Genomic DNA, 144,179 nt, shown 5'->3' on the forward strand with positions numbered 1-144,179 from the left:
ATTGTCATAATCTCCAAGATATTGATTCCTTGAGATTTGGTGGGTTTTCACTGAGTCCCAGTAGAAACTCAGTTTTGGTGGATGGTCCATGGATGCTCAAAAATAATATTTGCTTACTGGATATTAAATATATACATATGTAATTTTATATGTAAACATAATGTATATATAATTAAATATAATTATGATTTTCAAGCATTCTAAACTTCATGTCTTGTGTCTGTTAAAATTTTCAATTAAAATTGGTAATCCATCCAAATTTCACTGTCATTCTGTCCACTGCTCACCCCTTCACCCCTACTAAAAAAAGTCCTGAAAGCAAGAAACCAAAAGGAACATAGAATTGTCAATTAGAAGTAAAATCGGTTTTTCTAGCTATGGCCTTAGGGCAGGATTGTGGAAGTGAGGCCTGTAATTTGAGGTGAATTGCCTTACTATTGGCAGGATTTTCCAGTGGTGAGAGAACCTGGCAAATTACACTTCCATTCTTAACATCTCCCCACAGCTGGATAAGCCATTGTCAAAGTGAACATCAGTATCCCATGGGTAGCCCAAAGAACCAGTAATACCCATCACCAGTCCTCCTACCAATGGAGGTTTCTTCTGCTTTTGCCTAGTAAGCAAAGAAAATTCAATACTTAGGCACAAACTGAAAATAAAACATTCAGTGGTTGCAGAATAGGAATAATTTTTAAATGCTTTTATTTAAAGATATCTGAAATGTTCCGGGCACTTACCATGTGACTTTTGATGCTTTGGACTTAATTCCAACTTGCCTCTGTTTCTTCCTAATTGTGAGGACCTCCTAAAGTTGCCATGAGGATTAAATGAGTTAGTATATAGTTAGTGCTTAGAACAGTGCTAAAGGCACATAATACGTATTTGTGAAACATTAGTTATTTTTATCTTATTCCTGGCTACATTTCACTCTTTCTATTCTTTCCAATTTCTTGAATGATTCATGCTTTAAAGAATGTGTGTGTGTGTGTGTGTGTGTGTGTGTGTGCGTGCATGTGTGCGCGTGTGTGTGTGACTAGAAGAAGCCTTTTATAGTTACTAAAATCTCCAGGAATTCTGCTTCCTCAAAACCATTCACCCATTCAGTTATGCAGGAACCTGAAAGCCATGACTGGATTCTGCTTGGGGTTAAAATTTGTTACCTGTAATTGTGACTAAAAGATTTGATTCTTCGTCTTTCTCTTGATTGGAAGAGACGTATAAACTCAGGCATTGTGTAGCGAAGGCCAGTACAGGGAAGAATAGAAGTATAATAGAGTCACACAGAGACAGAGATAAGAAATGGAGAGAATATTGCCTAGCTTCCTGTAGCTTTCCAGTTCCAGACATGTGTTCCTTTCTGAGGCCAGACTGCATTCCTGACAAATGGTTCTTCAAGACATGGCTATATCCATATCCTACTCCCTCTTGTGCTTCAATTACTTGAATTGGTTTCTGTTACTTGCATCTAAAAGAGTCCTAAATAATATAATACAACACATCACAACCACCTTGTTAAAGTCGAAAATTGTCTTTGATGGCTTCTGGGATCAGAAGGTAAAACAGTAATCATTGTTCAACATCTTTTCATTTACCACATACCTGAAACCACAAATCCCAGAATGGCTGTCAACCTGACCAAAATATGAGAAATAGAGAATGACATCAGTGGAAGTATTCTGAAACTACATCATGCCGTCATCCAAAATAGACGTCCACCTTAGATCCAGAGTCTTAGTAGGTGCCCACTGTTCTTTTCCTGTTTAGTTCCCCTGCCTTTTTCCATTTCCTACCTAGCTCATGCAGGCTTACTCCATGGGGCTACACACTTCTCCTTTTACACTCTCTCCAGTGGAAATCCATCAAGTTACATCATCTTCAACTGCCAACTTTATATTTACCCATTTAATCAAAAACTATTTGTTGGGTAATAGACATTTTCCAGGTTCCATGCTTGAGTCAGATTGTGGATAAAAAATAGAAAAGACATGTTTTCTGAACCCATGAAAGTGCGTTTCTATGCACAGTACTCTTTTTTTTCCTTTTGTTTATTTATTTATTTATCTATTTATTTGTTTATTTTTGGCTGCTTTGGGTCTTCATTGCTGTGTGCAGGCTCTCTCTAGTTGCGGTGAGCGGGGGCTACTCTTCGTTGTGGTGTGCAGGCTTCTCATCATGGTGGCTTCTTTTGTTGCAGAGCACGGGCTCTAGGCACACAGGCTTCAGTAGTTGTGGCAGGCAGCCTCAGTAGTTGTGGCTCGTGGGCTCTAGAGCACAGGCTCAGTAGTTGTGACGCATGGGCTTAGTTGCTCCACGGCATGTGGGATCTTCCCGGACCAGGGCTCAAACCCGTGTCCCCTGCATTGGCAGGTGGATTCTTAACCACTGCGCCACCAGGGAAGCCCCAGAGTTCTCTTAAATGTGATGGGGTGGGTAGAAGGAGAGATGGTTCTTTCCCATAGCTGATATTTACTTCCATGTAGAAGGCACCATGTTAGGGAATCACTCTTAGCCTCATTCTAGAAGGTTAGTGTCTTAATCTTATTGGTGAGTTTGGAAAGAAAAAAAAAAAAACAACTGTATGTCTTTTCTCTCTTGGGAGCTATCCTGACCTCAGAGGGCATTAATTCTGCTGTACTGCTCCATGCCTTAAGTTTTACAGGGGCAGAGACCCATGCGAAGAGGCCTGAAATGGTACTAGACTGCCTGCGGTGGGGTGAGTAAACCTTTCTAACCTCAGAGTTCAATGTTAGAAAGCCTACTTGCCCATAGCTATGAATCACATTCCTCTATATTAGCTGTATCAGAAATAAAGGTGATATTTTGTTCTCCTATCTGCCTTACAGTTTCGACTTCTATCTTAATTGATTAATAATTCAAGTAGGGGGCCTCCCTGGTGGCGCAAGTGGTTGAGAGTCCGCCTGCCGATGCAGGGGATACGGGTTCGTGCCCGGGTCTGGGAGGATCCCATATGCCGCGGAGCGGCTGGGCCCGTGAGCCATGGCCGCTGAGCCTGCGCGTCCGGAGCCTGCGCGTCCGGAGCCTGTGCTCCGCAACGGGGGAGGCCACAACAGTGAGAGGCCCGCATACCGCAAAAAAAAAAAAAAAAAAAAAAAAATTCAAGTAGGGAAGAGAGGTGCTATTTATAAGCCTCCCCAAGAATGTTAATGATGTGTATGTAAATTCTCTCCTCTCACCTGAGCTCTTGACCTATAATCTGATGATCAGGGGATGTGTACAGATGGAATTTTCATGACCTCAACTTTAGCACTTCACAAATGAAAATGTGCTGTAATCTCCAATCACCTCATAAAAGGAAATCAGATGTTTACCACAAAAAACCTCTGGTCAGTCACATGCCCCTTCATTTATCAGCTCATTCAGGCCTGACACCATGGAGTCACCTATGACTTCTCTTCCTCTTAATCCTCCAGAGTGAGTCAGGCATGATGTCATGTTGCATTTTTTCTCCAGAATTTCTCATTCATCTGCCCTTTTATTTCCCGTCCCAATCTAGACTTCTTCACACCTGTTTACTGCAAAAGCTTGTCAGCTAGATTTTGCTGAACCCAGATCTTTCCTCAGCAGCTCTAGCAGAGTTGACAACCTTGCTCAGTTGCCACTTCGACCATACGATTCCCTTCAGAAATGTGTTCAGTGGCTTCTCTCTTCAGGTCAAACTCATTTTCCTGATATAAAGGCACTGGCATAAGTGGACATGATACAATCAACTTCCCTGTATTTACTGTCCTCAACTCCACTCAGAATTAGCTCTGTTATGAACTAAAAGCATAGTATGCTTTTAATACATACCTTCCACCAAATTGCAAACCACACACACATCATCCAAAATCAACATCTACCCACCCCGACCCCCTCCTTCAAATATTTAAGAACTAATGCGAAGCCCAACACACATTGTCACAGTTAATCATACACTGTATTCAATGATGTGTTCCTGCGGTTTATTATTATAGATTCTTCTTTATCCAAGCTGAATTACTGTGAGTACCTTGCGCTGAAGAATCATGGTACATTTCCCATACCATAAAGTTCATTGTTAACTGTATAGCGGATACAAAATAAATATTTAATGACTGATTGACGTATAAATATAACAAAGTAATTGTCTTTACCTGAGAGATGGTTTGATCCAAGAGTCAGGAATTTAAGAGTGATGTGATAATCAGCATTTCTACTCTGACCTTTTTGACTTTCTCTGTTGTTCGGGGCAAGGCATTTTAGCTATTTTGGACTCATTTTCTTAATCCAAAAATGGAAGTAAGACTTGCCATCTCTCTTATTCATAGAGAGTGGTGAGGAGTATCCCAGTCAATGCAAAGCACATGGCTAATACAAGGTTTAATAAAAATGATAAATAACATCTATTACAAAATTGAACCATTGTTCAATTTCTTCTGCCCTTTCAGTCCTTTGATTCAATATTCTCTCACTGAAATCTGAGAGCTTTAATTTGAGAAAGGTTTTACTAAGAATCATAGACTTTCTACATTAACCTTTTGTTATCATTAGGCATGCTTGGATGGTATCAAATTATTCTTTTAAGGAAATCAATATATCACTATAAGTGCATAGTGAAACACCTGGTAATGGAACTTCAGATTAGGGAGACCTGGGTATGAAAATCTGCTTCAGAGCAAAATGGCAAAATGGATGGTTCCCGACTTCATTCCCCCTCACAGAAAGAGCAAAGAGCACTGCCCGTAGACAAGATGCCTTTGTGAAGATCCCAGAACGTAGGGGTGAGGCTGAAGCACCCTCCTGGACCACAGAAATCAAGAAAAGACACATTAGAAGGGTGAGAGCAATGGTTTCACTTGGACCGAGTCTCCCCACCCTCAGGTCAGTATGCCATCCCACCTAGCAGTTCTCCCCTGGCCTACAATTTCTCCAGGGGGAAAAGGAGAGCCCAAGGCAGACACCCAGCTTCCCCAGCATCCAGGAAGCTTCCCAGGAAACCCACTTAGGTATCTCCTCATGGGAATAACTGGGCGAACAGCTAGAGCTGGAGAAGAGGAACAGCTCACAGAAACGAGCGTATAGATCTTGGCAGACAAATTTCTGCTGGCAGTGAGTTTAGCCTGATCTTAGATCTCAGCCAGCAGCTCTGCCCATCTGCAGACCCAAGCCGGTGGCCTGTCTAGCCAGAGAGCTTAGTAGAAGTGCTGCCCAGTTTGGGTCCACAGCCAGAGGGCTGTCCCAGTGGCAGAGCCCCTCCTCTAAACCCACCAAGAGAATGAAGCTGGTGAGCAGCTCCATTCAACTGCTAGACATAGCCTCCAGCCCTGCCTGACCAGCAAGCCCAGCCAGAGACCTTGGGCAGCTGTGAAGCTCATCCTGGAGCCCAGCTGAGGCAGAGAACCAAGCTGGCAGCCCCAACTGCAGAGCATAACTTCCAGCCCTGTCTGCAAGGGAGCCCAAATCAAGACCCTAGACAGCCTCCAGCCGAGCCCGCAGTACTTGCTGGCTGAGCACAGCAAGCTTCCTCCTACAGGCAGGGAGCCCAGTCAGCAACCCTGCCCAGTCATGGAACACAGTCTGTGGCCTCGCCTGCCCAGGAGCCTTGGACAGCAGCCCCTACTGACCACGTATCACAGCCTCCAGCCCCACCCACTGCCAGGTAAAGCTGGAGGCCCTGCTCCACCAGGGATCCCAAACAGAGACTTTGCCTAAGAGTGGAGCTCAACCAGCGGACTGCCCGATCACAGGCTGCAGCCCAGCTTCAACAGCGTCCAGCCAGTGGCATCATCCGACTGGGGAGCACAGCCTGATGAACATAGATTCGAAAATTCTCAACAAAATACTAGCAAACCAAATTCAACGTTTAAAGGATTGTACACAATGACCAAGTGGGATTTATTTGGGGGATGTAAAGATGGCACAATATCTGCAAATCAATAAGTGCGATTCATCACATTAATAGAATGAAAGATTAAAATCGTATGATCTTCTCAATAGATGCAGGAAAAGCATTTGACAAAACAGAATATCCTTTCATGATAAAAACTCTCAGCAGATTGGGTATAGAAGGAATATACCTTTAACATAATAAAGGTCATACACAGCAAACCCACAGCTGACATCATACGGTGAAATGTTGGACGCTTTTCCTTCAAGATGAACAAGACAAGGATGCCCGCTCTTACCACTCCTATTCAACATAGCACTGGAAGTCCTAGCCAGAGCAGTTAGGCAAGAAAGAGAAATAAGATGAGTCCAAATAAGAAAGGAAGAAGTAAAATTGTCTTCGTTTACTGATGACGTGATCATATATTTAGCAAACTCTAAATTTGCCACCAAAAAACTATTAGACAAATACTCCTTGATCTCACATATGTAGAATCTAAAAAGTTGAACTCATGGGAAGGAGATTGGTGGCTACCAGGGGCTAAAGGGTGGGGGTAATGGGGAGATGGTCAAAGGGTACACATTTTCTGTTAGAAAATGAATACATTCTGTACATGTAATGTACAACACGGTGACTGTAGGTAACAATACTGTACTGTATACTTGAAATTTGCTAAGAGTATAGATCCTAATGTTGTCACTACAGAAAAAAGTAGTCACTGTATGAGGCAATGGATGTGTTAACTAACCTTAATGTGACAATCATTTCACAATATGTACATGTATCAAATCATCCCATTGTACTAAACTTAAACAATATTACTTGTCAGTTACATCTTAATAAAGTTGGGGGGAAAACTGTATCAGAGAATTCCCCATTTTCCATGGAAGTGTTCTTTAAATAATCTCAAATAATTTTTCTTACTTTATTTCCTTATTTCCTCAAATGAAATTCTTGTTCTCTTGCTAGAAAAGTCACTTTTCATCCATTGTGAATTATGAAGAGTGGGAAAAAAAATGAAAAGTTCTTCTCTGTGTTTCTACAGAACCAGAAAAAAATTCAAATACTTATAGTATTGACATTTTTCGCATTGACCCACTAGAGTCAGATGAGTGATACCTTTCTTCATAAGACAATAACTCTGTTAATAATAGGTCATGCAAGGTAGATTTTTGTTTAATGTTTTCATTTGGGCAAAAAGTAAATTTAGAAGTTAAGAACAGATTTAAAAATTATAGCACCAGAGGAATATCTCTCTCAAAAAAAAATTACAAACCATCCTAGAGATAGTTGATGAATGTTCAACATTGTAGATCAGATGTTAATCTAACTTGGAAGAGAGAGGGGAAAACATGCTAAGGAGAGACAACAATAAAATTCCCAGAAAAAAGATTTCCCTCGTATGTTGATTACATATTCCTGTAATTACTTCCTCTTTCAATATTAGATGCTGAGCCTATTGCAGTTTACAAATACCTTTGGCAGTGTGAACTAATTAGATAAAATATAGGAATAATATGAAAGTGGTAAAACAAATTATCTTTTACTACTGAAAAATTCTATTTAGAATTTTAGGAGAGGGTAAGATTTGAAATTTTGATAAAGTTCAAGGTTCATGTTGTGTGTGAATTTCTTTTGTCTGTGACATCTCCATTATACTGGGTAAAGACCAAAACTTTGAACATTGCCTAATAAGTCCTCTACAACTGCTCCTCTTTTAAAGTGCATTATAAACTTTGTCTTGTGCTCTAGTTGCACTGGTCTTGCATTTATTTCCTTTAACGAGCCTTGCTTTCTGTGGTTCAGGGTCTTTATCACACAGTCTGCTTTGCCTATAACACTCCTCATCCCACCTTCCCTTTACCTGGTTAATGAGCACCCATCCTTCAATATCAATTCATATCACATCCTTAGGAAAGCCTTCCCCAACCTCCTAGACCAGATCACATTGGGGTATACTGCCTTCTAGCACTTGAGATTTACCCTAATTCTTAACATTTGAGTGATCAAGAAGAAGTATCTATGTCTTCAACTTCATGAAGCACAGGCAATACCAACTGTTAAGTATTATATTTCTAGCACCCATCTCTTTGCTTGGCATGGGGATGTTCTTGTGGAATTTTTCTTGAATTAATAAACAAATAAACTTTGACTTTAATGCCTTGAGTAACAAATTCTTAAAGGAACATGGCAATGTGGGAGTGAGAACTAAACATAAGTTTAAGGTGGAATTCAGAACATGAAAAAAAAATTTTACAGCATATTTAGATTTTAGGAAATGGAATACATAAAGATAATAATGACATATTGTTATATAATTACAATGTTAATTATTATGACAAAAGTAAGATTAGTTTCTCTTATTTTTAAGAGAAGTTAGAATAAGAGGAAAGTAACTGGTTTGCTCATACCTTTCTTAGGGTTATACTCATTTATACTTATTAATTTAGTTTATTACAGCTAGAGGGGATTTCAATTTTTATAGTAATTTAACCTGAATTAACACCTTTGAAATCCTATTTCATGTCTTTTCAGAGATTAATAAATCTTCAAAGCTAAAAACTTAAAGCATATTGAACCCTAATTATATTTTTATTTCTAAATTCTTTCAAACATCAAACATTTTAAGATCATAGTTTTTAATCAATGTCTGCTGGTGACCAGGTGTTCTTAGGCTTAATACTATAAAAACAATAAAATCGCTATGAAGACCTGACCTTCTAAGTCAGATTCCTAGAAAGTCTGCACATATAATTTTTCGGGCATGTGGAGGCAAAAGCAACAGTACAGTTATCCATGACCTGCCCACCCATCCCAGGATACATCAGCATCTCAAATTTTTATAAATTAGACATAGCCTAAAAATTCCAGTAGAAAATTATTAGATGTAGTTCAGCTGCAAAAGTCATTGTGAATCTAAACCAGCATGCTTAAGAACCTAATGAAAGTTTTAAAAAATTATTAGCCATTACATATTATCTAATTTTTCCTACACATTTTGGTTACATTTCCAGTCATATTCATTAATTTTAAAATAAGTATATCTACATATCACATGGTTTGTATTTCTTTTCAAAAGTGTTTAAATTTAACAGGTGCAAAAGTTACGTTTCCTTTTTTATTGTTCTCCCAAAATATGTCATCAGGAAAAAGTGCCACTTAATCTCCTGTGTCTACTTCAAAGAGAAGTTTGGTCATCAGAAATATAGATTTTCTTCTGCTCTCCATTTCAGACCATTATTTGTTTTCAAGTTAGTATTATGAAAAAAGATACCTTATCAATAACATAGGAGCCCAAATGCATTTTCATGGGAAGAGATCATAGTAGGTCATTTGCTCATTTCCTCTATTCAAGACCCACCTACCAACATGAACTGGGGATGTAGGAGTGGGGAGAAAGAGAGAACGAACATGAGAGAAGGGAGTCTGGAACTCTCCAGTTTTCTTATATCCTGAAGGTAAGACATTTCACAGAATTTCACAGAATTTCACAGAAGCTAACGGATCGCTTAAATTTAAAGGTACTGTAAACTACTTCGGAAAAAAGTTTATCATGAAACCTAATGAATAAAAGTCATTTGTTCATTTATTGAATGTATGAATCTAAAGCACTGAGCACCTATTATGCTTTAGTCAGTAAAAGACAACTAAAAATTTGCAAATCCAGGCAGAGAAAGGAATTGAGCATATTGATTACAATGGTGTACAGTGAGTTCTACAAAAAAAGTGCGCCCCAGAAGATGGAGATGGTCAGGGCTCAGGTCCTGAACCAGCTTGGGGAAAGTTTTTAGAAGAAGTGACTTTTGAATCTCAAACTTGAATGTTGGGTAGAAGTATGCTACGCTGGGTATAGGAGATAGGAATGGTAGAAGAAAATATAAGTCCTGTAGGAATCTGCAGTATGCCAAATGAAATGATGGCATATTTTCTTTGTTAGACTACTAAAAAGACATTTAATATTGTGGCAGAGAATATGGAAGTAGTCACTTGTACCTGGAGAAAGAAACATGGCAGATTATGGAAAGCCCAGTATGCTATACAGAAGTATGGATTTTACCCACCCAGAAATAAATATTAATAATTACTAGATGTGAAGTCATAGAGGGTTTTTTTTTTTTTTTTTTTTTTTTTTTGCGGTACGCGGGCCTCTCACTGTTGTGGCCTCTTCCATTGCGGAGCACAGGCTCCGGACGCGCAGGCTCAGCGGCCATGGCTCACGGGCCCAGCCGCTCCGCGGCATGTGGGATCCTCCCGGACCGGGGCACGAACCCGTGTCCCCTGCATCGGCAGGCGGACTCTCAACTACTGCGCCACCAGGGAAGCCCTTAGAGGGTTTTTTTAAACATGTACAAATCTCTTTTTTTAAAAATAAATTTTATTTATTTATTTATTTTACTTACTTATTTTTGGCTGCGTTGGGTCTTCGTTGCTGCGTGGGCTTTCTCTAGTTGCAGACAGCAGGGGCGGCTCTTCATTGCAGTGTGCGGGCTTCTCATTGCAGTGGCTTCTCTTGCTGTGGAGCACGGGCTCTAGGGTGCACGGGCTCAGTAGTTGTGGTGCACGGGCTTAGTTGCTCCGCGGCATGTGGGATCATCCAGGAGCAGGGCTCGAACCCGTGTCCCCTGTATTGGCAGGAGGATTCTTAACCACTGTGCCACCAGGGAAGTCCCCATAGAGGGTTTTTAACATATTTGTGTTTCAGAAAGAACATTCTGGGGAAACATGTGAAGGCTGAATTATAGAGAGACAAGAAATGAGACTTTTGTTAAGAGGCGGGAAATAAGAAGACCGAATTAGGACAGGTGAAAAAAGAAAAGAGAAGATGCTAGATATTTCAGAGCAGAGGACAGATGGATGTAGGCCATGAGAAAGAATATCTACAGTGTTTGCTAAATCCGCCACCACTTTCAGTTTTTAGTACAGGAAATTTTTGTGAAGTAGGATACTCCAACAAATTCACATAATGAGTGACAGATAAATTCAATCATTAAAACCAAAGCCTTCAATTTAATGGAATGGACACTGCTAAAAAAAACCCACACAAAACAGACAAAAAACAAAAACAACAACAAAAAACACAACATGATTTTTATTAGGTAAACTATCAAATGTTTAACTTCCATTTCAAATGTTTTCTACTAAAAATATGTACAAAAATATATATACAAAGGTTGAAGCAACTAGAAGCATGACAGGTATACATATACGTAAATGCAATTGAAATTAAGTTCAATGCAACACTGAGTGACATCATATTGCACCAAAATCTATTCCATACAAAAACACATGCATCAAGAGTTTCCATCAGATGAAATCACACTTATTTCATAGTATCTTACCACTTACACAGATAGCCCATAAACACCATCTGGCAGCGTGATTGCTGTACCAGAACTCTCCCTGGAGGGAAATCATTAAGCTGTAGAAAAATCCATTTTATTTCACATATCACATGCTGGTATAGGCATCAGTGCCACAGAACCCTAAGAAACAGCACAATCCACAGATGAAAGTCCCTTTGCACCATTTATATTTTCATAGTTAAATATCTTAGTACTTCTAATATGGTTGGAATGTAGATACAGAAAAGAAATTTTGCTCTTTAAAAATTTATCAATATAAGATATTGTGCAAAATTTGTATAAAATAGCACAATCCCATTTACTGAGTTTCATTATCACAATGCTAAGATGAAGAATCCCCACCACAGATGAGGACCATGTAGGATGTTGGGCCTCCCTCTCCCTCAGCTGCACTTCTTGTTCCTGTATATTAGAGCACCAGCCCAAACGCACCCCCTCCACTCACAATGAATGGTCCAAGGTCATGATGAACCCATTCCAGATCCAAGTTAATGGATATAGCTGGTCTATAAATTGCAATCTAAGCACAGATCAAAGAGACAGCTGCCAGCACAGCCCTTCAGAATAACTGGACTACTTTCCCACTGGGCTAAATTGATTGCATCGGCACATATTATTGATGTTTAACATAGACTGTGAAAAGCATTGAAATACATTCATATATAGTACCTAGTAATATGTTAATGAACATTACAATACATATGGATTTTTCTGCCCCTTGATAGTTGAAAAAGAAATTATTACTACCAGGTCAAATTTTAACACAAAGCTCACTAAACCCATGTTAATAAAGTCAATACAGATATACAGACAATAAAACAACATGAAAGATTCATCATGAGATGAATTCTGAGTCAATAACTAAAAACCATCTCTACCAGTACATCACTACCATCTAATCTGCTCTATGATAAGTAAAAACCAAGCTCTTTGAAACCCAGAGTCAAATCTTTGTCAGAAAATTAGGACAAATGAAGTTCTCGAAGCATTCAGTACAAGAGGCCATTTGTCTTGTCTCTTTGTGACTTGCACTTATTATAAAACTGCAGGTAGTCAACATTTAGCATCAGTGAAACAATTCTATCAATACACGTTTGTTCACCAGTTTGGCGTAAAGAGAAGACACTGCATTACATGGTAATAAGCCATTTCTGTTTGTTTTTTTTAAAACACATCTGATGCTGATGTTGGCAAAGTTCCCCAAATGCTGAAAGGTACCACTGAAAATTCATTACTATTGTGCTGCAATCCATCTACAAAAAGACAGAAATTTGAGGCAAATGCCTGTGTCCACAGTAAACAAGAGTAAGGTGATATGCCACTCTCTGAACACAGATGGATACTGTCAAAAGATGAACCCTGTTTTCAAGATAATAAGTATCAATAGTTAAGTTCTAGATTTAAAGCAGTAGTAACAACATTCACAAGGGAAAGCCATAAAGTAAAAAATTTCTCCAAAAAGAGGATCAAAATAATCCCAGACTTAAAAAAAAGAAAAAAAAAAAAAAAAAAAAGAATCCCAGACTACTTGAAATCTTTGCAGGGGTCTTGCGGTTTGTGTGCTAACCATAGTTATATATACTGTTTTTGCTTCCAGAGCAATTTAAAAGTGCTCTGTGGTAGTGTCTGAAGTAATTAGCATACACATTAGTTTAACGTTGATCATTTCTATTCTGTTATAAGCATACGCTCATTTGAAACAATCTGTGTTTTACTTCTCCAAAGTATTTTTACTTTCTATTCCATTAGTCAGTAAGTGGAAATTTGGGATGAAGGAGAACTGCTAGGGAAAAAAATAATTCAGACATGCTTTAAAATAAGACAGCTCAAACCTCAAACCAGGGAACCACATTGCATCGCCTCCTGGTGTGCTATGAATGTGCTTCAGAGCATGCGCAGAAGAATGTTAATCAGTAGGAATAAGTGGGCTCTAACTTCACAATCCTCATTTCAGTCGGCCAATCACAACCCAACCAGTTATACAGCTGTAACATCCAAAGGCCTAATCTGTTTTCCCACAAGATGCTGTACAAAATACCCTGCTGCACAAAGTACTCAAAATACAGTCACTGCTGCAAAAGAGATAACTGTGCATGTCTTTTTTTTTTTTTTTTTTTTTCTTCCTCTCCAGTTTTCAACATGGCCTTTAGAGGCTTCAACAAGAGGTAATAAGGATTCGGGAGGCAAGTCTTCTAACCAAGAAATTAATTCATTTGAAAGTCATACTTTTAAAAATAAAATCAGTAGTGTATACGTTGAGGGCAAAAAGTATGCTCACTTTCAAAACAGTGCATCCATCTGTATGGCTGCTAGACACCTAGGTGCTCCACAGTTTCTTGAGAGATTATCTATAAAACTGTTAAGGCACTTATTGATACTATAAATGTACCCTTGATCCAAGTAGCCAAAATACACACGTGTAACAGATAACTATTTGGAGAGTGTAACCATCCTCCACTGATATTTTAAAGCCAACGGTAACAGAGAGAAGGGAGCAGGGACACACAAAAGGGCATAACCGAAGTGGTAGTTTCAGACTAAGAATATCAAGTAATTGTATAAAATTAAGACTCACTCCTATCTTGAAAATATCATGTCAAAAAAAAAAAATAAAACATAAAGGGAACCATTTGATTAACTCAAAGGAAACAGAGAACTGGTTCAAAAAGATCAAGTTATTATCCTGACGAGTTTGTAGGGAAGGACAATTATCTCACAACATATGGAAAACTGGTGAACTTTCTGTGAGACCATGATGTATGCCTCTGTGAATTTGTTATCAGAACTAAAAATAGACCAAGCATTTATTTTTAGACTCCAACTAATTTGAAAATGCGACAAAAAGAAGGATTATCTCCCAAAATTGGCTATTAAAATATCTTTTTAAGTACAGTACTAATAATACCTAGAGGTTACACTTTTAGGTATTATATATATTGAGATAAATTAAAAATACTGTTTATGGGAAAATTAACCTAAAATACATTTATAGGTAATAATTCTTTTACCTATATATAAATACTGTAAACAGAAGCTGCCAAGATGACTCTATCTACTCTAATTTATATCCACCACGAGCTTCGTCAGTCACACAATGCCATGCTTTAATTCCTGACTTTGAATGGTTACGAAAGTAAATGTAGCTCTGTAAACATGATCAGCACCAACATACAGCATATCACGTAGGGTGAAATGAAACAAGGTTTTATTTAACTAAAATCAAATTTCTTGACTCCTCTGCATTCAAATTTCAAATCTCTCTATATTTCTTTCCAAACTAAGAAAAAGAGCTACAATTAAAATCCCATTGTTTTTCTATCATTCAGAATTGACACATAAAATATGTCCAAAGTGAAACTCTCTCCTTATATACCACATATAATATGTACTATGAGAAAGCCACTTAGTTATATAGAGATATTTCAATTAACTCACAACTTTATTACTTAAAAATATATCCTACAAATACCCCATGCTTATTTCTAATAGATAAAGTAATGGGAGTACTTTGACCTTTCTCATAGGGACAGATGCAGATTTTTTTAGGGCCAGAAGTATATATAATTTTGCTAACCTTCTTCAAGAAATGTAATACAAAATTCCTAATGCAAAATTAGGTACAGGACCTAGGAAAGGGCATGTCTAAGTAAGGGGCACTGAAGCTTACATTTCATTAGCTTTTAGGGGATTCAAAAGGGCATAACCGAAATCCCCGAAATACATCAGGCAGTTAATTTTTAATATTTCTCTGATTATACTGCATAATAAGTTAGACCAAAATATAGTTCCCTCCAATCACATGCTACCTTTCATTTCCTGCTACTCTGACCTTTAGTTTTCTATCTTTTCATAACCCACTCCTCAATTATAAGAAATCAGCTATAGGTCAAAGATGCTCCCTTTCTCAGTTAGCATTACATTCATCTCAAATAGAGATAATAAGTTTCCTGAAGACTGATTCAGTTCAACATAGAATTCTATTGAGTTATGTAATTATACTCATGTTAACCATCTGATGATATATCAAACAGCAATTGGGGAAACAACTGTACCAGACACATAAAACAATGTAGAAACTTGTTTCAACTTGCATATCTTAGTGTTAGAGAAACTGCCGTGAATTGGAAATGTAATTTAATAATCTGTCCTAATTTTGTGCCAGCAGAGGCAGGAGAGATACAGTATAAGCACGTAGGCAAATGTGTGCATACACACATCTAACGTTTATGTTTGGCACTGGAGTCAGCCATCTTTTCTAGGGCAAATCTTTAATCTCCTAAAGAAAGATAAGAAGAGGGTCTACTCCTAGCTGACCAAGACACCAGTTATAATGGTCAGTTTTCTTCATTCAATCTTAGAAAAATCTCAGCAAACTAGTCTAATATTTTTTAAAAGGGGTCAAAAACGTTTACTGAAATATTCATAATTGTGTAAGGAGAATCATTCCATTTCTCCTAGCAAATTGTTTTAGCTTTGGAGGTCTTTACTAGATCTACTAAATTCATATTTAAATACTTGAGAATCTATGTACCAAAAGAGCAGAACATTTGAAAATAGTATATTAGCCGTCGTAAACTATATTGGCTACTTTTACTTTTTTGTGTTATAATAAATGGATAAAATGTATTTAAACATTTGAATATGCACACTGGTACAAATGTATCACATCTAACAGTTCGATATATGAGAAAAATATATATGAGAAAAAATTACTTAGCATAAAAAAATATATACATATAAAAGTGTGTAGGAGAGTTTTCAAACTAGAATCTGCTTGACATAATACCATTCCAAATAAATGTTACAACTATTGAATGAATGATTACAGAAGCCCTGTATCTTGTCATGATGTATCCTAAGGATAAGTAGAAATACAACTTAATCCTCATCACTTTAAAAAGAAAAAAAAATTACTGACTGACTTTCCATCTGGTTAAAATGGTATTACAATGGCATTAGAAATTCAACAATGCAAAAATAATTTTTAAAATAATGAAAATAATAATGAATATGTTCTCTAGTTAGCTTGTATAATGACATATTTAAAGAGAATAGAACCAAAACTAAAATAACTAAAAGGAGGAGACCTATCTTCCACTTTGGATATAAGCACATTAACCTCAGGAATAATCAGTAACTATACAAACTTCTCCATGAGACTTTACCATTTTTTTTTCATTAGGGGAAAAAAACAATTCCAGGAGAGTTTGCTGGTTTAGATTACATGGGCCTAGACTGTAAAAAAGAATATAAAGGAAATCTGTTTTCACCTATAGCAACAATTTAGTGGGGACAGATGTAGACAAATGAATATAAGATGTACAGACTACAGATCAAATTCTGAAAATCCATGGTAAGAGAAAAAGGAAGGAATTTTTATAAATTCACGTAAAGACCCAAACACTACGTTTGGCTGAAAAAATTTCAATCTCAGATATATATTAAATTGAAATTTAATTAAATGAAATTTAATTAACTGAATTAAATTTTGAAATTAACGAATTGAAAATTAATTAATTGAAATTGCCTCAAATTATCATCATTTCTACTTTGATCAACTGTCTATGAACTCTATATATCTGCTCCTAATGATTTTAATCATTGTAATTCTTCCAAAAATTCTTCTTTTCAAATGGACAAAAATTATAGAATGAAAAAATTCTGGCCATGACTATTTACTCTGAGACTTAAGTAAATAATGGTTAACAAATTTCATCATTATATTATTCTTATTTGAAAATTCCACAGTATTTTCTAAACCCAGCATAGTAATACCTGTCTGAATATATACATTTCATGTACAGTTTCTTTCAGTGAATTTATCAGTTATCTCTTTTACTTTGTCAGGAAATTACTGATAAAGCCTAGAGAGAGAAATGGAAACATTCTTAGAAACATCAGTTGTAAATCTTATTTAGCAGTGACATTTCTTCCTTAATTTTTATGTAAATATGTATCTTTTCCTAATTGACCTGGACAGTTTTGTCCAAAGAGATATTTTAACAATATAAAATGTATAAAGAAAATGTAAAACTGTCAAAATTCATCACCATGTAAAAACAGCTATGAGATGTTTAAAAAATGTTCAGAAACACTAACAATGTATGTAGAACTATAGAGTGGGGCATAATATTTTGGGCATTTTCTTTTTTGGTGATTTCCGTCTTCTGTTGATATTGTAACTTGATTTTAAAATGCACATATTTAGATGTATTTATCAAAGAGTAAATTATTAGTGAAACACATGATCATGCTTAAGAGGATTTAATACCAAACTGACTATTGCTTTGCTCTAAGAAAGGCGTTACATCCTTTCCTGATCAATTAGGCTGCCATGAAAACAAATGGCACGTAACTATGAAGCTTCCTGATAATGAGTGAAAAAAATCCTAACATAATAAATTCTCAAGCATTTTTTTTACTTAAACATAATTCCTGGATTTGTCTCATAAACAATAGCCCCTAGAAACTCTTCTTTCATGTATTCATCAAAATTAGGCATACCCCTAATTTTTTTTTCTTTTTCAAAATGTTCTGGGTATAATCCATTAAAACATGTATGATATCTAAGCTGATATCTGTGGGAAGCAATGCAATGCCAATGTAAAATAAATTTCTTTCTTTCCTCTGTCCATAATGATAACATACACTTTTTTTTCCCCAGAAGAGTAGAAAACAATTTTCACAGTACAGTTATCTATAGTATATAAAAATTGTTTTTACAAAACCCATATTAAAGAAAACATCTCAGTTTTCAGTCTGAAGGTTCTTAGCCATAAGATATGTTATAGAGAAAGACCACTAAAGTAATTGCCATTCTGTAGTCTTTTTCCCTAACCTCAACAGGTAGGTATCAGGGACTTGATAGTTCACAATGATCATGTGAACTTACGGTATAATTGCATATCAGCGTTCTATAACCACATGGAATAATAACTAAATTTCTTAGAAACCAGTTTGAATACACTGGAAGACTAAACAGAAATAACCAATTCCTTTAGTCCATCTCCAAAGTTGCAATCCTCTGGATTTTCATAAAAGGAGTGAAGATATATTTTTTGTTTCAGCCCTTTGGGCAGAAACAAAGCCAAGGATAGATTGCCAAGACTTCAAATGCATTAATTTATAATTTATGACAATCTTCTTCTGGTACAACTTCCAGTATTATTTGTAATGTTCTGGTTGTAATGTCTACAAAGAAATAAAGAAGAGAAATTTAAAATGCACAGAAATCAGAAATGCATAAAAACAGCAAAATACAAATTATTTGGGACTGAATATTGAAAACTCACAACCGCCTATCTCATAGAGCACTTTCAAGAATTATTTATTTCAGGGCCTCCCTGGTGGCGCAGTGGTTGAGAGTCCGCCTGCCGATGCAGGGGATACGGGTTCGTGCCCCGGTCTGGGAGGATCCCATATGCCGCGGAGCGGCTGGGCCCGTGAGCCATGGCCGCTGGGCCTGCGCATCCGGAGCCTGTGCTCCGCAACGGGAGGGGCCACAACAGTGAGAGGCCCGCATACCGCAAAAAAAAAAAAAAAAAAAAAAAAAGAATTATTTATTTCATTAGAATCCTATCATGCTCAATTAATTTATTAGTCACCTCTGTAACTTCCCATGATGGCTTCTCAGAAAGAATACATTAATACCGGGGTTTCCCTGGTGGTGCAGTGGTTAAGAATCCGCCTGCCAATGCAGGGGACACTGGTTCAAGCCCTGGTCCGGGAAGATCCCACATGCTGCGAAGCAACTAAGCCTGTGCGGCACAACTACTGAGCCTGCCCTCTAGAGCCCACGAGCCACAGCTACTGAGCCCACGTACTGCAACTACTAAAGCCTGCGTGCCTAGAGCCCATGCTCAGCAACAAGAGAAGCCACAGCAATAAGAAGCCCGTGCACCGCAACGAAGAGTAGCCCCCGCTCGCCACAACTAGAGAAAGCCTGCCGCAACAACGAAGACCCAATGCAGCCAAAAATAAAAATTAATTAATTAATAAAATTTATTAAAAAAACAATAATACATTAATATTTTGCGTTCAAATAAGGACTTTTATTCCTGAACCAGGAGGCTGAAAATATTTTGAGACAATAGGACCAAGATATAAATAAATTTTCAAAACTATACTTCATATTGAGTCTAAAATTGGTTTGTTGTTTTTGCACCTATGAGAGTACATCCAACTCCTCAGCAAACTCGAAGAATCAGAATATAATTTCCAGTCTCAAACTTGTAGTATATTACTGAGCAAAACATTTTATCTCCTAGGGCCTCATTTGCTTCCCCTATAGAATGGGGGGGGACTTGGGAGTGGTGTCAGCAAGATGGAGGGCCGGGGGGTCCCCCACACCCCCAAAAACAAGCAAACAAAAAAGAAAACCAAGAACAATAAACAGTTAGAAATGGAAGAAAACAGCTCAGGGAGAGCTCTAGACAACAAAGAAGCAGCAGCAAAAAAACCTGGCAGAGCTCAAAAATCAAGGATGGCCACATACAAAAGCAAAGGACGCATTTTGTCCCCATCACCCCATCCCCCAGTCGGGAGCCGCTGGGCACCAAGAGAAATCCTCTCAGGAAGGTCACCACGTGGGGAGAAGGAGAGCAGAAGGACCACAGCAAGCCTCGCCATTGTGGATGTCTGCAGCTTTTGGTACAAGAGCCTCTCAGTCTTCAGTGACGCTGACCCTAGCTGATGGAGCAGCCTGTAGTACCCCCCCCTCTTCTGGATCTACTCCCAGAGGCTGGAGATGTTGCTGAGGTGAGACCTGCCCTAAGGGGTCCCAGTTGTTGCTGTGCCCCACTCTCACACATTGGGTACCACAGCACATCTCCATATAGGACACCAGAGCTGCCATTGCTCTTTGCCCACCTCAGCCCCAGGTTGGGGCCTTGCTCCATCATTACCAAGGCAACCTCCCTGACCTGAGCCGTGCCTCCTGGGTCCCAAGTCATGCTTTGGCTGCCCGAATTGGCTGTCGCCCTGTGCCTCACCCCCTTGCCCCATCCCAGGTCAAGACTCTGAACTGTCATTGCTGAGATGAGTTCTTACTGCCTCCCAGGTTCCAGGTTCTGGCTCTGACTCATCATTGCTAAGGGCAATGCCACTATCCTGAGTCTCACCCCCATGGCAGGTCTGGTCAAGGCTGAGACCCTTCATTGCTGGGACTGGGCTGCCTCTACCCTGAGCTCCGCCTCTATCCCAGATTGAGGCTTTTGAACCATCTTTGCCAGGGATGCTACCACTGCCCTGAGCTCCGCCCCTCAGATTTCAGGTCAGGACTCTGACCCATGGAAGCTGGGACCAGGCTACCACTGCCCTGAACTTCACCCCCCATCCCAGGTTGCGGCTCTGAACTGTCATTGCCAGGGCCTTGCTGCCACTACCCTGTGCCCAGCTCCCTGAGTCCCAACACACAGCTTTAACAAACAACTACCGGAGCTGTAGTATTGCTATTCTGTGAGCGCTCCCAGTGGGCGGTGGGAGGGGTGGGGGCAGAGGTCAGACTTTGACCTACCATTCCCAGGCTGTGCTACTACTGCACTCTGCCTTTTCTGCCCAGGTCACCACTGCATCTTGTCATCCCAGGGTCCTCATCACTGCCGTATTCCCTCTCACCGGCACAAGTCACGGTAGTGAGCCCTTGAGACCCAAGTACCAGTTCCATAGGATATCTGCACATGTCCATGCCCTAGACACCTGTGTCACAGCCACAGCAAGTGTGCCTATGCTCCGGGACCCTGGCACTGTGGTAGTTCCATGTGTGCCTGATCCCCAGACCTCAGTTCCAATACTGCTCTGAGAACTCTTCTGTGTCAGCACATCAGACCAGGCACCAAGAGGGGTCTCCTCAAGTAGAGGCTCCTCCCAAGAGCAAAAAAGTAGAGGAGAAGCAGGAAGATGTCAGCAGCCTTAGCCTCTGAAGATACCAATAGCCCTACCTGCCACCTATAGGTCCTCTGCAGCCTTAGCCATATAAGAACCCCACAGTCTGGCCAGTTTCAGCCTCAGCCAGTGGAGTGGCATGGAGGCTACATCGCTGTGCCTTCTCGGGAACCAAAGACACTGCATCCCAGTCAGCAGGTACTCTAACAGCCACCTCCAGGTGAAAGTCTTTCCCTACTGAAGCCAGTCTGAAAAGACCGGAAGAGGTGACTTCATCCTCAAATGCACAGATATCAACACAAACCCATCAGAAACATGAAAAAGCAAGGAAACATGGCATCACCAAAGGAATGCAATACTACTCCATTAACTGCCCCTAAGGAAATAAAGATCTGTGACTGATCTGAGAAAGAATTCAGAATAATGATTTGAAGGAAGCTGAGTGATATGTGAGAGAACACAGACAGATCAATGAACTCTGGAATAGTATATGAACAAAATGAGAAATTCAACAAAGAAATAGAACTCATTGAAAAAAAATCAGAAATTTTGGAGAAGAATACAATGAATGAAATGAAAAATGTAATAGCTTTGACAAGGAGGCTCAATCAGGCAAAAGAAAGAATCTTGGAGCTTCAAGACATACCTCTTGACAGTTTCCACTCAGAGGAGAATAAAGAAATTAGAATAAAAAAGAAGAAAGCCTGCATGAACTGTGGAACATGATCAAAAGAAAGATTATCCATATTATGGGAGTCCCAGAAGGAGAAGAGAAGGAGAAAGATACATAGAACTTATTTAAAAATATAATGGCTGAAAACTTTCAAATCTGGGGAGAGATACAGCCATCAAGGCACAAGAAGCTCAAAAATCCCCAAACAGATTCAACCCAAAGAGGTCTTCACTGAGACCCATTATAGTCAAGCTCTCAAAAATCAAAGACAAAAAGGGAATCTTGAAAGCAGCAAGACATAAAAGAATCATCACATATGAGGGAATCTTGATAAGGCTATCAGCAAATGTCTCAGCAGAAATCTTACAGACCAGGAGAGAATGGGATGATATATTCAAAACGCTCAAAGAGAAAAAACTACCACCAAGAATACTTCACCCAGAAAAGCTGTCATATAGAAATGAAGGAGAGAGAAAGACTTTCCCAGGTCGACAATAGCTAAAGGAATTTGTAGTCATTAGACCTGCCCTACAAGAAATGCTAAAAGGAGTTCTTTAAGCTGAAACAAAAATATGCTAATCAGTAGCATGAAAATATATGAAAGTATGAAGAAGAGGGAACACTTCCAAACTTATTTTATGAGGCCAGCATTACCCTGATACTAAGTCCAGACAAAGACACTATAAGAAAAGAATATTACTGACCAATATCCCTGATGAATACAGATGCAAAACTTCTCAACAAAATTTTAGCCACCCAAATTCAACAACACATTAAATGGATCATTCACCATGATCAAGTGAGTTTTATCTCTGGAATGCAAGGATGCATTCAACATAGTACTAAGCCAGAGCAATTAGGCAGAAAAATAAATAAAATGTATCCATATCAAAAGGAAGAAGTAAAATGATCTCTGTTCACAGATGACATGATCTTATATAGAAAATCCCAAAGACCCCTAAAAAACTGTTAGAAATAATAAATAAATTCAGTAAAATTGCAGGATACAAAATTGACACACAGAAATCAGTTGTATTACTATACATTAACAATGAATTATCTGAAAAAGAAATTAGAAAGCAATCTCATTGACAATAGCATCAAACAAATTAAAATACCTAGGAATAAATTTAACCAAGGAGGTGAAAGATCTGTATACTAAAAACTATAAGACTTTAAGGAAAGAAACTGAAGAAAACACAAACCAATAGAAAGATACCCCATGTTCCTAGACTGAAAGAAGTAATATTGTGAAAATGTTCATATGACCCAAAGTGATCTACAGATACAATGCAATCCCGATCACAATTCCACTGACATTTTTCACAGAAATAGAAAAAAACTATCCTAAAATTTATTTAGAGCTACAAAGTAATCCTAAGAGAGAAGGACAGAGCTGGAGGAACTATAATACCGATTTCAAGCTATATTATAAAGTCATAGTGATCAAAACATTATGGGGACTTCCCTGGTGGTCCAGTGGTAAAGAATCCACCTTACAATGCAGAGGACATGGGTTCGATCCTTGGTCAGGGAACTAAGATCCCACATGCAGTGGGGCAACTAAGCCCACATGTCCCCAACTACTGAGCTTGCATGCCTCAAGGAGAGAGCCCGAGTGCTGCAAACTACAGAGCCCATGCGCTCTGGAGTCTGTGCGCCACAACTAGAGAAGAGAAAACCTGTACGCCACAACTAAAGAGAAGCCTGTGCACAACAATGAAGAGCCTGCATGCCGCAACTAAGACCCGATGCAGCCAAAAATAAATAAATAAATAATAAATAAATCTTAAAAAAAAAACACAGTATGGTATTATCATAAAAACAGGCATATAGATCAGTAGAACAGAATGGAGAGCACAGAGGTAAACTCCCACATATATGGTCAACTAATTTTTGACAACGGTGCCAAGAACACACCATAGAGAAAGGACAGTTTCTTCAATAAATGGTATTTGGGACAACTAGATATCCATATGCAAAAGAATGAAATTGAACCCCTACCTCATGCCAATCACAAAAATTAACTTGAAATGGATCAAAGATTTAAATGTAAGATCTGAAACTATAAACCTCCTAGAAGAAAACATAGGGGAAAAGATCCTCGTTATTGGTCTAGGCAATGATTTCTTGGATAAGCCACCAGAAGCACTGGCAACAGAAACTAAAATAAATAAGTGTAATTGCATTAAACTAAAGAGCTTCTGCACAGCAAAGGTAACAATCAATAAGCTGAAAAGACAACCTACAGAATGGGAGAAAACATTTGCAAACTATACATCTGATAAGGGACTACTCTCCAAAATATAAAAAGAACTCACAACTCAATAGCAAAAAAGAAAATAGTCCAATTTAAAAATTGGCAGAGGACCTGAATAGATATTTTTCCAAAGAAGGTATACAAATGGCCAAGAGGTATTATGCAAAGGTGTTCAACATCACTAATCATCATGGAAATGAAAATCAAAATCACGATATCACCTTCACCTTAGTAAAAGGATGGCTTTTATCAAAAAGACAAGAGATAACAAATGGTGAGGATGTGGAGGAAAAGGAACCCTTATACACTGTTAACGGGAATGTAAATCAGTATAGACAATGTGCAAAACAGTATGGCAGTTCCTCAAAAAAACTGAAAATTGAACTACGGTATGATCCAACAATTCTGCTCCTGGGTATGTACTCAAAGGAATTCAAATCAGTATCTCAAAGGGATGTCTGTACACCCATGTTCACTGCAGCATTATTCACAGTAGCCAAGATAAGGAAATAACTTAAGTGTCCATCAACAGATGAATGGATAAAGAAGATGTGGTATATGTATCACATCTGGAATATTATTCAGCCATGAGAAAAAAGGGAAATCCTGCATTTTCAACAACATGGGTGGACTTGGAAGACATATGCTAAGTGACATAAGTTAGACAGATAAAGACAGTACTGTATGATATCACTTATATGTAGAATCTAAAAAAACTTAACTTGTGAAAGCAGAGAGTGGTTACCATGGGCTGGAGGGTGGGGAAATTAAAGAGATGTTGTTTAAGGGTACAAACATACAACTAGTCAATATATAGTCAACAATACTGTATTATAAAAGTTGCCAAGAGACTATATCTTAACTGTTCTCAACAACAGCAAATGCTAAAGATGTTTACCATGATAAAGACATTGTAAAGGCGCTAATGCTACTGTGTTTTATCTAATGCAATATATAAATATATCAAAATCAACACTTCCTACACCTTAAACTTACACAATGTTATAGGTCAATTTTTTCTTAATTTAAAAATTAATTAATAAATAAAGAAGAATGAGGGTCTTGGACTAGATCAGTGGTTCTCCAAGTATAATCCCCAGACCAGCAACATTAGAATCACCTGAGATATTAGAAATACAACTTTTGAAGCCTCATCCTAGACCTACTGAATCAGAAACTGAAGGTAGGGCCCATAAATCTGTGACTCTGATAGACACTAAAGTGCAGGGGTCACTGGGCTAGGTGATTTCTACGGTCATTTTATCTCAACAGTCTTAGAACTCTGTCACTCCACTTTCCAGAGATATTAGTTCTTGTCCACCTCTTATCTCTGTAATTGGTCTCCACAAAACCTCTTCAAACAGCTACTGGTCCTGAAGCCCCTGGTACCTATTGTCTTGATGGTTTTCAGAGCCACATCATCTCTCATCCAGACAGGCCATCTTTCTCCTCTTTTATGACTTGTCACCTGTAAGAGTCCCTTCCAAGCAATATTTAATGCCACTAAAAAAGGTACGTATTTTCATCCTTTATTTTCTAACAGTGTTCCCAAGTTGTTTTCCTCAGCACACTGATTTTTATAATATATTCATTACAAAGGGTCCAGCATCATTCTGGAAAATGGTAAACTCTATGAAAATGTTTCTCGAATGAAGTCTATTCTGTCACAGCCCACTCTTGACATTGAGATGTACGTGGGGCACAAGGGAGTGCTCAAGAGCAACTGAAGTTCATGTTTACAGAAAAGGGAAATGATAGAATTATCCTAGAAAAATAGACTGTGGAAAAGTAGATATCAGTCAATAGTAAGGGCGATGTGGATTTTGCAGGCAGAGATGGAGCTAGGACTAACTGATAGCTTTTTTTTTTTTTTTTATTTTACAAATTTAATCAGTTATACATATACATATGTTCCCATATCCCCTCCCTTTTGCGTCTCCCTCCCACCCTCCCTATCCCACCCCTCCAGGCGGTCACAAAGAACCGAGCTGATCTCCCTGTGCTATGCGGCTGCTTCCCACTAGCTATCTACCTTACGTTTGGTAGTGTATATATGTCCATGCCGCTCTTTCACTTTGTCACAGCTTACCCTTCCCCCTCCCCATATCCTCAAGTCCATGCTCTAGTAGGTCTGTGTCTTTATTCCTGTCTTACCCCTATATTCTTGATGACATTTTTTTCTTAAATTCCATATATATGTGTCAGCATATAGTATTTGTCTTTCTCTTTCTGACTTACTTCACTCTGTATGACAGACTCTAGGTCCATCCACCTCATTACAAATAGCTCAATTTCATTTCTTTTTATGGCTGAGTAATATTCCATTGTATATATGTGCCACATCTTCTTTACCCATTCATCCGATGATGGACACTTAGGTTGTTTCCATCTCCGGGCTATTGTAAATAGGGCTGCTATGAACATTTTGGTACATGTCTCTTTTTGAATTATGGTTTTCTCAGGGTATATGCCCAGTAGTGGGATTGCTGGGTCATATGGTAGTTCTATTTGTAGTTTTTTAAGGAACCTCCATACCGTTCTCCATAGTGGCTGTACCAATTCACATTCCCACCAGCAGTGCAAGAGTGTTCCCTTTTTTCCACACCCTCTCCAGCATTTATTGTTTCTAGATTTTTTGATGATGGCCATTCTGACTGGTGTGAGATGATATCTCATTGTAGTTTTGATTTGCATTTCTCTAATGAGTAAAGATGTTGAGCATCCTTTCATGTGCTTGTTGGCTGTCTGTATATCTTCTGTGGAGAAATGTCTATTTAGGTCTTCTGCCCATTTTTGGATTGGGTTGTTTGTTTTTTTGCTATTGAGCTGCATGAGCTGCTTATAAATTTTGGAGATTAATCCTTTGTCACTTGCTTCATTTGCAAATATTTTCTCCCATTCTGAGGGTTGTCTTTTCGTCTTGTTTATGGTTTCCTTTGCTGTGCAAAAGCTTTGAAGTTTCATTAGGTCCCATGTGTTTATTTTTGTCTTTATTTCCATTTCTCTAGGAGGTGGGTCAAAAAGGATCTTGCTGTGATTTATGTCATAGAGTGTTCTGCCTATGTTTTCCTCTAAGAGTTTGATAGTGTCTGGCCTTACATTTAGGTCTTTAATCCATTTTGAGCTAATTTTTGTGTATGGTGTTAGGGAGTGATCTAATCTCATACTTTTACATGTCCCTGTCCAGTTTTCCCAGCACCACTTATTGAAGAGACTGTCCTTTCTCCACTGTACATTCCTGCCTCCTTTATCAAAGATAAGGTGACCATATGTCCGTGGGTTTATCTCTGGGCTTTCTATCCTGTTCCATTGATCTATCTTTCTGTTTTTGTGCCAGTACCATACTGTCTTGATTACTGTATCTTTGTAGTATAGTCTGAAGTCAGGGAGCCTGATTCCTCCAGCTCCGTTTTTCATTCTCAAGATTGCTTTGGCTATTCGGGGTCTTTTGTGTTTCCATACAAATTGTGAAATTTTTTGTTCTAGTTCTGTGAAAAATGCCAATGGTAGTTTGATAGGTATTGCATTGAATCTGTAGATTGCTTTGGGTAGTAGAGTCATTTTCACAATGTTGATTCTTCCAATCCAAGAACATGGTACATCTCTCCATCTATTTGTATCATCTTTAATTTCTTTCATCAGTGTCTTATAATTTTCTGCATACAGGTCTTTTGTCTCCTTAGGTAGGTTTATTCCTAGATATTTTATTCTTTTTGTTGCAATGGTAAATGGGAGTGTTTCCTTGATTTCACTTTCAGATTTTTCATCATTAGTATATAGGAATGCCAGAGATTTCTGTGCATTAATTTTGTATCCTGCAACTTTACCAAATTCATTGATTAGCTCTAGTAGTTTTCTGGTAGCATCTTTAGGATTCTCTATGTATAGTATCATGTCATCTGCAAACAGTGACAGCTTTACTTCTTCTTTTCCCATTTGGATTCCTTTTATTTCCTTTTCTTCTCTGATTGCTGTGGCTAAAACTTCCAAAACTATGTTGAATAAGAGTGGTGAGAGTGGGCAACCTTGTCTTGTTCCTGATCTTAGTGGAAATGGTTTCAGTTTTTCACCATTGAGGACGATGCTGGCTGTGGGTCTGTCATATATGGCCTTTATTATGTTGAGGAAAGTTCCCTCTATGCCTACTTTCTGCAGGGTTTCTTATCATAAATGGGTGTTGAATTTTGTCGAAAGCTTTCTCTGCATCTATTGAGATGATCATATGGTTTTTCTCCTTCAGTTTGTTAATATGGTGTATCACATTGATTGATTTGCGTATATTGAAGAATCCTTGCATTCCTGGAATAAACCCCACTTGATCATGGTGTATGATCCTTTTAATGTGCTGTTGGATTCTGTTTGCTAATATTTTGTTGAGGATTTTTGCATCTATGTTCATCAGTGATATTGGCCTGTAGTTTTCTTTCTTTGTGACATCCTTGTCTGGTTTTGGTATCAAGGTGATGGTGGCCTCGTAGAATGAGTTTGGGAGTGCTCCTCCCTCTGCTATATTTTGGAAGAGTTTGAGAAGGATAGGTGTTAGCTCTTCTCTAAATGCTTGATAGAATTCGCCTGTGAAGCCATCTGGTCCTGGGCTTTTGTTTGTTGGAAGATTTTTAATCACAGTTTCAATTTCAGTGCTTGTGATTGGTCTGTTCATATTTTCTATTTCTTCCTGATTCAGTCTTGGCAGGTTGTGCATTTCTAAGAATTTGTCCATTTCTTCCAGGTTGTCCATTTTATTGGCATAGAGTTGCTTATAGTAATCTCTCATGATCTTTTGTATTTCTGCAGTGTCAGTTGTTACTTCTCCTTTTTCATTTCTAATTCTATTGATTTGAGTCTTCTCCCTTTTTTTCTTGATGAGTCTGGCTAATGGTTTATCAATTTTGTTTATCTTCTCAAAGAACCAGCTTTTAGTTTTATTGATCTTTGCTATCGTTTCCTTCATTTCTTTTTCATTTATTTCTGATCTGATTTTTATGATTTCTTTCCTTCTGCTAACTTTGGGATGTTTTTGTTCTTCTTTCTCTAATTGCTTTAGGTGCAAGGTTAGGTTGTTTATTCGAGATATTTCCTGTTTCTTAAGGTGTGATTGTATTGCCATAAACTTCCCTCTTAGAACTGCTTTTGCTGCATCCCATAGGTTTTGGGTCGTCGTGTCTCCATTGTCATTTGTTTCTAGGTATTTTTTAATTTCCTCTTTGATTTCTTCAGTGATCACTTCGTTATTAAGTAGTGTATTGTTTAGCCTCCATGTATTTGTATGTTTTACAGCTCTTTTCCTGTAATTGATATCTAGTCTCATAGCATTGTGGTCGGAAAAGATACTTGATACAATTTCAATTTTCTTAAATTTACCAAGGCTTGATTTGTGACCCAAGATATGATCTATCCTGGAGAATGTTCCATGAGCACTTGAGAAAAATGTGTATTCTGTTGTTTTTGGATGGAATGTCCTATAAATATCAATTAAGTACATCTTGTTTAATGTATCATTTAAAGCTTGTGTTTCCTTATTTATTTTCATTTTGGATGACCTGTCCATTGGTGAAAGTGGGGTGTTAAAGTCCCCTACTATGATTGTGTTACTGTCGATTTCTCCTTTTATGGCTGTTAATATTTCCCTTATGTATTGAGGTGCTCCTATGTTTGGTGCATACATATTTACAATTGTTATATCTTCTTCTTGGATTGATCCCTTGATCATTATGTAGTGTCCTTCTTTGTCTCTTCTAGTAGTCTTTATTTTAAAGTCTATTTTGTCTGATATGAGAATTGCTACTCCAGCTTTCTTTTGGTTTCCATTTGCATGGAATATCTTTTTCCATCCCCTTACTTTCAGTCTGTATGTGTCTCTAGGTCTGAAGTGGGTCTCTTGTAGACAGCATATATATGGGTCTTGTTTTTGTATCCATTCAGCCAGTCTGTGTCTTTTGGTGGGAGCATTTAGTCCATTTACATTTAAGGTAATTATTGATATGTATGTTCCTATTCCCATTTTCTTAATTGTTTTGGGTTCGTTATTGTAGTTCTTTTCCTTCTGTTGTTTTTCTTGCCTAGAGAAGTTCCTTTAGCATTTGTTGTAAAGCTGGTTTGGTGGTGCTGAACTCTCTCAGCTTTTGCTTGTCTGTAAACGTTTTAATTTCTCCATCAAATCTGAATGAGATCCTTGCTGGGTAGAGTAATCTTGGTTGCAGGTTTTTCTCCTTCATCACTTTAATTATGTCCTGCCACTCCCTTCTGGCTTGTAGAGTTTCTGCTGAGAGATCAGCTGTTATCCTGATGGGGATTCCCTTGTGTGTTATTTGTTGTTTTTGCCTTGCTGCTTTTAATATGATTTCTTTGTGTTTAATTTTTGACAGTTTGATTAATATGTGTCTTGGCGTATTTCTCCTTGGATTTATTCTGTATGGGACTCTCTGTGCCTCCTGGACTTGATTAACGATTTCCTTTCCCATATTAGGGAAGTTTTCAACTATAATCTCTTCAAATATTTTCTCAGTCCCTTTCTTTTTCTCTTCTTCTTCTGGAACCCCTATAATTCGAATGTTGGTGTGTTTAATGTTGTCCCAGAGGTCTCTGAGACTGTCCTCTGTTCTTTTCATTCTTTTTTCTTTATTTTGCTGTGCAGCAGTTATTTCCACTATTTTATCTTCCACCTCACTTATCCGTTCTTCTGCCTCAGTTATTCTGCTATTGATCCCATCTAGAGTATTTTTTATTTCATTTATTGTGTTTTTAATCGATGCTTGATTCGTCTTTAGTTCTTCTAGGTCCTTGTTAACTGTTTCTTGCATTTTGTCTATTCTATTTCCAAGATTTTGGATCATCTTTACCATCATTATTCTGAATTCTTTTTCAGATAGACTGCCTATTACCTCTTCATTTGTTAGGTCTGGTGGGTTTTTATCTTGCTCCTTCTCCTGCTGTGTGTTTTTCTGTCTTCTCATTTTGCTTATGTTACTGTGTTTGGGGTCTCCTCTTTGCAGGCTGCAGGTTCGTAGTTCCCGTTGTTTTTGGTGTCTGTCCCCAGTGGCTAAGGTTGGTTTAGTGGGTTGTGTAGGCTTCTTGGTGGAGGGGACTACTGCCTGTGTTCTGGTGGATGAGGCTGGATCTTGTCTTTCTGGTGGGCAGGTCCACATCTGGTGGTGTGTTTTGGGGTGTTTGCGGACTTTTTATGATTTGAGGCAGCCTCTCTGCTAATGGGTGGCGTTGTGTTCCTGTCTTGCTAGTTGTTTGGCATAGGGTGTCCAGCACTGTAGCTTGCTGGTCGTTGAGTGAAGCTGGGTGCTGGTGTTGAGATGGAGATCTCTGGAAGATTTTCGCCGTTTGATATTATGTGGAGCTGGGAGGTCTCTTGTGGACCAGTGTCCTGAAGTTGGCTCTCCCACCTCAGAGGCACAGCACTGACTCCTGGCTCCTCAATTTGGGATGATTTGTTGTCTATTCATGTATTCCACAGATGCAGGGTACATGAAGTTGATTGTGGAGCTTTAATCCGCTGCTTCTGAGGCTGCTGGGAGAGGTTTCCCTTTCTCTTCTTTGTTCTCACAGCTCCTGGGTCTCAGCTTTGGATTTGGCCCCGCCTCTGCGTGTAGGTCGCCGGAGGGCGTCTGTTCTTCGCTCAGACAAGACAGGGTTAAAGGAGCAGCCTCTTCGGGGACTCTGGCTCACTCAGGCCGGGCGGGAGGGAGGGGCACGGAGTGCGGGGCGAGCCTGCAGCGGCAGAGGTCGGCGTGACGTTGCACCAGCCCGAGGCGCGCCGTGCGTTCTCCCAGGGAAGCCGCCCCTGGATCCCGGGACCCCGGCAGTGGCAGGCTGCACAGGCTCCCGGAAGGGCGGTGTGGACAGTGACCTGCGCTCGCACACAGGCTTCTTGGCGGTGGCAGCAGCAGCCCCAGTGTCCCACGCCCGTCTCTGGGCTCCGCGCTTTCAGCCGCGACTCGCGCCCGTCTCTGGAGCTGCTTTACGCGGCGCTCTTAATCCCCTCTCCTCGCGCACCAGGAATCCAAGAGGGAAGAAAATGTCTCCTGCCTCTTTGGCAGCTCCAGAGTTTTCCCGGACTCCCTCCCGGCTAGCTGTGGCACATTAGCCCCCTTCAGGCTGAGTTCTCGCCGCCAGCCCCAGTCCTCTCCCTGCGCTCTGACCGAAGCCCGAGCCTCAGCTCCAGCGCTGCGCGCCCCGGCGGGGGAGCAGACAAGCCTCTCGGGCTGGTGAGTGCCGCTCGGCACCGCTCCTCTGTGCGGGAATCTCTCTGCTTTGCCCTACCCAGGTATGTGGGGAGTTTCTTGCCTTTTGGGAGGTCTGGGGTCTTCTGCCAGCGTTCAGTAGGTGTTCTGTAGGAGTTGTTCCACGTGTAGCTGTATTTCTGGTGTATCTGTGGGGAGGAAGGTGATCTCCGCGTCTTACTCTTCCGCCATCTTACCCGGAAGTCTAACTGATAGCTTTAAATAACAAGAGTTCTGCCATGGTCAAATGCAAAGTGGTGGGGTTAAGGTGACATGTTCTGCAGCCCTTCCTCTCTGGAGAAGTCCTGTAGTTGCTACTCGAACTAGTCTCCATAACAACGGCTGTTCTTGAGTGTGTGTGCGTGCACACGCGTGTGTATGACTATGCATTTGTCTACTGAGATTTTTTTTTAACTATTTGTTTTTTAATGCAGCATCTACTCCTCCATGCCCCAAATGAAAGCCTTTTCCAAAAGTGTGTCTCTGTATTCTGCATCCCCCAGCCCTAGGCTTTCTTAGACATCTTACCGACCCATGTCACAACACTGCATGGGTTCCAGACAAAGGGAGAACAACTTAAGAGATCCTGTTGCTTCGCTCGTGTGACATTCTCCTTCCTGAAAGCTCCATTTGGATCTTCTATTCAGTAGCACTTTGGGGGCTAAAGAACCTCTCTACTCGTTCTACACACCCAGTAGAACCTTCACGCTCAGTCAGCCCTGTTGACAGTCCCTCGTGTGGCTTTCTTATGCTCTCTCTTGGGATCTCGAGATTTAAATAATTTTCATCATGATGGAGGTTTGAGCAGAGTGACTGATTTGGGCTCTGAGTGGCTTTTGGAGTCCTACCAACTTTTCCCACCAGGTCATCTACAGCCATGGGGGTCACAGAGTGGTGCTCAGCGGACCCAAGTAAGCCTCTGAGGAAGCTTCCTGCTTGCCCAAAAAAGCTGCAGAGCATGTGGTCTCCAACTACATCCCTACCCATATAGGGCCTTTGGCTTTGGGGATAATCAGCCCCCTGACAATACTTCTTTAAGTAAAGTCGAGCCATTGAGTCTGCATTTGGTGTTTTTAGTTATGTAAGCTATAAGACCAAATAGCAATTGAAATATTTTTAGCTTTGTCTTCCATGTTCAGTAGTTGTTTTTGAAATCCATTGAAACAACTACTGCCCTTGCAAAATCTGATTTACCCAATAATACCTCGTACAAGCGTGGGAACTACAGCCAAAATGGAATAAGTCTATGAAACATTAGCACAAAACCAAACTTCCGGGCTTCCCTGGTGGCGCAGTGGTTGAGAGTCCGCCTGCCGATGCAGGGGATGCGGGTTCGTGCCCCGGTCCGGGAAGATCCCACATGCTGCGGGGCGGCTGGGCCCGTGAGCCATGGCCGCTGAGCCTGCGAGTCAGGAGCCTGTGCTCCGCAATGGGAGAGGCCACAACAGTGAGAGGCCCGCATACCGCAAAAAAAAACCAAAAAACAAACAAAAAAAAAACTTCCCCAGAAATCATAACAACAGTATCTATGTCTTTCTTTTTTTTTTTTTTTTTGAAAAGCCTTCGAAGCCTTTTCACATGCATGGCCTCATTTTACCCTTACAGTGAAGATGGTTTGGTAAGAAATGCAGGCAAGCTTAACTCATGTAAAACATCGCACCTCAGTCTTTGTGAAGAGTGTCAAATGCATGCAGCAGCTTTCAGTGAAGCATCATAAACAAACTGCTCACAACACACTGTATGCAGAACATGCTTTTAGAATTCTGGTTTTGCAAAATCAGTGTCCACCACAACGGGCAACGGTCATTCTGCTGGTGCTGCCCGGTATGATTCTTTATAACTAAAGATTTTGTTTAAATACAGCTGTCCTCCACAACTCGCCAGGAGCCAGAGGGACTAACTTCCAGTCACCCCATTCACTCCCAGCTGTCATGGAGGTGGACGGATAAACAGAGGCAGCTGAGGAAAAGGGCTGTGGGGAGCCCTGGCTGGGGTTTGCCGGCTCCAGCATCCCCATGAATTTGAGTATGTCAGTGGGGTATCTGTCCCCTCTTCCTTGGGTGAGAAGCTTGTGTTTCTATAAATAAATCGATCCAGACGAATTAAGCACTCCATCACAGATGGGGGAAAAAAGCTCTCTGCACATCTGACTATTCCCTTAAGAGCACATTTCCTTTCATCCCAGGAATGCTATCAAATGAAGCATGGTTCAATACTGGCATCCTGTGGCCAGAGAAATTCATCAAGTCTCTGAAACTCTCAGCTCCTCGGGTTCTGAACGTTCTCTGGCTATCTAAACTCAGCAGCCTGTCTCCGTTTTCTGAACGCTGTTCGGTGACCTTATGTGTTTTTAATGGGTGCCCCCCTGGTAAGATGTATCTTGATAAACTATCATTTCACAGGGATGATCTGTTCAGGTATACTCGGGTGAAAATAAGTGATCAGACCAAGGCTAAAGAATGTTCCCCAGCTCGGCTTCCCTGGTGGCACAGTGGTTGAGTGTCCGCCTGCCGATGCAGGGGACATGGGTTCGTGCCCCAGTCCGGGAAGATCCCACATGCCGCGGAGCGGCTGGGCCCGTGAGTCATGGCCGCTGAGCCTGCACGTCCGGAGCCTGTGCTCCGCAACGGGAGAGGCCACAACAGTGAGAGGCCCGCATACCGCAAAAAACAAAATAAAACAAAACAAAAGAATGTTCCTCAGCAGAACAATTTGGTGTTAACTCTACACCCTGCTCCAAGCAGAGGCTCTCTGGCTCTAAGTTTACACTGAGTTTCCCCCTAACAACAAGGAGGCAATTGGGAGAAGAGGCGAGGTGATGGCTCAGGATTCTGCTGTGTTGTGTGTCCGTGTGTGTGTTTTGTTTTGGCCAAAGGCTAGGAAATTACTTGCTACGGCCACAATAAATATGATGAATTTTCTTTATTTTACTATAAGAATGCTGCCTAAGAGGAAAATCAAACAAAATTACAGAGGATTGCTGCTTTTCGCAAACTCACTCAAAAGGCAGCTATAAAAATAAAGGGTTACAATGATCGCAGTTTAAAGGCAGAATTGCCACACTCCGTGGTAAGACTCAATGGCGTTGTTGAGAACCGAATAACCATTATGGGACTGCTACTTGCTGCTGCTTTCACGAATGGCTAACACTACATTTAGTGTCCTTGGAGATGTTCAAAACGCCATTGGAGACAGAAAAATAACAGAAAACTTCAAAACTACATGAGCATGGAAAAACATCAAAGAAGGAGTAAGTATGAAAACCAGTAGTTGCTATGTACCGGCAAAGAAATGGAAGAAAATATGCACATGTTAGTAGAAGGAAAGCATTTTTAGAGTTGGCTGACTGCAAACAGGAAGGACAAAATGCCTACTAAGTGGGCAAGAACAAGGAATTTGTTCTTTCATCATGGTCTCTCACACTGTAGTCCAACTCTAGGGCTACCCACTCTTTCTTCCTAAATTCTCATGGTTTTCCATGCATTCAGGGGTTTTCCTTGTCTCTAGCCGGGATCTGAGATGGACACAGACACCCCCCCCAACCAGTGGTGAGTACTAATCTACCCTGAACATTGGTAACGAGCAACTCTAATGGTAAATACTGTATAACAAGACTTGGATTTGTTTTTCAGCAAAGGTTCTCTATGTATTGCCTACAACAGATAAAACGTAACTAAAAATATTCTACCGAAAACCAGTGTGATCTAACAAGACACAGAGATTAAATACCCTGCTAGGCAATCCGTGTGCCTGTGTAAACCTTGAAGAACCTAACTTTTATAGTAACACTTCCTCTGGGAATAGTGTTGCCAGCTAGGAAACAAAATGCAGGTATAAATAGTAGTATAAGGTCTAAAGATATCAAACACCAATTAAAACTAATAGAGAGTAGTAGCAGAAGTCTATTTTAAATGACTAGCTTCTAAATGAGTTTGTGTAGCACACTAGAGATGCAATATGTACACAAAGTTGTTGGTTGTTTTTTATTTTTAGTAACACTGACATAATTTATTAATAATTTTACCAGAAATCTCCCTGAACTTTTTACTGGGCTTTAAAAAATTAATGATGGTAAAGTAAGTAAATTAAAATGAATGAAAAGAAAAAAAGTGGATTTCTAAACTCACCAAACTCACCAGCAAGAACCTATCTGCTCCTCTAGATAAAGTTCTCCCTCTCTCTCTTCCCACAGGTACCCAATCTAAAAAGAGCATGAATCTGAAGTCCAGCATATGTGGGTTCAAATCCCAGCTCAGTGGTTTAAAATCTATACACTTAAATTCTCCATCTCCCTGCACCCTGGTTTTCCCATCTGGGTGTAGAAATCAACCAGTTCACATGTGGATCTTGTAGAGGATTGAATGAGATGATGATGTGAGGAAAACAGCTTCACTGGCAGAGCCCCCCAATAGAGGGTGAGGCTTTTGACAGAGGCTGTTCCTAAGCACCCTTCCTACCTACTGATTTTACTGTAGCTTCCTCTCCCCCAACTCACCTGGTCACCGAGCTCTGTTGGTTTTTCTCCTTTAATATCTTTCACTTTCTCTTGGACCCCTGCCAACATGACCTGTGTTCAGACCCTCCTCAGTTCTGTCAGGAGTACTGCGATAACCACCAATCTCTATTTTTGAGAATGTCTTCAGCCTCATGCTCTCTAATCCATCCTCACTGCCCACACCCCTCCACCAGGATGACTTTTACAAAGTACAAAACTGCCTGATTTGGAATTCTAGGTCTTCTACTTAATATCTGCATGACTTGGAACACGGGATTCTCCCATACCATAACTCATAATCTATAAAATGGGAGTAATTTTTCCTGCCTCACAAAGTTATTATAAGAATTAAACAAGGTTATATATGTGCTAACACATAGAAATCACTCAGTAATTATCAAGTTTCTTCCCTTGATTCTTTTTTTTTTTTAATATTTACTTATTTGGCTGCACCGGGTCTTAGCTGTGGCATGCGGGATCTTAGTTGCCTGACCAGGGATCTAACCTGGGCCCCCTGCACTGGGAACGGTGAGTCATTTTTTTTTTTTTTTTTGCGGTACGCGGGCCTCTCACTGCTGTGGCCTCTCCCATTGCGGAGTACAGGCTCCGGACGCGCAGGCTCAGCGGCCATGGCTCACGGGCCCAGCCGCTCCGCGGCATGTGGGATCTTCCTGGACCGGGGCATGAACCCGTGTACCCTGCATCGGCAGGCGGACTCTCAACCACTGTGCCACCAGGGAAGCCCGGAATGCGGAGTCTTAACCACTGGACCACCGGGGAAGGCCCCTCTTGATCATTCTTGCTGTTCTTATGACCCTCCATGATTCACCAATAGGGTGGTGTTATAATAGTGATATTTAAGCCCTTTGCAGGCTCTACCTAACTCCCCACCAAATCTCATATCACTCATTAGGTAGTATGTTATCATATAGAATCAATAAACTATGTTCAACCCAGGATAAAAACAATTAAGTTAGTAAGGGATTCAGAAGAACAATTAGGTCATTTACAGAACTGCTGATAAAATTCTATCTAAAAATTTGTTCTGGGCCTCCCAGGTGGCGCAGTGGTTGAGAGTCCGCCTGCCGATGCAGGGGATACGGGTTCGTGCCCCGGTCTGGGAGGATCCCATATGCCGCGGAGCGGCTGGGCCCGTGAACCATGGCCGCTGGGCCTGCGCGTCCGGAGCCTGTGCTCCGCAACGGGAGAGGCCACAACAGTGAGAGGCCCACATACCGCAAAAAGGAAAAAAAAATAAAAAAATAAAAATAAAAATAAAAATTTGTTCTCCTAAGAAGTGATTAAAGCAACTGAAACTCAATATGCCAAAAGGATTCAGTGGCTCTACCCTAAACATCCTTCCTGCCTTTTCTTCTGCCAGTTCTCATTAGAATACAGTAATGTATTCAAACTAGCAATTTCCCTACTTATATTTTCAAACTTTAAGGTATGTATGTTATATATGTACACAGAGATGGGTTTTCTACAACATGGTCTCGCAAAAGGTCCTGAAACTGCTTAAAAGTCTTACCTGACATTCTTCTAAACCACCTGGGTTTCTTGTCCCATATAATAAAGAGATAGTAGGCAGGGACCCCGGTCAGAGTGATGATGAAGCCAATCCCTGTACTAAATGGGTCTGAATAAAGGGAAAGGGCGACCATGAAGAGACACGTGAAGGAAAACAAAGCTGGGATGAAGAGCGGCACCTGGAACACAACACAAAAGAAAATCACTTCAAGGGCAGTTCAAGAGACAGAAGGTGGATTCAAGATGAGCACATCAGTCATGTGATCAGGTGATACACCTTGATCACGGGACCAAGTGACAGGCACCATCCTATCACACCTTCGTACCAAAATCTCTTGCATAGGGCACAGAGACTATATTAAACACACTCCTTTAAATTAAAAAAAAGAAACACAACTTTGGGTAAAACAAAATCTAAGGATAGGGCCTCCCTGGTGGCGCAAGTGGTTGAGAGTCCGCCTGCCGATGCAGGGGATACGGGTTCGTGCCCCGGTCTGGGAGGATCCCATATGCCGCGGAGCGGCTGGGCCCGTGAGCCATGGCCGCTGAGCCTGCGCGTCCGGAGCCTGCGCGTCCGGAGCCTGTGCTCCGCAACGGGGGAGGCCACAACAGTGAGAGGCCCGCATACAGCAAAAAAAAAAAAAAAAAAAAAAATCTAAGGATAAATAAGTGTTTTTCATTAGAGATGTTCTGTTTGAATTATTTTACTAGTTAAGCACTATGTTTTAGGATTTATGTTTTTGATTGTAAAAGATTGGTTCTTTGATCATTATGATTAGAATACACTTTAATGTAGAGCCAAGAGCACGAGCTGCTTGTTACATGTTAAAGCCTTTCAGTGCATATTGATTTTCTGTTGGAGATTCACAATAAGAACTGACAGGGATCAAACAGGCCAACTCCTATTCAACCACTAAGAAAGATGTTGCCCGCATTAGGCAATGAATATAATTAGAAACAAATTCTGACAACATGATGGACAACATCATCTGTGTTATTTCTTAAAAGCAAATACGTAGTAAAGACAAATCAGTCCATGAGCTTTCAAGGCTAGAGGCATATGCGTCAGCCCTCCCAAAAGGAAACACTTAGCTATGGTAAATGGACATTCTATTAAGTGGTATATTCACACATCTTCACTTTCCCTATGTATTTCACATTTCTCCTCCTTCTGGAGTGTACAAGGCAGAAAAGGGGCAATATAACAAGTCACAACATTTAAGAACACTTAAAATGCCTTTTTGTAAAGCAGCATCCTTTTTAAAGTTTTAATTAGTGATGATTTCATACATATCTGCCTCACTCTTTCTCAGTATGGTTGTCCACAACTATTCAGCAGAAAAAAAAGAAGCAGTCTATATTTTGAACATATCATCAGGTCATTAGACACATTCATGAAAAATCAATATAACAAACATTGTATATTAATATCCCCACTTTTCAACAATGTGACCTAACAAAGTTCAGTATATCACAAACAAGCCGATGAACTATTTTTCCAAAGTAAAATAAATCCCATATGAAGACATGACCTGCAAGAGTTAAACATTTTATTCCAGAGGATTCTGCCCTCTGCCCAAGCTCTTCATCATCAACTTATGACAAAGGGAGGACCAGGTATTAGGAGGAAGATTTATGTAAACCCATCAAGATTGCTGAGGTTACCTTGAAAGGACGATGCATATCTGGGTGTTTGTATCGAAGATAAATCAGCCCAGCAACCGCCAGCCCAATAAAAAGCCACCTGGCAAAACTGAGGAAATTCAAAAGACTGTAGAGGTCCCCAGAGAAGAGCATTATCATTGTCAAAGGGTGCTGGGGGGGAGGGGAAGGGAGAGAAAGATCATGCACAGTGAGTTAAAAGAGAACACATGTGATAACAAGCAATACCATCACTACACATTATTATTATCTTTTCCAAACGATTCTTTCTACTGATAAACGACCATTGCGATTAACACCTATACTCAACTAACCTCCTAGCTATATATCCAGCTTTTCTACTTGCTCTTTACACACACATATGGATGCATTATTTTTAGCTGTTTTTCATTTGAGTTAAGAGAACATGCTTTCAAAGAGCAAAACACAGGACACTCAATGACCCAAAATTTAAAGACCCAGAGACTGAGATGGTCGGTAAATAACTAACAATAAAAGTCAAAAGCGCATCCAATACACACATTTGCAGAGAGCTCCGTGAATGGTGTCTGATGAGCCCCTGGCTATGCATACACAGGAAGGACAGCCACCTCTAGAGACTGTGTCCTCTCCTGAGTGCAAAGCGTTGACCTTTCCTTCCTCCACACTTCCTCTCCCTGGGTGCTTGCCACATGTGACCCTCAAGACCGCAGAAAAGAATGAAGCACAGAGATCTGCACAGCAAGTCTCTACAGCTGCACAGACCAAGGACAGCATGACTGATAATGCAGGCTTAAAATGAAAGCCCTCTTCAATAATACATTCTGTTCCCATAAAATAATACATTCTGTTCCCACAAGTGAAGTAAATTTCCAGAATCCACACAGAGTACCCCGCCCGCCCACCGGGACTTTACAAAGAAATTTCAGGGAAACATTTTGAAACAAATGAAACCCATGGGGGGTGGAGATGGGGGTACAAAAGTGTTCAATGCCTTCTGTGGTGCGCCTGACAGCAGGAGATTGGGAAAAAATGTTACAAAATAGTAGGTAAAAAGGAATATAACATTGCCAATGGGGGATCTGAGGACTTCTACACCTTACACAGTTTTTCATATCCCATGTTTCACAAATACTTTTCTCTGCATAAAGAATCGTACAGCTCAAATTTAAGTTTTGGTGCTTTTATTTCTCCCATTTAGAGTTGCTCTCAAAATTCTCACTTTCAAGCACAGAATCCCTGCACTGTCTAGGATTCTGTCGACTTTTTCTGTAATTTTGTATGCATTTCATTATAAGGGGCCTCTGATGAGACATCTGGGCGTTTTGGGACTGTAGCTTTTAGCTCCACTTTCAATAAGTAGAATTGGGACTTATTACTCGACCTCCTTTTCTGCAAGGCTCTCTGTCGGTGACAGGAGCCCAGGCAATCATTTCCCTTTGATCTCACAGATTTCTACAAAGATGAAAAAGAAGTGACGTGTTATTGCTCCAAAGCATCAAATATGCATCAGATATACTGGATGAAGGGAAGCGATGGAAAATATCCTGCCTCTGCAAATCCACCAGGATACACATAGAGCCAATTTAGCAATGAATGAGAACAGAAAGCAGGAGCTGAAGTCAAGTTTGAAATCCTCTTTGCTAAGCTGTTCTTTGAGGTTACATCTAGATACACATGTTACTATGCATTACCAAAACAATAACAGCTGGCAGAGGAGTGTGCTTGCGGATGTGAATCATGGAGAGGATTTCCGGAAGGTGACCCTCCCGAGATGCAACATAGAATAACCTGACAGGAGAAAAATGTACAATTAATCATTTCCAAGGGAAAAAAAATCCAGAAATCGAAGAGAAAACTTGCATCTTCTTCATACCAAATGGTCTGACATTTCTTAGGTGATTACTTCGAATTTTATAAAATCTGCCAAAATGTTATGTTCCTTTGAGGAGAAACAGTAGCAACATCTGACTCAGCATAACTCACCCCACATATAAATAGCTGGTGGTGAATTTAGTTCTAGATTTCTAATACTGCACGTGTGTTATCAATCCAGTCCAACTCAACACACACACACACACACACACACACAACATTCACATTTATGTGATTGGGTTTTCATCAAATTAAAACAAAAGGGACTTCTGCATCAAACAAAAGGGATACAGATGGTGGGATGGTGATGTCTGGTGTCTCTTACTTTACTTTTTTGCTTGTCACCTTTAGTGAAACAAAAGATTTTATTGCCAGAAATAAAATGCTGTTGTTAAACTCTGTAGACATATGATAAAACAACAACAAAAAACCCCTTCATCCCTGGCTTCAGAGTAGGCTATGAGTAGACAAGCAGTGCCCTCTAATGGACAGAATAGGACATGCTGTTGATACTTGGAGGAAGATTTCAATCTTGCGTTTCCCTTTAAAAACAGCAGGTTTAGAGGCACTATTTCTTTTCTTTTTAAACTTATCCTTATCACATCCCATCTCAAACACAGAAATGCATTTCTAGAAATGCTTGAACTCACTCACCTGGAGACAGCAAACACACCACCATTCATGGAACCAAAGCAGGAGAGGGCAACAAAGATTGGAACTGCTACTGAGAAATTTCCCAGGAGCCGCTCAGAAAAAGTCTAGTGAAAGACAGACGGAAGCAAATTAATGCTTTGCCAGAAAGTGGAATAAAATGAAACAATTTAGGCCAAACACGCTCTATGACTTTCTGTTCACCTGGTGATATGTGTGTGTTTTATAATCCTTTTTTGGGTTAGGGTCAGACTAACCTCTTAGAACAATAATCAAAGGCAGGTACCATGTCCTTGCTTGTTGCAGAATTATGGGCAATAGTCTAAACAAGCACCTTCCCTCTACTTCCAAAGAGCAATGATCCATTTATCAAATCTTTATCAACTATGGTATCTATTGTCTCTGACTTTGGTAAATACAAAAAACTCAGTACAGAAGTTCTCCTTTTAGAGACAGAAATCTTTCTGGATAATACCTTCTCTTTCGTCTGGAAAGCCACATTTTTATAGCAAAGTACAAAGGTATTCTGAGAAGAGTTGCAGATACCTGTTTCATATACCAATCCCACTGTTATGACTTAAAAGCATGGCAAAAAATAATTGAGGACTTAATCATGTATACTATGGATGTGAACAGTTCTGAAAATCTTTTGCCCAGAATAATCACATCAGCTGAATCTCTGTTTATGAAGTCAATCCCGCCCTCTCAGGTATCTGCCAATTCCTTCTGTAGTCTCCTATTAAAAGGCTAGAATACCAACACAAGTCCAAGGAAATCAAACTACAGAAAATATAAAAGTTAAACAAAACTTCTGACATTTCCTTTTGCACATTCCATGGCATGTGCAACATTGCAAATTTTCATGAAGGATGTATTTTCAAAAAAAAAAAAAAAAGTGGGATTCTTTACTTGTCCTTGATGCAGCCGGTGCTATGTAATTAATGGACCACATTACGCTCAAAGACTAAGTGCTGCCCTTTGTCTAGTAAGATGAGATGACGACCTGACATCAGGAAGCTCTGTGCATTTGGTTGTCTGGTAGAAGTTACAGCAGTGGACAGAGTCTTTTCTAATACAGTGAACTCGTACATAGGTTCACATGAAATGAGATAATTTGTTCCCTGTGGATGTTGCTGATATGAGGTAATAGTGACTATTTTAAAAGGGACTGACATCTAGTGATGGGAAGTTCTTTTTTTTTTTCACCCTTCATTGTTATAAGGTCATGAATGAGTGCCCTCTTACTAGCTAAGTTTTTATACCAAAAAGTCTGTGTCACAGAATAGCAGTCCCATAACATGACCTTTGAAAGCAAAAGATGGTCCTGAAGTCAAATAAATTTTGGAAAATGCTGTAAAATTATGAGTATCCACGTCTTAGGGAGTTAAAATGCACATTAGCTTCTCTAATATTCTGAAAAGTATTATAGCAATGACATCTGTTTAACTTTGAATAACTCAGTATTTCCTCAAATTAATAATATCCTAGAACTTGTATTCAAAATGATATATATACTAGAAAAAAAAAGTGTTATGTGGTCCATTTGGAAATTCTAAAGTGGTACTTTGGGAAAAAGATTTTAAGTCAGCATTTGAAAAGCGTCTAAACAGGGAGGAGTACAGAATAAATGCAATTTGCATATCCCAAAATGCATTCACTTAAACTCAGTAACTGCCCACCTGTCTTTAAAGACATGTTGGAAGAATAATGACTTCTACTCAACATGTATGTGTGGAAATATGTTTTCAAGCAGACATATGTGGAAATGTTTTACATGAAATTAACAGTACAGAGAAATCATATAGGAGTGTAGCTGTATCAGTTAAATGGAATATGCTAAGGTATGTTCTAAATTTTTTAAATATTCATTATCATTCCGTTAAAAAAAATTACTGGATTTCAAAACACTTTCTGCTGGAGGGAACTACTATAAAATTGCATCATTTCATTAACCTAAATTCAAACTGGCATTTTCCCAGCTTAGACTTACCACTGCCACTGCCTTTGAAAGCAACAACTCCTCAGCACTAATGGTTGTAAAGTAGGCCACATTTGTTAGCACATAGCCAATGGTGACGACGGCCATGGATATACATATCGCAAGGGGGATGGTTCTGAAATGCACAAAGGAATAGCTTATCAGTCATCTTTCGTTAGTCATTTCTCTGCAAGCAAAGAAGATAACAGGCTCATTCAAACAAAGAACAAAAATGGTATGGATAACTACAGGCTCTGTTGGGTATGTATAAACATTTCATCAGGGTGAAGTACCACATATTCCTTTGTAATTTAATCAAGTCCATAAGGGGAGGTACTACATTTGTCTTGTCTACTGCTCTACCACAGAACATATGGGTCTGTCCGATTCCTGTGCTCCATAAATCCTAGGGCAGGGTTTCACAAACTTGAGCACGCATCACCCGGAAGGCTTGTTAAAACACAGATTGCTGAGCCCACCTCAGGAGTTTCCGATTCAGGAGGATTTGCATCTTTAGCAAGTTCCTGGGTGATTCTGATGCTGCTGGCCAGGGGACCACACTTTGAGACCCACTGTCCTATATATATGCCTTTCAAATACTGATTCACTTGCCTTGACACCTTTCTAATACTAGTTTCCCAAAAGATCTTTCGCATTCAGTGTTTTCCCCTTCAGTAATTCCCCTTGCCATCGTATATGTGTACACTTTTGGAAGCATGACAGCAACATATATCTACCTTTCTAAATGACAGTAATAATAATATTGTACATAACACAAAAAGCCCAGAAGTGCTCCCAATAATGCCTTTGCACTGCCCTGCTGTGAGTTCAAAGGAACCTCAAGATCATGAGTATCTATTAAAGGAACAGCACAGATAATCCCATGAAATTAGAGGTGACATGCTGTGAAGTACATATGACCGGACGGTGCTGACACTATGTGGCATCAAGAAGTAGCCGGCACAAATACAATGTTACGTCTTCATTTAACGCACTGGGAAAGCCAGGAAGTTACTGACCCTCATAATTTGACTCCGTGTTACCAATACACATTACTTGCTTAACAAAATCACCTCTTCAGACCGTTTCCAGTTCAAGCAACTTAAACCTTCGGCTCCCTGCACGAAGGCTGATGAGTTTTGTGGTTTTTCTTTTTTAGCCATAGAGCTTATCAGCCTTCATGGAGCCTTAACCCTGCTGGATGCCACTAATGAAGACCTCCATATAATTTCTTCCAAGATGAAAATACAGGTCCGAACCAGGAAAAAAAAAAAAAAAAGGCACAGCCTGCCTCACTCCCCAAGCTGGGTGTGTGGAGCACGCTAAGTCCCAGCTCATTACTCTGAATTCTCTATCCCCTGTTGAGAACAGGCAAACCCAGCCAGTCAGCAACTGCCACTCATTATGCTGCTTGGAGCCCGACACTTCCCCTGGTCCCCAAAGCCTTAAGCCTTGATGGGGAAACACATTGACCTCTAAAATCCTGGCATCCTACTAGAAAAGGAGCAGATGTTCCCCTTCCCCAGTGTGAAGAGGGTCCTGTGGAATTTTTCATGCCGTACCACGCATTGCTGCTTGGGATTGATAAATGCTACATGTAAGCAAAGGAAATCACTGGGCCAATTAAATACAGAGCGGTAAGTGGCAGAAGGCATATTAAAGATGAATTGATGAATTCTGTTTCTTTGAAAGAGAGGTGATAGATCAATGCAAAGGGGTAAGAAGGGGAGCACAAAAGCGTATCGGCAGCTTTTCAACCACTCACTGTATTATCAATATTTTAAACTTGAATCCTTCAGCTCTTATAACATGCCAAATGGGGTTTTGAGTTCTTCCTGTGGAGGAGAGAAGCAGAGAGAAAGAGAGGGAGAAAGACACTCTCTAGAGATCTCCTCGCAAGAGTAGGATTAAGAAATGCAAAGGGGGCTTCCCTGGTGGCGCAGTGGCTGGGAATCCGCCTGCCAATGCAGGGGACACGGGTTCGAGCCCTGGTCTGGGAAGATCCCACATGCCACGGAGCAACTAAGCCTGTGAGCCACAGCTACTGAGCCTGCGCGTCTGGAGCCTGTGCTCTGCAACAAGAGAGGCCGCGACAATGAGAGGCCCGCGCACCATGATGAGGAGTGGCCCCGCTCGCCGCAACTGGAGAAAGCCCTTGCACAGAAACGAAGACCCAACACAGCAAAAATAAATAAATAAATAAATAAATTAAAAAAAAAAAAAAAAGAAATGCAAAGGCTCTGCTAATAAAAAGTGAGGTGATTTATTGTTCAGTGCAGTGAAGTCACCTAACCTGTCCGGGACAGGTAGTACTGTCACGTCACACGATGCTGTCAAAGAACACAGAGAAGTCACTCTGAAATCTGACTGTGGCCCTGCCAGCATAGAATCTAGCCTCCCAGCCCAGCTCTTTCGAGGCAGCCTGTGTTTCCTGCCCGGAGATTATGGTCTTTCTGAGGGAGGATTTCTAAACTGACGTTAGCACAAGGAACCTTTAAAAAATTTGAAACTTTCAGGTTAGTTTTCCTTTTGTTCTTCCTCAGCTTGTCAATAACAAAAAACAGCAGCAACAGATGCTGCTATGTACCCACCCTTTTATTAGCTACTTTACATATTTGCCTCATTTTGTCCTTGGAAAATCCTGTGAGTTCGGAGCACAATCACCATTTTATATATGAGGAAATGAAGTCTTAGAGAGTTTAAAAAACTGTTCAAGGATACACAGCTGGTAAGTGGAAACCCAGAATTCAGCTGCGGATCTAGCCTACCCTGAAGTCAAAGCATTTAAACCACTGAAGTGTATTCTCTCTCATGCATGTGGGTTCTCAAACTCTTAACTATTACTTTTCAGAGAAATTATAATTATTGAATATAATGTTTATTGGAAAGCTCTTATCAAGGCTGTATTTCTCATGTATTCACTGAAAATACAGTTTTGTGTAGTATGAAGGAGGGGGAAGACTTATTCCACGATTTTCATAATTTTTCTGTGTGATATGAACTATAATGTCAAGTGAATGTTTTCAAAAGTTTCAATATTTTGGAAATACTAGTTTATTTTGAATTTAAAAAACCACAGGGGCACACTGAATAAACTTCCCTAGACAACTGTTATAGAAAAGGAGGAAAAGTAAGCATACTTATCAGACAAAATGAAACAGATTTTTAGCAGTTTTACTATCAGCCAAGTATACTATATAGATACTAGAGGAAAAAAAAAATCAAAGGAGCTTAAAATATAGGATAAAAGAGAAAAGGGTTCTAACCTTGCAGCAATTCACAGCAAACCCAGTAATTCCTCCCTAGGTAAAATTAAGCCATGGGAATTGAAGAGGATGTGGCCAGATAGCCAGTAGCTTCTGTCCTTAAGGTTCCATTTCACTTTAACAAAGGGAAGGAGAAGGGTTTGTGGCTGTCTTGGCATAAACAGCGATCATCTACCGAGGAAATCAGTTGACTTGTTCAGAAAGGCTTGGCACTGTGTGGTTAACTCCTGGATTTCAAGCAGCAAAGCTGAAGAGCCACTGGGTGAGCTGATAAGAGCTATTAGGGCATGCCAGAGCAATCTTTCTGGAGGCTTTAGATGCAGAGGGCAGATAAACACAGTTAGTAATCCAAGATTAAGGCAAATGGCTCATGATAATAAAAGGAATTACAGGAACTGGTAGGCCACTGACATTTCAAAGCCCCTGTGTAATTGTGAGGTATCCACCAATTCTAAGTGCAACAAAAGCATTGTCTTTAAGCTGAATAAAAATGACTCACACCTATGAGTTGTAAGCTTTCTCAAATGTTGTGTATATATTTTTTTATGATTAACAAGATACGAATGTATTGGGAGAAGTTACTTAATCCTTAAGAGCTTTTTGTCATTACACATAGTCTTTTCAATTATGTATTAATGAGAAATAAGCACTAAGTAAGTGAGAATCTGATATTTTTATTAATTGCAAATCATCTTCAATCAAAAGGTCTTGGATAGTCTTCTTTCCTTGCAGGTTTATTTTAAATTGGCATCTGTAACCAGTCTATGTAACACATAGATAAATATTAGTTTTATTGGAAATTATTAAATGGAAGTCTCTGGAACATCTGCTTAGAAGCACTCTCATTCTAAGGATAGAGCTCCCCAGGAATTTAAATGGCCCCAATAGTAATGGCAGGTAGCTTATATTTGTATAATCTACAAAGCACTGGCAAACGCATTTTATCTCCAAATATACACATTTCATTTCAAATCCTTTGTGGAATAACATAGAATATGAACAAATGACAAAATCCACAACAACCCACTGAAATAGGAGGTAATACCACCATTTTCAAACAATGGAACCAAGGCTCAGAGAGGTTAAGTGACTGGCCAAGGTCACAAAAGTTGTAAGTGAGAAAGCTGGGTCTTGAATTCAGATCCTCCATTGCTAAGTCCCACATTCCTGAAATATCTTGTCAGTGATATCATGGCTGTTTTGTGCCTACTTTAACTCTAGGTACAAAGTTCCTAGGATCCTTACATGCTGACAAACATGTACTCTATTTTATATATATGATACAAATATCAGAAGGCTGATTGTTACAATGTGACACACTTTAAGCCAAGTACATTTTACTATGCACTTAATAGTCATCACAAATAATCTTGCAAATGATGGAGCATGGGGTGCATTTTTAAAATACTTTGCAACTATATGGTAGAGCATCAGCGATGATCATTGTTTCCAGTGCTTTATGTTGACTAAAAAGACTCCTGCCATGAAAAAAGAATGAGTAAACCTAGCTTCAGAGAGTTGAGGACACAAGAAGGTCACAAGGATTTCTGATATTCAGGCCATCCAAGTAATTCTGTAGTCACTTGTATTTAGGACATTCCTAAAATTGTTTTATAACTGGCGCAAAATCTTCTGAGATTTATGTGAATCAAAATAAGTTTCATACATTCCCCGGTGTGGATACAACCACTGGAGACCACAGAAACCATTGATCCTGGGGCATCTAAAATTGTCTTTGAGCCATGGGACTGGGCATGATGCCAGTTCTGCTAAAACCTTCTCCTGTATGTTCTGGAATCTTCTAAGAGAAGTGTTTTATACTTCACATTTTCTATTTAAAAATCTTTAATGTCTTAACACATGTATTTTGCATTCAGGAAAAAAGAGGGAGGGGAGAAAAGAGGAATTAAGAAGGGCAAGAAAATGACGAACTTCTTAATATGTGAGATGCAAATAAAAAGGAAAACAGTGTTTTTCAAAGAACTTTTAAATTTTTTAGTAAACTGTTTATATATAATTGAAACAAAGCCATGATTCATCTCAACATAAAGTATTTAAAATTATAAATGAGTATTTCTTGATTCTGAGTATTTATTTTAGAATCATACCTATTTCACATTTTCTTTATAATGACCCTGTAGAGACCTTGAAAGCTTTTCTCTAGATCTGACCCAGAAGTGACTCAAGTATCTCTTACTTCTCTCTTTTTGATCTACCAATTTATTTTTGAAGGATTATTCAGTTTACTTTATTACCACTGCTGTTAATTTTATTGTACTCCTCAAACTTCAGTCATGTGTTACAATCCAAAAGATAAATACTAGTATATCTCAAAGAAAATCTATCTATATTTTTCACTCACGTGATTTTTTTCTTCCATACATTTTTACATAATTTCCCTGATTCTTGCTCATCTCAAACTTTCCAGAGACACCCCCCTGCCCCCCGGCAAGCATGAAACTGTATTATCTGGCTATGTGATTTCTGATATTTCTAGCAGGGACTGAATTACAAATAAGGGTTCTTGATTGTTTTCCAGACTTGAAACAATTAGATTACAGATGACTGGAACCCTATGAACTGCCTTGTATGTTTTTGGTGATTTTGCCCCCTTGTCATTTAGTGCTATCACTGTATCTCTAGTTGTACATTGTGAGTGGGAACTGGACTGTTAATAACAGTATAAGAGAAATGCACTTGAGGAGACACAGCGAGTTGGTGGGGGGAAGGTGTGGGTTGTCACTGAAAGAAGAAAATGTAGCAAGAGGAAGAGTACACTCAATAAACCTATTTAGAAACATTCTTAAAGGTCCATGGTTCATGTTCCAACTTAATGAGAATTTCTGGGCCAAGGCTGAACACAGTGATGTGACGAGCAGATTGTCACATAAAGGTACACAGTGATTCCACTGATTTCAAGCACTAAACACCTGCCCTCTGCTTCTTACTGTACCATGGCAAGACTACAGGTGTTTTCACTGAGACGTTTTAAATTTCACTACCACTGATGTCTAATCTAAATCTCACCATTCTCCATTGTCCACAGATGGAGAACTCCATAAACAAAAAGAGAAGACAGAGGGACCTGTAGGAAGATGTAAGAAATGAACAGACACAGATCAAAAGACTGCAGCCTGAAGGAGGCTCATGGAAAAAACGTACACAGATGCATGAAGGAGATAGAAAAGTGCAGCAAAACCACATAGAAAAATGAACCGAAATGGAAACTTATAATTCAGAAACATAGGGTCATAAGCAATCAGAAGCATGAGTCTAAGAGTTTTCAACCCTAATAATACTTTATTTTTTTATCCAACTAGCAGAATAAATTCCTGCCTAAATAAAATTATTCAGCAAAATATAGCTGGGGGTAAATTTTCATTTGCTTGAATTTCATACCAATAAAAAATCTGCATTGTCTGCATCTCATTTGTTCTCATTTTCTCAAGATTTAGAGTGTGTCTTCCAGATATATTACAGTTATCCATATTTATCATGGATGAACATAAAGAAATTAGTAAGCAAGTTTGAGTGCACAAAAATAGAAACGAAACTGGTTTTTGATAAAATGTTAGCAAGTAAATAACTAAGAAAACAAAATATTTTAATAACAGTAAATTACATTTCACACTAATGTTCAGCTCTTATTTTTGTTATATTGTTTTTACAGTATACTTTTTAAAATGTTATCATTTCCCTCAGGATTTTGTCTAAAGTACTCTAAGGTGATGCAACATCTCAGTGAACCTTTTTTTTTTTTTAATAACTGAGTTCCTGAGATTCAGATATGCATGGCTGACAGAATGAAGTACTCACCACAGTTTTGTATTCCTCTTTCCAAAGTATCAGTCATTCCTGAGAAGAAGCTACCCAGATAGGCCACATTTTCCAGACTCTCTGGTATCTAGGTAAGAGTGTGACTCATTCTTATGTGTCAACTGATGTGGCAGTTTCAGGCCAAGGTGGTTAAGAAGTGGGCTGGCTTGTCTGCCCCCAACCCTTTCCCTAGTTGTATAGAGGATCTACAGAGAGGCAAAGCCACAATGTGGAAGGAATCTGGGCCACAGAATCAACCTGAGGAAGAAAGTCCACCACTCAGCCAGGGACACCAACAGTGGACTGTAACATGATCTAAAAACTAAACTTTCAAGTGTTTAAAGCCATTGAAAATTTGTGGTTTTCTTGTTGGAGCAGCTGGTATTACCCTAACTAATAAAAGAATGAAGGGCCTCATTACATCAAGACTTTTTGTAGATCTCAGTGAATTAGTTTATATGAGACAAAATGGGTCCTCATTAATTTTTATCTCATATTTTTTTTGTTTTGTAAGAGACCAGTATATGACATAAAGTCTTTAAAATAATGTCCCAAATGAGATCAAATTGAAACACTTACATTTGCTAAAGTTAAAACAGTGAAAATTCTATTATTCAAACTTCCCAGAAACAGAGCAAACATAGACCCCATTGTTCACTATTTTGAAATATAAAATCTCCTGCACATTTGACAATTGCCTCCGATCCAACAAAGATCAAAGTATAATCACCTCTTGTTTTGGCCAAAGACGCATAATAAAACAATGCAATGTTAAATAAATATACTCTTATGCTAAGTACAAGGCAAGGTCAAATAAATATACCCACTTTGGTATAATAAGTGGGAATTAGAGTCAAAATTTCCTCAGGCCATAAACACGTGTCTTAGAAGGAACTGATAACACTTCTCCTACTATAAACCCATAAATCAAATCCAGTCACATTTCTGACCAGCTGCACGATAAGAAATGGAACAGGTACATATGGAGACATTCAACCCTGACAAATGAACTACTGCTTCTACCACTGAAAACTGCCTTCAATATTTGTGACCAACAATGACAAGTCTAATTATTAGTAATCATTTTACTTTGACATCTGGTAGTCAAGGAGACACGAGGGTAATATGGGAATCAGAATAGAAGATGGACAATTGATAAGATTAGAGGCTAACCTGTTCTCACTCACTTCAACCAGATCAGTCCTCTCTTCCTTGTTTTATGTATTGATATACAACTGAAGGGATCCAGTGCTTTCAAACAGTTTTAACATCACTCCACTAGATGCTACAAGTCAAATTGTGTCTTTAAATACTTTTTTGGGACTCAATGCTGGCTTCCTAAAGCACGGTTTTCAAACTCTATGAATTGGTTTCATAAAATGCCTATCTATGAATGATTATACAGGTATGTATGTATGTATATATATATTTGATCCTACAAAGTTGAAAATAATTTTTCACTGCAAGAAATCCTATTTATAGGTAATTGAGAGAAACATTCAGAGTAGGAAAGGTATAAGGTTGATAGGGGAGCCAATAGCTATGGCCTGGCTTTAATCAAAGTGGTAAATCCACATGGCTGGGCCCCAGAGAACATGACACAGCAGCTTAATGGAGCTGCAGAGAAAGGTGAAGATGAGAAGAAATTGAATTGATGGGTTAAATATATTTCCAGTTGAGAGGGATGATATGTCATTGTCAAGAAAGGGATGATGTTGATTACTGCTTGGAACAGTTGACAGCTCCCTGAAAAGGTCACAAAGGCCCCCAGAATGGCAGAATTTCCTGTAAGCTCCCTTCTGCTCTCCTCGGGCTGTCCATTTACAAAGATTCATATTCCCAGCAGAAATGGAAATTTCATTATCTTTTATCTTTCAGCTCAAAAGTTAAACCTTTCAAAAAATAAGCTTTTGTGCTTTATTTTATATTTGCTAATGCCTTTTCTTAGACTACAAGGATTCGTAGGCAAAGTTCTCCCTAAGGATACTTTTGTAAAGTCAAACACAACATGCAATGGTTGAGGGGCTACCTGCCCCAGAAAGAGAAGTGGTCCCCACATTCACCCACCCTATAATTTCCCTTCTTTTTCATATTTTCCCTCAGCCCCATCCCCAAATTCCTATAACCAAGAAAAAATTGTATATGTACCATCCCAAGTGTAAGTTTTCTTCATGCAACATCTTGTCTCCAATGTTTTGCCTTCAGTGTTTGTTTTGATTTCATAGAATTATGAACATTCTCTGGACTCCAATCTGAAAGCTGGGTCCAGTCATGTTCCAGTCACTGGCAGGAACCCTGGAGAACATTGGACCTCTCTAGGCATAAACTTCCTCCTTAGTTAAAGAGGGTGCTGAATTAATGAAACCTAACATCCATTTCTCTTGGAAGTTCATTATTCAATCACTTTAACAAATAAAGCTGATCTATAAACACTGTTTAACAGAATACTTTGAAAACTTAGTTCAGTCCTTGCTCATGTAACAGAGCATCCTAAGGAAGTGCCTGTGTCTGTCTTGTTCTGTTGCTCAGAGGAAAAAAATAGGATGCAGATTTTAACAGCTCTTCTCCTGGGTCTTGAGGTTATGATCCTATCCTCAATCAGGAATACCAGTACATCATAGTACCTGCATAGTATCAGCCTGGCTGATAACAGTGATCATTACAGAAGAGCATTTAAAGGACAAGTGGTGAGGGACCTTCAAAATGGCAGAGGAGTAAGACATGCAGATCAGCTTCCTCCCCACAAATACATTGCAAATACATCTACGTGTGGAACAACTTCTACAGAACACCTACTGAACGTTGGCAGAAGACTTCAGACTTCCCAAAAGCTTCCCAAGAAACTCCCCATGTACCTGGCCGTGTGGCTGACAGGGTCTTGGTGCTCCGGTCAGGTGTCAGGCCTGTGCCTCGGAGGTGGGAGAGTCAAGTTGAGGACATTGGTCCACCAGAGACCTCCTGGCTCCACGTAATATTGAACGGTGAAAGCTCTCCCAGAGATCTCCATCTCAACGCTAAGACCCAGCTCCACTCAACGACGAGCAAGCTACAGAGCTGGACACCCTATGCCAAACAACTAGCAAAACAGGAACATAGCCCAACCATTAGCAGAGAGGCTGCCTAAAATAATAATAAGGTCACAGGCACCCAAAAACACACCATGGGATGCAGTCCTGCCCACCAGAAAGACGAGATCCAGCCTCATCCACCAGAACACAGGCACTATTCCCCTCCACCAGGAAGCCTACACAACCCACTGAACCAACCTTAGCCACTGGGGGCAGACACCAAAAACAACAGGAACTATGAACCTGCAGCCTGTGAAAAGGAGAACCCAAACACAGTAAGTTAAGCAAAAGGAGAAGACAGAAAAACACACACCAGATGAAGGAGCAAGGTAAAAACCCACCAGACCAAACAAATGAAGAAGAAATTGGCAGTCTACCTGAAAAAGAATTCAGAGTAATGATAGTAAAGATGATCCAAATTTTGGAAATAGAATGAGAAAATACAAGAAATGTTTAACAAGGACCTAGAAGAACTAAAGAGCAAACAAACAATGGTGAACAACACAATAAATGAAATTAAAAATTCTCTAGAAGGAATCAATAGCAGAACAACTGAGGCAAAAGAACGGATAAGTGACCTGGAAGATAAAATGGTGGAAATAACTGTCGGGGAGCAGAACAAAGAAAAAGGAATGAAAAGAATTGAGTACAGTCTCAGAGACTTCTGGGACAACATTAAACACACCAACATTCGAATTATAGGGGTCCCAGAAGAAGAAGAGAAAAAGAAAGGGACTGAGAAAATATTTGAAGAGATTATAGTTGAAAACTTCCCTCATATGGGAAAGGAAACAGTCAATCAAGTCCAGGAAGAGCAGACAGTGCCATACAGGATAAATCCAAGGAGAAACATGCCAAGACACATATTAATCAAACTATCAAAAATTAAACACAAAGAAAAATATTAAAAGCAGCAAGGGAAAAACAACAAATAACATATAAGGGAATCCCCATAAGGTTAACAGCTGATCTTTCAGCACAAACTCTACAAGTCAAAAAGGAGTGGCAGGACATATTTAAAGTAATGAAAGGGAAAAACCTACAACCAAGATTACTCTACCCAGAAAGGATCTCATTCATATTTGATGGAGAAATTAAAACCTTTACAGATAAGCAAAAGCTAAGAGAATTCAACACCACCAAACCAGCTTTACAAAAAACGCTAAAGGAACTTATCTAGGCAGGAAACACAAGAGAAGGAAAAGACTTACAATAACAAAACCCAAACAATTAAGAAAATGGTAATAGGAACATACATATCAATAACTACCTTAAATGTAAATGTATTAAATGTTCCAACCAAAAGACACAGACTGGCTGAATGGATACAAAAACAAAACCCGTATACATGCTGTCTACAAGAGACCCACTTCAGACCTAGGGACACATACAGACTGAAAGTGAGGGGATGGAAAAAGATATTCCATGCAAATAGAAATCAAAAGAAAGCTGGAGGAGCAATTCTCATATCAGACAAAATAGACTTTAAAATAAGACTATTACAAGAGACAAAGAAGGACACTACATAATGATCAAGGGATCCATCCAAGAAGATATAATAATTGCATCTATTTATGCACCCAACATAGGAGCACCTCAACACATAAGATGATGACCCAAAACCTATGGGATGCAGCAAAATCAGTTCTAAGAGGGAAGTTTATAGCAATACAATCCTACCTCAAGAAACAAGAAAAATCTCAAATACACAACCTAACCTTACACCTAAAGCAATTAGAGAAAGAAGAACAAAAGAACCCCAAAGTTAGGAGAAGGAAAGAAATCATAAAGATCAGATCAGAAGTAAATGGAAAAGAAATGAAGGGAACAATAACAAAGATCAATAAAACTAAAAGCTGGTTCTTTGAGAAGATAAAGAAAATTGACAAACCATTAGCCAGACTCATCAAGAAAAAAAGGGAGAAGACTCAAATCAAGAGAATTAGAAATGAAAAGGAGAAGTCACAACTGACACTGCAGAAATACAATGGATCATGAGAGATTACTACAAGCAACTATATGCCAGTAAAATGGACAACATGGAAGAAATGGACAAGTTCTTAGAAAAGCATAACCTTCCAAGACTGAACCAGGAAGAAACAGAAAATATAAGCAGACCAATCACAAGCACTGAAATTGAAACTGTGATTAAAAATCTTCCCACAAACAAAAGCTGAGGACCAGATGTTTTCACAGGCAAATTCTGTCAAACATTTAGAGAAGAGCTAACACCTATCCTTCTCAAACTCTTCCAAAATATAGCAGAGGGAGGAACACTCCCAAATTCATTCTATGAGGCCACCATCACCTTGATACCAAAACCAGACAAGGATGTCACAAAGAAAGAAAACTACAGGCCAATATCACTGATGAACATAGATGCAAAAATCCTCAACAAAATACTAGCAAACAGAATCCAACAGCACATTAAAAGGATCATACACCATGATCAAGTGGGGTTTATTCCAGGAATGCAAGGATTCTTTAATATACGCAAATCAATCAATGTGATACACCATATTAACAAGTTGAAGGAGAAAAACCATATGATCATCTCAATAGATGCAGAGAAAGCTTTCGACAAAATTCAACACCCATTTATGATAAAAACCCTCCAGAAAGTAGGCATAGAGGGAACTTTCCTCAACATAATAAAGACCATATGTGACCAACCCACAGCCAGCATCATCCTCAATGGTGAAAAACTGAAACCATTTTCTCTAGGATCAGGAACAAGACAAGGTTGTCTACTTTCAACACGATTATTCAAAATAGTTTTGGAAGTTTTAGCCACAGCAATCAGAGAAGAAAAAGAAATAAAAGGAATCCAAACTAAAAAAGAAGAAGTAAAACTGTCACTGTTTGCAGATGACATGATACTATACATAGAGAATCCTAAAGATGCTACCAGAAAACTACTAGAGCTAATCAATGAATTTGGTAAAGTAGCAGGATACAAAATTAATACACAGAAATCTTTTGCATTCCTATACACTAATGATGAAAAATCTGAAAGAGAAATTAAGGAAACACCTCCATTTACAATTGCAACAAAAAGAATAAAATACCTAGGAATAAACCTACTTAAGGAGACAAAAGACCTATATGCAGAAAACTATAAGAAACTGATGAAAGAAATTAAAGATGATACAAACAGATGAAGAGATATACCATGTTATTGGATTGGAAGAATCAACCTTGTGAAAATGACTATACTACCCAAGGCAATCTACAGATTCAATGCCACCCCTATCAAACTAGCAATGGCATTTTTCACAGGACTAGAACAAAAAATTTCACAATTTGTATGGAAACACAAAAGACACCAAACAACCAAACTAGTTTTGAGAAAGAAAAACAGAGCTGGAGGAATCAGGCTCCTGGACTTCAGACTATACTACAGTAATTAAGACAGTATGGTACTGGCACAAGAACAGAAATATAAATCAATGAAACAGGATAAAAAGCCCAGAAATAAACCCATGCACACAGAGTCACCTTATTTTTGATAAAGGAGGCAAGGATATACAATGGAGAAAAGATAGCATCTTCAATAAGTGGTCTGGGAAAACTGCACAGCTACATGTAAAAGAATGAAATTAGAATCTTCCTAACACCATACACAAAAATAAACACAAAATGGATTAAAGACCTAAATGTAAGGCCAGACACTATAAAACTCTTAGAGGAAAACAGGCAGAATACTCTATGACATAAATCGCAGCAAGATCCTTATTGACCCACCTCCTAGAGAAATGGAATTAAAAACAAAAATAAACAAATGGGACTTAATGAAACTTAAAAACTTTTGCACAGCAAAGGAAACCATAAACAAGATGAAAGACAACCTTCAGAATGGGAGAAAGTATTTGCAAATGAAGCAACTGACAAAGGATTCATCTCCAAAATTTACAAGCAGCTCATGCAGCTCAATATCACAAAAACAAACAACTCAATCCAAAAATGGGCAGAAGACCTAAATAGACATTTCTCCAAAGAAGACATAAAGATGGCCAACAAATACATGAAAAGATGCTCAACATCACTAATCATTAGGGAAATGCCAATCAAAACCACAATGAGGTATCAGCTCACACTGGTCCAAATGGCCATCATCAAAAAATCTACAAACAATAAATGCTGGAGAGGGTGTGGAGAAAAGGGAACCCTCTTGTACTGTTGGTGGGAATATAAATTGGTACAGACACTATGGAGAACAGTATGGAGGTTCCTTAAAAAACTAAAAACAGAACTACCATATGACCCAGCAATCCCACTACTGGGCATATACCCTGAGAAAACATAATTCAAAACGAGTCATGTACCACAATGTTCACTGCAGCTCTATTTACAATAGCCAGGACATGGACGCAACTTAAGTGTCCATCAACAGATGAATGGATAAAGAAAATGTGGCACATATATACAACGGAATATTACTCAGCCATAAAAAGAAACAAAATTGAGTTATTTGTACTGAGGTGGATGGACCTAGAGTCTGTCATACAGAGTGAAGTAAGTCAGAAAGGGACAAACAAATACTGTATGCTAACACATATATATGAAATCTAAGGGAAAAAATGGTTATGAAGAACCTAGGGGCAGGACAGGAATGAAGATGCCGACATAGAGAATGGACTTGAGGACATGGGGAGTGGGAAAGGTAAGCTAGGATGAAGTGAGATAGTGGCATGGACATATATACACTACCAAATGTAAAATAGATAGCTAGTGGGAAGAAGCTGCATAGCAGAGGGAGATCAGCTCAGTGCTCTGTGACCACCTAGAGGGGTGGGATAGGGAGGGTGGGAGGGAGATTCAAGAGGGAGGAGATATGGGAACATATGTATATGTATAGCTGATTCACTTTGTTATAAAGCAGAAACTAACACACCATTGTAAAGCAATTATACTCCAATAAAGATGTTTAAAAAAAATTTAAAAAATAAAGGACAAGTGGTCTGTCCATCCTTCCAGATTCTAAAACAGTGTCTGTAGATCAGGTCAGACCTCTGAATGCCACATTACATGGACCATCTTATCACAGACACTCATATTTTATGCCTTTAGTTTTTATCAAAACTGTATTGCAAATATATTTTTTAAAATCATATGAATTTTAGGAGGACATCTGTAGTAATATTATGAAGGATATTGTCCTTTATCAGAGTCCTTTATAAAAAGTTCACTTCACCTCTGTTTATCAAATATCTTCTTTATGCTAGACATTACTATAAGTAAAGTGATAAAGACATCAACTACAATCGAAAACTCACTCTCTCGTGGAATCTAAAATTCAAACAGGATAAGACATGGAGCTCCCTGCTCTGGTTCTTCACGTGATCATCTCATTCCTTTCACTTAGGCTCAAATCAAAAGTCTCCTCCTCAGAGAAATCTCCCCTCCTTTTCTAAGTATGCCCCACGACCCCTGTACTCCTCATTCTCTACTATTTTTAATGTGAGGAAAACAAAACCAAACATTTTCTAACTTCAACAGTCTTCTCAAATATCTTTACATATTCATACTCACCAAATTCTATGGAGAAATTAAGGATATTCAACTGAGCACGTAATGTGGCCTGAAAATATATCCTCTAAATCTCTAGGGCAAATTTTTTTTTTTTTTTCGGTACGCGGGCCTCTCACTGTTGTGGCCTCTCCTGTTGCGGAGCACAGGCTCCGGATGCGCAGGCTCAGCAGCCATGACTCACGGGCCCGGCCGCTCCGCGGCATGTGGGATCTTCCCGGACCGGGGCATGAACCCGTGTCCACTGCATTGGCAGGCGGACTCTCAACCACTCCGCCACCAGGGAAGCCCTAGGGCAAATATTTTTGAGAGGAGTTGTCAGAACTGTTTGCCAACCTTAAGGATAATTTCTGCTCATTAGCTTGTAATCACACATGGAAAGAGTTCCTGACCTCTTTGGCCTCTGTTATTTATTTATCTATTTATTTTTTGCTTTTTTATCAACCTTTTATTTGTACATGTTTTATTTTATTTGTAGGACATGTTCTAAAAGAAATAGTTCATTAAAACAGGGAGAGAAGATAACTATTTTGGAAAATATAACTTGGGATTAAAATAATTAAAATAGAAGTGCGCTTATAATAGTGGTGAAAAGACTCACAAAACTTACCAAATTTAAATCACTCCAACCAAACTAAGCTATCGTTTTGACTCTTCCTTTTACATTATTTTCACAGCTTTGAGATAAATCTGTACAAGCCTCCCAAAAGAAGACTTTAAAAAAATAAATAAATGGAAGCAGTGGAGAGGAAAAAGGAAATAAAAGGTTAAGAGGCAGCTTTAACAGAGAAAAGGAATGTTTATTCCACCAAAACCTCATGTGAATTCTAAATTATTAAATCTCTGAGAACACCTGACTTATGAACAGGATAACACGGCCCCTAGCCAAAATCATTTTTAATAAAAAGCAGGAAACCTCCTGAAGTTCATCTCAGATTTAATATCAAACACAGCAGCCACACATGAACATCTCCCCATAAAACACAAACAAACACAGCACAGCACAGTCAGCTGGCAGCCACTGGCAGGGAATCAACAGTACAAACAAACAGGGTGTCCGAACCATGGAAGGGATCAGGCGTCACAAACTGGGGGGAGAAGCCAATGGAAATGGAACACAGACTAAAATGATGTCATTGAGGAAGGAAAAGGGCACGAGGGAGACTCAATTCTAAATACACAATAGCAGCTGATTCACTCTTGGTCAAAGCACTGAGGTTCTTGATTGACTATTAGATCAAGAGAGCAGCACAATTGTGTCTTGAGTTGATTTCTGTGCATACATTTGGAATATACCAGATGAACTGGAACCAACATGAGAAAACAAATGCTAGAAATGACATAATCCGATATTGCCATTCTCATTTTGTAAGAAAAGTAGTAAATGTCTAAGAGACGCATAAAACATGATTCAAATATTTTCCAACAGATGTTTGGTTCAATCATAAGAAGGATATCAAGGAAAAAACTTATTCAGTCTTATGTATGTTGCTTAGGAATTGTGTTTATTACCATGTTAATAATCTATGTGCCAAAGGATTATTTCTCAGGAATATAAACTCAACTATTTGGATACATACATAATAATTAAATTAATTCACGTTTAATCCCTTACAGAGCAGTTTCACCAATTACAAGGATCATAAAGAAATAATTTTTTGCATGCTTCCATTGATATTTCCACTAATATTTTGGCATTTGGTATTTTGTTTAAAAATATTCTGGAAAATAGAAAATCATTATAAAAGGTGCTTCATTAGTAGAGCTCAGAGGTTAAAAAAGAAAGGCTGAAAGGGGAAAAAATAAGACTAATATTATCAGAAGATACCTTGTAGGTTACTTTAATTAGTTAGTATTTTTTAAATCTGATAGAAGTAAAAGAAGAAACCAATTAACCATAATATAACCAATATACAGAAGTCAACAATTAACCATAGTACACAGCAAAAGAAATTTCTGGAGTACAAAGGATTTAGTCATATATGAAAAATATATCTTTATACAGTACAGATTATATTATGAGATAATACTACCAAGATAATTTGAAAAACTATGAGCTTTAAATTTCAAAGTACTGTATAGATTCTCTTCCTATGGATGAAAAGCTGAGAGTAAAAACTGCCTTCATACAAATAAGTTATACTCAGCGTTGATTTATTTAGAGAAAAAGAATAATAATTACGGCCACCTTTCCCTCCAGATTAAAAAGAGTATTAAAACTTTTAATAATAAAAATTGTATAGTAATTGGCTGATACATCAATAGAAAGATAAGTGGAGCAGAATAGATAACTTTGAAATAAAATCTAGTATATGACATAAAAACTTAATACATAATGTGATGTGTAGTAAGTATTATAAACTAAGTAAATACCATAAGCTAAGTGGTATTATGACTGTTCAATAAATGATGGGATATTGGGAAATTTGGGGGGAAATCAAGAGCTTACACTGGATGGATCACACTCAAAGAAATCCATTCCGGATAAGATTAAAAGTTTAATGGGAGGGCTTCCCTGGTGGCACAGTGGTTGAGAGTCCGCCTGCCGATGCAGGGGACACAGGTTTGTGCCCCGGTCTGGGAAGATCCCACATGCCGTGGAGCGGCTGGGTCCGTGAGCCATGGCCGCTGAGCCTGCGCGTCCGGAGCCTGTGCTCCTCAATGGGAGAGGCCACAACAGTGAGAGGACTGAGTACCGCAAAAAAAAAAAAAAAGTTTAATGGGAAAAGAAATTGGAAAAACAAACAAATAAAATATGAGTGAGATTTAAATGATCTAGGGATTAGAAAGATTTATGGTATAAAAGCAATATATAGAAAAAAATTTTAATGGTTACATTTAAATGTAGTAGTTAAATTTAAATATCTAACTTATTAATTACTATATTTAAATTCAAAGTTCTATAAGCTGAATCATAAAGAAAAATTTAGTTACATGAAAAACTGATGAAATGTTTACCAAAAATATAGGATATAAAGAATAAGTGCCCATGATATACAAAGAATTCTGCTGAATCGTGAATATTCATGCCCCCAAATGGCATCCACACACAGCTACTAGACATGGGAGAAGTATTAACCCTCATGCGTGATCAAAAACTGCAAATGAGGTATAATTTTTGCTTTCAGTTAACAAAGATTCTTGTTAATAATGACACACACTGATTAAATATCCTTAATTATCACTAATGGCAAAGGAAACTGATATACCCATTTTGTAAAGCAACTTGGTAATACAAAAAGAGACTTTTTAAAAGTTCATTGCCTTTGACATAGTAATTCTCTTTCATCAATCTTTCTAAGAAAATCATTGAATATGTACAAAGATTTATATATTAAATGAGTAACACAGCATTATTAAATTAAGAAAAATTGGAAACATTTTCAATGCCTAACAGGAAAACAAGTAAATAATGGTGCACCTACCCAATGAAATATTATACCATTAAAAATGGTGTTTACTTAGATTTTAAAGATCTAGGAAAATCTAATGAAATGACATGAAATGAAAAAAGGATAGATCTAGATTCATAGAAAGAGCTAGAGCTAAGCTCGAGATACAGCACATCTAGATGGCAGAGCAGACTTTAGGGTACCTTCAAACTGCTGGGGATGCAGCAATGAATGACACAGGAGAAACTGACAATAAATAAGCAAACAAGTAAATACATACTAAATATAATGCCAAGGTTATGAAGAAAAATGCATATGTACATTCATCTCAAGTAATATAATACAATACACACATGCATGGCACAAATACACACATATACACACAAATGTGAAAAAAATCAACAATAACAATAAGTACTTTCATTTGATCTGATTATGAGAAGATAGGTGACTTTAGTTTTCTTCTACATATTTTTGAATATTCTAAACTTTGATCATCTAGTATTATTAAGAAAGGGGGAAAGGCTACATATTGTTATTGAAAATACTGAAATTCATAAAGTTTTACTTTGACTTTTCCTGGTAGGGTACAGAAGCCATAGAAAGTAATTTTCCTTTCTATCTCTTGACTAAATCATTTGACTACAACTAGAGATGGAGAATTGTGTCCTAGCCATTTAAAAAATGAAATAAGCAAGGTGTGTCTGTTAGGAGAAATATGAGAATGAGATAACCAGGATATCTTGTGCTCCTAGGTGTCCCTGGATCAGCCATGTGGAGTTGTGAGGCCAGGCTGAGAGGTGAAAGACTTTGGGGAGGAGTTGCTATACAAATGGCAACAGCAGGAACGGAACTAACACTATCTTTTAGAGAACAGGAAACTGCCGCTCTGTTTAGTTACTGATGTGCATCATAAACTTGACGGTTTGAAAGCACCTACATATCCAAGCAGAAGCTCTCTCGCTCGCTGCTGTTCAGAGTTCAGGCTGTGGCTTGGCAGCAAGACAAACAGCTTCGTGGCCCAGACAGAGACATCACTGAGTTCAATTTGCAGCTGTTTTCCCCCCACCTTTGCTACTTGCTCCACCCCTCCCTCCTCGGCAAGAGTACACGGCATTACCAGGATCAAATAGCTAAACACTTACATTTAAAACACACTTAACCTTTCCTCCATCAGACCCTGAGCAGCTACAAAACAGTCTTTTAGAATCATGACCTCCTCTTGCTATCTATCTCATTCATTTCTTTTGTCATTTTCTGGCTAAAAAAAAAATTAATTGCATCTTCTATCTCAATTTCTCTTTTGCCTGCCTCAGGCCAGAATACAGGAAGGGAGATTTTGATTGTTTGACAATATCAAGACAGGGAAATTAAATATTGCTCCCCCCCCACCCCAAGATAGCACAACTATTTTAAGAAGCAGTCTCTCTGTAAAGATGTTAGAGAAAATAAAAAGCAACTATTTCCTGAGAAGAGCCTAACATTTTTAGCATTTCCTAATCATCAAATTTCTGTTTTAATCTTGTAACTAAAAGACCTTCAATAAACGACCTGGAATAGAATACTTAATTCAAGTTAGCCTGGGACCTCTTTCATTATGTGTGTGAACAACAGTTTTAGAAAGTCGAATGCAGGCAAATGTTAATGCTTTTACACATTTTTAAAAGCAGTTTTGTTCTCTTCTCAAATGACAGTACAGGTCACTCCTAATGATTACATTCTCCTCCCAGCTAATTTCAAGGCTACGATCTCGCCCTAGCCATCTCTCTTAGATGTGTATTCAAACAACATTAAGTATTTAGAAAGAGGACTGGAAAGGGTTCAGGATTTTAACTCGTAAATATAGACAAATTAATCTATCTCTATGACTTTGATTCTTTTATCTTTACAAAGAAAGGGTTGTAAAATGTGATGGCCACTTCCCTTCCAATTCTAACACCCCAGGCCTTTGTGATTTATTTTCCCAAGGTCAAGTTCGTTGTGTTGTTGACTGTGACAGTGAGTTAGTCTAATAAACTAGGCCACCCCAATGCCAATGTGTGAATGGAAGAAGGTAAATGGGTGGAGAACTATTTGTACACAGAGGTAACATGAAAATTGAAACAATTTACACCTTTAGAGACATTATCACATCCTTTGCGATCTGTCTTTGAGAGAATAACCATGATGGCAGAATGTTGGAGAGGAAGAAAAATGGCATCATGAAAGGCCAACAGGTGAGACACTTTGGATGAGGTGGGATATGAGATGCCTATAAAAAGCACTGTGTGATGGATAACCTACCAGGTTCTAGAAATGACTGTTTATAAAGCCATGAATTATAATCTTTAGTCTCTTTCTCATTTTATGATATATGACTATATATTATAAGCCTTACTCTTTCACATATTATGAAATATTTGAGTGCTATGCTATAGACTTAATTTCATAAACTATCTTCCATATAATATTGTAAAACAGTGGCCTTTGTATTTCATCACTGCATTCTCAACTAATTTGCATTGGTATAGATTACTGTTAAGCTTTTAGCAGTTCTATTTGTTCCATATCTAAAATTTTAAGAAAGAGAGAGAATTTAAGAAAAGAGGAAAATTAGAATACGGCACAGTAGTGAACAGTCAGTTGGGAAAATCATTTGATTTTTAAAAGCTATGAGCTGGTCTCCTTAGAAAATGAATGGGGCCTCCCTGGTGGCGCAGTGGTTGAGAGTCCGCCTGCCGATGCAGGGGATACAGGTTCGTGCCCCGGTCTGGGAGGATCCCATATGCCGCGGAGCGGCTGGGCCCGTGAGCCATGGCCGCTGGGCCTGCGCGTCCGGAGCCTGTGCTCCGCAACGGGAGAGGCCACAACAGTGAGAGGCCCACATACCGCAAAAAGAGAAGAAAAAAAAAAAAAAAAAAAAAGAAAATGAATGAAATACTATATTCTTTGAAAAACAACCTCCAAATTCAAAGATTAGAAATGCCTAACTCTGAGACTGAGGTAATTTCTGCCTCCCATGGCAAAGTGTTTCAGAAAGTGTGTCTTTTACCTTGTCATAATGGATTGCAAACCCAACACTTAAGCAGGACAGAAGGGAAATACTTTGCCCAAGTTTACAAATCCTGATCTGATAATCCCTATTGGATTACAAATGAGCTAATGACATGATGTTTGATGACAACAATAAAAAGTAAGTTGACTACCATTAAATAAGAATCTACTATGAGCAAAATAATGTCAGACACGTCAGTATATTATTTCTAATTCTCACCAAAACTCTGCAAGATAAGCATTAGAACACCCATTTAACAGTTGGGTAAAGGAATGCATATACACTCTTGAAAGTTATTACCAAAATCTCTCTTTCTTTCTCTCTCTCTCCCTCTCCTTCTCTCTTTCTCTCTCTCTCTCCCTCTCTCATTCTTTAGGTAGGCAGTATAAAGTTATAAATAAATCAATAATTCTAATTGGATTATTGGAAATATCTTATGCTTAAAGTAGTAGACCTATCAGAGAAGATACCTCCCTGCATAAGTAATTCCCTCATAATATATGCTTAGACTCTTGAGAAAAATAAACACAGTAAAAGGTTACTAGGAACATCCTGTACCACTTTATAGACCATTTTATACCTTCTGTAGGCATATATGATAAAAATAGTAAACAGGATCTAGGATTCATCATTCATCATGAGATTACTGATCATCCCAACAAGTGTATTAGCATCTATATTCCTCCTGGTTCACACCACATATCATAAGATCCTGTACTAAAGGTGACCCCACTGCATCAGATTCCACAGCTTGGACTAACCCTAGATCTTCAGATCTAATAATTAAGTTTCCACATAAAGAGGTGCCAATCTGCTTTATCCCCACCCCCCCCCATTTGTCCATCCAAATTTCGTACCATTTTCTGAAATAACTCGAAAAACTTTGGTCCTGTCTGATCTCCAAATCATCATGAAATCTAGAAACTGGTCACAGAATCCCTTTCTCTGTATCTGTGTACTTGACACTTTTTCTTCCTGAGACAGATCTTATAAGTTTCATCCCTTCGCCATGCTCCCAAAATAACTTCTACTTGTCAAACTAGGTACTTGTGTGTCATCTACAAGAATCATAGAACATACTAGAGTTGACAGAAAACTCAGAATTTGCTACTCTACCATTCCTTTTCTGCAGATGAAAAATTAGCAGCTCAGAGGGGATAAAGGATGTAGCTAAGGTCACAAAATTAAATATTTTCAGAAGAGGAATTAGAACGTTACTCACTTACTCCAAGTTCAGAGCTATTTCTACAACACCAGTGTGAATCTCACTGTGGCTGGCAATGCCAATTACCTCCCAGCACAACTCTTGTCCTGTACTGGCATAGCTATTTCCCTCACCTCCTTATTCCCCCTTCCCCTGGAATATCAAATGTTTGAAGGTCAGCTTTTTTAACACATCTTATTTAAAATATTTCGAAACTCTTCCCCAAGCACTGCTTCACATACACCAAAAACATGCGACATACCCACACCCATCCCATCCCATGGGCTCCTGGATCAGGTCCTAAACTCCTGTAATGGAAGCTAAGGCTCACCCCATGACAGCACCCACATCTTAACTACCCCCGTGTCTTCTATTCCTCTTCACAATCTTTTGCTTTAGCTACAGCAGTCTACACAGTTTTCCCTGAAACCAATGAACAGCTCCACGGCTTTGTGCATGCCCATTCCCTATCTGAGATGCCTTTACTTTTCTAGTCTACCTTTCTAGGTTCTGCCCTTCTCCCAACTTCCTCTTCCAAAGCCAAGTTACTTCCTTAGTCAGCCATTACACTACCTTGCATACCCATGGATCATTTCTGCTCTGCCTCCCAAAGAGAACAACTGGCATTTGAAAAGAGCTCTGATGGATGGATCTAGAGGTGATCGTATCAAGCAAAGTAAGTCTGAAAGAGAAAAGTACCATATGATATCACTTATACTTGGAATCTAAACTATGACACAAACTAACTTCTCTACGGAACAGAAACAGATTCACAGATTTAAAGAACAGAGGTTTGGTTGCCAGGGCGGTGGGGATGGGTGGCGATTGGAGGGACGCAGTGGGAGTTTGGGATTAGCAGATGCAAACTGTGATATACAGAATGGATAAACATCAAGGTCCTACTGTAGAGCACAGGGGATTACATTCAATATCCTATAATAAACCATAATGGAAAAGAATATGAAAAAGAATATATATATACACACACATACATATACATATGTATAAGTGAATCACTTTGCTATATACCAGAAACTAACACAACATTGTAAATTGATTATACTTTAATTTAAAAAAAGAAAAAGAAAAGAAAATCTCTGGAGGCAGACCAACAGTCCATGCGTTATGTCTAACATGGATTATAATCCTGATTTCCTCACGTACTAATTACATGGCCGTAAGAAGTGAATTCACTTCTATGCACTCTCTCAACTGAAGAATGGAAATAAAACACATCGTATTTTCAAAAATAATGAAGTGCTACCCTGTCATCCATCTCTTACTCAGATAACAAGTATCATTTATATTTTTAATAATGCATTTTTAAATTAGACAGAAATTCATTAAAAAATCATTTGGGGCTAAACTAACACGTGTATTCTCCTGTTTTGTACCAATTCTATAGCTTCTTTCCTGGAAAAAAAAAAAAATTTCAATACATGATACCAGCCACTCAGATCAAGACCTTGTTTGTCAGATTTCATAAAGGAGTTTCTTGGTAAGATAGTGAGCCTAAAAATAGGTGACTGAAGTGGAAGTACAAATAGTCCATCCATTATAGCAGCACCATTGGCCAACAGTGTGACGAGGGCAGTATGGGTGTGGGTATGCAAATATTGGTTCAGAAGGAAAAAAAAACCTGCCAAGAAATTCATTCTGATTATGATGCGTGAGCATATTACCACCTGAGGGAGGTTAGAGACTATTAAATAAAAAGCAGTTCTCATCATCTTCTGAACCTTTTAACTACCGATAATTGGGTACTTGGCTGACGGTGCAGAACAACTTTTCAAATTGATTAATAAGTCATGTGTGTTGAAAAGGCACCCCTGTTCATAAAACAATTATGCTAATCCTCTCATTTTTTCCAAAGATTATGAAATATTCTAATCTTTGAAGAACATAGGTTTGGGTTGCAGATGGGTTTGTATATTACTTGTCAGGCTCATTAACATTTTTGATTTTCACATATTTTATCCTCACAACCCCATGAGAACTGCAATATAGGGATTATTACCCTCTATTTAAAAGGGGTAAACAAAGATTCAGAAGCAATTTAGAGGTCTGCCCAAGGTCAAACATCTAGTTAAGAGGAGACAGCATTAGAATGTTTATTTTCTGAACAAGTGCTATTTTCAAAGACTCAGTAAGTATTTTTATAGTTCACAAAAGTGAAGGAAAATGTTACTTTACTGGAAAGTCTCAACTTTACTGGGTTCATTTTAGATGTTTAAATTATTGGTAATATAGCTTTAGCTTGCACCTATACGAATTCCAAAGTGGTTCATTTTCCTGAATTGGTCGGTAAGCTGAGTCAGTGTTTGAATATGACTAGAACTAAATTATCAAAATTACTTCAGTGCATGGCGAGCACACAGATAACAGCCTAGACGCATCTTGTCTCTGCCCATAAGGAACAATGTGGGATATTATTCTATTTTTGTGAGAATCTGAAACAACATTGTTTCATGAATGAATGAATACCATGCAGCAGTCCACGAACTAGATATTAGGGGGTCTAAGAAGTTTTTCACCAATTATAACCCAGAATGTAAAATTTAGTTATGAGCCGCCTGTTGGGTACAATCATTAACTTTCCAATTCAGGAATAGAGAAGGGTAGCTTATTTGCATAAAGCAGAATATGGATGAGGGGACCTACTAAAGTGTGAACTCAAAAGCAGGAGACAATCTAATGACTGACTTATTACTTCTAATTGCAGGAGGCACTTCCTTTCAGATAAGAGGATTCTAACTCTGCAACCTCTGGTGTATGAGAAATTAAATGACATTTGGGTTGTACCTATTTAGTCAAGACATTTGGCTCACCCTATTTATGCCAGCCAGCCAACAAATTTATCAAAGTTTGAAATGGTCACAGAAATTAGCAGGTTGGGGGGCGGAGTCAAGGTGGTGGACTAGGAGGACACGGAATTCGCATCTCTGCGAATCACCTCGCAGCACAACTAGGGCACCCACCAGGCACCAGTGGAGAACCACGGACACCTAAGGGGACGGGGGGAACCCCCAGCGACTGGGTAGAACGTGGAGCATAGGGGGAGTGAAGGGGGAGGAGAAATGGAGGCGGGACAGGACTGGTGCCCCTGAGGGGCGGCTGGGGGAGGGGTAGGGATCCCACGCCTGAAGGGGTAAATTGGGGAACCATTTGAAGGTCAGAGGATCAAAAGGGAGTGTGGCCAGGTTTCCCCTGCCCACTTGGGCCCCAAGGAATCTGTTGAAATCCCAGGCCTGATCCTCTGCCCACCAAGGTCCCCTCCAGCCGTGAAGGTCCTGAGGGAGTGGGAGGGAGGGAATGGGGAGCAAAAGTAAAGGCCGGACCTCCAGGACCCACACCCCTGAGGGGCGGCTGGGGGAGGGGAGGAGTTCCTACACCCAGCGGGACCCACCCACGGTTAGGGGTTCAGTGGGGACCGGGGAGACCCTGGGGGAGACTGTGGGGGAGGGGGCATGGAGGAATGGAGGGGAACACAGCCAGCGCTTTCCCTGTCCACTTAGGCATGGGGGAGACTGTTGGGGTCCAGGGCCTAATCCTCTGTCCTTGGAGCCTCCCTCCTACCGAGAGCCCAAGCCCCGCCCCTACACCCTGACCCAGGGCCCTCTACACTTGGAGACCCCCATCCTGAGACCCCCTCCAATGCACTGGGCCTAAACCCCACCCACACAGCCTCACCCAGGGCCTTACCTCCAAACTCTGGAACTCCACACTCCAGAGACCCCCCCTTTGGATGTGCTGCCTCTCCGCTTCCGGGCAGGTCCTAAGCAGGGGGCCCTGCCCCACGCTTGAACATCACCCTTCCTAGGCCTACCCCCCCCCAGGGCCTTTTCCGGCTATGTGGGTCCTGAGACTACACCCCCCATCCCCCCCGGGCCCCCTGCTTAGATCCTGTCCCACCCAAAACCCCACCCCTGCCTAACTTCCACCCCTGCCTAAACCCCATCCCCCACAGCCAAAGATTTTTTTTTTTCTTTTTTCCTCTTTTAGATTGGGGTTCTGTTTCACCTTGCTATTGATTCATTGTTGTTGATTCATTTATATTTTTATTTTTTCTAATAAATCTTTTATTTTTCTAATTTTATTTCATTCTTTATACTTTGTTATTGTTCTGCTCCTTTTGGCTTGTTCCCCTTTTTCTTGTTTTCTTTTTTCTGTGTGGTTTTGTTTTACCTTGTTGCAGTTGTTTCAATTATATTTTTATTTTTCCTAATATATTTTTTATCTTTCTAATTTTATTTTGTTTTTTATTCTTTGTTATTGTGCTGCTCTTTTTTTTTTTTCTTTTTTCTTTTCCTTTTTGCTGCGTCATTTGGCTTGCGGGATCTTGGTTCCCGGGCTGGAGGTCGGGCCCGAGCTCCTGTGGCAGGAGATCCGAGTCCAAACCACTGGACTAACAGGGAACCTCAGGTCCCTGGGAATATTAATTGGACTGAGGCCTCCCGGAGGTCCTCATCTCGGCACCAAGAACTGGCTCTATCCAACTACCTGCAAACTCCAGTGTGGGACGCCTCAGGCCAAACAACCAGTAACACAGGAATACAACCCTACCCATCAAAAAAAAAAAAAAAAAAAAAAAAGAATCGACAAAAAAAATATGTTACAGACTAAAGAGCAAGGTAAAAACCTACAAGACCAAATAAATGAAGACAAAATAGGCACCCTACCTGAAAAAGAATTCAGAGTAATGATAGTAAAGATGATCCAAAATATTGGAAACGGAATGGAGAAAATATAAGAAACATTTAACAAGGATCTAGAAGAACTAAAGAGCAAACAAACAATGATGAACAACACAGTAACTGAAATTAAAAATACTCTAGAAGGAATCAATAGCAGAATAACTGAGGCAGAAGAACGGATAAGTGAGCTGGAAGATAAAATGGTGGAAATAACTGCTGGGGAGCAGAATAAAGAAAAAAGAATGAAAAGAATTGAGGACAGTCTCAGAGACCTCTGGGACAACAGTAAACACACCAACATCTGAATTACAGGGGTCCCAGAAGAAAAGAAAAAGAAAGGGTCTGAGAAAATATTTGAAGAGATTATAGTGGAAAACTTCCCTAACATGGGAAAGGAAATAGTCAATCAAGTCCAGGAAGCACAGAGAGTCCCATACATGATAAACCCAAAGAGGAACATGCTGAGACACATATTAATCAAACTATCAAAAATTAAATACAAAGAAAAATATTAAAAGCAGCAAGGGAAAAGCAGTAAATAACATACAAGGGAATCCCCATAAGGTTAACAGCTGATCTTTCAGCAGAAACTCTACAAGTCAGAAGGGAGTGGCAGGACATATTTAAAGTGATGAAAGGGAAAAACCTACAACCAAGATTACTGTACCTGACAAGGATCTCATTCAGATTAAATGGAGAAATCAAAAGCTTTACAGACAAGCAAAAGCTATGCGAATTCAGCCCCACCAAACCAGCTTTACAACAAATGCTAAAGGAACTTCTTTAAGCCAGAAACACAAGGCAAGAAAAAGACCCACAAAAACAAACCCAAATCAATTAAGAAAATGGTAATAGAAACATACATATCAATAATCACCTTGAATGTAAATGTATTAAATGCTCCAACCAAAAGACACAGACTGGCTGAATGGATAAAAAAACAAGACCCTTTTATATGCTGTCTACAAGAGACCCACTTTAGACCTAGGGAACATACAGACTGAAAGTGAGGTGATGGATAAAGATATTCCATGCAAATGGAAGTCACAAGAAAGCTGGAGTAGCAATACTCATATCAGATAAAATAGACTTTAAAATAAAGAGATAAGGAAGGACATTACATAATGATCAAGGAACAAATACAAGAAGAAACCATAACAATTACATATATTTATGCACCCAATAATAGGAGCAACCTCAATACATAAGGTAAATGCTAACAGCCATAAACAGAGAAATTGACAGTAACATGATAATAGTGGGGGATTTTAATACCCCACTAACACCAAGAAAAAGATCATCCAGACAGAAAATAAATAAAGAAACACAAGATTTAAATGACACAATAGACCGGATAGACTTAATTGATATTTTCAGGACATTTCACCCGAAAGTAAAGAATACACTTTCTTTGCAAGTGCACACAGAACGTTCTCCAGGACAGATCATATCTGTGTCACATATCAAGCTTTGGAAAATTTAAGAAAACTGAAATCATATCAAGCATCTTTTCCAACCACAACACTATGAGATTAGAAATCAACTACAGGAAAAAAAAGAGGAAAAAACACAAACACATGGAGGCTAAACAGTGCACTGTTAAATAACCAAGAGATCACTGAGGAAATCAAAAAATACCTACAAACAAATGACAACAAAAACACGATGATCCAAAACCTATGGGATGCAGCAAAAGCAATTGTAAGAGGGAAGTTCATAGCAATTCAAGCTCACCTCAAGAAACAAGAAACATCTCAAACAAACAACCTAACCTTACACCTAAAGCAACTAAAAAAAAAGAACAAAGAAAACCCTAAGTTAGTAGATGGAAAGAAATCATAAAGATCAGAGCAGAAATAAATGAAATAAAAACAAAGAAGACAATAGCAAAGATCAATAAAACTAAAAGCTGGTTCTTTGAGAAGATAAACAAAATTGATAAACCTTTAGCCACACTCATCAAGAAAAAAGGGACAGGACTCAAATCAATAAAATTAGAAATGAAAAAGGAGAGATTACAACTGACACTGCAGAAATACAAAAGATAAGAGACTACTTCAAGCAACCATATGCAAATAAAACGCACAACCTGGAAGAAAAGGACAAATTCTTGGAAAAGTACAAGCTTCCAAGATCGAACCAGGAGGAATTAGAAAATATAAACAGACCAATCACAGGTGATGAACTTGAAAGTGTAATTAAAAATCTTCCAACAAACAAAAGTCTAGGACCACATGACTTCACAGGTGAAGTCTATCAAACATTCAGAGAAGAGCTAACACCTATCCTTCTCAAATGCTTCCAAAAAATTGTGGAGGGAGGAACACTCCCAAACTAATTCTATGAGGCCACCATCACCCTGATACCAAAACCAGACAAAGATACCACAGAAAAACCAAAATTACAGACTAATATCACTGATGAACATGGACACAAAAGTCCTCAACAAAATACTAATAAACAGAATCCAACAACACAGTAAAAGGATCACACATCATGTTCAAGTGGGATTTATCCCAGGAATGCAAGGATTCTTCAATATAGGTAAAACAATCAATGTGACACACCATATTAACAAATTAAAGAATAAAAACCATATTATCATTTCAATAGGTACAGAAAAGGCTTTTGATGAAATTCAATAACCATTTATGATAAAACTCTCCAGAAAGTGGGCATAGAGGGAACCTACCTCAACATAATAAAAGCCACATATGACAAACCCACAGAAAACATCATTCACAATGGTGAAAAACTGAAAGCACTTCCTCTAAGATCAGGAACAACACAAGGACATCCACTCTCGTCACTCTTATTCAACATCGTATTGGAAGTCCTAGCCACAGCAATCAGAGAAGAAAGAGAAATTAAAGGAATACAAATTGGAAAAAAAGAAGTAAAACTGTCATGGTTTGCTGATGACATGATACTATACATAGAGAATCCTAAAGATGCCACCAGAAAACTACTAGAACTAATTAATTTGGTAAGGTTGCAGGATACAAAATTAATGTACAGAAATCTCTTGCATTCCTATACAATAACAACGAAAGATCAGAAAGAAAAATTAAAGAAACAATCCCACGTACCATCACAACAAAAAGAATAAAATACCTAGGAATAAACCTACCTAAGGAGGCAAAAGACCTGTACTCAGAAAACTATAAAACACTGATGAAAGAAATCATAGATAACATAAACAGATGGAGAGATATACCATGCTCCTGGATTGGAAGAATCAATATTGTGAAAACGACTATACTAGCCAAAGCAATCTACAGGTTCAATGCAATCCCTATCCAATTACCAATGGCATTTTTCACAGAACTAGAACAAGAAATTTTACAATTTGTATGGAAACACAAAAGACGCCGAATAGACAAAGCAATCTTGAGAAAGAGAAACGGAGCTGGAGGAATCAGGCTCCCGGACTTCAGACTATACTGCAAAGCTACAGTAATCAAAACAGTATGGTACTGGCACAAAAACAGAAATATAGCTCAATAGAATGGGATAGAAAGCCCAGAGATAAACCCACACACATATGGTCATGTTATCTTTGACAAAGGAGGCAAGAATACAAAATGGAGAAAAGACAGCCTCTTCAATAAGTGGTGCTGGGAAAACTGGACAGCTACATGTAAAAGAATCAAATTAGAACACTTCCTAACACCATACACAAAAATAAACTCAAAATGGATTAAAGACCTAAATGTAAGGCCAGACACTATAAAACTCTTAGAGGAAACATAGGCAGAACACCCTATGACATAAATCACAGCAAGATCCTTTTTGACCCATCTCCTAGAGAAATGGAAATAAAAACAAAAATAAACAAATGGGACTTAATGAAACTTAAAAGCTTTTGCACAGCAAAGGAAACCATAAACAAGATGGAAAGACAACCCTCAGGATGGGAGAAAATATTTGCAAATGAAGCAACTGACAAAGGATTAAACTCCAAAATTTATAAGCAGCTCATGCATCTCAATATCAAAAAAACAAACAACCCAATCCAAAAATGGGCAGAAAGCCTAAATAGACATTTCTCCAAAGAAGATATACAGATTGCCCACACACACATGAAAGGATGCTCAACATCACTAATCATTAGAGAAATGCAAATCAAAACTACAGTGAGGTATCACCTCACCAGTCAGAATGGCCATCATCAAAAAATCTACAAACAGTAAATGCTGGAGAGGATGTGGAGAAAAGGGAACCCTCTTGCACTGTTGGTGGGAATGTAAATTGATACAGCCACTATGGAGAACAGTATGGAGGTTCCTTAAAAAACTAAAAATAGAATTATCATATGATCCAGCAATCCCACTACTGGGCACATACCCAGAGAAAACCATAATTCAAAAAGACACATGCACCCCAATGTTCATTGCAGCACTATTTACAATAGCCAGGACAAGGAAGCAACCTAAATATCCATTGACAGATGAATGGATAAAGAAGATGTGGCACATGTATACAATGGAATATTACTCAGCCATAAAAAGGAATGAAATTGTGTTATTTGTAATGAGGTGGATGGTCCTAGTATGTGTCATACAGAGTGAAGTACATTAGGAAGAGAAAAAAAAACATTGTATGCTGATACATATATATGGAATTTTAAAAAGTGGCACTGATGAACCTAGTGGCAGGGTAGGAATAAAGATGTAGACGTAGAGAACGGACTTGAGAGCATGGAGGGGAAGGGGAAGCTGGGATGAAGTGAGAGCGTAGCATTGACATATATACACCACCAAATATAAAATGGATGGCTAGTGGGAAGCAGCCGCATAGCACAGGGAGATCAGCTCGGAGCTTTGCGATGACCTAGAGGGATGGGATAGGGAGGGTGGGAGGGAGGCTCAAGAGGAAGGGGATTTGTGGATATATGTATACATATAGCTGATTTACTTTTTTATACAGCAGAAACTAACACAACATTGTAAAGCATTTATACTCCAATAAAGATGTGGAAAAAAAAGAAATTAGCAGGTTGATAATCAACATACGCAGGTAAAAATTATTGGTAGCCCAGTCAAAGAGGTTATAGTAAGTTTCTCATTGTATTTTACATGAATTATATCTGTTTAAAGATATTATGGAGGAGATTCGTGCATTTGGTGAAAAGCTAGATTATACAGTGTCCAAGGTCCTCTTCTAGTTCTGAAGTTCTTTGATTCTATTCACTTGTGGTCTCTTATTTTATGGATAACTAATGGGATCAGAAACACAGGGTAGAATTAAATCAGTCATTATTATTGCTCCTAAAGCACGAGTTTATGAGTCTAGACTCAAAACATAAACTTCAATAAAGATAAAATTCAAATTTAGAAACAACTAATGTGAAAGGACGTAAAGCAGTCAAAAGCACTGACCTTCAAATTTTTGCCTCATAATGGGGTTAGAATCCTTAAAAAAATTTTTTTAAATATCTAACTGTCTTCCACAAAGCACTTGAAGGATTAATATCTGTCTTCTTTGATTACTGCCTGATAAAATACTATAACATAATCCTGTAATTTCTGCACCACTTATTTGACATTTCAGCCTTACAGGAACAAACTGTGTTTGAGCCAAACGTATTTTTTATGCATATGTGAAGCTGAGAAATGCAAGAATTTTGATCCCAGGGTACATCAACCTCATGTTCCATCAGTGAGAAATTTTTAAACTGCACAAAGGCAGAGCAACTTGGTGACCTTGTTGTCTGAACATAGAATCATTTCGTCTCTGTGTCATCTGGGCAAATACTGATCTTTTGTCTGCCTCAGTGGCTCAACTACTATATTTAAAAATGGGTTTACCAAACTTTCCATTTATATATATATATATATATATATATATATATATATATACACACACACACATATATATATATATGTATATATATATATATTTCCAGAAGAAATGCATAAAATAGAGTGATTTTAATTTAGGTTTCAATTATTTCAACAACTGAAGAGAAACACTGTCACATATTAAGATAATTCTAACAATGTCTTGTTGTCATTAATAAAGAGATGCCTCATTTTGCCAAAGAAATCTTGGTAAATTTTGGTATAAATTCAATTTTACAAATTAACCTGGTCAGGAGACATCATTTCTAAGAAGTTCATTTGGCAAATTCTTCTTCTTATTATTATTTTTTGTGGTACGTGGGCCTCTCACTGTTGTGGCCTCTCCCGTTGTGGAGCACAGGCTCCGGACACGCAGGCTCAGCGGCCATGGCTCACAGGCCCAGCCGCTCCGCGGCATGTGGGATCTTCCTGGGCCGGGGCACGAACCCGTGTCCCCTGCATCGGCAGGCGGACTCTCAACCACTGCACCACCAGGGAAGCCCTAGTTTTGCTGTGTTTTTAATCATGTTAACAGTTTTATATGTCCTATAAGCAATAGGCCTTATAAAACAGTAAAATATTATTAATAAATGCCTTTACTCTGGCTTAATATAAGTCAGTGAGGATTAAAACATATATGCTATGAATTTAAGACTGCACCATCTGAACTGAATGTAAGTAATGTGATAGTGGACCATTTATGAGCCCCTGTGATCGATCACAGACCTTAAAGGTTTTTGGGCATTTTTCCCAAACCAAATTTCTCTTCTTCTAAGTTATCATTGGTGCAAGGTGTGATGACTTTCAGGCATCAATTAATATAAATTGAAAGCAGGCAAAGTATTAATTAAACATGACACCCTGATTATTTAAACCTTCTATTAAAGTTGATTATTCACAGAGTGTTGATAGCCTGCTCTTCAACAATGACGGATGATATCAAGGTTTACTGACTTCCTTCAAGTCTAGTATTTCCAACTATTCAGAACAGAAGGAATAAATGAAGTGAGAAGAACACTGGAATGAGTCTGATAGACAGACTGACTAATCTCAGACCCCCAAGGTCAAAGTAAAGCAATTCATTTCTTGGTTTTCATCAGCATGAGACATGATTTATCCATCTGAGAGCAGGATTACAAACATTATACATCTCAATGATATGTTCTTTGCACCGTGTAACTTTTTGAACAGTGATAGATTGCACAGTTGCCACAAAATTAATGTCGTAAAGCAAAACTCATTATATTTGCAAATAAAAACACTTTGATTTTTAAGAACAAATGTACACATTAGCAATTATTACCACTATACACTACATTTGGGGGAAAATAACATTTTAAAATTCATATATTCCTTGGGATTCTATCACCTTCATGGTCCAAACTTTGGATATTTGTGCTCCTCAAAATGCTATTCTTACTCTAATATTTATTATGGAGCCAGTTACCATGCTATAAATAATTATTAAATGAAATACTTTTATATTTCTATAAAACTTCAATGATAATCACTGTGTATTCAAATAAAAATGTTAAATACCTCCTAAAGGGTAACTACTCCCATAGATCCAAAGCTACTCTTAGAGAAGAAAACACAAATTATAAGACCGACCATGGGAACATTTTTTAACATTACAAATGTAATCACAGAACAGGAATTTTGCCCAAATTTTTAGCATTAGTGCTTTACAAGCTTTAAAGAATAGATGAAACTTAAGAATAGAAAGAAGCCACGAGCTAGTTATTTGGATTGCATTAATCTCCCAGTTTCTCTCCCACTGGTTACGACATTAAGGAACTGTTCTGTAGCATACTCATAATAGCAGTTCAGAAATTATTCCATAAAGTAATGTTAGCTAATCTGAAAGATTTCCACTGAAATTAAATTATATGTAAAGGGTAGCCAATTGTGATCATGAAACCTTATTCCACATCCTATATATATATATATTTTTTTTTTTTTTGCTGTACGCGGGCCTCTCACTGCTGTGGCCTCTCCCGTTGCGGAGCACAGGCTCCGGACACACAGGCTCCGCGGCCATGGCTCGCGGGCCCAGCCGCTCCGCGGCATGTGGGATCTTCCGGGATCGGGGCACGAACCCGCGTCCCCTGCATCGGCAGGCGGACTCTCAACCACTGCGCCACCATGGAAGCCCCACATCCTATATATTTTAACTCACATTGCTATTTTCACTGATCTAAATTAATGATCCTTTTTTCTGTCAGGTCACAATTTTAGGGAAATTTTATTGCCTAGGTGGAGGAGGACAGTAAAAAGGGTTGTAATTCCAGCTGATGATTCATTTCACCAGCTGCTGAATGCTGCCCGTTACAGCACACCTGGACACATGCACCCGTGACTGATGGGCAAACACATTTATCTTGGCACGTCACAAAGGAGATGGAATTATAATTATTCTTCCTTGTATCTAAAGGTATTTTGGAGCTGTGTCTCCCTGCAAAATAATACAAATTACACATCTGGACGGGGTCCACATAATTTTACCATCTGTTCTCTATATTCGATCATCAATATTTCCCAAAGCATTCTCTGTGTTTAAAAAATAAGATTTAGTTTTAAAAGACCTGGAAAAATTGTCAACATTTCAGGGAAATGCTATTTTTAAAATTAAGACATTGAATAAATTGCTCAAAACCCTGAATTTCTTTGGTTGATAAATACATAGTACAAATTTAACCTTTACTTTCCATTAAGGGGATTTTGGAGATTTCTCATATTCTGATTTTGAGAAAATAAATGTGTTGTCTGAGTTTTACACAGACTCCTCCATGCAAACATTGAATATCTGAGTACCTAGCATAAAAGAACCAAAAGGTATCGGAGGTTTCTTTCTTCAAGTTTTCTTGGCAGTTACTCATTATCTTGACCTAAAAATCTAGAGATTTGTACTCTCTCCTGAAAAGTTCCTAAGTTTAAGAGTTTAAAATATAATTTTATCATCAAAAAATCTAGAAACAGTAAATGCTGGAGAGGGTGTGGAGAAAAGGGAACACTTTTGCACTGCTGGTGGGAATGTGAAATGGCACAGCCACTATGGAGAACAGTATGGAGGTTCCTTAAAAAACTAAAAATAGAACTACCATATGACCCAGCAATCCCACTACTGGGCATATACCCTGAGAAAACCATAATTCAAAAAGAGTCATGTACCAAAATGTTCATTGCAGCTCTATTTACAATAGCCCAGAGATGAAAACAACCGAAGTGTCCATCAATGGATGAATGGATAAAGAAGATGTGGCACATATATACAATGGAATATTACTCAGCCACAAAAAGAAACGAAATTGAGCTATTTGTAATGAGGTGGATGGACCTAGAGTCTGTCATACAGAGTGAAGTAAGTCAGAAAGAGAAAGACAAATACCATATGCTAACACATATATATGGAATTTAAGAAAAAAAAATGTCATGAAGAACCTAGGGGTAAAACAGGAATAAAGACACAGACCTACTTGAGAATGGACTTGAGGATATGGGGAGGGGAAAGGGTAAGCTGTGACAAAGTGAGAGAGTGGCATGGACATATATACACTACCAAATGTAAAATAGATAGCTAGTGGGAAGCAGCTGCATAGCACAGGGAGATCAGCTCGGTGCTTTGTGACGGCCTGGAGGGGTGGGATAGGGAGTGTGGGAGGGAGGGAGACGCAAGAGGGAAGGGATATGGGAACAGATGTGTATGTATAACTGATTCACTTTGTTATAAAGCAGAAACTAACACACCAATGTAAAGCAATTATACTCCAATAAAGTTGTAAAATATATATATATATATTATTTTAAAATTAAAAGTATTCTAGGTATATTTAATGAAATTTGAGGAATCATGATTTCCAGAAAAATGACAATATTTCATCCAGTGTAACCAGTGATAACAATCTTAGTCTTATACGACAGGCTTCAATATGGTGTGAAAATTTTTTTTGCATTTCTTTCAAAAACACTGAAGAAAGAGAATTGTTTAGGATACTGAAATCTAGGAAACACTCTTATGGGAGTAACATTTTACCTTGCTCCTAAAATAAGGATATAATAATAGTAGCAACAACCAGTTATGTAGAGATTAAAAAGTAACAGTCACGAATCTACATACTCATTACCACAACCCAATGAAGTAGGTGCTATTATTATTCTCACTTTTTGAGATGAGGAAATTTCTTTGCAACAGCGGACAACAAACCCTGAATCAATACATCACTGTTCTTTAGTATTTGTATATCTTGATCATGAAGATTATCAATGTGTGAAACTAAGCCTCTTAAATTAAGAAGAAGAAAGAGGGAGAGAGAGAATCCTTGACTGGCATACCTCTATGGCAGAATGCATCAGAAATTCAGATCAAGCTTAATAATGGCATAGTTTGAATATGCTTAATATGCACAATAGTATAATTGGACATATTGAAAACAAGATCTATGCTTAAATTATTAAATAACATTAAATTAGAATATGAACTATCTCTATGCCACTGATGTACAATGTAATAACTGTTACATTATAGGTCACATCCACAGACCTGCAGTTTGCCATTCTTTTCATAAGATATATTCTCTGATATTGGATTTTAGTAATTGGTCTCTTTAAAATGTTTGTAGACTTAAAAAAGACAGTCATGAACCATAGTAGTCTCTTTCACACAATGGAGACTCAATAAATACTTTACATAAAATCTAGTAAGAGGAGTCTTTCCTCCTTATTGCCACTTACACACTAATTATTTGCAAAAATAAAAAGGCAGGGCAACCCATTTATCTCTGTAATCAGTGGATTTAGAGTCATAATGTAGTTTATCATTTCAGAGCCATGCTAGAAAGAACTAGTTCTTGGTAAATGTATGTTCTCTACCAAAATTCCAGGTATAAATATGAAAACATTGCTAGAAATTTATCATATTTCTCAATAAAATAAACATTTCACATGTTTATATTACATAGTGATGTGCATAATGGTTAAATCAGAGAGTATGAAACACTATTTGAACCTCATTTACTGGTTTGCCTATTCAAAATTCTGACAACTCTGGTACTTGGCCGGATCTAATTAGCTGCCAGTATACTTGCTGCCCAAATTTTAGTCTACATTAATTTCAATTGTCAATCCTTAAGCATGTTCTCTGAAGTCCAGGCTACTTCATACTGACTCACCTTTGTACTTGTTTCCCTTTCTTGGAAGTTTGTCCCTTCCTCTCCCTTCTCTCCCCGCCCCCTTATAATTACCTAAGGAACACCTACTCATCATTTGAGTCTCTATATAAGCAACATCTCCCTAGATAAATATTTTCTCCTTTCGTCTCTGTCAAATGGGGAAAATAATCTACTATGGTACCAATCACACCATGTTAGTTATTTGTTTACACATTTGACTCAATGACTAGACAATGGAATCTTGAATACGTCTTATTCATCATGTCAGATGATGCACAATAGTTGGAACATGGTATAGATATTTCATAAAAGTCAGATGAATTAAATAACTCTAAAATTCTGTCTTTATCTTACACTGTACTACTTAAAATTTCCCTTTTCTGGCTATAGATTATGTGATTTTCCTGTACAAATCAAGTTTTTAGAAAAATCATAAAAATAATTCAGTTTACAGAACACCTACTGAACGCTGGCAGAAGACCCCAGACCTCCCAAAAGGCAAGAAACTCCCCACATACCTGGGTAGGGCAAAGCAGAGAGATTCCCGCACAGAGGAGCGGTGCCGAGCGGCACTCACCAGCCCGAGAGGCTTGTCTGCTCCCCCGCCAGGGCGGGCGGCGCTGCAGCTGAGGCTCGGGCTTCGGTCAGAGCGCAGGGAGAGGACTGGGACTGGCGGCGAGAACTCAGCCTGAAGGGGGCTAATGTGCCACAGCTAGCCGGGAGGGAGTCCGGGAAAACTCTGGAACTGCCGAAGAGGCAGGAGACTTTTTCTTCCCTCTTGATTTCCTGGTGCGCGAGGAGAGGGGATTAAGAGCGCCGCGTAAAGGAGCTCCAGAGACGGGCGCAAGTCGCGGCTGAAAGCGCGGAGCCCAGAGACGGGTGTGGGACGCTGGGGCTGCTGCTGCCGCCGCCAAGAAGCCTGTGTGCGAGCGCAGGTCACTGTCCACACCACCCTTCCGGGAGCCTGTGCAGCCTGCCACTGCCGGGGTCCCGGGATCCAGGGGCGGCTTCCCTGGGAGAACGCACGGCGCGCCTCGGGCTGGTGCAACGTCACGCCGACCTCTGCCGCTGCAGGCTCGCCCCGCACTCCGTGCCCCTCCCTCCCGCCCGGCCTGAGTGAGCCAGAGTCCCCGAAGAGGCTGCTCCTTTAACCCTGTCCTGTCTGAGCGAAGAACAGACGCCCTCCGGCGACCTACACGCAGAGGCGGGGCCAAATCCAAAGCTGAGACCTAGGAGCTGTGAGAACAAAGAAGAGAAAGGGAAACCTCTCCCAGCAGCCTCAAAAGCAGCGGATTAAAGCTCCACAATCAACTTCATGTACCCTGCATCTGTGGAATACATGAATAGACAACAAATCATCCCAAATTGAGGAGCCAGGAGTCAGTGCTGTGCCTCTGAGGTGGGAGAGCCAACTTCAGGACACTGGTCCACAAGAGACCTCCCAGCTCCACATAATATCAAACGGCGAAAATCTTCCAGAGATCTCCATCTCAACACCAGCACCCAGCTTCACTCAACGACCAGCAAGCTACAGTGCTGGACACCCTATGCCAAACAACTAGCAAGACAGGAACACAACGCCACCCATTAGCAGAGAGGCTGCCTCAAATCATAAAAAGTCCGCAAACACCCCAAAACACACCACCAGACGTGGACCTGCCCACCAGAAAGACAAGATCCAGCCTCATCCACCAGAACACAGGCAGTAGTCCCCTCCACCAAGAAGCCTACACAACCCACTAAACCAACCTTAGCCACTGGGGACAGACACCAAAAACAACGGGAACTACGAACCTGCAGCCTGCAAAGAGGAGACCCCAAACACAGTAACATAAGCAAAATGAGAAGACAGAAAAACACACAGCAGGAGAAGGAGCAAGATAAAAACCCACCAGACCTAACAAATGAAGAGGTAATAGGCAGTCTATCTGAAAAAGAATTCAGAATAATGATGGTAAAGATGATCCAAAATCTTGGAAATAGAATAGACAAAATGCAAGAAACAGTTAACAAGGACCTAGAAGAACTAAAGACGAATCAAGCATCGATTAAAAACACAATAAATGAAATAAAAAATACTCTAGATGGGATCAATAGCAGAATAACTGAGGCAGAAGAACGGATAAGTGAGGTGGAAGATAAAATAGTGGAAATAACTGCTGCACAGCAAAATAAAGAAAAAAGAATGAAAAGAACAGAGGACAGTCTCAGAGACCTCTGGGACAACATTAAACGCACCAACATTCGAATTATAGGGGTTCCAGAAGAAGAAGAGAAAAAGAAAGGGACTGAGAAAATATTTGAAGAGATTATAGTTGAAAACTTCCCTAATATGGGAAAGGAAATAGTTAATCAAGTCCAGGAGGCACAGAGAGTCCCATATAGAATAAATCCAAGGAGAAATACACCAAGACACATATTAATCAAACTGTCAAAAATTAAACACAAAGAAATCATATTAAAAGCAGCAAGGCAAAAACAACAAATAACACACAAGGGAATCCCCATCAGGATAACAGCTGATCTCTCAGCAGAAACTCTACAAGCCAGAAGGGAGTGGCAGGACATACTTAAAGTGATGAAGGAGAAAAACCTGCAACCAAGATTACTCTACCCAGCAAGGATCTCATTCAGATTTGATGGAGAAATTAAAACCTTTACAGACAACCAAAAGCTGAGAGAGTTCAGCACCACCAAACCAGCTTTACAACAAATGCTAAAGGAACTTCTCTAGGCAAGAAACACAACAGAAGGAAAAGAACTACAATAACGAACCCAAAACAATTAAGAAAATGGGAATAGGAACATACATATCAATAATTCCCTTAAATGTAAATGGACTAAATGCTCCCACCAAAAGACACAGACTGGCTGAATGGATACAAAAACAAGACCCATATATATGCTGTCTACAAGAGACCCACTTCAGACCTAGAGATACATACAGACTGAAAGTAAGGGGATGGAAAAAGATATTCCATGCAAATGGAAACCAAAAGAAAGCTGGAGTAGCAATTCTCATATCAGACAAAATAGACTTTAAAATAAAGACTACTAGAAGAGACAAAGAAGGACACTACATAATGATCAAGGGATCAATCCAAGAAGAAGATATAACAATTGTAAATATGTATGCACCAAACATAGGAGCACCTCAATACATAAGGGAAATATTAACAGCCATAAAAGGAGAAATCGACAGTAACACAATCATAGTAGGGGACTTTAACACCCCACTTTCACCAATGGACAGGTCATCCAAAATGAAAATAAATAAGGAAACACAAGCTTTAAATGATACATTAAACAAGATGGACTTAATTGATATTTATAGGACAGTCCATCCAAAAACAACAGAATACACATTTTTCTCAAGTGCTCATGGAACATTCTCCAGGATAGATCATATCTTGGGTCACAAATCAAGCCTTGGTAAATTTAAGAAAATTGAAATTGTATCAAGTATCTTTTCCGACCACAATGCTATGAGACTAGATATCAATTACAGGAAAAGAGCTGTAAAACATACAAATACATGGAGGCTAAACAATACACTACTTAATAACGAAGTGATCACTGAAGAAATCAAAGAGGAAATTAAAAAATACCTAGAAACAAATGACAATGGAGACACGACGACCCAAAACCTATGGGATGCAGCAAAAGCAGTTCTAAGAGGGAAGTTTATGGCAATACAATCCCACCTTAAGAAACAGGAAATATCTCGAATAAACAACCTAACCTTGCACCTAAAGCAATTAGAGAAAGAAGAACAAAAACATCCCAAAGTTAGCAGAAGGAAAGAAATCATAAAAATCAGATCAGAAATAAATGAAAAAGAAATGAAGGAAACGATAGCAAAGATCAATAAAACTAAAAGCTGGTTCTTTGAGAAGATAAACAAAATTGATAAACCATTAGCCAGACTCATCAAGAAAAAAAGGGAGAAGACTCAAATCAATAGAATTAGAAATGAAAAAGGAGAAGTAACAACTGACACTGCAGAAATACAAAAGATCATGAGAGATTACTATAAGCAACTCTATGCCAATAAAATGGACAACCTGGAAGAAATGGACAAATTCTTAGAAATGCACAACCTGCCAAGACTGAATCAGGAAGAAATAGAAAATATGAACAGACCAATCACAAGCACTGAAATTGAAACTGTGATTAAAAATCTTCCAACAAACAAAAGCCCAGGACCAGATGGCTTCACAGGCGAATTCTATCAAGCATTTAGAGAAGAGCTAACACCTATCCTTCTCAAACTCTTCCAAAATATAGCAGAGGGAGGAACACTCCCAAACTCATTCTACAAGGCCACCATCACCTTGATACCAAAACCAGACAAGGATGTCACAAAGAAAGAAAACTACAGGCCAATATCACTGATGAACATAGATGCAAAAATCCTCAACAAAATACTAGCAAACAGAATCCAACAGCACATTAAAAGGATCATACACCATGATCAAGTGGGGTTTATTCCAGGAATGCAAGGATTCTTCAATATACGCAAATCAATCAATGTGATACACCATATTAACAAACTGAAGGAGAAAAACCATATGATCATCTCAATAGATGCAGAGAAAGCTTTTGACAAAATTCAACACCCATTTATGATAAAAACCCTGCAGAAAGTAGGCATAGAGGGAACTTTCGTCAACATAATAAAGGCCATATATGACAAACCCACAGCCAGCATCGTCCTCAATGGTGAAAAACTGAAACCATTTCCACTAAGATCAGGAACAAGACAAGGTTGCCCACTCTCACCACTCTTATTCAACATAGTTTTGGAAGTTTTAGCCACAGCAATCAGAGAAGAAAAGGAAATAAAAGGAATCCAAATGGGAAAAGAAGAAGTAAAGCTGTCACTGTTTGCAGATGACATGATACTATACATAGAGAATCCTAAAGATGCTACCAGAAAACTACTAGAGCTAATCAATGAATTTGGTAAAGTTGCAGGATACAAAATTAATGCACAGAAATCTCTGGCATTCCTATATACTAATGATGAAAAATCTGAAAGTGAAATCAAGGAAATACTCCCATTTACCATTGCAACAAAAAGAATAAAATATCTAGGAATAAACCTACCTAAGGAGACAAAAGACCTGTATGCAGAAAATTATAAGACACTGATGAAAGAAATTAAAGATGATACAAATAGATGGAGAGATGTACCATGTTCTTGGATTGGAAGAATCAACATTGTGAAAATGACTCTACTACCCAAAGCAATCTACAGATTCAATGCAATACCTATCAAACTACCAATGGCATTTTTCACAGAACTGGAACAAAAAATTTCACAATTTGTATGGAAACACAAAAGACCCCGAATAGCCAAAGCAATCTTGAGAACGAAAAATGGAGCTGGAGGAATCAGGCTCCCTGACTTCAGACTATACTACAAAGCTACAGTAATCAAGACAGTATGGTACTGGCACAAAAACAGAAAGATAGATCAATGGAACAGGATAGAAAGCCCAGAGATAAACCCACGGACATATGGTCACCTTATCTTTGATAAAGGAGGCAGGAATGTACAGTGGAGAAAGGACAGTCTCTTCAATAAGTGGTGCTGGGAAAACTGGACAGGGACATGTAAAAGTATGAGATTAGATCACTCCCTAACACCATACACAAAAATTAGCTCAAAATGGATTAAAGACCTAAATGTAAGGCCAGACACTATCAAACTCCTAGAGGAAAACATAGGCAGAACACTCTATGACATAAATCACAGCAAGATCCTTTTTGACCCACCTCCTAGAGAAATGGAAATAAAGACAAAAATAAACACATGGGACCTAATGAAACTTCAAAGCTTTTGCACAGCAAAGGAAACCATAAACAAGACGAAAAGACAACCCTCAGAATGGGAGAAAATATTTGCAAATGAAGCAAGTGACAAAGGATTAATCTCCAAAATTTATAAGCAGCTCATGCAGCTCAATAGCAAAAAAACAAACAACCCAATCCAAAAATGGGCAGAAGACCTAAATAGACATTTCTCCACAGAAGATATACAGACAGCCAACAAACACATGAAAGGATGCTCAACATCTTTACTCATTAGAGAAATGCAAATCAAAACTACAATGAGATATCATCTCACACCAGTCAGAATGGCCATCATCAAAAAATCTAGACACAATAAATGCTGGAGAGGGTGTGGAAAAAAGGGAACACTCTTGCACTGCTGGTGGGAATGTGAATTGGTACAGCCACTATGGAGAACAGTATGGAGGTTCCTTAAAAAACTACAAATAGAACTACCATATGACCCAGCAATCCCACTACTGGGCATATACCCTGAGAAAACCATAATTCAAAAAGAGACATGTACCAAAATGTTCATAGCAGCCCTATTTACAATAGCCCGGAGATGGAAACAACCTAAGTGTCCATCATCGGATGAATGGATAAAGAAGATGTGGCACATATATACAATGGAATATTACTCAGCCATAAAAAGAAATGAAATTGAGCTATTTGTAATGAGGTGGATGGACCTAGAGTCTGTCATACAGAGTGAAGTAAGTCAGAAAGAGAAAGACAAATACTGTATGCTGACACATATATATGGAATTTAAGAAAAAAATGTCATCAAGAACATAGGGATAAGACAGGAATAAAGACACAGACCTACTAGAGCATGGACTTGAGGATATGGGGAGGGGGAAGGGCAAGCTGTGACAAAGTGAAAGAGCGGCATGGACATATATACACTACCAAACGTAAGGTAGATAGCTAGTGGGAAGCAGCCGCATAGCACAGGGAGATCAGCTCGGTTCTTTGTGACCGCCTGGAGGGGTGGGATAGGGAGGGTGGGAGGGAGACGCAAAAGGGAGGGGATATGGGAACATATGTATATGTATAACTGATTAAATTTGTAAAATAAAAAAAATAAAAATAAAAAAATAAAATATTTTCTTCAAAAAAAAAATAATAATTCTGTTTTCAAAGTTCTAGGTTAAAAATAATTCATTCTGAAACATTATATAAATCATCATCAAATCACCTAATCATCAAAAGGATGATTTTTACCAATAACAAAAAGTAAAAGCAGTCATCCAGCTCCCCAAATTTACAAGTTCCTAGAGTATTCTGCATTTATTTATAGGCTTTCATAACTACTTGTTCATTAATTACATTATTCTCTTTAATTGGATAGCTCTCAAAAAACTCACATGAATTACTAGAAATAATCAACTTTCAGAGTTCACATCTCATAGCACGTTTGTGAGCATCCAAGAGTCCATTTTAAGTTGTATGTATGTTTTTATGAAATGAGTTACCTAAAATATAACTCTATTCTTTTATGCTTTCAGGCTATCAGACAATTTTATATTGGATGTAGAATATACAATAAAGTTATTTACATCTAATTTATGATAAAATCAAGTAAGTTTTACCGCCCAAGAGAATGATGATAGTGAGAAAGCTAATTAGCCTTCATTGAATTCCTTCTTTAGGTCCACTTTTTTAACCATACAACCTTACATTTCATTCCTTATAAATATTTCAGGTAGTTATGGCTACTTACTTTTCAGGATTTTCCACTTCTTCAGTAACAAAATTGAGATAAAACCTAAGAAGACATACATGAATTATAAACCATTAATACATTTTATGATCATCACCCAAAGTTTGAAATTTTAAATATTTAAAATCAAACTCAGAATCATAAAAACTTTATAAACAAATAACCTAAGATGAAAATCTCCAGCACCCAAAGCTCTCACAATTCATTTTTCTATTAAGCAGTATTTATGGAGCTCTTTTTTTTTCTTAACTTTTTCATAGAGGTATAGCACACAAACAGTAAAGTGAACAAATCTTAGTATACAATGATAAATTTTTACATATGTATACACCTATGTAACTGACAAAAGGATCCAAAGGTACAATATTTCTAACACCCTAGAAGGTCCCCTCAAGGTCCTTTTCAATCATTATCATCTCCTCCACCCTCCTGTAAAGGCAACCACTATTCTGATTCATACCACTATAGATTAGCTTTGTTTGTTTCATTACAATAGACTAATAATATTTGCTTGTATAACTATTATACAATATTTATTCTTTTGTATCTGTTTTTTTTTTGCTGGACTTTATGTCTGTGGGTCTCATCCATGTTGTTTGTAGTAATTCATCATTCTTGACTGTTGCTTTTCATTGTATGAATGTAACACTATACACTCTACCACTGATGGATATTTGAATCATTTCCAATTTACAGCTATTATGAATATAGATACCATAAATATGCTTGCATATGTTCTTTTGGGGACCATGCAATCATTTCTCTTGGGCATATACTCAGAATACGATCACTGGGTCACAGAGTAGATACATGTTTATAGTCAAACTATTTTCCACCATTTTTGCATTCCTACCAGCAATGTATGAGATTATCACATGTCAGTCACTGGGGAAATAAAAGTAGAAAATCTATAATCTTTCTTGTCAAGGGGCTCATAGTTCATAGAATGGTCCATAGAGTGGTGTGATACAGCACAGAAGGCAATGTTAGAGCATGTCCAGTTACCATGGAAGCCAGGAGTGAGGTCTAAACCAGCCTGGCAGGTCTTGGAAGGTTTTTGAGAGAAGGCATCACCCAAGCTGAGTCTTCAAAAATGCTTGATGTTTAGCCCTGGTCAAGTGGTGTGAGGACATTCCAGGCAGAGTACAGCACATGAGCACGGGGGTGTGGGAAAGTGCTATATGCACAGGGGTGTGAGCAACAGCTCAGTACTCTGTAGCACAAAGCGTGCCCTGGGAGTGAGAACAGAATGTAAGTACAAGATGGCCTTTGGCTTCTGGGAATCCAGCTTTTAGTAGGGGTGATAAAAACTTGAAGGACAATAGAAGCATGGTAATAGCATTTCTTAGTTTTAGGGAATTGGCTTCTGGATATGAACACGGAAGGCACATAGGAAATAAAAATGGGATAAAGGATAATAAATTCTCAATTTGCACTTTTTCCTTTCAATTCACTGTTTTCCAGTATGCATCCCACCCAAATAACCGCAAGTCATAAGGCAACTATGCCTTATGCATAATAGCAACGGTGAAGTTGCTCTGTGTGTGTGTGTGTGTGTTTATGTGTGTATGTGTGTATTTAGGCAGCTAATTTTAGGCCCATTGTTAGTCATTACACCGTAAGTTGATAACTAAAGGGCAGAACACTTTGAATATTTTCCCCAGATCCTGAACACTTTTGTCAGCTCTTACATGACAAGAAGCATTGCAGGCACACAATACTTCACTTTCAAGTCCCATAGGATTACATATATTACCCTAAATTTATGGCCCTAGAGAAATTCAGATTCCTTTCCCTCACTTTATGACATTACTTATCCCATCCAGGCATGTCAATTGCCTTGCATCCTTGACTTCTTTTTCTAATCTAAAGTGACTTCTGGAGACCATTTAAAGCCCTTAAAGTTCTCTTTCAAGGTTCCAAGATGTAAAATTGAGGCAGACTCCTCAAATAAGCACACAGAGATAACTGGATCGTGAAGATGGGAGAACTAAGGGATCATAATGAAGAGAACTAGACATACAAAGACCTTTCTACTTCTCCATTTCAGAGGCTTAGAAACTTTCCACAAAGTAAAAAAGTCATATTTTCATTGTATTCCTCTATGCTCTTATTATTCCTTAGAAGATAAAATAGCTATTATATAGGTCCACAGAAGCATGGTTCTATAGGGACAAATTCTCTATCATCTAAAACCAAGAGGCTGGAATATTAGCCCATCAGCCTTTAATATAATTAAGGTATCTCACACCTTAAAACAAAGATGAGAAAACCTGTCTTATTCCACCTTTATTCACAAATAGGCAGTTGATGTTCATGGTTGTAAAACAAAACAAAACAAAACAAAACAAAACACAAGACAACAGGCCCAAAATGCAGTTGCTTATGCTAAGCCTCCTGTCACCAAACCAAACTGTAATTCACTTAAAGATTCAGATGTCCCAGAAATAGAATCTGAAACCAGTCAATTAGGAATTGCATTATTTAAGCACTCTGCCTGACAGACCCCTGCCATCCCCTAAATGAAAATAACTTTGTAATAACCAAGCTGTTTTATGGCTTAGTATAACTTCCTTGTTCCCACCGCCTTCTGCCTAAAAAAGCCTTCTCTTCTGTACAGCTCCCTGGAGCTCCTTTCTGTCTGCAAGACGGGATGCTGTCAATTCATATCGATTTTTGCTCAAACTCTTAACATTTTAATATGCCTCAGTTTATCTTTTAATAAAGTTCAGGTGTCTAATACTGTAAGGACCATGTTCTAAGTAGAAATACTTGAATATCTGAGAGAAAACAGTAGCACCAAAGGTGATCTAAAAAGTCAGCAGCCAAGGATATTTTTTAATGACTAGAAAGTAAGTTTCTAAAAATAGAGGTTGTAGTTACACCAGGAATGCAAGCAACAATCAATACTTATATCTGGAATATGCACTCTGAGGGATCTGATGTGTTTGTTATAAGCCCAAGGCAGTGGGAAGTACAGGAAGAAAATGAACAAAACGAAAAACCTAAAAAAAAAAAAAAAAAACAAGCCCATGCAAAAACCACACACACACTTAGAAATATTTCCAGGCTTCTCACTTCAAAAATAGCCAGTTCCTTCTAAACAGTTGTTTTAGAACTGGTCTTTTTCCAACAATGTTAAGGCGAGAAAGGAAATATTTATAAAAAAAGAACGCAATTTCAAATATTTTGCCATAGAGAAAAGGAAAAGCCTTGGGACAGAGTGGGAGGTGGGAAGGAGAAAGCTTCTTATTTTGGTCCAAACATTCACTCTTGTGGGAAATACATCTTTATGCTCTCTCAGTCTCCAGCCATGCGTCCATAGCCCATCTCCTCAAGTTCTCTAGAGAATGTTCATAAGATCTATTGTTCCAGCTTTCCCATGATTGTGTATAAAAGGCACTGCAAAGCTGGCAGTGCATTCTGATACCCAACTATGTGAATTATTTTGAAAAGAAGCTTATTCTTTAGATTTGATTTGACACAATGCTACAAAATAATCCCAACAGGTGCTTTAGAAAGACTAAATCCACTGAGGCTAGGATTTAAAAGGGAGAAAAAAGACAGACCAAAAAACTATTTTCTATCACACAATTCAAAAAAAAAAAATCCCACCAACCAATATTTAGCTTTGGGTCAGGATATGGGACTGAAATTGATTGAGTTCCCCTGGGCCACAAGGGAGACTGGAGGACATATTTCTCTGAATGCAGACGTTGGCAATAATATAAAAGTTGTTCTGACCCAACTCTGTGACCTGGCTGGGTTAATGATTTCTTTCCCCCTAATCATGTTTCTGTGAAGGAGTTTTCATCACTCTAAAAAGGTCCAGCACTCCTCATAAATCAACAGCTTGCTCTATTCAGATCCAAGGGTTTGGCTGTGTCTTGTTCCTATTCAACACATAGTGGGTGACTTACTAACGGAGCAGGGCCTCCCAGACAACAGGGGTCTTGCTGCATTAACTTAGACCCTGGGTGGTTAACTTCTGAGGACAACAGCTGCTTCTGTCTCATTTGCAGTGCACCCTACACCCTTTTTTTTTTTTTTTTTTTATGCAGTATGCGGGCCTTTCACTATTGTGACCTCTCCCGTTGTGGAGCACAGGCTCCGGATGCACAGGCTCAGCAGCCATGGCTCACGGGCCCAGCCACTCCACGGCATGTGGGATCCTCCTGGACCGGGGCACGACCCATGTCTCCTGAATCGGCAGGCGGACTCTCAACCACTGCGCCACCAGGGAAGCCCCTACACCCTTTTTTTTTTTTTCCTTTTTTTTGCATCAGAGATTGTCAGGGCAGCAGCACAGGGAGTGGAGGCTCATTATGGTGCCCAATTTATAATTCCACAACCCAGTCTTATAATTCCATCATGAAAGACAAAAAAAAAAAAAAAGTCAGAGAAGCAGGATCACATTTGGAAAGTGCCTAAACACCGCTTGCTTTGGGAATTCTTTTAGTCTCCATCTTGTTCCGTTTATATCCAGATATTAACTTTTTCCTCTGGCACTCCAAACCAACAGACTACTTCTTCTACACACAGCTCCCTTTTTCTAAGACTGATGGCCACAGATTAACAAGCAGATGATCTCTACCTATCCACAAAGCAACATTCAGGTAGCAGAACAGCCTGTTGGAGACATACAGTTACTTATCTGCCCCCTACATTAACCATTGGTAACACATAACAGTCCATTTAAAATCCCGGCCTTAATTTCCTACACTATGATTGAACCCTCTAGAACACAAGAAAACCAACAGTTTCCTGTTCTTTAAACTAGGATGTGGACATGAGGATTTGACGGGTAAAATTATGACCAAAGGTTCATGTAAACCCCAGTTACACTGTAAATGGAGTATTGAAATATATTTCTAGGCCCAAGATGGAGCCACTCAACCTCCAAACTCCAAGCCACCTCTGGGGTCTATAATTATTTCCTTGTTTCATACTCATTTTCTATTTTTCTTTTCTTTGCTCCTTACTCTTCATCCTATAAAAGCTTCCTGTCCTCCACCCCATTTTGCAGTTCTTTGGACTCATTTATTATCACCTAAATTGTCATTTTTAATCATTTTAACAAGAGTAATGTTTGGGGTTCAGCATCAACAAAACTAAAGATTAAGATAATAAGATCATTCAAAATGAAAAGTCTTTATACTTGGAGAAATCTACCAGCCCTCAAAAGCTTACAGAAGTGGAGAAGATTTGTTCTACATAAAGCAGGTAACCTGAATATTCAGCACTTATAGTAGGGGAGTGAATTGGATAGAAGAATACTGTTAAGATTCCGTGGGAACAGATGCATGGTACTCACAGGCAAAAGAAACTTCATTCAATAGAATTAATCAAATCTCCCTCGTGACAATCTCCACATTCCGCATTCCTGATTGAATACCGCCAAGCCCCCAACACTTGGCTCTAGCTGAAAGCTTCTGTCATCTCCCCACTTGCTCTGGTGTCTCTTGGTGACCCTCCCAGGGCTTGGCTGGTGCCCCAGGGTGCCAGAGCTGTGATCAGGCTGAATAGCCATAGAATAGATGATTCTGCTGCTAACCCTGGGAGCACAATTGCGTTCTATTTTTTGTTTAGCACCACGTTGTGCTTTGGACAAAAATAAAAAGACTTCAAAAATACTAAGAGTAATGCTTACACGCAATGGCTATCAAAATATTTCGAGAGTACACAAACATTTTACACTAGACTTTTTAGAGCTACAATCTTCTAAGAACTTCAAACATTTTGCTTCAAATACCACATTAAAATGTTTAGTTCCTGTACTCTCCTAATTCTCCTCTAGTGCTCTATTTCCATAATTCAGTGAGATTAACAGGGAAAAAATATTTTTATATTCCATGCATTAGCTGGAATTTAAGATGCTAAAAACAAAAGAAACAAAAGGAAATTGTATTTGTATTTGAAATGAATTCACATAATTTTTGAGCTAGTGTAGTTCATTATTTTTAGACTCATAGAACATTCTCACAGCAACTGTACAACTATTAGCTCTATAAATAATAAAGAAGAAATATTGCTAGTAATTATTCCAAAACAATGAAATTTAATTACATTATAATTATTTTGATGTTTAAGTAGTATTTTTCTCCCTAATGAGATTTCTTGCAGTAGTCGCTTCCACTAAACCTTATTAGATCAGTAAAATTTAATTAGGAAAAAAATCCCACTCCTGGCCATGATTATTGTTATTCAAGTTCCTGAACAAAGCAAGACATAAATACAAAGCTTTAATGCTTCAACCAGAATGGCATCACAGTTGGACAGGGATTTAGGAAATGTACTTGTGGCACAGTGATTTTTTTTTTTTTTTTTTTTTTTTTTGCTGTACGCGGGCCTCTCACTGCTGTGGCCTCCCCCATTGCGGGGCACAGGCTCCGGACGCACAGGCCCAGCGGCCATGGCTCACGGGCCCAGCCTCTCCGCGGCATGTGGGATCTTCCCAGACCGGGGCACGAACCCGTATCCCCTGCATCGGCAGGCGGACTCTCAACCACTGCGCCACCAGGGAAGCCCGTGGCACAGTGATTTTATTCATCCTTCCTGCATTTTTTTGTTTTCAAGTGTTGAGGAGATTTTAAGGAATTTGTAAGGTCCTTTAAAATGTAACAGATTATCTAGTACACCTGATTTCACTATCCCGTTTTCTCCTCCCTGCCTTTAGAGTACCATTTTACCTCCTGGGAACATCTTACTTATTTCTGTAACTGAATTATTTCCTTCTCATGGGAAGGTGGAGTAAATCAATTAATCACTATTGGGTACACCTCTACAGCTTCTGCTGGGAGGCTTTCTGACAAAGTATCAATACTAATCTTTAATTTCTTGTGGCGCTCTTATGCCCTTATTGATCCATACTTATAAATGATTTGTACTGGTTCTCAAGACCCAGCATTTGTTTCTTTTTTACATTATCAGGTTAAATCCGGTAGTTGCCTTGACTGGAAACCTCAGTGATGTTTGTGTTAAGTTGTGTGCATGGTAATTGGCCTGGTGAAGGGAGCCACATCATCTTTCTCACTTCAAGTAAAGCATGTCACACGGATTATGCCTGTTCACATTTGCCTAGCACCTTGCTTGGCACTTAAAGTACCTGAAGGAATTAATGAACCATCCAAATCACCAGTTGATAGCGATATCAACTTACCAGCCAGCGTATGCATACATTCCATAATAAAAAGCCAGTGGCAATCCCATAATACTTGCATCTCTTCCTGAAAAGGCATCTTTAAAGTGTTGTGTTTGCCCTACAATAAGAATAGAAAGATTTAGGACTTTTCAAAGAAGTGGTTATTATTCATTCTTTAACCATAAACATGAATGGGGGGGAGGGGGGTTGGGAATGAACTATACAGTTTCAGGTCTAGATTTCTTACTCTCTGCTCATTCTGAACTTTATTAATGCTGTATCCATTCTACAGAAGGAGTCCCAAAAGTATACTGATTGCCACTAACACTACCTCACATTTATTTTAATAAAATCATGGCAAAGAGGAAAATGGCATTTCAAAAAACAATCTCTTTTTTAAGCATGCCTCTACTCGTAACAGAGTTTGACCAGGAAAGAAGATTAAAGGATCGTCTGTAAACTATAGTTTTTAGGAGTGTGATATAATTCTTAAAAATGATGATAATGTAATGTTTGGGAAGAAATATTCAAGGGCCTATCTTCAATGAGGAGGCATGAAACCCAAGAACCACCTTCTGACATCATTTAACTTACTTTCTGCTTTCTCCCTATAGTTCATTAGATACCAACAGGGGTTGGAAAACCCTGTGGAACAAATCTGCTCTGCACCCCCAAGCTTCTTTTGTAAAGAAAGATTTATTGGAGCACAGTTACGTTCACTTATTTACCTATGACAGATACTATCAGTCTATGGCTAATTTCACTCTCCAGCAGAGCTGATAGTTGTGGCAGAGACCACATGGTGCACAAAGTTGAAAACATTTATTATCCGCCCATTTACAGAGAAAGTCTGCAGACACTTTCCTAGAGAATGGCATGGTTTCCTTCTAGAAACACAAAAGAAACTATACTGAACTCTAAAATAAGTAGGTTTAAACAAATTTTTGCATCAACATGTGAACTGGGCACTTTTATTTTTATTTTTTATAAATTTATTTATTTATTTTTGGCTGCGTTGGGTCTTCACTGCTGCACGCAGCCTTTCTCTAGTTGTGGCCAGCAGGGGCTACTTTTTATTGCGGTGCCTGGGCTTCTCATTGTGGTGGCTTCTCTTGTTGCGGAGCACGGATTCTAGGTGCACGGTCTTCAGTTGCTGTGGCATGCGGGCTCAGTAGTTGTGGCACACGGGCTTAGGTGCTCCACTGCATATGGGATATTCCTGGAGCAGGGCTCGAACCCATGTCCCCTGGATTGGCAGGCGGATTCTTAACCACTGTGCCACCAGGGAAGCCCTGGACTGAGCACTTTTAGGCATAACAGTTTTCTCTACTTGGTAAATCATAATGGGACTTTTCCTGTATATCTTTTGGATAATTAAAAAATAGAAATTCAGATTTACTTTAGTCAATCAGTATTCAAAGTTAAGCATGAAAAGTCTCTATTTCCCAAAGAAAATAGCAAATGAGATGATCTAAATGAGAAATGTGACTTGTTTCAAAACTGGCCTTCCCGTAAGAAAATAAAAGGCGGATGGGAGGTAGATGATATACATAAGACCCTTTCTCTCTTCACTCAAATCTCAGTTTTTGCCTGCATTGTCCAGACAACAACACATGTATCAACATAACGAGCAAGTTTTTAGACCCAAAATGGAGAATATTGAGTTATCCACTAAATGACTTTCCCCTCAAAGCATCCAATTCCCAAATATAGTTCATTTTTTAAAATGATACTGTCAATTCAAAAATACCTGTTTTACAGAAACATCTCTTGTCCTCATAGAAGGAAAATATAAATACTGGAAACCCTGTAAAAACATATGTTGCATATTGCTTTACCATGATCTGTAGTCTACTTGGCCTTACGGGACAATATTCCTAAGAGTGCAGCACTGAATAATCAATAAAAGATATCAAACTTTGCAAAGACTGAATCCCAAGCACAGATTCTAAAAAGGGCCATTTTGAGAGCATTAGGAAAGAGAGGTGTTTCTAAGTTTCAGGAATATTTTGGCTGCATAACAGAGGTCTCACAAAGATGAAAGTAATTATATTCAAAGGAAAGTTTAACAAATCCTCATAAGAGAATACAGAACATACAGCTAGTTTCTGGATCTCATTAGATTAGAATAACTGCACAATCTGTATAAGCAAATTTTTTCTCTTCTTGAAGTTTCATCTTAATGTGAGAAATATGTGATAAGTTAGAGACAAAGAGAATCACTGTTTTATAGTAATAGAGTAAATAAATCTGCTAAGAATACTCTCCAAAATATTTAATTTACTTTAAATGTAGTAAAATTCTCAGGTCACTTCTCTGTTAAGTGAGATATAAGGAAACATGGTCACATTAAGCACTGATATTGAAACTGAGCAGGACCCTGTGGGGCCTTCCTGGGGACAGACCACTCCCCATGCCCCCTGCCTCTTGTTTGTAGAAAAGCTTTAACCTTCTAGGCCTTCCCTGTGTTCCAAAGAGCAATTTTAATCAGAGAAGTGAGAAAATGCAGAAACAAAGGAAAGCAGTCAAACAAGACAAAACAAAATAGTAATAGTTTAGCCGTAAAACAAACTCAAGGTCATTTAGTTACTCCTCAAGGGCTATAGATAACATCCTGAGTCATACCCTTGAGTTGTTTTCCAGATACTAAAACCCCCACCAGGTGGAAGAAGCTAACTGCATGATCACCACAGTCTTGTGGCCCCCAAACTGGCTGCAACCTGAGGATCGATAATGCTGACCTCTGTGACCTTACCTGTTACCTCCTCATCAACCAATCAGAGAATGGTGCATGAGCTGATCATGCACCCTGTGACCCTCTCCCCCACACTGTCTTTAAAAAGCCTTTCCTGAAAGTCATCTGGAGGTTCAGGTCTTTTGAGTATGAGCTGCCCATTCTCCTTGCTTGGCCCTGCAATAAACACTGTACTTTCCTTCACCACAACTCGGTGTCAGTAGATTGGCTTTGCTGTGCATCGGGCAGGCAGACCTAAGTTTGGTTCAGTAACAATATCATAAGTATTAAAGGATCGTTCTATTGTAATGTCAAAAAACAAATCTAAACAATCTATCATGACTTTTGCTCTCAAGGAATTTGCAATACACTACCATTTGGGCAACCTCACCTCACATCACACACATATATAAATAAGTGGTAAAAACTGACTACAGTCTTACATTACATCAAAAAGAAAAGAAAAAAGTCTTTGGTTTAAAGGATAGTAGATCATCTTTTGGAACCTAAACTAGAACAAAAGAAGGGTCCATGACCCAGAGTTTCTGCACTTTCCAAAAATGGAAGAAATTCCTTACAGAAGTCTAAAGAGTTAGCCCAGAAAAGGAAAGCAGCAGCAAAACAGATTATTTTCCCTACATTTCTGATGGGTCAAATAAAATATGGGCAGGCCAGCTCTGTGGAGGCCAAGGTGAACTAGAAGAGTGAGCTCACATCTTCCCTTCAGTGTAAGCTATAGTGTTAAACGTTTTCATTGTGTTTATGTTGGCTGAGGTTGCTGGACGCGGTTGCCGGACTTGATGCAAACATTTAGCCAGGAGAGCTCTAAGCTCTCCCACAAGGCTTATTAAATGGACAGCAGCAGCTCCCTTTCCCCAGCTACAGAATGACGGATCGTTCCACTTTTATTACTGTTTAATGCCTCTACCATCAGCAATTATTTTTTTGCTTAATTTTGGCATTTCCTTTTGTCTTGTGTAATTCTTCTCTTGCCACTTCATTAAATTTCTCTATAAATTCCCTTTCTTGGAACAGACAATATCAATGTAAACATTAAATACTTAACATGCCCAAGTTATATGTCACTCCTTTACAATTTCATCTCACTTTCCTACTTATTTCCTACCATTGTGCCCATTGTTAGTTAAATAACTCACCTGGACCTCCTTCTCATCCAACAACTTCCCCTGAATCCAAGCAATTGCCTGTGCCTTCTTACCTAGAACAACTGAAACTCTAAATGACATCACTCTCAACCATCTCATCTTTTCTTATTTAATAGTCAAGTCTATAAGGCAAATACTCCCAGAAAATGGTGTTACATTTCCACAGAAATGCAGATTTTACATTAAAAATAATGTAACAATAAAACTTACATTTTTACAGCTATCTTTATTGTCAGATAATATTTGTCTTTTTGCAAACACTATTCCCATATCTGACTCTCCTTCTGTCAAGAATCTATTCTCAAAGTAAAAGGAATAATAACCGTAAAAGAATTATTCATCATTTTTCATTATTTTCCAGATATCTTTTTCCCTCTAATCTTTAATACTGTGGTTGAACTACTTTAAAGTAAAAATAAGAAAACATATTTATCTGTAGTTAAAACTAATGGCTTATTTTTCTTTCCCCCTTTGTGTTTTCACTACAAATAGTTTAGACCAAGAGAAAATTCACTGATGCCTTATTTTGTTGCTTGGCCCAGTCTTAATCCTCTTGTTGCCATTCAGCTGTAAATACCAACTCAACCCCCAATGCTGCAGGCTTTCAAATCAATTAGATGACACTACAGAGTCTAAGTTCCATGAGCAGAGAGTCTAATTAAGGAATTCTGCTAGTACAAGCGAAAGTTAGAGTTAGAAGAGACCAAAAGCAGAAACGTATTTTAAAAAGCATTTACTTTTCAGTCCCTACCTTTAATTAGCTGCATCACTCCAGGGACTATAATTATCAGAATTGCTGTGAGCTTGCAAAAGGTTAGGAAAATCTGGATCCGGGCGCTCCAGCTGACACTCATGCTATTTAGGACCATCACCACAGCTGCAAACAAATAGATGAAGTTAGAAAAGGTGAATCATCATTGGTATGAAGACGTCTTAGGTTGTGGCTCTTCAAAGTGCCATCCATGAACCAGCAGTGTTGCCATTACCTGGAAGCAGTTGAGAAATGCTTAATCTCAGGCACCACACCAGACCTAAGGACTACAAATCTGTATCTCAGCAAGATCTCTAGGTGATTTTTATGCACACTGAAGTTTCAGAGGCTTGGATGAAACCTATGAACAGTAAGAAGTTGTCTCTTGTTCTTTCTATATGTCAATAAGAGTGGACAAATACTGTAGGGCCCTAATAATCATATAAAAATACCTTCTAAGCAAATCCCAAAGTCATCACATGCAATGAGATTGTTGAATGTGACTCTTCAGCTTCATACAGCAGGCAACTCTTTCCTCGTTCAATGATTGATCTTGTGCCTAGTCACCTGCCAGCCGGGCATCACACTCAAGAAGGGGCAAAGTGTGAGCTGGGACATGATTCTTCACCTTCAGGACTAGCTTTAGACAGCACTTTTTGCATTTCCTTTCCACTTTCCAATCAGCACAGTCAGGAGTGACTTTCAACCTACCCTAAATGTATAGGCTTCCCAGATATGTTTTGGAACTTCAAAAAATGTTACAAGGGATGAATCCAAAAGAGTTCCTAGATGCACATTGGGTCTGAAGCCAGCAAACTTTCCCTTTTTTGGTGACACTGTCCACAGTGTCCCGAGTAGTATTCAACTATTCACTCTCCCCGCACTGTGGACCATGAGAACCTTGAGGGCAGAACAAGCATTATTCATCTCTGTCTTGCTAGTATCCAGCTTCATCCCTGGTCCAGGAAGATCATCAACATGGTTTTGTTGAATCAATGAATGAGCTGGATCCTCAGTTTTAAAAAACCAACTTCAGCCAAAGAGGAATAAAGTGAATGGCGATATTCTCAAACCATGCCTCCTGTACTCTGCTGGAGTGACTTATTCTAGACAGTGGATTTCAACTTTACGCTCTTTCCAAAACCTTATGCTTAGTGTTACTTGCTCCCTCCTCCACTGCCCAAAAAGCTACTTCATACCTGATATTTGTAGTTATTATCTATAAGCTTTATGTTTAAAAAGGTGTATTCTCCCTAAACAAATAACAAAAATGTATGAAAATACTTCTTGGAGGATAAAACCAAACACAGAATTCTTACAGTTCAGGTTGCAATAGGAAGCTTTCCATATGTACAATAATGAGTGATCTTCATAGTTCTAATTGCCTGATACAATCATTAGCTCATTTCAGAATTTAAGAATTGGAGCAAATGTATCAACACAATGTATAATAGCAAAATTTTTAAAATAACCTAGCCCCCTAAAGGAAGGCTAATTAAGGTATACCTTTATTTTTATTTATTTATTTATTTTGCGGTACGCGGGCCTCTCACTGTTGTGGCCTCTCCCGTTGCGGAGCACAGGCTCCAGACGTGCAGGCTCAGCAGCCATGGCTCCCCAGCCTAGCCGCTCCACAGCATGTGGGATCTTCCCGGACCGGGGCACGAACCCGTGTCCCCTGCATCGGCAGGCGGACTCTCAACCACTGCACCACCAGGGAAGCCCAAGATATACCTTTTTAAGGGTTTACTATGCAGCCATTTAAAATCATGATGCAGTTAAATATTTATTACACGAAAGATTGTACATGACGTTTTACTGACCAATACAGCAAATTACAGAGAGATGGGTAGATGATAAATTGATAGGTAGATAGAAAGATAGATAAAGACACAAAGACAGAGAGAAAGGAATGGAAAAATTCTGAATGAGTGTTTACCAAAACATTAACAGAAGGTATCTATAGATGATAGAATATTTAATAATTTTCAAGTTTAAAAATTTATTTTTCTACATGATTTAAAATAATTTTTATAATGAACATGAAGTATTAAATAAAAATCAATAAAAGCAATTTTCATTTTTGAAAGCAACTCAAAGATGGGAAGAATAAGGGACCATGAAAAGTTAGATAGGAGGTTACTAATGAAGAAATGTTTCAAAGGAATAATGATGAGAATGATTAGAAAGGCTGGAGCCCTGAATAAGCTACAGGGGAAGCTAAGAGAAATATTTTATCTATGTTTGAAGCTGGAAACATGAAGAAATAGACAGGTCTATTGTTAATCACCAAGTGCATTATTTTATCAGTGAAAAGAAAAAATAATTATTTTTCTCTCCCCTATACAAAGCACTTATATATTGAAAATAATTTAATGCAACTCTGTACTCATCTTCATCATCCAGTGATTCTTTTCCTTTTTCTATGTAAATTACTCTGTGATAAATGAGTCATGATAAGAAAAGGATTATTTTTTTAGTTAAGGAGATTCAGCACTGATCTGATAATAATTGGGTGCATGTTCCCACCACCAACAAAAGAGCACTGTTTTCTTTTATCTAGAGCTCCTACAACCCCAAAGTATTTTTGAGAGTATTTTTGGGAGTATTTTTGAGAGTACTCCACAATAGAAAAGAGCTGTTGTATGGAGAGGAGGGGAGAAAAACGAAGAAGGAGAAAAGGGAATAGAGGGCGGGAGGACAGGAAGGAAGAAAAAGAAGAAAGGGAGGGAGGGAGGGAGGGAGGAAGGGGGAGGGAAAAGAGAGAGGCATTCTCATATTTAGAACCTCTATATATTTGGGAAGAGGAAAGAAGGTTTGTTATGTTCATAAAGAGTGTAGGCATTACATTCAATGCCTATTGAAATAGAAAACAAATGAGTTTTGGGAATTTTATGTTGCAAAGTTTTCTTAGAAAAATGGAAGACAAAATCAAACAAATATTATGAATGGATAATCTCACCTTGCTTTCCTCTCAGACAGCTGAAATAAAAATTCAGGTTAAACCTGATTTCTCTCAAAGGTTTCTCAAAACCCTGCTTTATCTGAGCATCCAGACATTGCCCTCATTATTCCATACGACACATTCCAGATGAGATGTACCTCTATGACCCTGAAGGGATACAGCTTAACAAGTAACAAGGTAGCCAGTACAGAGGCACTGTGAAGGTCCTCAAGTGGCTAGAACTGCTGTTTCATCATGTGTCTTTACAGAGAAATTTAAGTCTACGTATATTGCTTATCCAACACTACTGAAAAGGGGTTTGGGATTCACTAAATGCAAGTTTTCAGAGTTTCTGAAACAACATCTACAATACTTTGGTTTTTATATACTATCTATCCACATTGTAATCATCAAAGAAATCTGAGCAAGCTTTCAGCCTAGCTTTACGTCCTTTGAATAATGATTGCTAACTTCATGCATTAAGAATTACTTGTATCAGTTTGGGCTTATTATGATTATTGCTTACCTTAAATGTTACCAAAATGAAAACAGAGGGACATATAGTTTTTATTTATTTATTAATGATGCCGTTTCCTAAGAACTGAAATGCAGCAACGAGGAGTGTTAAAAACTGGTACCATGATTTAAGGACTGGCAAGTATTTCTTTCTGCACTTCCGTAATTCAAGTCTGTCTTTTGTTTTGCAGAGTGAGGTTACTGAGCCTGGATATACTGGGTTATCTCCCAGGTTCAGGTTCTCCCTGTCTTCTGGCTTCTGACTGCTCTGTGCTAAACTGGAAAAATATATGGACACTATATGGATGCGACATGGTGAGCTAAAGTGAATTGTTCCACTGTTCTTTGTAGCAGCTGCCTGGGTCGCCTCGATCTCTTTGTTTGCATTCGTTTCCTGGATACATTAATTTCAGACAGGCTTTTAGCAATAAACAACCTTTATAAAGCAGAGAGACTATATCTAGGATCTCACTATTGGGAATAAAAATGGTAAGCCTTAAATAAATATATACTATTGTTATATGAGAGCATTGTGCAAGGACCTTACATGGATAATGTTATTTAATCCTATCTCTATGACGTGGTTACCATCACTGGTGTTATTTTTCTGATGAGCAGCTGAGAATCCAGATATTACTTAACTTGCCCGTGTTCACGAAGGTAAGGTGTAAAGATAGGATTGAAGCCAAGTAAGCTGACCCCAGAGTCCACACTTTGACCAGTCGTTCACAGGTAACAATGAGGAAGTAGCTCAAAAGACACATACAATCTCACTAATATACCTAGTTCCTCCAAATTCCCGGTGACTCTTCCTCTCTGCTAGGTTCATGTTTAACTTCGCTGGGATTTCAGGACACTTTGATTCCACATTTTATTTCTCATCCTCCTGAAGGGTACGGTTGCTGTTCTGCAGTCCTTGTATATTTCAATACGACATGTATTTACCTAAGAATTGCTTGTCATGGTATCTAATTACGGTAGAAAAGGAGTAGGGATAGTCCAATTTCAGATTTATAAAGAGCCACTCCATGTACAATGTTTGAGAAGCTAGCACAGCACTGGGCCTAGAGTTTCTTTCATGTAATTTAATGATGCCAGGAAAGTACAGTTTTAGAAAAGAAAGTACTGCATTTGTAGAAATGGCTATTTCTTTTTCTTACATCGCCATCATTAGTGTTACTTTGCTTCCCCCAATTATTCCCACAGGTTATGGGAAGAAGGTAGGGCTCTTTACTCACCTACATAAACTAAACTAGTAAGAAAATTGAGATGGAGAGAGAGGTTGTTAGGGATGCATCTGAGACTAGATCCCACTTTTTTTTTTTTTTTGCGGTACGCGGGCCTCTCACTGTTGTGGCCTCTCCCGTTGCAGAGCACAGGCTCCGGATGCGCAGACTCAGCGGCCATGGCTCACGGGCCCAGCCGCTCCACGGCATGTGGGATCTTCCCGGACCGGGGCACGAACCCATGTCCCCTGCATCGGCAGGCGGACTCTGAACCACTGCGCCACCAGGGAAGCCCTAGATCTCACATTTTAAGGAAAGTATTTTTATTATAATATTCTGCCATTTGAGTGTATACTTAAAGAGGGTCTAGTTTCAGGAGAGCAGAACCAAAAAACTAAATATCATTTCAAATATTGAACATACTTCAATGTTTATTGAAGCTACAAGGAGAGTGAAAATTCATGGAGTTCCATAAAAGTTAAAGGGAGTAATGTCAGTATTGGGTTAGAGGAAAGAAGACAAATGTGAATATATAAGATTTCTCCATTCAACTTCCATGTGCCTGATACATTTACCAGAACGGACAAGATTTGGGGTAAACAAAAACTTCTCATTTTTATTAATTTGACAGAAACGAAGTAGAGCATTTTTAAAAGGGGAGGGAGTGAATTAGCATTCAGTAATGCCCCCCTACCACCTCACTCTCATTTTTCAAGTGGCTGGTGAAGGCACTCTGCTAAGTCATAAAAATTGACTAACTTCATCCTTCCACAGCCATTCAAGATAAATGATCTTTTCACAGGTATTTTACCAATAAATAAAAACAATGCTTAAAGAGGTTTAATATTTAGCCCTAAATCACATAACTAAGAAATTATGACACTAACTTTCAATTCCAGGTAGTTGCCTCCAGAGCCTGAGTTATCACCACTATGCTAAGATGGTTCAAAAATTCAAAAATCCATGGTGTCAGATCAGAGCAAACTACCTCCATCTTCCTGCTGCCTGAGAGACCTGAAGATGTGCAATCCTCCAAGTTTAACACACAGGCATTCCATTGGCTTCTCTACTAGAGAAAAATTCTTAGACCTCTTCTCATAAACATCAGTCATCAATAAATATTTACTGCTAGGTGCCATGGGAAGGGCTGGAAACACAGCAGTGAGTAAGCCCCTAGTCTCATGGAATTTGATGAGATGTTTTCCCACAAGAGTATAAAGAGCTACCATTTGTAACTTCATTCTTAAAAACTTTCTGGCATTCTCCAAAACACTTTATATACATTGTCTCTTTCACTATCGTTTAATCTTCACAAGACACCTGATGAGACTGGGCACGATTTAAAGGTAAGAACACTGAGGTGCAGAAAGTTGAAGTGATGTGTCCCCAAGTCTCACATCGGTAGTATGTATCAAGGGCAAGATGAATCAAGAACACCATTACCTTTCCAGGACTCAGAAATGTCTAATTCGAGTATTTTTCCTTGTTTCCCTTCAAAGATTTCACCGAACAATTATTTGTGTATGTTCCATGAATTAAGGGGGAGAATCCAGGATGAACCTACTTATGTTCAGAAATGCAGGTACCCAGAACTAGAGATATTTTATGTGCAATTCCTAACTCTTTCCTGCTAACTGACCACTCACCCCTCTACTGTCAAATGTTCATCTCTCTCTTCATTGTTCTATTGAAATACTTCAGCCATGTATAACTACAAATTCTTTCATGGGTATGCAGTTCAATTATTCCTGGGGAGCTCTCTATCTCCAAGTAGGTCAAACTTAATCAAGTGGGATCATATTGATTCTGAAAACAGTGATTCAGTTAGTACCTACAAGTAAGTGATCATCTCCCATCATATTTAAGAGCTTGGAATGTCGACTCTTATAAAAGGAAGTTAGAGTCATATTGGGCTTCATATCACTTATATCATGTTGGCCATGTTCCTCTTTTTTAATTTCCTTTTTTAAACAAAGTTCTAATATCTGTGCCCATTGGTGAAAATGAACAACTTCCTAATTTAGAGACAATAAAGAAGACTCCTAGTTGAGAAACACTACTAATAATCAAATACTGGAAGAAGACTCTTGTGACCATTGATGGACAGCTAAAATCCTAACACTGAGAGTGACAGCTGCTAACACTAGAAAATTCATGAACACTACACACACCCAACACACAAACACCATTCCATGAGGCTAAGTGCATTATAATTCAACACGTTATCAGTGAGGAAGGATATTTTCCAATACAGAATCCAATTTAAAATTGGATTTTCATTTGTAAAAGTCTCTTTTTATGTACAATCCAGTTACTATTTTACTAACAAAGTGGTTTTGTTTGCCTATTTTATTTTTTTTATTTTTTTTATTTTTATTTTATTTATTTTTTTTTTTTTGCGGTATGCGGGCCTCTCACTGTTGTGGCCTCCCCCGTTGCGGAGCACAGGCTCCGGACGCGCAGGCTCAGCGGCCATGGCTCACGGGCCCAGCCGCTCCGCGGCATATGGGATCCTCCCAGACCGGGGCACGAACCCGTATCCCCTGCATCGGCAGGCAGACTCTCAACCACTTGCGCCACCAGGGAGGCCCTGTTTGCCTATTTTAAAAGCTTAGCCATCATAGCTACTGACCCAGTGCAAAATGGGCATGTAATGTCATATCAGGCATCACTCCAACTCCTTATTCTTTTCTTTGTTTTCCAACACAAACTTAACAATGAACTGTAAGCAAGAAGAACACCATGTGGGGAGCAGTCCCACCACACAAAAAGTCTCAAGAAACTTTGTCTCCAATCACTTTTGTAGGGATTTTTTTTCTTTTTCATATTTACACCTATGATACTCACTTATGCCCACAGCTGTAACGAGCTTGACTGCAAGTTCAGGAATTTCACAGTGAATGAAAAATGGTTCCAGAATGTACCGTCCAAAGGCCAGAGATATCACAGCAGTGGCTGAAGGGCTAGAAAAAAAAAATACATATTTAGGTTAACTACAGAAAAAAAAATAGCATCTTCACTAAACTTTTTCTACATTGAGGTGCTATTATTCAGCATGTGGAACATATTAAATAGGGAAGTCTGTGATTTTCAGAACTCCATATTTGATTAGGTTGTCATAGACATTCTAAATGAAATATTGTCTACAACTTTGGTGGCTACTGTTTTTTGTTGTTGTTTTTTTTTTCTTTTTTTGCGGTACGTGGGCCCCTCACTGTTGTGGCCACTCCCATTGCGGAGCACAGGCTCCAGACGCACAGGCTCAGCGACCATGGCTCACGGGCCCAGCCGCTCCGTGGCATGTGGGATCCTCCCAGACCGGGGCACGAACCCGCGTCCCCTGCATCGGCAGGTGGACTCTCAACCACTGTGCCACCAGGGAAGCCCCTGGTGGCTACTTTTTAAACTTCACTTCTCCTTGGATACAAGGCTGGGTACTGTCAGTTTTGCCCCTGCCTTCCCACATTTGACTTTTTCTTAAAAATTGAGTTTATTACTTGAGATCCTGACAGAGGTGGGCCTCACAAGAAGCAATCTTCTTTCTCAGTAAGTCAACAATTAAACTCCATCACAGTATGAATGCATTAACAGTGCAGGTCTAATGGGTTGGGGCATGGTCAGAAAAGGAACACAAAACTCACCTTAAAAAAATTAGTACTAATAAGTGTTCATGGCAAATATATGCTTATGTGCTTGATATCATATTAGTCTTGGTTTTCCATACAGACCAAAACTTGAAGAGCCAAGTGATTATTCTTAATTCCACAGAAATATTTAGATGCAAAGTATACATTGAAAAATAAAAGTACTCTTGTAATTTTAAAAATGGAGAAAACATGCATGAAATAAGAAAATGCAATAACTTCAGGTATATAGTGAAATAGGTAACAAACCATTCTATATTAATTTTTCAACTATTTCTATGCAAAAATTACAGATGCCTTTTCAGTTTAAATATATCTGTATATGAATGCATATTTGTTAGATACACAGGCAAGTCCATGATATTATCTACTTTGTCCTGCCTGTCTTCCCTTTCAGCTTATCTTCCTTCTCTTGGTTATACAACACCCATGTCCAACTCCTAATTTTCAGAAAACCAACCACCATTATGTGTTCCAACCTTAACCTGCCAGTACTAGCATGACAGATTTCTTGATTTTCTTTTCTTTTCCAAGAGAACCTCCTCCTCACCCCAACAAGATTATTTTTCTCAGTCACCATCATTTATAAATTTTTGATGTATAAATTAAAATCTGATCATGACATCTTAGTGCTTTCAAAACATGCTCAGGATATGCAAAAACTCTTCAATTCAAGGCTCTATCTGCTCTAAGCTTTTCCTTCCTCTTCAGTGTGCTTCTTCCCACACAAGGATATGAATACCTTTTGCATGAGGCCCCTGCAACTCACTGATGGTTTCTTATACCTCAGGTCTTAGTTCAGTCTTTTGCCCAAGGAAGCTTCTCCAGTCCTCTGACTGGGTTAGATCTCCCAGAGTGTATTCTCTTCTGGAGCCTCATGGCTTCTCTTTCACAGTGTGTATCACAGTAGTAACTTTATATTCTCTTATGTAATGTCTTGATTCATAACTATTTCCCTCATTTGACCCTGAGATCCATGAGTACAAGGCTGTGTCCAACTTAATCATTATTACATCTTCAGTGTATAGTATAGTGTCTGTCATACAGCAGAAACCCAATGAATATTGAATATATAGTGAATGTGTGAATTCAATCAAATGACCCCTGATGTGTGACTTTTTTCCCTTAAGATTTGTTTTTACAGACTAATTCTGACAAGAGTGACTTAATCTGATGTACAATTTTAATAGTAAGTATTTAGGTACCATGGGTGTTTTCAATGGAAGAGAAATGTTAAAGTACCTAGGTATCCTGTCACCCCTCAAGCCATTCATTACTCTGCCTATCTGAGAAACCAGTTGAGTAATGTGAGTCCATTATTACAAAGAAATATATGAACCCATTAAAAAAGCTTCTAGAATATATCTAGGTAATTTCTTCTGTAAACACATACACACACACACACACACACACACACACACACACACCACGAAGTAGCTCTCATTTGATTATGAGCTGCTTGAGAATAGGAACCATGGCTCACTCCACTTCAGGTCTCTTTAACTTGCCATTCACCATTCAGTAGCAGTTTGTGGAATGAATAAGTGAATGCATAAGCACTGTATCGGTGCTATACTGCAGGTGGAATGATCATGGTCATCATACTGCCAATACAATCAGCCAATACATGACTAAAGCAGGACTCAAGTCCAGCTACATCAGGCTCCAAAAGCCTACTGTCCTGACAGGCCAGCACTCTAAATAGGTAGTGTAGTCATCTGAATGCTGAGTATGTTGTATTCAAAATATTATAACCTTAATCTTTCAGTTACTTGTTCAAAAAGAATTTAATATCTGATAATCAGGGCACTGAAGTAAGTAGTGTAAGTGTTACAAAAAGTGTGAGACCTGGTCTTACATGCTTGAAATGCTTGCAGTTTTAACAGGGAAACAGAGCACGGATTCCTAAAATATTAAGTAAGGTTATATGACATTATGTTCAATGTCAAATGAGAAGAGACTGCATTTTTTTCAGAAGAATTAAGAGAGGAAAGACATACTATAAACTAGGGTGAACAGGAAATTAACTGTGGAAATGAGAGAATTTAAGATGACCTTTGAAGAGTAATATTCAGATTATCAGAAAAGAGTGGAAGGCACATCCCGGGCAAATCCCAGAGTTTAGAAAAGGAACAAAATACCTCTTTATCAATATTTCATTATGACAAATTTTAAATAATGCAGAATTGTCTAAAATGAGAACAGATTTAACAAAGAAGTAAATACTACTCTAAGCTCTTTGATAAAAAAGAGACTCCTAGAACTATAAAAACCAAGATTAGTGTTAAGTCAATACTTATTAGCTCTGCATTTGCCACTTAGCCCCACATGACGGGATAAAAGCTCACAGGAGCTCTCAGCTGTGTAAGTTTGATAAGTTTACAGTAAGAGCAAGTTTCTCTACTTATTTATGTTAAACTCTGCAATCAGAATGTGCTAGTCACATTTCATGGATGCCATTTGCCTTCAGGATACTTTTAGACTTCTCAGGTGACATCATAAGTTTCCCACAAAGTTGGAGGAAATTTGCTGTTCAGAGTGACTTAGCATTATCTGGTTTGATTTTAAACCAGGACAATCAGGAAGAGGAACGTATTCTTACAAAAATAAACTCAAAAAAGCTTTTCGCAACTGTTGTTTACTGATTTGTTTAAGATGAGGACGTGAGTCATCTGTGACAAGTGAAGTTTTGTTCTTTTACAGAGTATAAAACTTGGTAACGGGCTTCCCTGGTGGTGCAGTGGTTATGAATCTGTCTGCCAATGCAGGAGACATGGGTTCAAGCCCCGGTCCAGGAAGATCCTACATGCCGCAGAGCAACTAAGCCCATGCGCCATAACTACTGAGCCTGTGCTCTAGAGCCCATATGCCACAACTACTGAGCCCACGTGCCACAACTACTGAAGCTCGCATGCCTGGAGCTTGTGCTCCACAATGAGAAGCCACCGCAATGAGGAGCCCATGCACCGCAATGATGAGTAGCCCTTGCCTGCCACAACTAGAGAAAGCCCGCATGCAGCAATGAAGACCCAATGCAGCCAAAAAAAAAAAAAAACAAAAAAAACAAACTTGGTGACATACTAAATTGTTAGGAAAAGAAGTTTCTTAGTCATGAAAACTGAGTAAACTAAGATGGCTTAATGGTGTAATCTACAAGAAGAAAAACTCCAGTTCCTATAACATAACATTTAATTTTGTCTAATTATGATTTACAATCAAACAAAAGGTCTGATTTATCAAGGTAGATTTTGCTTCATATCCTGTTCAAGTCAGCATCTGTCCTGAAAATGTCATGGAGAATAATTGAATATTAACAAAAAGCAGATGCTTTAAAAGTTTGGCAGGGTTGGCAAACTACCGTCAGTGGCAAAATTGCATTAAACACATTAATTGAGAAAGGTATTCCATCACAGATTTTATGTCCTGAAGTAGACATGTTTACCACATAATCATATGACATGTATATCTCTAACTACTTAAAAATAATCAAGGTGATTTTAAAATGGTATAATGAAGGGCTTCCCTGGTGGTGCAGTTGTTGAGGGTCCACCTGCCGATGCAGGGGACACGGGTTCGTGCCCCGGTCCAGGAGGATCCCACATGCTGCGGAGTGGCTGGGCCCGTGAACTGTGGCCGCTGAGCCTGCGTGTCCGGAGCCTGTGCTCCACAACGGGAGAGGCCACAACAGTGAGAGACCCATGTACCACCAAAAAAAAAAAAAAAAAAAAAAAAAAAATGGTATAATGAATGGGTTTATTTTTCCTTAATTTTTTTGTATGTAGCCTCTTACCGTATAATGAGCAGTTCTACCCAGACTCGCACAAAAGCTGGTAATGGGCCAAAGACTTCCAGAATGTATGTGTAATGACCACCAGATTTCTTTATAGTTGTTCCCAGTTCAGCATAGGACAAGGCTCCTGTGAAATATTTATAATAAAAAGGTGAAAAGTTAAAATATTACCAAGTCATCCAGCAGTAGAATGGATATAACGTTTCTGTTGTGTGAGATGTTACTACATCCTTTGATCTGAATGACATCCTTTTTCAAAATTAATAACAGTCATCAAATTCCTAAGAGCCTCCAGTAACTTCCTCACATTTGAGATCTAGTTCATTCTATTCAAACAATGTAATTTTACTTGAAATAGTAAGGACAAACTTCTAAAACAATATCACATTATTAAGAATTTTGAATCTCAAACCTGACAACAAGAGAAAAAGAGTAGATGGATGCCAATATTACTAACCTATTTTTCAAAGGACTTCACATCAAGACAAGGAATTATCACAAATTGACCTAATTATATTGAGAATCCTTTTAAAAAATGATATTTCTGTGGCATGTCAAAATAAATAAGATTCATCTGTTCTCCAGAGAAGTATGGACTCAAGGCTTTGCAAGACTTCATTTAACTTGTAGGATATGTTTTGTTGGTCAACAAAATGAATTTTGATGCAGATATTCTATTTTTAGGAAAGTTTTTCTTGCATGTCTTCGAAGTACACACTCTCTATGGCTGAAATAACACATACTTTTAAAAAAGAGGTGCTATGACATATTTACATACGTTAGGTAAAATTAACTATAGACCAAATTTTAACATTTAGCAATAAACTTCACACAGAGTTGAGCAAGTTATATAATCTCCCCAAGCCTCAGTTTCATCCTCTGTAAAATAAAGATCTTAATTCTCACATCACAAGGAGTTTGTGTGCTTAAATATAAAATGGGTGCCAAGAACAGTGCTGGGCCTAACACACAGAAAGCACCTCATGAAATACAGCTATACCTACTAATGTAAGCAATTAATTTCCAAGAAAATGAAAAATATATTTTGACATTATGTGAAAAGTTCTATCCATACTGCTAAGTACTTAAGCATAAGACATAATTTCTGCCTGGCCTGCTCTGGGGACTCAAAGTGTGGGAAATTATTACTAATCAGTAAAGCTTCAGGTAGAACTGTCCAACATGAATGTAATTTGGATATTCAGCAAAATCTTAGTGTCAGTTATTGTATTCCTGTATCACTTATTGTATTCCTGTATCACTTATTGTATTCCTGAACCTAGTACTATATCAGAGTCACCTGGGGAGAATTTTTTATTTAAAAACAAACAGAAAACAAATGCTAAGGTTATACCCCAGACATACTCTCTAACCAAGAGAGGCCAGACTGTCCAATAGAGGCATCCAAGAAAATCTATTATTTTAAAATTCACACAGGTTAATTTTAAAGTAACTAGTCTACAGATTGATATTTGGGGATCACTGATATAGCCTGTCTACTTATAACTAATTGGAACTAGTTGCAATTCACTCTCTGTTGGAAACCAGTCACCATGTTGGTAGGCTGTACAAAGAAGCAGCCAATATAAAATGTTACTGGAAAGTGTCTTAAGTACCTCAGAATTTATCCCCCAAGAATCAATACCTAGACCTTTGTATGCTTTGCTGAAACTCCAGGATAGTTGCCCCAGGTTTAAATTGAGTTCTGGAGAAATGAAATTTTCATTTAAAGGTCTCAAGCTCCATAACCATTTTACCCAGATGAAAAAAGTTCAAAATAGGTTGTAAGAATCCATGTATTGACCCTGGCTTTAAAAAAACCTGTAAATCCAATATACAAATTCTTTACTCTTAGTCCCAGAGTTCTAGAGTTCTAAGACAAAGGATTTTTTTTCCTTATATTTTGCTTTGCTTCCTGTTAAGAAGGCACTCTTATCAAAAGTTCCTAGTAATTTAAGTGATAAATGCAATGCAAATATAGATAAGTAGGTTAGTACAGGAGCACACTCACTGCAGTTAGTAATCAAAGAATACCAACTCAAGTAAAAACTTAGCTAGTCCCTTTAGCTTTTTTTTTTTTCCCCTGAACTTCTTGAGATGATATACTTATGCAGAAGCATATTTTCTTAGTACAGGCCAACATCACTTTCATCACTTTAACTAGTTAATGCTCAGAGCCATACATTTTATTATATCTGAATAACCTTTTATTGTGTATGAAAATGGAATCGCATAGTGGGAGCTGCATGCACACAGTATGCAAAATCCAGGAAACTGGTTATGATTTCTCCTATCAGACACTGATTTGTTCTGAATATACCATGTGTTGGAGAAGATTAAAAGCTGAGGAGGCACAGTCATTTAGAAAGATCAACAGTTAAGTTTCTCTTTGTTCATCTATAAACGTACATGCCACACCATATGAATACCACGAACTCTTTGTAAGCTAAAATAAACCAAAAATAATTCCTCTGTAGATCTTTCTATACAGCGTTTGTGTGAACAAGTTTTATTTAAAATACCTTCTTCCTAATAACGGAAGTTAGAATTCTCTAGATGAATGCTCAAACCAACGCTGAAAACACTGCAAGGCCTTAAGAATAAATGGATTGGTCCGTGTAGGACCAAGAGTTAGTACTTGGACCTAGAGTTTGGACAAAGAGTTAGTACATTTAAAGAACAGTATCTTTTGAAATCAGAATACACTGTTTGACAGAGAAGAGCAAATATGTAGTAGACATTTTTTGCATAACATAAATAAAATTTAATTTTCTTGACCATTCACCAGCTTTTGTCACCTTCACAACTAACCCAGGTAGCTTTCTAGTAATGTGCCCACCTCATGAGGGGACATTTATTACCTCTTTAGTATTAATTATCAAGTCAATAAAAGAGATCTAGATTTTGAAGAAAAATAAATAATCATACTTCTTCTACCAGTTCTGTTTAGACTAACTCAGCAGACAGGTGGACCAATGATCTGTGTCTCTGAAGACCAAATGAACTAGAAATGAAGAAAACAGAGCTGGGCAAACACAGCAAACTAACACCCAATTCCAATTTTACAATTTATATTGCAAAGGTTTATGGGTACTGGGGAGAGATGAAAAGTTGAAAAAATGTGAAATATGCTCAGACCCTTGCAATATTCTCTTTTACAAAAGGAATTGAATTATATGCCATCACACTTCTTTCCACAATAAGGACTTTTGAAAGAATACTGGGAACTGACAAGTGCATGAAGTTAAAAAATTAAAAAGGAAAAGACTGCCACCCATTTGCTTTGCCAATAAAAAGTCAGTAAAACTTCTGCTGAACACTCAGTTCTGTGTCTAAACAGGCCATGCCGGGTTTCACTTCACAGGTGTTTCATTCAGTGCACCAGCTGCCAAGATGCCCCAAACACAGGTAACTGAGCACAAATGCCTGGTACAGAAAGCTTGCCTGTATTTTACTGGGTCATCAAAGCTAGCCTTGACGTTCATTGCCACAGGGAAAAATCAGAAAATAATCTACCTTAGTCAGGAAAAGCGAGCACCGCCTACAGGTCGCAATTTCAGGGAATTCAGGATTCTGCCAACAGTGGAGAGTGTGCGTGGATAGTTCGCATACCTCCCCCCAGATCAGAAAATCTGGGGGAGCCTTGGCCATTCATTCCCTCCTCAGAAATCACCCTCTGTTCTCCCAGAGAGCACGGCACCCAGCCCCACAGACACACCCCCAGAGAAGCAGCAACACTCACCAAACAGTGACAGGACCCCGCAGACCGTCCAGACAACCAGGGACAAGCCCACGCTGCCCGTGTTCTGGAGCACGCCCTTAGGAGAGATGAAGATTCCTGCTCCAATGATGGTGCCGATGATGATGGAGATCCCTCTCAACAGACTGATTTTCCTCTTCAGCACAACTTTCTCCTGCCCAGGTGGCTCCTTGCCGCCCAGGGAAGACAGCCTCGCGTTGACACCGCCCTGCAGGTAAGCCCCATTGGAGATGGTGGATGCCACAGCCTTTCTGACCATGGTAGTGACCCGCAGGGAAAAAAGGAAACAGAGCAAAAGAAAAAAAAAAATTAAAAGAATAAAACCTCCAAACTTTCAACTTTGGTGTCTCTTGGGGTGACTGACCGATTTGATCTCTTCCTCTTTGCCTTCAGATTCTTTCTCAGCACTAGTGTGCTCCCAGGTAAAAACTCTAAGGTGTATTTTCGCCTTCCGCAATCTAATTACTCACAGGAACACCTGTGTGTTCGTTCATGGTGCTCTGGTTTCTCCACCTCCCCGACTACCTCTGCTGCTGAGGCTGCGGCTGCCGCCCTATCATTACAGCCCAGCTCAACTTCCTCATGGGCTGGTATTTAAGCTGCTGCCTGTCTCACCAACTTACTCCAGCTACATGATGATGCAAATTCTCCAGGTTTGCATCAGCCACATGAGAAGGCTCCAGCATTACTCAGCTCTTTTTTTTTTTTTTTTACCACGAGCTGCAAGTTGCTCAACTGACCAAAGCTTTCAGAGAACAAAGCACACTCTTACTTAACAGGGATCTTAACCAATCCAGAAGTAGTAAATTCGGAACAGACCTTCCGAGAGATTTCAAGCAACTCCTAGTGAGGGACAAAAGCTCTTCACTCGAAAAGAAAATGAAAAATGAAACAGGAAATGATCACTGTGTTGAAAGGAGTTTCTTTTCTTTAACGTACAAATAAAATAGTTTATACCAACCTTTTGATCACAGAACAGAACTCAAAGCTGCATTGTTTATAACAGCAAAATTTAGATTTCATGATGCTTCCTGCTTATTTAAATTCCTTTTTATTTTTGGGTTTCCTAGCAACACGGTCAAATCTAATATTTACAAACCTAGAATGATTCTGTATAGCTGCTGTCATGCACATAACAACTGTGAAGTTTTACTTAACATTAAAAGATAAAACTTATTTCTTACTACCCATAATAACACCAGTACTTAAAATTGCCATCTGAGTGTGACTACTTCAAAAATTACAGTGACTCCAGAAAAGAGTCATTTTCTGATTCTCATAAGTGCTAGGTGATCTCCTAAACTAAGTAAAAGATATACTCTTCATTTGCATGTTGTTCCAACAAATTACACACACACAAAAATCTAATTTCAAAATTAAGCAAAATTTACAATGATGTAAAAACATGCATATAACAAAGGCTTGAGAAAGGATACACAGAATAAAATTGAGGAAAGTGTTAAGATTATGTAGGAATTTTTTCTAAAGTATAGCAACTATTGTTATATTATGATTATAAACTTAGAATGAATTAGAAATATAAGCTAAGATTAAAATGTTTAGTTTGCTAATAAGGACCTACTGTATAGCACAGGGAACTCTACTCAATACTCTGTAATGGCCTATATGGGAAAAGAATATAAAAAAAGCAGATATATGTATATGTATAATTGATTCACTTTGCTGTACACCTGAAATTAACACAACATTGTAAATCAACTATACTCCAATAAAGCTTTTTAAAAAATGTTTACTTTGAAACAGTAAGAAAGGCAAACATTTTAAAACCCTATTAACTTCCTTAACCAAGTGTCCATAAAACAAATACTGAAAGAAAAGAAATCCTAGGTATCACTTTTGGCTGTGGTCATAGGTGGTTTTGGATTCAGTGAGAAGAATTAGATGTTATCATTACCCTGAAGCTACATTTGCAAACGTGATTAAATATGCTTCTGAACAGCTAAGCAAAGACAACAGACAGAAAACTTGTGTGTGCAAGGTGGAGGTGGGGATGGAGAGGGGGTCAGGATGACACAAGAAAGAAACAGCCACTAGAAAGTAGCATGGAGAAGGTCAGACTGTTTTCTGTTATGTTGGCACCTGAGGAATGATACCACATCAGTACTGTATCATCCAGATAACTGAGGCTATGTCATTTCTTATTTCTATTATGTAGCTAAACCCTACGTAATTTGCTTTGAGTATACCAAGTTAGGGTTTTTATCAAGCCAAAATAAATACTTTTCCCAGCTGCATGTCTTTCAAAAAATAAAGATGGGTAGTTTTCCTCATTCAACCTCGTTGAAATGCCAAAAAAAAAAAAAAAAAGAAAAGAAAAGAAAAGAAAAGAAAAAGCTATAGAAAAAAAAAAGCTAAAGGAAGATTCTATTTCTCTTTCTCCTCCTACGTGTCCTTCAATCACACAATTCTCTTGAGTAATGCACATAATGAAGAGAGGAGACGCCTTTGCTTCCCCAAAAGGGGAACAGATTAGCCCTGAAGAAATATGAGTTAAAAGTAGAATGCAAACTAACACAGAGCCACAGTTCAATTTTAAATTTTGTGCTAAATGATTAAACTCATAAATTGAGAGTAAGAATGCATTCAGACAGAAGTTAGATACATTCTAAAGGAGGAAAAATATTCTTTTAATATCAAATGACATTCTCCTCCTTTGGAGTATTTTAAAAAATTATTTATGAAGAAAAGTTACTGAAGTTAGAACAATGGCCAAAAGGATTGTACTATCTATATAAAACAGAGTCACATTCAAAACTTCTTCAAAGCTGCAGAACAGTTACCGAAGACACCAGTATACCTCATCCAGTCACCCAGAAATTTACAGAAAATGTAGTTTATAAAGAAAATATTGAGTTACCTTCTGGGTTACCTTATAAATCAACAGTCCTAAACTTATAAATAAAAAAATTGTATGGTCTTCAAATATGTGTGTACCATAAAAATTAGTTCCAAGCAAATGCATTTATACCCTCCGTCCTGCTTTAGGCCTTATTTTAAGCATTCCTGTCAAATTGGGCAACTATTTGAGTGCTATTTACAAATATTAATTTAGTGCACAAGAAATAGCCCCCACTCCCTAAAAGCATTTCATGGAAGAAACAGATGTGATATATCATGGTAGCTTCCCTTTTCTGGTAAGAATTTCTGTCCCATGATTATAACTATGGGCATATAATGAATGACCTGACCAGATATAATCATCTCCCCAGCTGAAGGGTATAGGAATGTGGCCTGAGTTCAGATATTTCTAAACACAATTAGATTATTTTTTTTTTCATCTGTCAGAAGTTGTAAAGATGTGACCCTAGAACAACTGGAGGCCATGTCCCCTGCCATATTGAGAAAATCCTTGCAAAATAAAAGAATAAGCAGAGAAGAGAGATACTTAGAAAGTCCCAACATCATCATGCCCTGTTTTCATTCCTAAGAAACCCAGATTGGCTCTGGATCCTGAAGGTCTTCCTTCAATTCTATAAGCTACTTACTTTCCTGGTTAAGTATGCTATCTCATGCTACACACAAGAAAACAATTGCATTTGGGCGGTAGAGTTAAATGTAAATGGCATATCATTAGAACCTCTAAACTAGGTTAATATGGCATATTGATAGCCACATATGATAGCCCTTAGACACATATGGTTATCAGCACTTGAAATGTGTCTAGTCCAAATGGGGATGTGCTGTAAGTGTAAAATATCCACTAGAATTTGAAATCTTATTTTTTTAAAGAACAAAAAATATCACCTTAGGGCTTCCCTGGTGGCGCAGTGGTTGAGAGTCCGCCTGCCGATGCAGGGGACACGGGTTCGTGCCCCGGTCCGGGAGGATCCCACATGCCGCGGAGCGGCTGGGCCCGTGAGCCATGGCCACTGAGCCTGCGCGTCCGGAGCCTGTGCTCCGCAACGGGAGAGGCCACAACAGTGAGAGGCCTGCGTACCACACACACAAAAAAAATATATATCACCTTAATAATTTTGTTATCCTTATTAATTTCTCCAGCTTCATTATATTTTTAATGTGACTACTTAAAAGTTTAAATTATATGTGTGGTCCAAATTTGTGGTTCACATTGTTTCTAATGAACAGTGCTGATCTACAAGAAAACATAGACTGTATTTCCCAACTTGGTATATGTGGGGATTTCTTAAAAGGGACACACGAAGTACTAACCATAAAAGAAAGGTACATTGGAATATATTAAGAATTTCAGTTCATCAAAATACACGATCAAGAGATTCATGATACAAAATACATGATCAAAATACATAATCAAAAGTGAACAATTGGACTTCCCTGGTGGCGCAGTTGTTGGGAGTCTGCCTGCCAATGCAGGGGACACGGGTTTGTGCCCCAGTCCGGGAAGATCCCACATGCCACGGAGTGGCTGGGCCCGTGAGCCATGGCCACTGAGCCTGCGCGTCCGGAGCCTGTGCTCCGCAGCAGGAGAGGCCACAACAGTGAGAGGCCCGCGTACCGCAAAGGAAAAATAAATAAATAAATAAAAGTAAACCATAAGGTGGAAGAAGGTATTAGTACCTGACAAAGATCCCATATCCAGAATAAACAATACATTTCTACAAATCAATAGGAAAAAGACAGATAACCCAGTAGAAAATGGGCAAGAAATTTGAACGTACACTTGATAAATACATTTGATGTGAAAATCTACAGTAAATGGACATCTTTTTGGAAAACAAATAGATACTGAAATGGCCCTGAAAAATAGAAAAATTAAACAAATAGAAAAAATTGAATAACAATTTAAGGTGGTAATCAAGGATATACTTGGCTCAAAAAAAGAAAACAAAACTAAGCTTCATTTGATTTACAGATAAGACCTACCAAATTTTTATGAACTAAATAATCTTTCTGAGAAAAGTTATTTAAGAGAATGGAAAAAGAAGAAACATCATCCAACTCATTTTTGTGAGTCTAGTGTAGGAGTTGGCAAACTTTTCTGTATAAGGCCAGGTAGTAAATATTTAGGCTTTAAGGCCACACATAGTCTCTGTCCAGTGTACTTTGTGTGTGTGTGTGTGGTGTGTGTGTGTGTGTGACTGTGTGTATGTGTATGCATTTGTGTTTTACAACACTTTAAAAATGTAAAAATTATTCCTAGTTCTTGTGTAGTTTGCCAACCCTTGGTCTAGTAATACCTTGACTGCAAATAGGATAAGGTCATGCAAAGTCACTGCACTAGCTACGACAGATGACTTTGTAAATAATTTTTTATTAAAGCATAGACATGCCCACTTATTTGTATATTGTGTTTGGCTACTTTCACACTACAATGGCAGACATGAGTAATTGCAACAGAGACTGAATGGACCACAAACTGGAAAATGCTTACCATCAGCTCTTTACAGAAAGTGTGCTGACCCTGGCCTAAGGGAGCACACAAGAACTGCCAACCCATTTTTTTTTTTTTTTATTTTGTCTCTTGCTAGTAACTGTTTTTGAACATTCAGAGCTTGCTAGTCCTACAAGATAGACATGCTGCAGCCTTAGGGCATTTGCAATTGCTATTCCCTCTGCCTGAAATTTGATTCCCTTAATATCTACATGTTTCATTCTCACCTGCTGTACTAACTTCCATCACAAATAATCATTCTTTTTCAGTTAGTTTTATTAATTTTCTCTGTACCTTGTTAGATTGTGAGCGCCCTCATCTTGGACTGAATTTTTATTTCTGCATCTTGAAATGCCTACCCTGTAATGTGTTACAGACTAGTAAGTACTGGATATGTATTTGATAATTATTAACTCCCAGAAATATAAACAATATTATTCTATAGCTCTACTGGGGAAAAAAAGGGGTGGATTAAGGGGAGAGAGGAATAGCCAAAGAGCCAAATCATCATCTTTCATAGCAGAAAGTTGATATATAACATACAAAACAATAACTGTAACCTAACAGGACACACATATTATTTAGAGATATGGACACAAAGAATAGGAGAAAAATCAGGTTCTGGGGGAATGTGTTGTGTCTGGGGAGCACCAAGAAGGGTAGGGGAAGGATGGAAAGGGATATTAAAACAGGAACACCGATCGTGTTATAAGACTTATAGAATAACTTGAATTTTCAAACTGTCTTCTTATCTTTGATAAAAATAAAACCAAAAAATAAAATAAAATTTAACAAAATATAGCTAGATTTGGATAAAATAACATAAAAAAGGGAAGTGGTTAAAGTAAGATTACTAAGGCCTTTTTATTTGAGCATAGGAAGGTAGAGGTATTAACCAATTAGATTATATAAAGTAGTGTATTCATGTGAATAATTTAAGAGTAATTATAAAAAGGGAAGAAAGGAAGGAAGGAATAAATGAGGGAAGGGAAAAAAAGAGAAAAGAAAAAAAAGAAGTGATTCATGACTCCCAAATCCAAAGAAAGGAAAAAGAAAATAGAAAAACCTCAGTTATTCCAGATTGCAATCAGGAAAGAGGGAAAAAAGGGCCAAGTAAGGGCAACCTAAACAAAACACACAAAATTAGATGATAAAATATATCCAAATATATGAATAATATCTATAAATTTAAATGGAGTAAAAGCACCAGTTAAAAGACAAAGATTTAGATTGAATTATAAAAAAATCAACATTCAGTTAGGTTCTATTTACAAAGATCGCATGAAGTTAAAACAAAATAACTTTAAGATAAAAAATTATTATGGATGAAGCCACTGTGCAAATAAAACATATTTATGCACCTGAAATATAGACACAAAATAAGTGAAGCAAATTTGATAGAATTATAAGGAAAATTTGATACACAATTGTTGGCAACATCAACACTCTTATTTTAATTTTATTTATTTATTTATTTATTTATTTATTTGTGGCTGCATTGGGTCTTCGTTGCTGCGCACAGGCCCTCTCCAGTTGCAGCGAGCGGGGGCCACTCCCCGCTGCAGCATGAGGGCCTCCCACTGCAGCGGCCTCTCCCACTGCGGAGCACAGGCTCCATGCACACGGGCTTCAGCAGCTGTGGCACGTGGGCTCAGTAGCTGTGGCACGCAGGCTCAGTAGCTGTGGCTCACGGGCTCTAGAGCACAGCCTCAGTAGTTGTAGCGTATGGGCTTAGCTGCTCCGCGGCATGTGGGATCTTCCCAGACCAGGGCTTGAACCCATGTCCCCTACATTGGGAGGTGTAGTCTCAACCACTGCACCACCAGGGAAGCCCAACACTCTTATTTTAACATTTGTTGAATGAATTAAAAAAGTTTTATCCACTGTAGCCAATTATTGATGTTCTATCCAAATTTCCTCATGTCACTATTTTTGTTTCTGTGTACCCATTTCCTGGCTTGTGATTTTGCTTTATAAAGCTATAGCTGTGACTCTTCTCAGAGGACTGCTCACGGACTAATGGAGTCATTTCCCAGGTTCATAGAACAGGAAGTACCTGGGAGTTTACATGCCTTATGAGATGTCAGCCAATGACCCACTGATCTGATTATATGAAAGTCCAATATTCTTGCCTTGAGTTGAGAAAAACTCTAAGGTATAGTTTACCCTCAAGAAGTTCTTCCTGCAGAATCAGGCTGGAATGTTACCTGAAAAGTTGTATAATAACAGTTGTATAACGAAAAGTTGTATATTTGCTTGTCTTCTTCCCCCTCCTTGCCCTGCTTTCTGTATTCTCTTACAAGATTTCATGAAAGAATTTCTTTAGAAAATCACTTGCATATGATTCCTCATCTCATGATCTTTTTCTAGAGAATCTGAACTAAGATGGCTCATATTGAATATAGTCTAGAATGTAAAGTCTAAGAAAGTGATAGTGTAATTGACTCACTCATCTGTCAAATGGCAGTAAGGACCCCATAACTAACGGCAAGTAGAGCAGTCATAGCCCCTTTCAAGCTGTTGTATTGCAATTACTAAGACTTTCACCTGAGGTGAACTGAAAAAAAACACAGCTGGAAAGGGATGCACTGCCTTGTGCAAGTTCTTTGGTATCTGAGAACACAAGAAGCATTCCTCTTAATGTCAAGAATAACTCAAAGAAAAGTGTTGTTACCATTATTTAATATTATCTATGAGGTACTAGTCACTGCAATTAGACAAGAAAAAGAACTTAAGTATTTAAAAATAAAAAAGAAGAGGCAAAAATGCTCACTATTTTATGATTAATTACCTGTAAAAAACAGAATATTCAACAATAACAATAAAAAATTCCTACCGGAATCAAATAATTTATAAGGTAATTAATAAAAACAAACAAATACAGAAAATCAGTAGATAATAAATATATATATCTACAAACAACTTAAATGAAATAATGAAATCAGTTATGCCATTTATAATAACAATGATAAATTTAAAATCAGAGAATGAGGGCTTCCCTGGTGGTGCAGTGGTTGAGAGTCTGCCTGCCGATGCAGAGAACGCGGGTTCGTGCCCCGGTCCGGGAAGATCCCACATGCCACGGAGCGACTGGGTCCGTGAGCCATGGCCGCTGAGCCTGCGCATCCCGAGCCTGTGCTCCGCAACAGGAGAGGCCACAACAGTGAGAGGCCCACGTACCACACACACAAAAATAATAATAATAAATAAATAAATAAATAAATAAATAAATAAAATCAGAGAATGAACTTAATAAGAGATTTATAAAACTTATATTTTAAAAAGATCAGCTTCACCACATGGAAAGGTATGTCATGTTCTTGGATAGGAAGACTAATATCATAAAGCTGTCCATTTCTTAAATTAATTTATAAATAGAACATTATCCAGAGGAAAATGCCAAGAGTTTGTTGGTTTTTAAGTGATTCTGCACTTATACAAGAATACTGTTTTTAATTCTGAAAAATAAGAGCATTAAGGGAATACTAGGTTATCAAAATATACAACAGTTATTCATTAGTTAAAATCTGTGGCATCAGTACATTAAAAACCGAGTAATAGAAGAAAATACAAAGCCCAGTATTGACCTAAATACATTCAGGACTTTATGATAATAGTGTCATCTCAAACTACAGAGGAAAATATGGACTATTCAATAATGATGTGGGGGAAGCTGGATAACCATTTAGAAAAACATAAACTTTTATGTTTTACACACCAGTTCTACACACCATATAAGAGGAATAAAATCCTAATAGGTCAAAGGTATAAATGTAAAAATAAAATCATAAAAGTCCTATAACAAAACATGTTATAGAATTTCTTTAGAATCTAGGAGTGCAGAAGGTTTATCTAACTGACACATACTCCAGAAGTCATTAAAAAAATGATAATGTTAAGAGGATACAAATTTTAAAATCCATATAGCAATATAACCCCCCCCAAAACTCAAAAAATAAAATGGGAATGATATATTTAATATTACAACCAAAGATCTAGCCTCTTTAAATTTAATAGTTTTATACAAGTAAATAAGAAAAAAAGACAATCCAACAGAAAATCAGCAAAGCATATGAATAAATTCTTCACAGAAAAGGAAATACAAATGACTTTCATAAATATGACCAGATTTTCAACCTTACTCATGTTGAGAGAAATGCAATTCCATAAATCAAGAGTGTGCTCAATAATGAATAGAGCTGGTTGAAAGAGACCCTTTCTTGAAGCAGCTCTTATAGTTCAAATTTGGTAATTTGAGCATCAGGAAAGATAATGATTGCAATGGATTATAGCATACTTTTTTAATGGTGTGTATAGTTTACTTAGGAAAGGCGGGAGAAGGAAAAGGAGAAGAAAAGGAAAGTTCTCTAAAGAATCACCACTAATACATGTAAAATGATTCATGGATAAACAGAAATTTTGAATGCTTCAATAGTTAGAAATTAATCAGCAGTTTAAAAATCGTGTATAACAAATGGACAAAAAGCATACTGGTAGTTTTATAGGAAGGATCTGTAAATAATCAAAGAACACATAATTCAGGTCTTAAGCAAACTGTCACCCAAAGTAGTAAAAGAGAAAAAACTCCCAACTCTTTAATTATACTCCCAATGTATTTAATAATTCATAATTATCATTCAGGCTATCTCAGTAATATAAAGTAGTTACCCTGCTTTATTTTTCATTGTAACAATTTATTTTTCATCACTGCTGAGATAGGGAATTTCCCAAGACCTAGTACCTAGCACATAGAATTCCCTTGATAACATATTTAGAATTATAAAAATACCAAAAGAATTTAAGTATTTATAAATTTATTGCATTAAGTTGACATTTTTCTGTACATTAAAAATCACCATAAACATAGAAATAGGCCATATCTGAAAGTTAATATTTATATTTCCAGTAAGAGAAATACTTAAAGTCTAGAATATATAAATTTGCAAATCTATGAGGAAAGATAATCCAAGACAGAAAGGATTTAATCAAACTATTCCAGAGAAGAAAACCCATTTGGCAGAAAACATAAAAATGTGTACCTCACTAGGTACACAATCACTTTATTGACAAATAGTAGTAATAAATTTGGAAGACCAGCACCACTTAGGAAAATCAAATGAGGTTTATGTACCTAAAGCACAGAGAAGGAAGCAAATGCACTCAACATATACCTCAAAGTTCTCAGCTACATTCTTCAGCACAGACAGAAGTTCAAGTTCACCAGTTGTAGACCGTAAGATATGAATGAGATGAGTGAGGTCCCCCTGGCTTTCTGTTAGCATGACATCTACTCTCCAGATCTAGCCTGACATAATCCTGGAGAAATTGTGCATGTAAACCAATCTGAGTAAGTGCCAAGATCACTTTATCTGGGCCAGTTTTACCTCATCAATCTCAGAAGTGTACAATCTACAATTTGATTACAACTTACCCTATGTTTTACTCCTAAACATGAACAAACCTTCTCATCCAGCCTCATAAGCCTTCCTGGGGTCAACATAGTCTCATCCAAGACAGAATCAGAAGAAAAAAACACATTCTTCTCAAATACACATGGAACAGTTATCACAGTTGACCATACACTAGGCCATAATACAAACCTCACAACTTTTCTGAGAAAAGATATACAGATTATGTTTTCTGACCACAACACAATCAAGTTAGAAGGTGGAAATAAGAAAATTTAAATCCGCATGAAAAAAAAATCATTGGTCAAAAAATAAATGGTAAGCAATTTAAAAATCCTTAGAGATTAATAAAAATGAAAGTACTATACCTAGATTTGTGGAGAATAGTTAAGGCCTTTCGAAGAGAGGAATGTATAGCCTTAACTACTCACATTAGAAGAGAAGAAAGATTAAAATTTAAAGAGTAAACGTCCAACATAAGAAATTAGAAACAAACATTAAGCCCAAAGAAAGTAAAGAAAGGAAATAATTAAAAGTATGAAATGGAAGTAAAGAAAGGAAATAATTAAAAGTATGAAATGGAAGATGAAGATGAAATAAAGAAGTCAATAAACTCTAAGTTGGATCTTTGACAAGTGACAAAATACAAGCTAGCCTCTGGTAACACAGATGGATGAAAAGAGAGAGAATGCACACATAATTTTATGAGTGATAAAGGAGACATAATGCTAATGGTGCAAGTGAACTTTAAAAAGATAGTAAGTAAACATTATCAGCAACTTTATTCAAGTTTAATTGAAAACCTAGGTGAAATGGAAAAATTTTTAATAGAGAGGTAACCTAACAAAACTAACCTGTGAAGACAGAGAACACCTGAATGGCAATATAATTTTTATTAAAGAAATTGGAGAGTTGTAATATGTTAACAGAGCAACACAGATGGTTTTACAGGTGAATCTTACCAAAACTTCCAAGATTAGTACAGTTGGAAATTTGCTCACCCTACAACCCACCAATTCTCCCCATAGCAATTTAACTAAGAGAAAGGCTGACACATACACTGTGAGAGGTCCTCAAGAACAACTAGAAAGCAAAAATTACAAACAACCCAAATTCCCTTCAACTGCAGAATTGCTAAATTATGTTTTATCCACACAATGGAGTGTGAAGAAAAAAAAAAAAACTATAGCTGCATATAACAACATGGCTGAATCTTACATAATGTTAAGTAAAATAAAGTCCCCAAACCCTTCAATAGGATACTCTTTTCATGCAGTTTAAAAACAAGCAAAAGAAAACACACACACACACACACAATTCCTAAATGGCAAGGAAATGATAAACACTTTAAAATTCAGGGTTATGGGATGCAAAGGTAGAGGATTTGAGAGTTCATATGTGTCCATGACATTATTTACAAACAAACAAACAGGTAAGTAACAATATGGCCCTGCATGGTCTAACATGGTTTTGCATCTTGAACCTAGGAATATAATGAATGTAATGCTTGAGATCCTAAAGGAAATAAAAGAAGTAATTGTACCTTCTGGTCTCCTAGTAACAAACCATAACCAGCTAGGTTACACAGGGAAATGAAAGAAAAACTAACATTTTACCCCTCTCAGGTTGACAAATATTTAAGATGGATAACATCCACATTTGGTGAGGTTATGGGGAAAAAGAAACCTAAATATTGATCTGAGAGTATAAATTTATATAACTTTAGAATGCAATTTAGAAATATCTAGAAAATGTAAAGTTGCACTTGCCCTATGAGTTATGAATTTCACTTCCAGAAATCTACCGTAAAGAAATTCCGATACAAGTGTTCAAAAGAGACAAGCACAGGATCTCTCACTGCAGCAATATTTATAACATCAAAAATATGGAAACGACCTAACTATTCGTCATAGAGGAATGGATAAACTGGCTTGTTCCTATAAAATGCAATAAAACTGGTAAAATGTATGAACCAAATGTGCATATATCAACATCTCAGTGAAAAAAAGCAAGTTGCAGCAGGATACACATAGTATGATTCCACTTATGTAAAGTTTAAAAGCACACAATACAATTTTGCATAGCGTTTATGAATCCATTCCATATGTAGTAAAAAGAACAAAAAACACAAAGGGATATAACCAACTCCAGAAGAGTGGTTACCCTTGAAGAGGAAAGAGAGGGAAGGGTTACAGGAATGAAGCTTTGTTGGGATCTTTAATGTTGTATTTCTTTCAAATAAACTGTGATCTCCAGGAAACACCATATCTGTTAAATAACGTCTGTTAAGTCCAAATTGTGCACCCTGTGTTTGTTATATTATTTTCTAATTTTTCTGTATGTTTGAATGATTTCATCAATAAAATTTGATTGAATTATATGACAAAATAATCTGACATTTCAAACTTTACCTGAAGTCCCAGTGAGCACTGTCACCTCCAGAAAGGATTCATAGTACACATCAGTAAGGGAATCATTGGAATCTTTGGAATTGTAAGATGTGCCTGGTCTTGCTTGTAATTATTTTACTTAACTAAGCCTAAATTGTGGCTTGAAAGAGATTTGTGGAAGAGTACTTAGCCTCTTGTAACATACATTTTTATCAGTCATCAGGGAATGCCTGAAAGTACTCTTTTGTAACAGATGGTTGAGGTTATATTAAACCTAAACAAACTAAAATCATTCATAAATGATCAATTTCAAAACACCTAGAGTAATTAAGAGCTTTAATTTTTTGTACTGTGATTTTTTTGGAAAAGGTGTGAACTCCAGAGGAAATATTCAGAAGCAATGAAGGAAAATTATAAATATAAGTTATAAATATAAATATGCACAACTGAAATATCATGATTCTTATGGTATTTCCATTTCAAAAACTCAAGCTATAAATGAATCATGTTTTTTAATTTCAATCATAACATTGAGTCATCACAATATAAGTACAGGCAAGTCTCAACTTGGATTTCTACTCTTCGTTCTTTTAAGAAGCAGGAAATCTTATAATCTCTGAAAAGAATACACCCATCACCACTACTGATAGCACAGATACAATACGATTTATGTCAACATTCAGTGGTATAATTTGTTAGAGGTCCTGTACTTCATACTTTGTACCAGGAATGAGCTTATTAAAGGAATTTTCCAAAAGATAGTTACAAACAAAATCATTGCTGAATGGAAGGGAGGGTGGAATCTTTGTCTCTAACATAAACCAATTCACACATTTTATCTATTAAACAAAGTAAGTTTAAAATTGTGAATTGAATCCTAGTTAATTCAGTCATGAGTTATATGAAAATCTCACTGTGAAATTCAGGGCCAGAATTCACCAAAATAATTTCTATAAAATGGCTAACTCACTCTCGCAGGTGTCACAAAGAATGATAAATAAATTGTAAAATCAAAAACTAACAATATAAAATTATTTTGCTGAAATTGGATTCTTTTCAAATCTGTTTATTAAGTATTTGAATTAATATTGCTAAGCAAATTCTCTTTCCACTTGAACATCCTGTGAAAGCATAAAAATGAGATATGAAGTCATATACCTGACTGTATGTAGCCCTTAGACGAGAACATCCACTTTGTAAGAACCAACACAATTCATATGACTCTATGCTTTTCCCCTGTGCATCTGTCCATTTACTCCTTCCTTCAGCAAACATTTAATGAATATTTATCAGGGGCCAGGCATTATATTATACAAGGTGGGAATATTTAGTGGTATAATAATAATAATAATAATAATAATAATAATAATAATAATAATGTGTGTTATGTACTTGGAACTGAATAACCACTTTACAATCCCTTCCTTCATGAAGTTTATAGTCTAGTAGGGAAGAAGCAGCTAATGAATCTATTTCAATTATAATAAACAATTAGAAGGAATCCTATGGGAATCTAAATGACAGGGAGATGGTCTGAAAGTCAGGGATGATGTTTGTGAGAAAGCACAGGAACAGAAAGCACACCACACCTCCTTGTCTTGCCCCACTTGTCCAATACTGCTTTTCTCTGAACACCAATGCTGTACCCCATGGACTTCACTCAGCCTCTTCCTACCGCTTCCCCTTTCTCTCCCATGTCCTGACTTGCCCTTGATAATAAGCTCATACTTGGCCTCCATCTCCATATTTAGGCAAATATTCTTCATCCCACTGAATATGCAAAGACTCACATGAGCACACATGTGCAGTTATTTCCCTGTATCAAATAAGCAAACCCAAAGAGAATGCAGGAATTGCTGATTCAAAGCTACCTTTTCCCCAAGTTCTTACATCACTCCTAATTCGCAAACCATTCTCTTTCCTTGCAAGGAAGAAAATGAGAGCAAGAGGGCAGGAAGGAGGAAGGAATAAAAGAAGAGGAAAAAAGAACAGAAAGAAAAACTGGAAGAGAAGAAGGAAAGGAGGAGGAGAGAAGGGCACCAGCAGGAAGTTCATGATCAATTTTCAAAGCATAGGAGAACGCTGACATGCCTTTTTCCTCCCTCCCTTTTTCCTTCTTCCTCTTCTTTCTTTCACCTTTCTCCTTATGTTCCTTTTTATCTCCTTTGGCCATCAATACACACAAATGCACAAATTACATAACCTACATCATGCAATTAATATAGCCAGAGTTCCTTCCTACATGCAGATGACATTGCAATGCCAAAGTCAGTCCCTGGATATGAGGGCTGCATAGTATTGAGGTCACCTTTCTGACATTGGAGAGTTTTGCCTGGTCATCTTCCTTCCAGAGAGAATGCCAACCATTGGAAAGTTATCCAGTAGCTAGTTATCCCTTAGCTACTTTCATCTTCTCTCTCATTCTCAGGCTGCCTAGAGAACCTCAAACTTCTTATTTTGCCACCAGAGCAATTGGTTTGCCTTTGCCTCACTCCTAGCCCAGCCTGTTCTTACACCAAGAGACATCATTCCACAAACCAGATGGCCCATCATAACACTTCTCAAGAAGGTGTTTGCTTCACCAAAGAGGAATCCTTTCCTATTTTTTAAACTAACAGGTTCTTTTTTCTTCCTGTCTATAATTTTGAAAGCATAATTGTGAATTAAAATAAAAAATAAAGCAAAAGCAAACAGAACAAATCAGTCTCAAAGGAATAATACTGAAAGGTAAAATATGCTGTCATAAGTATGTTTAAAAATTCTGGCTAGTACCTTATAGAAACAGTACTTCATGGAAGCAATAACAATGGAATTCTTCCAACAAATACAAGTTTTGTTCAGTTTGTGTATATATGTGTGTGTGTGTCTATGTATCCAAAAGTCTCTAAGATAGTAAGAAACAGTCTAATATGTGGCATACCACACTGTGAGGACAAAGAAGAAAAGAATTAAGACTTCGGTGAACAGTCAAGCAGTAGCAGAAACCTCAGAAATATAGACACAGTTATTGTTACTGAGTCCAAGCCTGCACTATTTGCTGCAAGACAGGCCAATCAACAGAGAGATGAGTTTTGGGGGCAAGAAATAGTGAATTTATTCAGAAAGCCAGCAGACTGAGAAGATGGTAGACTAGTGTTCCAAAGAACCATCTTGCCAGGATTTGGATGCTAGTTTCTTTTATAGAACAAAGAAGAGGGGGTGAGGAAGTAAAGTAAAAAGGTGATAGGTTATTGTAAATATTTCCTGGTTCCAGCGAGAGTGCAGAGGGAATCTGTTAATATCTTCTTTCCTACAGCCATTCACAAGTCGGCCTGGTCAGGATGTTTCCTGTGAGCTAAACAAAAGGTATTTTAGCTTAGTACTCAGGCATGGGGGGCAGGGTTCCCAGAGATGGGCCATTATGTACACTTTAAACTATAAGCAGCATCCGTTTAGCGATTAACTTGTAGCCAAAGCAATAGAATACAAAGGTTAAAGTGAAAAAAACAGATTCAATATGGTGTCAGATTTGTTCTTCCCTATTACATTATGACTCCGAAAGTCAAATAGGTTGTGAAAATCAGTGTGTGTATGTATGGTGTTGGTTGAAAAGGTGGGATGGGAAACGTGAGAACTGCTGGAGCAGCCACTCAAATGACAACCATACACCACATATCCAGATGGTCCATTTGTTCTGCCTTCCCATGAAACTCTGAGTTGATCAATCTGCCAAGTTAATGAGCAAACTGCAGCATAGCTGTCTGTCCCATCCAAGCCTGTGATGATCAAACACCACACTTGTGAAAGAATCAAAGAGGAAACCCAGGCTAGAGCTAACCAAAAACATATATCACATCCTGGGAAAGTGTCAATGAATCTGGAATGAACACTTAAAAAAAAAAGGTAAAGGAAGAAAGTATCAAGACTTGACAGGTGTTCATGACAAAGCTGAAAACGATGGGGAGGACGATAAGTGAAGCTGATGCAGAGAGAGTGTGTTGAATATTTTGAAGTAATGCAGGTAGTTATGCTTTGCTTGGGGATTACAGACTCCAATACAGCATGATTGACAATAACTTAAATTTGCAAAGCTCTAAGTTGGAAGTGAGTTTTAATTTGACAAAGCAGCCTTTTCCTTCCATGAACGTCAAGTCAGAATGCATCCATTTCAGTTAAATAGCCAGCTGCAACATTCAATGCCCTTGTCATAACTAGGTATTTGACCACATAATTGTGGCTTCGATTTCTTGATAGGAATGGTAGGAAATTGGACCAATTACAGCTTTGAAGTTTGGGTATTCAATACACCAATGAAGTAAGGGTTCGAACTGTACCTATTAGTGTCAGGTATCATTTCCTGGCAAACTGAGTCAACACTGGTTTGCCTTTTAAGAAAGAAAAGGAAGGAAAGGAAGGAAGGAGGGAGGGACGAGGGAGAGAGGAAGTCATCTTTTAAATATATGTATGTGGCTAGGTGTTTTATGGTCATCTTAATTGAGAATGCCATATGAGAAAAGCATCCAATTATAATAACTCATGTTTCTCTGACACATTTTAAATATGAGAGAAAGAAATTGAAGCCAGCCATTTTTATGGGTTTGAGAGAATCAAAATATTTTTGCTGTTTTAAAAGATGAAGATCAGGCAATCTATGGTGTGCAAAGTCTTTCAAGGAGGACATGTTCTGTGGCACACTTAGGAAAATGGTAAATCAGGATAAATTTATTGCTGCCCTCCAGCAATCATCCTTTTCCCTCCTTTCAGCTGAATATATTTGTTGTGTTTTTGGTCTATTGAAATCCTCCAACTAAATCCACTTTTCACTAAAGTGCCCCATAACACAAAATAATCCTTTCTTCAATGAAAATGCCTTTTCTTATACATATAACAACAAAAAAAAAGCAATTCTATTGGAGAAATCCATACTAAGTGTGAACGGCTGATATAAGCCCAATCCTCAAAGGGGAATTTTCTAATTAAAATCAATCGATGGTACAGATAGGAAGGTTGGTTTGTTTGTTTTGATGTTTTTGTTTATTTGTTTGGCATGGAAGCATTCAAAGCACTCACTCTGACAGAGTAGACTTTTATCCCATGTGTTTTCAAAATAATTACACAATAATTCAATAGATTTTTCTATTGGTTGCTGGCCTTTGCAAAAAACTGGCAACCTGTCCTTCTGTTTGTAGCATAGTGGCATCTTCCTGATTTCACGGTACTCCTCCCCTATTACTCAACCCAGGTGCTACTGAGGACAGGTATTGATACTGAGCAGGGCCCTGTGGGGCTCCTGGGTGCAAAGTCTTTCTGTGTCCCCTTTCTTTGATTACAGGAAATAGCTTTCATTCAGCCTCCATGACCTACCCTGAGTTCCAAAGGGCAGATTCAAGCAGTTGTTAATTAGGGAAGGGAGGGGACGCCAGACCAGGGAGAAACAAACAGTCAAGGGAAACAATAGTGCAGCCTTGGGGCAAGGTCCTGGTTCCCCATCAACAGATACGCACAACAATATCTTTGAGCTGTTCTGCAGGTACTGAAACCCCCTTCAGGTGGGAGAAGTTAATAATGATGGTATGCTGCCCACAAGCATGTAGACCCCAGACCAGTTGGAACCTGAAGGTTGATGATGCTGACCACCAACCCATCAGAATAATGTCCATGAGCTGATCACGCCCTCTTTGAACCATTACTATAAAACTTCTTACTATCTCTTCCAAGTTGGGACACATAGTTTTTTGAGGTAGGAACCCGCTGTGTCCCCCTCTGCCTGGCAAAGTAATAAAGCTCTTGTTTTCTACTTCACCCAAACTCTGTCTCGGAGATTCGATTTGGCACGGGTGTACAGAGAAGCTGAGCTTTCGGCATCAGTAGTGAAATTTCAGCCTCAGTCACTGGGAGTTATGATGAGCAAGTCTTGCCACCATTTCCCCCACAGTCAAGAATGAGATCACCCCGGTCATCCACCTGCCCAGACTGCTCCTACTGTCCCAAACCCACAACATGCGAGCCCAGATCATGTGAATGATTTTCTGTCTCAGTTTCTCCACATATGCTCTTCAGCTGTAACTAGACCCCTACCCTGACTGCATCTCTCTGTGAGCCCTTGACTTTCCATCCCTCTCAGGAGCCAGAGCTCCATAAACATCCCACCTACCACCTCCAGCAAACCAAACACACTCAGCCCGAGTTGTTACCTGTCACATGGAGCTAACATATCCTCATAAGGCCACGAGGAACAAGTGACCTTCTGAACACAAAGGACTCAGAACAGTGCCTAAGAGATTATGTAAAATGCCTTTGACTTCCTTTCTAAATACAAGAAGTCATAGGAAAACACTAAGTATAGATTTGTACTGGGCCCATGGTTTATTTAGTAAGTGTCAATTAAAAATTTTGATTTTAAATACCTGAATAAGGTATTTTTGTCTTTTTGGGGCTCCTCCAAAATCTCTTGAAGAAAACAAAAACAAAGAAGAAAAAGCTCCATTCTGAGAGTTGTGAATATTTACATATGATATTAAAAGATTCTGGGAAGATATGACAGTAAAGGCATACTTTGGGATCTCCCTGAATCCCCCATATAAGCAGCTATCAAAGACCCAAAAGCTACAGATAATATCTACAACAAAATTAAGTGACAGAATCTCCTTACAAACCCCCAGATATGAGTCAGTGGCCACAAGCCATCCAAAGCAGAAAGAACCAGAGTATCAGCAACTGCTAAGGAGAAAGTAATGGAAAGGTAAAGGGCCCTGACAGCTGGAGAAGCCAAATATTGCCAAGAGATACTCACTGAAAAGCCGAGTAGAGCCAGCTGTAAGCAGCATCGAAACTGCAGGTGGGGACTTCCCTGGTGGTCCAGTGGCTTACACTCCGCACTTCCGCTGCAGAGGGCATGGGTTCAATCCCTGGTCGGGGAAGTTCTGCATGCCATGTGGCGTGGCCAAAAAAAAAAAAAAAAAAAAGAACTGCAGGAGGTGGGCTTTGCTGCTCCAGTTCATAGGTGAGTGCAAAGGGACCACAGAAAGATGTGGCTGTGCTGGAGGATTCGGACTCACCAGATTCCTGAAATTAACCAAATGAAGCTGCCTTCCGGGATGAAGCGCCCACTAAGGAGAGCCTCTTGAGAGCAGAATGAAGAGGACAGGGACTAGAATAGAGGGGGCAGGTTGGGAGGAAGAGCACTGTGGTTTTACATCAGGAGTTCAGGGACAGACCCACCTGTAACATGACATTGGAGCAGAAATCCGAGGGAAATAAGGAGTGTGTTAGTTTCCTATTGACTCCGTAGTAAATTACCACAGACTTAGCGGCTCAAGGCAGCAGAAATCTATTATCTTGCACTTCTAGGGGTGAGAAGTTCAAGATCAGCCTCACTGGGCTAAAGTCAAGGTGGCCGCAGGGCTGGTTCCTCCCGGAGGCTCTAGGGGACAACGTCTTTCCTTGCCTTATTCAGCTTCTAGAGGCTCCCTGCTTTCCTTGACTCATGGCTCCTCCTCAGTCCAAGTTCTTTTCTCCTATTCTTCTCTCTGATCTCCTGTCCCTATCAGAAGACCTCCAGTGATTACACTGGGCTCACCTAGATAATCCAGTATAATCTTCCCATTTTAAGATCCCTAAACACATCTTCAAAATTTTTTTTGCAATATAAGATGACATCATCACAAGTTTCAGAGATTAGGATATGGATGTCTTTGAGGGGACATTATTATGGATGTCTTTGAGGGGATATTATTCAGGAAGCAAGCCTACCAAGACTAGCCTTTCTTATGAAATGCAAAGTAAGAAACACCTGCACTTAGGTAAAGCTGTGATGGGTCATTATGTTCACAATTCTACTAGCACTTTAAACAAGTTCCTCCGGGCCTCTCAATTGTTTTGAAAACAATCACTGCCCTCTGGGTTTTGACTGTGTCCCTGGAACCTGAACAGAAAATGTTTCAAAGATGAGAAAGAAGGTTTAGATTTAAGGCAAATACCTGTTCATTTCAATCTATTTCAAAATCTGCTATTTAGCTAGAGAGACTTAGGAGGATGCCAAATTGTACATCAAAATGAAAAAAAAGGAAGATATATACTGTACATCAACTTTTCACTGTGAAGTATGATGTTAGCTGTGTGTTTGTCATATACAGCCTTCATTATGTTGAGATAGGTTCCCTCTGTGTCCACTTTCTGGAGACTTTTTATCATAAATGGATGTTGAATTTTATCAAAAGCTTTTTCTGCATCTACTGAGATGAACATATGATTTTTATTCTTCAATTTGTTAATGTGGTGTATCGCACTGATTGATTTGAGGTTACTGAAAAGTCCCTGCATCCCTGGGATAAATCCCACTTGATCATGGTGTATGATCCTTTTAATGGTGTTGTTGGATTCAGTTTGCTAGTACTTTGTTGAGGATTTTTGCGTCTATGTTCATCAGTGATACTAGCTTGTAATTTTCTTTTTCTGTGGTATCTTTGTCTGGTTTTGGTATCAGGGTGATGGTGGCCTCATAGAATGAGTCAAGATGTAAAGAGAACACATTTATGAATCAATGTTTTAAATGGCCTGCTATTGCTGAGCATTGATAAGTTACTTTAAGTAATTTCTGGTATGATTTACAAAAAACTGTTTGCTTCCTTTGGCCCTGCTACAAAGTACAGTAGGTGGAAATGTGAAGAAATTTTCATTCACTCATGGTCATTAATACAAAAGGCAATGCATTTTATTAAAAACTAATAATTAGTCTTCATAGTATAAAAAAAGAAAGAAAAAAAATTTAAACACTACACACATATAAAATGTTTAAATCTCACCTAATATCCTAGGAAGGAAGACATATTAGAATCTGGACTCTGGAATCGGCTCTTCTCAATGAGACTCACTAGCCCTATGAGCTTAGACAAGTTGCTTAAACTCTGTAAATGCATTTTCCTACCTATAAAATGGGGATTGATGGACCACCTCTTAGATTGGTTGTGGGAATTAGATAAGGTTATGTAACGTTAACTCTACCCAGAGCTTATACATTGGGTAAAGCTTTCAGTAAATACATGCTACTCCTCTTTTCATTTACTTTTCCATTTCACATTTTAAGATTTTAAAGAAAATCATGTTCTCTACCTCACAGATCAGTGAGAACATGAAACACAGAGTGATTGTTGCTCTAAAATGTTGAGTCCCATCCGGTTGCTCCCTTGGTTTCTAACTGATGGTCTGTGAAAGCAGTCGTCCTTATGATGGCCTGGAAGTCCCCTCAGTCATCTCTGACAGCATTTATTGCTCCTCCCCTCAGTCCATTCCTGTATCACCTTTCCTGCCAGTCTTGGGGAATGCCAGTTCCTCCCTGCCTCCGGGTATTTACCCTTGCTCTCTACGCTGTCTGGAACATTTGAGCCCCATGAATCTGCCAGCTCCCTCCTTCTTTCCAGTCTTGAGCAGGGAGGCCATTCCTGACCACGCTGGATGCAATAGCTCTTTTTCCCACTCAGTGCTCCCAATCATTTTCTGCTTGATATTTCTCCAAAGCACTTACTCCCTTTCTGTTATATGTCATAAATTACCTATTTATCTTACCTATTATTTGTCTTTCCTACCCACGTATAGACTCTTAAGACATCAGGAAATTTTGTGTCATTTGTTCATTGCTCCATTCCCTTTGCCTAGAACAATGCCACAGAGGTATAAGGTATTTTGGTGCCCTTACTTAAATTGATGCCTTCACTTTTTTTTTTTCCATAAAGGGAGAGCCAGACCAGGGCCCTGTCATTCACTGCACACTTCTAACATCATCTGAACAGCATGTTCCCCTCTATTATTCTCAATTGTCAGACACAGTTAATGGGGCTTCCCTTACAATAATTTTTACGCAAACCTAGCTTATATAGTTTACCTCTTAACTCTCACAGAGCAAAACCAAATAGGACTGAAGTATCTTCTATAATGGGAAAAGCTCCAAACTTCCTATTATAATTTAATGAAATGTTTCTCTCCCTTGTATCAGTCATCTCCTGCTACTGATGCTTTACTCTGCTAATCATATATTATCCCACTTAATGCTCACAATAACTCTGTGGGGTATATACTACAATCCCTATTTCAGAGATGAGGGAACAGAGCCTCAGAGAGCTTAAGAAACCTGACACAAGGTTAGTAGGTCTCATGAGGAGTGATTTCAACTTAGAGACGTCTTTCTCCAAAGTCTCTGTTCTTGGCACTTTGCTATACTGCCTCTTCAACTGTGGAAGATCTGACATCATTTTCAAAGAGTCTTGAAGTCTAAAACCACATTCTTTTCTTGTATCCTTAGAGACGAATTAGTATTTGAAGTGTATGCACAAGTATTTCTACTCTGTACAATTTCCAATAAATATAAATGCTTTCTTTTTATGTTTCTGATAATATGTGAAATGTCAAATATAGCTTTTCAGCAAAACCTCCTCTGTATCCTTGTGGAAGGCAGTCATCACTTCTGCTGATAAAGGGATGGCATAAGAATAATCAGGATATCCATTTAAGATTTAAGTTGGATCCAAGTAGAAACTCATTGGGCCTCCCTGGTGGCGCAAGTGGTTGAGAGTCCGCCTGCCGATGCAGGGGATACGGGTTCGTGCCCCGGTCTGGGAGGATCCCATATGCCGTGGAGCGGCTGGGCCCGTGAGCCATGGCCGCTGAGCCTGCGCGTCCGGAGCCTGCGTGTCCGGAGCCTGTGCTCCGCAGCGGGGGAGGCCACAACAGTGAGAGGCCCGCATACCGCAAAAAAAAAAAAAAAAAAAAAAAAAAAAAAAAAAAAAAAAGTAGAAACTCATTTATAAAGTTGACTAAACAATAGAGCAAACCACTGGAAGCGACCCACTTTCAAAAGAATCTAGACAAAACTAAAAACAAAAAAAGGAAGGGGAAAAAAACACTTGGGTCAACACAGATTCTCTGTACTATGAAAGAAATTAAAATAAAAGTGGAGAAAACATCTCACATGTGTAAAAAATTCTTCTGCATGAGTAATATCAGATAGCATATAATGCTCACAGAGTTAACGTTGAATTGCCGTCAATGGATTCTAGAGGGGCTCATTTTCCCGACAAATAAATGTGTATATTGTATCTTCCTAAAGGAAAAATGCTCAATCTGAAAAAGGATTACTTGGAGCCCTACCAAGGAGATTACCAGTTTATTGGAGCACAGCCTTTATTTTATTCCTGCATTTTATTGAGACTGTTACTTTAGCCTCACAAATATTTTTCAAAATCTATTCCCACCTCTTTCTCTTTTGGCTTTCTGAAAAGTATCAGAGCTCAGCTTCTTCACTTTTACAATACACTCTTCAGTTAACATATTACCTTTAACAATTATGTCTAAAATGTTGCAACCTAATCATAATAGAAAAATACTATCATTTTGAGTTGAATGTCTGCATAAATTACTTCCAACAATCTCCGAGGATAATTTTTAGCTGGAGAGTTGAATCATTCTCCTATTTTAAAAAATTACATCTAAAATATATCCCTAATATTTGTCCAATTATCATTTGCTTGATGAAAGTAATCTTGTGCCTAACTGGCAAATCACTTTATTCTGTATTTCATTACTGTACTTGTTGATTAATAACTGTTTTAATTGACTAAATTGCAATGTACAAATATAATATTTGAAAACTAGGAAAAGCTAGATATTTTAAGGTCACTTTATTCAAAACCACAAAATCTACTATGAAAGACAATTCTATTTCCTCATTATCCAGGGTTAATATTCAAAGGCATTGACTTTTTGCTCTTTTCTTCATTTATGATTGATACGGGCACCAGTTTATGCTTGTTATAGAGAATCAGTATCCCAATCTTACTTAACTCACATTGCTCCATGCCACAGATCAGGGAGATGTGAAAGCAAGTTTTAGCTTTAGCAAAAGTCATTAACTTCCAGACCCTTAGAAACAGTGCTTGTTCCAACTTGTTAGAGAACCTTGCTTCCAACTATTTCTGCAAAGCTCTGTTGTAAAAGATAAGATTTTTGGTGGCCCTTGGCACAGTGAGAAAAGACATTCAAAACTACAGTGGACGAGAGATGAAAATTCTTAAAGGATCAATTAAATTCAACCAGAATCTGAAATTTTACTACACCCGATGGATGTTCTTATATTTTGAGCAGAATCGGGTGGCCAAACACAAAAAAATGTCTTCATTAGGACCCCATTCTCAAGACATATCTGTGTGCAGTAAAAATAGGCATCTCCTGAAAGACAAGGAACAAATAAAAGTAGTTGACCTACAAATGTAAAGCATCACAACATTGGCAGGATGATTTATTCTGATCTTCAGATACTATAATGTGTCTCAGATTCACAAATAA

At 38.5% G+C, this 144,179-nt stretch overlaps 1 protein-coding gene across 2 annotated transcripts; it reads right to left on the reverse strand.

The window, feature by feature from the left end:
* Positions 1-10,987: 10,987 nt before the first annotated feature.
* SLC7A11 (solute carrier family 7 member 11) lies at positions 10,988-119,289 on the reverse strand. Of its 2 annotated transcripts, XM_060106076.1 has the most exons (13): positions 119,166-119,289; positions 118,678-118,942; positions 114,936-115,062; positions 110,349-110,464; positions 102,816-102,941; positions 98,183-98,282; positions 91,024-91,068; positions 44,458-44,581; positions 42,471-42,574; positions 41,636-41,732; positions 39,966-40,115; positions 38,302-38,479; positions 10,988-18,420 (listed from the first exon to the last, which is right to left on the reverse strand). In XM_060106076.1, the coding sequence occupies exons 1-13, from the start codon at positions 119,187-119,189 to the stop codon at positions 18,353-18,355; spliced, it is 1,524 nt and encodes a 507-aa protein (XP_059962059.1). In that variant the 5' UTR covers positions 119,190-119,289; the 3' UTR covers positions 10,988-18,352. The 2 variants fall into 2 exon arrangements, with proteins under 2 accessions (XP_059962059.1, XP_059962067.1); XM_060106084.1 differs by having other exon boundaries at positions 118,678-119,257.
* Positions 119,290-144,179: the final 24,890 nt, after the last annotated feature.

The sequence above is a fragment of the Mesoplodon densirostris genome, chromosome 1 (assembly GCF_025265405.1).
Source record: "Mesoplodon densirostris isolate mMesDen1 chromosome 1, mMesDen1 primary haplotype, whole genome shotgun sequence".
Classification (NCBI taxonomy): Eukaryota; Metazoa; Chordata; class Mammalia; order Artiodactyla; family Ziphiidae; genus Mesoplodon; species Mesoplodon densirostris.

What these genes read in the sequence shown, in the direction of transcription:
- SLC7A11 (XM_060106076.1), bottom strand. Translation starts at nt 119,189, where the DNA reads ATGAACGAACACACAGGTGTTCCT. An exon ending in AGTGATGCAGCTAATTAAAG is followed by an intron (nt 98,283 to 102,815) that starts GTAGGGACTGAA and finishes TTCTTATTGTAG; the next exon opens with GGCAAACACAACACTTTAAA. An exon ending in GGTGTGTTTGCTGTCTCCAG is followed by an intron (nt 41,733 to 42,470) that starts GTGAGTGAGTTC and finishes TTCTCCTGTCAG; the next exon opens with GTTATTCTATGTTGCATCTC.